The sequence below is a fragment of the Python bivittatus genome, unplaced genomic scaffold, assembly GCF_059951505.1.
Source record: "Python bivittatus isolate LINGU-HERP-01145 unplaced genomic scaffold, Pbiv_v1 ctg000840_np1212, whole genome shotgun sequence".
NCBI lineage: Eukaryota > Metazoa > Chordata > Lepidosauria > Squamata > Pythonidae > Python > Python bivittatus.
This window is the reverse complement of record NW_028277113.1, coordinates 49,592,921-49,737,099: the sequence shown is the minus strand read 5'-3', so window position 1 is coordinate 49,737,099 and position 144,179 is coordinate 49,592,921. Positions and strand designations below refer to the sequence as shown.

At 35.6% G+C, this 144,179-nt stretch overlaps 1 protein-coding gene across 8 annotated transcripts; it reads left to right on the top strand.

Annotated features, from left to right (window-relative positions):
* Nucleotides 1–40,851: 40,851 nt before the first annotated feature.
* Nucleotides 40,852–140,010, top strand: EYA1 (EYA transcriptional coactivator and phosphatase 1). 8 transcript variants are annotated; one of them, XM_088130699.1, is made up of 19 exons: nucleotides 40,852–44,340; nucleotides 49,317–49,366; nucleotides 50,856–50,983; nucleotides 52,497–52,559; nucleotides 62,327–62,404; nucleotides 64,840–64,909; nucleotides 65,190–65,335; nucleotides 68,806–68,928; nucleotides 79,176–79,258; nucleotides 81,540–81,726; nucleotides 91,541–91,677; nucleotides 92,560–92,643; nucleotides 104,975–105,064; nucleotides 125,848–125,906; nucleotides 126,086–126,246; nucleotides 126,447–126,561; nucleotides 128,395–128,516; nucleotides 129,194–129,294; nucleotides 136,649–140,010. In XM_088130699.1, exons 3-19 carry the CDS (start codon nucleotides 50,860–50,862, stop codon nucleotides 136,727–136,729), a joined length of 1,824 nt encoding a protein of 607 aa, XP_087986825.1. In that variant the 5' UTR covers nucleotides 40,852–44,340; nucleotides 49,317–49,366; nucleotides 50,856–50,859; the 3' UTR covers nucleotides 136,730–140,010. The 8 variants fall into 8 exon arrangements, with proteins under 8 accessions (XP_087986825.1, XP_087986823.1, XP_087986824.1 ...); XM_088130697.1 differs by having other exon boundaries at nucleotides 68,791–68,928; XM_088130698.1 differs by lacking the exon at nucleotides 136,649–140,010 and adding an exon at nucleotides 129,849–130,883.
* Nucleotides 140,011–144,179: the final 4,169 nt, after the last annotated feature.

The window sequence follows — 144,179 nt, the reverse complement described above, 5'->3', positions numbered from 1 at the left end:
GCTTTAGTTTAAATAGGGATATTTTATAAATGAAACAGGAAACTAAACCTTCTAATGAGCTCTTTTTTTTAACCTATATTTATTTTTCCATATAATCATCACCATTAGCTACATACATCTGCCAATGATGGAAAAGCTTCTTAAAGCTGTCGCAAAGAACTCTACACTTCGTCTCTTCAACCATGTCCTGACAGTCCTTTCCACCTCTTTTGTCATTTTGAAACAACATTTAAGCAGACTTCTGAAGCACGAGATGGAATCTTGCTGTAAGATGACAACACTAGGCCTCGCATCTCATAAGCCCCAAAAAGCCACTTGCAAAATTGGATCTCACCATCTTATCCCATCCAGACTTGATGCCATTCAACTTCTACCTTTTCCCAAAATTGAAGGGATATCTTGGTGGGCATCTGTTTGACTCAAATGAAGAGGTGGAAAATGTAATTATTTTTCTGCTTAATTTATTAAAATATCCCAATTTAAACTAAAGTTTGCAGATGGAGGCATTACTTTTCCACTCTTGTACTTTATATATGGAGGAGCTAACATTGCCTATAACCAAACCCAATTCAGGATGCTGATGCTTACTATGGTGCTATTATGTTTAGATTTTAGGTTGCTTTATTGACAGGAGGAGGAGGAGGAGGAGGAGGAGGAGGAGGAGGAGGAGGAGGAGGAGGACTTCAAGGTCCAAATCTACAACTTTGGATAAATGGTGATTTAATTATGTTTTGCCTGACATGATGCACATCATTGGAAAATTTGTGGTTTCAACCATTACTTTCAACTATAACTTACTCTATTCTTTCCTAGAAAAAAAGAACAATGAATGGAGCTTAAACTGAATACATTTTAATAAATTTCAAATTTATCTCAGAGATGACCTACAAAAGAAAGATACAACAGTTATTTTAAGTATTAAGTGAGAAATAGGTTTTCAGTAATGTGTTCAGTAAAGAGCAGAGAATCCAACATTCAAATATGGGCAAGGCAATCCTAAACTACAATTAATCTGGCATCAAATAAAGACTGCTGTCAGGAGTTCTTTATCTCTGTGAAGATGCCCTGTATGGTGAACCACTAAAAATTCTGGGGGCTGCTTTTCAGTAAGGCGCTAAACTTCTTTTCATGGAGAAAGAAGAGAATGTTTAAATCTCTAGACTGTGTCCATCCATTCAAGCTAACTAATGGGACTTCCTGGACAGGAAGAGTGTAAAAAAAGTTTCCCATTCCAACAGAGGCTTCTATGAACATTCTTAATTTTTCCTTATTCTCTGGTGTATTTATCATATCCTGGGATTAGTCTTCACTCCTAACTTTCATTTGCCTCATGTACAGATTCTTAGCTGGCATATTGTTCTTGTCTTCTGCTTTTCTTTTCTTTTCTTTCTGACTTGTTCTTCAGTTTAGTCAAACCCCATGAGTTTGATTTCCACTTTCCTGCTCACCTCAAACTGCTTCCCTTGGCCCAATCCTGAAAGTCATCACTATACCAGCAAGCAGGGGCCAGAAAGAAAATTAAGAACATTGCAAAAATGCCAGCCATGCCCCCAGTTTCTTGACAACATTTATACTGCTCACTAATTCCAAACCAGATCACCAATGACAACTGCACATAACTTAGAAACAAAACCAACTGTGCCAGCCTGATTTGTAAGAATGGCTAGGATGACATACTCCTTTGACATTCATAACCCATAATAGTGCCACTGTGTAAGAGTGGCTGTGAACATGCCTTTGAGCAAATTGGAAAAGCAAAAAACACACAGTAACATTCCCAATACAAGCACCAATCAAGCTTTCCTGCAACCCAGTGAATTAACCCTTACTTACTCAACAGTTCACTTGTTAGAGCAGCCTTCTGGGCTGCATTACAGAAAATGAAATAGTTTGATTTAGTGACTTTTTATTTATTTATTTATTTATTTATTTATTTACATTCTGCAGCCTCCCATCAGCAATTGCCATCTAGATGGTATAGTATTACTGAAATAGAATAAAAATGATACAAATGAAATATAGAATCAAAATATGTAAATTATTCTACTGATATACGTTTTGATTTACTGAATACAATTTTAAAAAGCAATATATAAAATAAACAATATATAAAGAAGAAAGGAAGGGAGGAAGGGAGGAAGGGATGAAGAAATCCTTTTTAAAAAGGAACAAGAACAATACAACCAATAATAAATCAGGCAGGACAAATCTGAGCTAAATGGATCAATCAGTTCATGTCAGCCCCACTAGGTAGACCAGGCCAGGAAATTAACTCCACAGGAAGGCTAAAACTACTTTTATTGAGACTGGCTATAATAATGGAATCTTGCTAGTCTGATTGCACTGTATCTCCTCCCCCTTTCTATGCTACTGTGAATTAGGGAGGTGTCTGTCTGAGCTACTTCCAAATGTTACCTTGCTGTTCTGGACTTAAAAAACACTTCAGCCCCTTTTGCCTAGGTTACAGCCCCTGTATATCTCTGTCAAGGTCATCTCCCTTATTCTCTACAGTTCATCCAATATATAGTGGCTTCCTACGCCTTCATTGAAAAATCACATTTCTTATCATTTTGTTCAATATGTATAAATTAGGCTAAAGAGCCATCTGCTTAGCTTTGAGCTGTCCTTTGCTAGCTTTCTCCTGGGCCCTCCGAAAGGAAGAAGTTTCAAGTACCCCGTTTGTATGCATGTTTGTGTGTGTTTTTTTACTCAATCAGCAAAATTATATCATCATTTCACAAGTGAGAATGGGCATGCTGTTATTTACTACTTGTGCTTTTTTTGTGAATGGCAAGCTAGAATCTCCATTATAGCCTTCCTGCAACAGCTACCAGTAATTTATTATATGATGGGTTCTTGAGTCAGTTTTATGAATCGATGTACACTCGGGATTTTAACTGTCGCTCTCATGGCAGCTGTTCCTTTACTTGCCCTGCCATGGCTGCCATGCAAGTTTCCAAATGGAATGTGGAGGAGAATGTGGGTCATATATTTAGTTCTTGGCAGCCGACAGCATCAGGCACCAGTGGGTCTCGCTCCCAAAGGAGGGGTCAGCTACTTCAACAGCAGTGCAAAACTTGGCTCACTATAATTTGTTCTTTAGGGTAGATTGGTAAAAGATCCGTCATGCCATTTTTATGTTACTTTAGGGTATAATGCAGAGTGATTTGAACAGGAAAAATAAACAGGCTTAAAAGTGAAAATAAATCTGAAACAAAAACAGGATGCATTTCTACTCTTCCTATTGTACTATGAGTTCTTTTTGTTGCTTTGCTTTTTTTGTACTGAACCATGAATGCAGCTGGAAGGGAAATCAGTATTTCTGCAAGTGAAATGAGCCTCTATCCTGCCAATAGTAGCCAAGGATTCCTTAGAGGATCATCCAAGACTTAGACATATCGATAGGAAATTGCAGCTGTCAAACTATTATTATTATTATTATTATTATTATTATTATTATTATTCTGACAAAGCACCATGGTAACTCATACACAAAATTTCTACTGTGGAGTAGATGCTGAGTTTTCCTATATTTGATTCTAAACATTATTAACTATTATGTATATAATTATATTTCATGTCTAATGTTCAATAAGCAGTATGCACATACTTTTGAATAATTGCCCAAATTAGATGCTTATAAGCAGCCAATATTTCCTTTTCAGCTCTAATAGTATAATAATTTTCCTGAAAGAAATCCAAAGTGCCTGCCTTTTTCATCTTGGAATCAAACTATACTCAGGGCTTGGTACTAATAATATTAAAACTTTAGTAGGAGGGCTATAGTCTCATGAGGACACTTGTGTTTGATTAGAGTCTGTTGTATATGAAACTGCTGCAAAATGAGTGTTTCATAAATGCCAGACCCTGTTGTCCTATTTAATTTCTGCCTGACTAAAAAAAAAAGAGAGAGTAGCTCCTGATTTTTCAGATAGGGAGTTCCTATTTTTAAACAAAGTCTTTGAAGAACTAAACTTGCAAGAGAACCTGCTTCCAATCTGTTGCCTAGTTTCTATCAGTTCAGGCTGGTGAGTAGCCATTCTTTAAGAAATCCTGGAAGAAGTATGATTAAAGAGGGATGGAAGGGGATATGCTAGCTTGCTAGAAAATGTGGGTTCTACAAGAAGAAATCCTTGTGACCATGTGGGTAATGTGTTACTAGGAGCATAGAACTGCTGCAAGCCTGTGTCAAATTTGGCCAGTTTCATACAGGATGCTAAGCCAACATTTGCTTAACCACTGATTGATGAGTAAATCACAGTGGGTTGTGTTCACACATCATGCAAAGCCAAACGGCATGGTTTGAAAAACAGCAATGGCCGGGTGCATATAACCCATTAAGCCACAAACAAGCATACCACGTGATGGCTTAGCAATGCCTGGCATGTGAAGCTGGTCCTCCCATTTTGTTCATTATATTGAGTTGAACACAATGCATGGAAAGCTTTTATCACATTGTTAGTTGTAGTGCATATATTTTTCATCCTTGGCTATAACCACTGGGTTGCAGTAAGTTAGTATTATGTGGATAACATTAAATGACAGGGAAAGGTGGCTATCAATTGGCAGCAACTAAGGGAAATGGCAAAATTATATCTCACTTTTTCCCATCTGAATCTTATGGCTGTTATCATTCGACTTTATTACCTTTTTAGCTCTGAGTCATCCAGAAGAGAGTGTGGACTATAATTAGTTTGACTATTTATGTTCAACTTTTACACAATGAGTTATTCAGCATTTATGCTGCTGTTAACCAAACACATTTTGTGTTAGCTCTTTCCCTGAATTGTGCAGCCTGTAATTTTATAGTGCTTTGTTTTGATTTTATTGCCTGAATAAGCACAGCAATGTTTTAGCTGATGAGCGAAAGTATAAAAAGAATTATAGGGAATACTATTTCCTTCTGATCTAAGTGGGGTTATCTAATCTCCTCCTATGCATCGAAACAAATTGTAGAGCCAGGGGAGGCATTAGGCTTAGCGGCCCTTCCCCTTTGCCATTTGCTTATTCAATCAATAGGGGTTGGGGATTCAATATATGTATCGAGATATGCACAATAAAGCTTTTCCACATGAAAGGAGTTGAAAAGGACATAGGCCATTCCCCATTAATATTATTGATTAGATTTAACCAAGATCGCAAGGTAGCTTATATTACTATGTTTTCATTTTATTCCTACAACAACAACCCTGTGAGGAAACTTGGGCTGAGAAAGTGAGACCGGCTTCAAGTCACTCACTGAATTTTTAGGGCCGTGGTTGGACTTTGCTCCTAGCCCAACACCTTAAGCATTGTACCACAGTTCTATAGACAGGGGGCTCTTTTATTTTTACATGCACTCACACGGCTCCTTCCTGCACATCAAAAGTAAGAGTAGTAAAGTCAGCAGCAGGTATAAGCTACATCTGAAGCACAAAGCTACTAATCATCCTTCCCAGTACTTTAGCTCTTACTTTGATAGGAGAAACAGGGAATTTCTTCAGAACTATGATTTGAGGAATGGTCAGTAACTTTACTTGTCAGATCACTAATTCCCTGTATTAAAGAAAAATATGGAGTAACACAGAAAGTTTACCCTCTGAAAATTCTAAAGGCACTAGTAATTCAAGAGTGGAGAGAAGACAACAAAATCTAGATCTGCATCTGTTAAATGAACACTCATCTAAAATGATCTATTTACTGAGAACATTTTAAAAGTAGCAAAATGCTGTCCGCAAGAAGCCAGAGGCTAGCAGCTCTTGGCTGCAAGAATCTGAACATCCACTAGGTAGCAGTAAACAGTCACTAGCTAGAACAGGTAGTGCCCCAAAGAAGCCTCCAAAGAATATGTTACCAGAAGGTTCTTGAGAGCACTGAGAACTGAAAAGTGGAAAAGTAATAATGTCCAGGCAATCAGTAAAGACTTTGTTGTTCAGTCTAAGCACACTTTGAAAATGATTTGAAGGATGCTTTAGATGGCATATAAGCACAAGCACAGGACTTCTCATTAAAGAGTCCATATCCTCATTCAGGTTTGGGGCACACCTGAAAAAAGGTACTGCTTGAAAAATGGTCATGAATGACTTACGTTCAGGCAAAATGCAAAGTAATTCTTCCAAATAGTTTTTGAAGTGATGCAGCCCTAACAGCTACAACTGATGGCTAAAGCAGATGGCATCAAATAGAATAAAGTATTGGCACTTACTATATATTCAGATGTCTTATAAAGATTAGAATCATGCAGCCAATGGCTTTCCCTGTGGCATTCTATGGAACTGAAATTTGGACTTTTAAAAAGCAGGATAGAAAGAATGTTGATGTTTTTGCACTTTGGTGTTGGAAAAAATTCCTGAGAATAGCATGGATAGCCAAGGAAGTAAACAAATGGATCATAGGACCAATCAATCCAGAGTTCTCAGAACACTAGTGAGCAGGCTCAAATTTTGGACACATTATGCGAAGACCCAGCTACCTTGAGAAGTTAATAATGTGGGGAAAATGGAAGGCAAGAGGAAAAGAGGGCAACCATCAGCAAGGTGGATGGACTCAAGTACAGTGGTAGTGGGTACACCATTGGAAGACTTGAAGGGCTAAGTTGGGGAGAGATCATCCTGGAGTGATCATCTATGTAATTGCTAAGAGTTGATGGCACATAGTCAGTCAGTCTGTCAATAAATGTGCTGCCTGTAGGTAGCCATTCCAAAGTTAATGTACCCTCTACAAGAGCATCAGAAAAATCAAAATGGCAGCCAGGGCCACACAATCAAAGCTCTGCTCCTCTTTATGTGCACCACAAGTGTCACATGTCTTAAAAAGGAGCAGGTTTTTGACCATACATTTGTGCAGCCATTGGACCCCACCCCCCAGAGATGCCTCTGGATATAAAGAAGACCCTATCTTTTTTAGCTGAAAATGAATTGTTATAGAAAAAACAGAATAGTTTCCTCTCCTAATGGAAGGTTTATGATATTTGCACCTCTGTCTATTTAATATTTAAAAGAAGTACCACAGCTGGATTTGGGTCTGACAACAACAAGCAGCAAATGGAGCATCCTCAGAACTGATGTGATATCATTCCATGTAGACAATCCAATTGGCCAAAATGCTTGGCTGCAGATGAATTCTGGCCTTGTTGAAGTTTTTTAATAATCTTAAACAGAGCTCCACATACTTAGCCATAATCCAAAGAGCAAGTTAATAAAGTATGAATGACACATGGTTTTTACCATCCATTTATTTATTTATTTATTTATTTATTTGATTTCCATAGCTGCCTATCTCAACAAGTGACTCTGGGTGGCGTACAGTCATAAAAACATAAAACAATTAAAATAATTAAAACAATACAAATAAATATATATGGTTGCTGAGTAAAACTATTGCCATAGATCTTAATATAGGCAAGAAACAGGGCCCTTAACACATTCGGGGCCCCAGGCATGGGCACATAACCAGGTCTTCACAGTCTTACAAAAGACCAACAGGGCCAGTGCCATCCTAATCTTTGGAGGGAGAATGTTCCAGAGGGCAGGGGCTATGGCAGAGAAGGCACATCTCCTAGTCCTGACCAGCCGGCGTTCCTTGGCTGATGGGACCCATAATATGTCCAACCTGCCAGACCAAACTGGACAGGTAGAAACAATTGGGAGAAGACGATCCCTTAGGTAACCCGGTCCCAAGCCACAAACAGCTTTAAAGGTGACAACCAGCACCTTGAATTGCACCCAGAAGCACACTGGCAACCAATGCAGCTCACATAGCAATGGTGTTACATGTGTTGAATATCCGACACCATTTATTACCGCGCAGCTGCATTCTGCAACAGTTAAAGCTTCTCAATGCTCTTCAAGGGCAGCCCCATGTAGAGCATGTTACAGTAATCTGGACGAGAGGACATGAGGGCATGAGTGACTGTGAGGAAATCCTTGCTTAGGTTGAGTTGAAGCCCATTGCACCCCATCCAGATCCTTACAGCCTTCAGGCACTGGGACAGGACATCTATAGCATCACTCAGGTGGCCTGGAGTGGAGATATAAAGCTGGGTATCATCAGCACATTGATGATACCTCACCCCAAGCCATCAGATCACCTCACCCAGCGGCTTCACGTAGATGTTAAATAGGAAAGGAGAGATAAGCAAGCCTGGGGCACTTCACAAAGTAGGGGGCATGGGCTGGATTCCCCCCCCCCCTTATCAACACTGACTGGAACTGAGGAAGGAAGAGAACCAGCACAACACAGTGCTACCCACCGCCAACTCCCAAAGCCAGTCCAGAGGATACCATGATTGATGGTATCAAAGACTACTGAGAAGTCAAGAAGAACAAGGATGATCACACTGCCCGCATCTCACTCCCACCAAAGGTCATCCAAGAGCATCATCAATGAGCCTGACTGAAAAGGGTCCAGATAATCTGCTTCATCTAGGGCCCTTTGCAGCTGCCACGCAACCACTTTCTCCATAGCCTTCCCTAAAAAGGGGAGGTTGGAGACTGGATGAAAACTGTCCAGACTGGTTGGGTCGAGAGATGGCCCCTTGAGGAGAGGGCACACAATCACCTCCTTAAGAGCCAATGGAACCACCCCCTCTCTCAAGGAATTATTAACCACTGCCCAAATTCAATCATGCGTCCCCTCCTGGGCAGCCTGAACCAGCCAGGAGGACATGGATCTAACACAGAAGTGGCCAAGCTAACAACTCCAAGAGCCCTGTCCACATCCTCAGGTGCAATGGGATCAAACTCCACTTAGATAATCATGCAAGACTTAGCTCCTATAGCCTCCACTGGTGCAGCCCTAATGCTGGAATCTAGCGTAGAGTGGATGCAAGCAACTTTATCCACTAGAGACATCATACTTCTCACAGCAACCCTGTAGGTAAAACCCGGTATTACTCCCCAAGGCGGGATGAGGTCACCCAAAATAGGGCCGCTGGGTGACTATCTGCGGATGCAGTAAGGGTGGAGAAATAAATATTTTGTCCCCTTACTACCTCAAGATAGGCTCTAATAGCGGCTCTAGCTTGTGTTCAATTGTCTTTGCTCCCCATCTTCTGCCAGTGGTGATCTAGGCATCTCTTAGCCCTCTTTAGTTCCCTCAGCTCTTCCGTATACCATGGAGAATTACAGGTACCATGGGCATGAAGAGGTCACTCAGGCATGATCCGGTCCAAAGCTGTGGCCGCTCTCCCATTCCATGCGGCCACCAAGACTTCAATCAGACTGTGGAGCAGACTTCCCAGAACAACCCCAAGCTCCCTCTGAAACCCAGTTGGGTCCATTAGTCACCTGGAGCAGGCCAATCTAATAGGCCCAGCCTCCCTGCAGAGGGGGATAGTGCCAGAGAATTGGAGGCTCACCAGGGAGTGGTCTGACCATGACAGGGGAGAAACCCCTGTCAGAACACCCTGCCACTGCTCTGATAGAAAAACCAGGTCAGGTGTATGACCACTATTATGTGTCAGACTATGGATGATTTGGGGCAGGCCCATGGCTGTCATGGTGGCTATGAACTCCCAAGCTACCTCAAACCCATGCCCAGAAAAGGCAAGTTAGAGTCCCCGAAGACCATGAGCTAGGGAACTCCACCACCAACCCAGCCATGGAGTCAAGAAGCTCAGGCAGGGAGGTTTATACACAGCAGGGAGGCTGGTACAATAGAAACAGTCCTAACTGATCCCTCTTAGTGCCCAACTTAATAAATAGGGTCTCACACACAGCAGTCTGAGAAGCAGTGCACCTGGATGCCTCCCAAGTATCTTGGATTACTACCACCACCCCACCGCCCCTACCCTGAGGTCTTGGCTAGTGCTATACCCGGAACCCAGCTGGGCATATCTCAGAGAGAGGACCCGTCCCTCCTCCTGTCCCAGCTAGGTCTCAGTAATGCATGCCAGGTCAGCCTTTACATCAACAATCAGGTTGCAGATAAAGATGGCCTTGACAACCCAGGGCCTTGAAAGTCTGCCATATGGGGCTTGGGAGTGAATTCAAGGGGCTGGAATATGCCACAGGAACAATATGCCTGTGGCCTATTCCCTGTGAGAGGCCCACCCATGCCTCCCATCATATCTCCCCCTACCCGTCACTACTTAGATGTTACAACCTGCCCTCATCCCTTCACAGCCCTCCTCCCCCCTCTGTCATTAAGATCCAGGTTCAGGCTCACATACCCCACCTTACTCACACAGTCTACAATCAAACCAATAAGGAGCTCCCTAACCTGAGGCGCTTCTTCAGTGTTCAGCACTCAGCATCTCCAGCTAATCCAGCTAAACCTTACTTCATCCCCCATCTACTAAATATACCATGCCGTCATTCTCTTCTCATTAGACTGCTTAGGCCCTGATTGCACAATCCTGATCATTCAAAAAAATCCCCTCCCCTGGCTCTCACCTGTGGGAAGGTGGACAGAATCACAAACCACAACCTAAAACTTTCCAACTTGATGACTAGTCCCATTCCAATTTAATTCTTTCAATCAAGTCGTCTTAGGTCATGATGGCTACATATTAAAACAGTTCACATGGATGGCTGTTATCAACACCTTCCAGTTCTCTGCCAGAAGGAAGGCAAATAGCTACCTAACCTCATGGGGGAAGGAACTGCACCCACAAGGCCCTGGCAGCCACAACCAGCCTGGTCCAGCCCTGCCTCCACCACAGCAAAATCTCTCACCTCCTTGAGACTATGATGGAAGGAAAGGTAGCCCTCATCCATGTTCTGGCAGCATTGTCCTCCTTGTCCTCTTCGCTCTGCAGCACGGTCCCTTCTGCAGGCCAATAGGAGCTTCCTCCGTCATCAGCGCTGGCCTCCTTCCCACCACCACAATGCTGATTGTTGCAAAACATGCAGAACACTTCCAATGCAAAGCAGCCAATCCACGCACCCAGAGGTCCAACAACTCAGTTGCTGCCACCGCCAGCTCCAATCCCCCAAGGCCAGTTCTCCAAGCTGCGATCCAGGTCAGGGAAAGGTCCCTAGGCACCACACATGATCCCATTCGAAGCCGCCAAACAGCCCAGCAAAAATTATAAGCCATACAGGCCAGATATAAAGCCAATCCAGCTCAGTCCGGTCAGGAAATGACCTCAAGAGACTCCACCACCATGTAGTCCAAATCTCTAGGCCTCTAACCCTCCATGACATACTAAAACCCTCCAACAAGCAGCACTTGTTCTACACACACAACAGCTTGGCATTGTCTTGTACTTATACTGTATTACCCTGAGATTATAAAAATTACTTCATACAACTGGAGCTGCTGGACTTTAGTGACACTGGTGGATGCCAGAGCATTTCTGAAATATGAACTTGATTTTTTTGGAGTACTCAATAGGTAGATGAACCACACACACACACAGTGACTGCATTCAAACAGCATGTTAACCTTAGGTACAACTTGGTGACTTTTTATGTGATTGCCTATATGTGTGCAACTGAGTGCATTCATTTGCACTTCGGTGTATTTTTTAATCTTGAAAACTAAATTAATCCAGTAAGTTAAATTGATACAGGTTTTTGTGTGAAGGCAGCCAGTATCTCAGTCTTGTCTGGATTGACTCATAGTTCACTGGCTCTGATCCAATCCATTATCTTTCTCAAGCTTTGGAAACCCAATTAGTATTGAGATATCTTTAAAAGTTAACATGCATTTCTGTGTCTTTTGAACAATAATTTGTACTTTAAATGAGAAATCATTCACAGTGAACATTTTAGATAAATACTTTAGAATATTGAAGAGTATAGTTTAGTTCTCTTTTATTGGCACCAGTCCAACTGCCACATCACCAAGGTTGCGTAATCTATTTTACATTCCTCACACAATGCCATCAAACTGTATTAGAATTCTGAATGAATTCTATGACTCATAATTAGGCCTACCATATCTGGACAGCAAACAAATCAGGAGAATTACTAGATGACAGCAAAGGATTTGAATTTTATATATAACTTTCATATATATATATATTCTCTATAACTTTGATTTAGCTTTATAATTTTCACTGGGTTTTAACTTTTTAAATGTTCAACTTTATCTAAGGGCATATATTTTGACTTGTTTTTATTTATGCAGGATCTACAGTAAGTGGGGAATTCATACCAGCTATTCAGGTGAACACTAGTATGTATATGTGGTGGTGACTACTCTTCCTTCAAATCTGTCTCCTGAACCAGCCCAAGGCAGTAAATATATATTTATTTATTTTGATTTATATGGCTGCCCATCTCAAACAAGTGACTGTGGGTGGCTAACAACAATTAAAATCAGCCAAACCCCAAGAGAAATGCATGAGAAATACATAATTGGTGGCCAAGATAAAAACAACAGTAACCATTAACACAACCACCTCATGGACCCCAACTGAAACTCAACCCCCATTCCTGAGAATTCAGCCACATTTTCAAGGCCTTGTGAAAGGCCAACAAGGCCAGAGCCAAACTGATCTCCAGGGGAATGATGTTCCACAGGGCATGCACTACAACAGAAAAGAATCTCCAGATGGAACTCTTTTATGGACTGTACCTGTAATATGCCTCTCCTACCAGATCTGATGGGATGGGTAGACACAATTGGGGAGAGGTGCTTCTGCAAATAACCTGGCCCCATACCATGAGGGCCTTTATAGGTAACCTCCAACACTTTTAATTGAAGCCAGAAACATACTAGCAGCCATTACTAGCCATACTAGCCATACTAGCAGTTCACAAAGCAGATGTATAACATGCACAGAACAAGAAGTGCCCATAACTGCCTGTGCCATTGCATTTTGTACCAGCTGCAGCTTCTGGATGCTCTTCAAGTGCAGCCCCATATAGAGTGCATTGCAGTTTTGGTCAGCATCTGTGCCAATGGAAGATATGAGAATGTTTTGTTTTGTTTTCCATTTTTAGTGGATTTTGTGTACTACTTGCAATAATTCTAAGGCTTCTCAGGTTCTGCAGCCCACGGTTTGGGAACTACCTGGGAAATCTGTAACCATCCTCCTATTTCTGTTCCACAGTAACTGGTATTGAAAGGCAAACCAGGAGCCACCATGACTAGCCATCATCAGTGCACTGATCATGTTACCTAGTCAGGTAATGAAACGTCTGCAAGCAAACAACCAAGCTCAGAGAGCACCAAGAACTCCACAAACTGGACTCTGGCAAAAAGGGCATCTTCAAAAAGGCCTTTTCTGCAGATTATAATGGATAATTTTTTCCATTAGTAAAATTGTGGCTGGTAAGCAATTTAAAACCAGTGTAGATCTTTCCTTGTAGGCATGGATCAACTTTGTACCTCACAGTGATTAGCAGCCTCGCTGCTGCATTTTTCATCAATTACAGTTCCTATTCATTTTGATGCATAGCCTTTTGTAGAGCGTACTGCAGTAGTCAAGATGGAAAGTCAGTAATTACTCACCAGATCCAAGTGGCTAAAGAAGGGTCGCAGATAGTATAACAGATGTAACTCTGCAAAGATGCTTCTCAAGACAGCCTTCAGTTGGGACTCCATACCACTTATGGTGAAAAGAACAAGATTAGCTGTCTGCCCATTTTTTAGAAAACTTGTTTGCAGTGGTTCAAAAAGAAGCATGATGGAATATGAAGGTTTTGAATGAAATCTTCTCCCATCCTGCCTCCTGCCTAGCACTGCTGCCTTCTGAGTTATTGGAAGTTGGGAATTTCTAACTGCAGAAACAGCCAGATTTGATCAGAGAGGAAGGAGGGATACAGTAATGTTGGATTCTAGCTGCTGAAGTCAGTGTTATCAAACCAAAAGCCCATAGATTGCAGTCTTAAAGTAGGATTGGGGGGGCGGGGGCGGGACTGCAAACCTTTAAATGTTAGTGGGTCATAATTGTATGTTCTATTATGTTGTTCTATGAAACAAAACTCATGGAATCTAAGGAAACCATGTAAGTTTCTTTTTAATGCAGGTTTCTGCAAAGTGAAATCTGAATTTCATACTACTATACTGGCATTACTGTTTGATTTAGAGGAGCATATTTAAGAATTTAAAATAAATTCAGCATCAAAATACAAGCTTTTAAGAAATGAATTAATGTGCTTTGAAAACAAAAATAGACAAAAATATGCATGTCTTCAGAGTAAACTACTCAGTGAAAAAAATGAGTAACTTTACAAACTATGAAACAACTTGCCAACTGTATTTTTTTTCTGAAGTTGGAAGCCTTTTTCTTCATTATTCTGAATTACCTTGAGGCAAACATTTTTCAATCAGAGCTGATTTGCATATCATTTGTCAGGAGGAAAGCAAAGCAAAATAACTTTATTTAAAGATTTCCCTTTGTTTTAAGTGTCATTAGCAGTTCTGACTAATCAGATTTTTACAATCTCATCAAGCGCTTTTAGAATATATCTATGAACTCATCTGGAAGGATGCATTTATTCCTGAGTGTCCTGTATTGCATTACAGCCTAGTAACGAGTCAGCCTGCTGCAGATGTTTATGTGAAATGCAATTAACACTCTGCCAATTTACTTTTTATAGGGATACAATCAATTTTTATTCATTTTAGAACCAGAATGCTTTCTTTTATTGTGTGTGGCCTCTGCTCTGATTATATAGCTAAACAAATTATTTCTCCGTTTGTTGTAAATGGTTATGTTTAGTCAGTAGGGTGCCATATTATAAATGGATCACATAAATCAAATGTTGACTATAAGTGTTATGAAAGTGTGCATATGAAATTATTGTTATAGAAGTTTCTTTAAAAAAATCCAAAAGCATCAGTAAGAGCAGTCTCATTGGATGGATGAATTAATCTATATTTCTGTCAATTAGAAATGACAGAATTGTAGGAGTTTAGGTAAAGCTTACAATGGATTCAGGACCAGATAGAATATGAACTCCATTTTTCATGTTAATTGGACTTGGGTAATGTGAGTGTGGTGGTATCAAAATACAGTAAATAAATAAATAAAGGCCCATCAACTGCAATTATTTCTTAAACCACCTTTAGCTTATCACAGTCAGGTTATTCACAATGGTCATACATGTACTTCCAGTAGGATATGGAATGTCACATGCAAACAAGTGTTCTATGTGTACAGTTCCTTCCCCGATCCAATCTAAGTGAATGTAGCATAATAGGAAAAGGATATGTTTTTAAACCATGCAACTGCCTAATGAATTTCTTCCTAGACAGCTGTGGTGGAGAAGCCATAACAAAGTTGTGAGCACATATTTGATTGCTGAAGCTCTTATTCAAAAGTTGCAGAAATTGGAGTTAGGATAACCCTTCTTGTCTAATAGACAGAGCAACAGTCTTATTTTGGTCTAAGGCAACTTCACATGGGCTATTATCAGAGCTATGAATTTTGTCATCCTGTTAAAAAAATGCATTTAATGCAATTAAAGGACACTGGCTTTAATTCTCTCTGCATTGCCCTAAAATTATTTTATCAAAAAAATTGTGATTGTATACAATGGCTATGTGCACAAGTACTTACTGCTACACATGTATATGTTTTGATTCAGGTATTAAATGCAATGAACTATGTAATTTTTTATCTGAAGTTGGGAAAGAAATACCAGCATGCTCAATTTGCTGATCAAACTGTGGCTGATTGTCTGTGGTTGCAATCTTATACCTGTTCTCCTGGATAAAGTCACATTAAATTCAATTGAGTTATTTCTATATGACTGTTTAAAACATTCTATGTATGGGCTGTACAATATAATGGGCTGTATAATAGATTTTCTAATGTGGTTTTTGGATTTCCTTGAAATGAAGTTATCAAGAGCATTTCTGTGTTTCTCACTGAGTTGCTGTAGCACTAGGCAGAACTGGGCTGTCAAAACTAATAGAATTATTAGATAGCAGTAAAGAGTAACAGTTTTCTGTATCTCTTTGCTGCAATCTAATGCCCAAATTTTTGCAGCTCTTGTCTTACTGGCAGCACAACCACCTATTGTGCAAATTTGCTTACATGCTTTGCAGAAGAGCTAGGCTTTGAAATGCTGTAACATCTAAATACTGATTACATCAATGGAAAATGGAACATGACTGAAGTATTTCCCGACTTAAAACAAGTTGGAATCCCCCTTAGCCTTCAATGTACTGCCAATTTTTTAAAAAAATCCAAATATATGAATTAATAAACCTAAGTGTCTAATCATCTCATCTTTTCCATATACGTGTTGCACTTCATACTTAACTTAACAAGACAAGTTAAGCACCAATCTACGTACAGCAAATATTCCTGGATTTGGCACTCTCCAGATGTGTTGGGATGATGACTTTCAGAATTCTTGGCCAATACAGCTAATTGTCCCAATACTTGTGGAAGGCTGAAATATATAAATGGAGACCAATTGGAAATAAGAATATGTGTATTGTCAATTCTGCTTTCTTTTACAACTTTTTAAAAATCTTAAAGTCCTTCCATTCCATTTACAGAAGCATATAGTCTTAAATAATACTGGAAAAATCTTTACATTATGAATACATTATCATTATTCAGCAAAGGAGCATTATTTCTAGCATGTTGGGGGTTTTAAGCTGTCCTTACCTGCAGTGTCACTATTAACAATGGAGATTTTTCCCCTTTGGTAAATTAATAAATATATAAGTGGCATAATTTTCTTCTTCATGGAAAGTGCTTTCAGATATTCAAATTAAATGGGGGACTTCTTTTTCTTGCAATTGGAAAACTGAAAGCAGAAAATTCTGTCAAGAGGTTTCTGAACATGTATCTGCACATACAGGTCTGAAGTTCAAGTGAACAGAGAACTATAATGAGGTCCCTCCCCAACACACATTTACGTACTAACTGAAAATCTATTAAAAAAATAAACCCTGAAGAATTTGGAATAGAAAGCTCCTAATTTTCCATTAAACTAGCAACTGGTGTTCTTAACTATACCACTATTTTTGACAATAAAATATTCCTTCCCACCCCCTAGAAACAACCGTTTTACATTTATCTGCTTTTTTCATAAAATGAAGAGAAATTAAACAACTCATTTCAGATTTATTACAAAGGAAAATCACAGAACTAATCCTTTATAGCAACATTATTAATTTATGCTTTGTGGTTTTTAGAACTTAGTGAATAAACCATTTGAGGTCTGATCATCTATGGAAGAGGACCAATACAAATTTTAGAATATCATTTAGTTATTCCAGTTTCATATGGCTTGCTGAGAATTAACCATACCTAGTCATCAAAGGTGCTATTACTAATAGTTCCTAAGAAAATTGAGATTTTTCTTTGCCCTCCTGCAAACATTTCTAAAGGACATTTGCTTTAACTTTTAGATTAGCCTGCAGCTTTAGTTAACATCTAAGTCCCTTCCCTCAAGTGTGGTGGTGAAGTCCCTTCTCTGACTCTGCCCTGGCCCTTTGAAATAGCCTCCCACCTGAGATTGGAAGGCCATGAAAAGCTGGCTCTTCCCCCATGTATTGGGCTAGGAAGGGGTTGGGTCAGGGGGTCAATAGTATAGATGGTTCTTGCACCTTGGTGTGAAGGGTATGATGTGTTTTATGGTGTTGTTTCTACTGGTTGCTGTGAGTTGCCTAGGTGTGAGCTAGGCAGCCATATAAGTTCTTTAACTAAATAAACAAAAACTTTACAAGCATATGTGAAGAAAACAAATAGCCCTCAGGATCTCCCTTCCCTCCCTTCCCACCCAAAAAGATCAAGAGTGGAAACTGTTCTGAAATTTGTTAGGAAATCTGATGAAAATGCATTGTATGTTACCTTTGCTGTTTCTCCTGAAGAAATGCACTGCAGTTCTGATATGCTTTATGTTCTTGTGCTTGTTACTGCATTTTTCCCCAATTGTATATCTTCCAGATATGTTTGGCTACAATTTCCATAATTCCTTGTCAGATGGAATGTCTAACACAACTGGAAGGTGCCAGGTTGGGGTAGGCTGTGCTAGAATATTAGAATGGCAGATCCTAGTGCAAAATAGATAGGCATACCTGCACTTGGAGCTTTAATGGATTGTTAAAAATATCTAAAATAGAAAACGTGTATATTGCCTTTGGTGGATAATTTTTCACTTGGATTAAAGTAATTTCTTTAGAAGACAAAACAAGAGAATTCTAGACTTTTTTATAGAACCTAGTACCCAGTGGCTTATATTCAGACAGAGATACTAGAAAGAGCAGAGGAAAGACAACGATATGGGGCTGGGGCTAGAAGAAGAAGCATATGCAATTATTTACTAACTCAAATCCCAGTTTAGCTACACTATGATATGAAGATGAGGAAATTATTCCAAAATTAGTTTTAAGTAGCAATTTGGACAAAGTAAGGGAGTTGCTCATGGAGACTTTTAGAGGTAGTCCCAGGCATACTGTAAGAAGATTCAAGGAAGGAAAAGGTCAAATTGTTACAGGAATAAAAGAATGAATTCAGAGTGGTATTGTTGTGTACGTGAAGGAAAGTCTGGATGTTTTGATACAAGAGCAGAGAGATAAGAAAAATCAGGGACTGACAGAAAACCAGCCTATAGGTTTAAGGAGAGAATTTTATGGTGTGATTTAAAAGTAAATAGGAATAATTTATATACATTGAAAATCAGGTGTAGTTCAATGTTTTCATTAAATGTTTATTTCAATATATGACATACAAAAATAGACACACCACACAGACACTTTTAGATATAAGTATTACATTAATGAACATAATGTATTTGGATTAACTTTTTTCAGGGCAGAAATTATCCAAATCAAATAATAAGCAGATGTCTTATTAAGCAAAATATGGTATTATTAAGCAGTTAAACATTCAAAATATTCAAATTGTTTCATGACAATAGCTTTTTGAGGCTGATTATTGTCAATTGGGAAATGCCAATCTGATCAATTATTCTCCTTCATGTTGAATTATTACCCTTGTATTAAAAAACCCTGAATTTATTTCACTTCCATTAATTAATTCTAGCACACTGAAATCTATAAATGAAAAAGAGTTGCCAAAAAAGAGAAAGAAAAAACATCCACAATTTTGAAATAAAATCTTAAATAGTCAGTTATAGTATTACCATGCATTTTTAAGTGCTAGAGTTGCTGTTGTTGTTTCTGATAGATAACATGGAACTCTAACCATCTGGCACTATTAATATCAATATCAAGGTGATCAAATGCCCAATTGGCTGCCAAACCAAAATGTTTTGAAATACCTGGCAGGAAATAACGCAGAATAAAGAGGTCCCAAATGTGAAGACAGGCAATTATGCCAGACCAGTTTATTTGTTCTATGCTAACATCCAAAACCATATTTTCTTTTATCTTGTCCTTCTAACTTACCATGTACATAATAAATGAGTATCAATCCATTATCTTTTTACTTATGATGTAGTACAAAAGTAAGTGTTATATCAAATTCTAGTGTAATTTTTTTTCCAACAAGAAAAGTAGAAGAGAGTAGTAAATCATATCATGTTATTATGTTGATAGCCAATTACACTTCTCACTGAGACCCAACTATCTGTAAATGCCAAACCAACTTATCGTACTCATTTACTTCTGAAAATAAAACTGAAATGACATTCTAAACCAATCTTAGAAGTGGTTTGATATTACATAATGTTCACCAGTAGTCCTAAATATATTAAATCTTCAATTTATCAGGCTTCAAATGCAGCAGACATATTTTTCATATAATAGGTGTCCATTGAATCAAGGATTCGTCTGTTAAATGGAGGTTTGACTGCAAATGACATCATTTATGTGAATTATATAATTTTGCAAATAGCAGAAGTTCATTCTTAAGACTTTTGTATTAAGAGACATGCCTTCCCCCAAATGGGCTGTTAACTCAGAATACTAATGTTGAATGGACAATATAACGTGTTCCAAGATTACATGGTTTGTGTTAAACAATATCATATAATAGTTTAAATGCTATAGAACGTTGAGCGGGGATAAAAAAAATGTGCTTAAGATGGTGCTTTTGAACTAAACCTGAAAGTTGTGTAATTTTCAAAATACAAATATTGGCTATCATACAGCAAATAATCAAAGAAATTGGAAAAAAAATGTAATTGCAAATTATGCAAATGAATATGGTAACTATCAGTAATAATTAAACAACCCAATCAGTTACTCCATTTAAATGTTGAATGAAATAGAACTTCCCGTATTTATTGATTTCCCTATTTCTAACAGTTATGGAGAGATCTGTGTTTGTATGCTTTTCTTTGTTGAGATGGATGCAACATCCCTGAAAATAAAGATTTATATCTATATTAGATATCCTTCTTGAAACAAGAAAAAATGTCAAAACTTAATTTTTGTTGCAATGCCCATTAGCAACATGAATACAGGAATATATGATGTCTTCTGGAGATTTAATCACATGACTAAAACAGATGATGTAACATACGCTTCCACAGAGTATGAACAGAATGATACAGCCTCTCTGATATAAAAAAAAGTTCCTCCTTAGTTAAAGGCAAATTTAAGATATTCATACATTTTCACAATCTTCCAGAAAAGTTACAGTTCACTGTTGGGTATTCAGAGACATTTTCAAAAACTCTGTTTCTGATTTATGATACTCCAGTGCAAAACCCATTAACTTACAGTTTCTTCTTATGTTTGTGGTTTCTTTTCTTGAACTTTTATCTGAAAGAAATCCCCCTAGCTATAGTACACTCACATGCAGAAATCTTATGCTGATAGTCCACAGAGATCTACTACTATTTTTATTTATGCACAAACGTTGTGGTTGCATTTGTACTTATATAATGAAGCAATTAATTTAGTCTGGATCACTTCCTTGACATTTTATGAGTATTTTAATCATAACTGTTCACAGAATATTTTTTTTTCCTCATCCTCAGTTGTACATTTTGCCCTTCATGTTAATTCATAACTGATCACCTGTAAGACAACTACTTAGTCTATATGGATTGAAAATTCGAGTATAGATAAGTGCTTCTGGAGACACAACCCCAAACTCTGCCCACTGAAAAAGCTTGTTAATGGGTCCCACATGACACAGCTATCCGTTTTTAGTATCATATATACATGATGCAGCCATTATAATTTCACTTAGAGCTAACTGTCCAGTAGCTTGTAAGGTTTTGCTTTTATTTTCATTCTGACATGGAGACAACATTTATAATGTGATAATATAGCAAAATTAGGCATCTGAGAAGAAAAGAATGAGTAAATGACAGTAAAACAAAAAGTCCTGCCTTATAAGAGACTGCAAACTTTTTCTTTTTAAACATTTGCCAGTTTGTTTAAATGTGCTTTGTAAGCAATGATAACTTGTCATTTTATCATTGATCTGTCCTTCTATCTCAGAGGGATTCATTAAATAATGCATGCACCTCTGCGAATTACCCTTCTTCACTCTAGCATCCCCAGACCATTAGCCAAATATAGCAACATGAGCATCTTTCAACCCATAGAAACCCTTTGGCTTTCATTTAATTAAATTATCCCATTATGAAAACTCTTATAATGAGATTAAATTTAATTATTTAGTAGACACTTATTTGCACTAGGGAGCCTATCAATTATGCATGGGTGTGCTAAACATTTTTCAATCCATCACCTTTTCTTTTCAGGGAAGGTGCAATTTATTAACTGCAACTGAAGTACTATGACAGTGAATGTACATCAATGTGCTACAGATTGTTACAAGTACAATGCAGAACTTTATGTAAATAAAATGGTGAATATTATTTTTACTGATATATACAATATTCTTTAGTCTATTCATATGCATATGTGGCAAAGGAATGAATTTATTTATTTTTTATTTTATTTATTTATTTATTGGATTTCTCTGCCGCCCATCTCCCCCACAATAGGGGACTCTGGGCGATTTACAAAAAACATTAAAACTATAAATACATCTAAAACACATAAAACAAAATTTAAAACAATACTAAAGAAAGGAAGATCCAAGCAGATGGCAAATCAGGCTGCGCAATTTAAATCTAAAAGTATGATTAACATGATTATTTATGATGAAAGCTTGAGAGAGTTACTAAAGAATAGAAAGATGACAGATCTGAATGTGGGACAGGCCATTTCTTGGTAGTGCCTAGAATGGATCTTGGATAAAAATAGACATGGAAGAAAAGAAATAGGAGAAACAAGAATAAATGTAGAACAATTTCAGGAACAGAAAGTACAAGTTCAGGTTTTGGAAAATAGATGAATTAGCCAATAAAAGGAAAAGAAAATGGATATGATGAAAGAAGACATGGAAGCTGCTTGGAACAGACTGAGAAGTTTCTATATCAATGTGCAGGAATTTAGCTTTGGCCTTGGGAAGAGGTAAGGGAGGTGAAATGATTGCTGAGCTCTGGGAAGGTAGAAAGCATGAGAAAGATGCTTAGAACAGTCCCACCTTGAATTTGTTGTCCTTAAAAAGGAATAGTGAGGAGGTCAGGCTTTTAAGATGCTGTTAATATATTCTACAACAATAAAATAGTATTTCTGGAATCCCTGTGATATTTGTTTCTTGACCTGGCCTACGTCAAAGGGCTGGCAATTACAGAATGCCAAGGAGGTATGTGGAATTGTGCTAACAGGAATTATGATACATTTTGCTTTATGCAAAGTTTCAGGAAAAGAGGCTGTGCATGAAAATATGAATATGAGAGAGTAACTGTCCTATGTCCCCATTTACACACACACACAGTCAGCTTCTCCTACAAACTCAACTGCAGTTAGATTTGGACTTGTAAATCTTTAACAGTTGCAAGTTAAAATTTTCTGCATGGAAACCATAGGTACAAAAGCTGATTTTCACCAGAGACCATAGTGACAGATCTCAAGTTCAGGGAGGATCCAACAATAGTTTCCAGTCCAAATTTCCAGGTAATCCAACACAGCATGCCAACAAATTTACAGATAGGGAAATAGAACATTATTTATCACAAAGTGTTGCCTTTTTTATAGCCCTGATTTGATTCATTTACTGACTCACACTTCTTTCTTTTTTTGTTGAGTCAAGTTTGTTTCTTTCAAGTAGATGGCTCGACTGTCTTCCCTTCGTAATTTGCAACATGTTGCTGGCTCAGGACCTTGCCTCACTCAGGCCAAGCCAATGATTCAGTCTGTATTTATGCCTTCTCAACTGACTCTTCCACTGAGTGCACTTTCTTCTGTTAATTCTTGTGGTTCACATTGATGCTAAGTCTGGTCAAGTTCTTCAGCTTCTGAATCTGAAGTCTCAGACTTATTCCTATGAGACTACTGCAAAAGTCAGGATTAGAGAAAGTTATGGTCTAACTGGTTACAGAAAGAAAAAAAGGTAGTCAAACAGGCAAGCAACAATAAGGTTAAAGCAGGCGTGGAATGCTGCAGAATCTTTTGTTGGAATGTGAGAAAGAAAGTTTATTGTTCATTTGTGGAATTTAGAGAAAGTGTTCATTAAAATGAGTAGGCTTGAATTATGGACTGTTTTGTGTAAATGTAGAGTTGAAGGTTAACTGGTAAATCCAGTAAGAGTGGTATACGTTGCATGAGAATTTATGGAATGTTGATGAATGGTTCAACACTGGGATACTTAAGTAGTGTGTGTGATAAAACAAGAAGAGACTGAGTGAAAAATGGATAGATAATTGAAGACAAAAAAGACAGTGACCTGTTCAAAAGAAATAGCCTGAGGTAGTTTGATCACATAAAGAAAATGAATGAAGCCTGAATTCCAGAAAAGTATGAAGGAAGAGTAAATGAGTCAAGAGGAAGGGTGAACCAAGAAAATTGTAGTTAGATGGAACTGAGATCTTCCAAAAGAGAGAAGTGAGAAGTTTAAAGAACAAAAGAACAAAAAGCAATGTATGAAGCAGGGTGTGGACATGGTGAAAGCAAGAATAGTTTGCAAGGATGAAACTTGGAGAAGAATAGTTAATGTGTTAGTATATCATAGTCCTTTGGGTTTGAAGAAGACATGCTGTTGTGCAGTTCATCTGTGGACACAGAGGTGATTCTGCAGTCCCAATTTGGAAGCGCAGAGTCTAGCACAATGGGGGCACTGGAAGTCCATTGTTGTGGTAACTGTGGGTGTTATTCTGTAACGCCGCTCACAGTTTTCTGTCAGTTTTTGGCAGCGCCTGTCTTCAAAGCTGGTGGAGGCTTCATGGCACAGAGCCCACCAGCAGGTTCTGTCAGCAGCCACAGCTTCTAGTTCCCTTGGCTGGATGTCACAGTGGCATAGGGTTTCTTTCACAGCGTCTTTGTAGTGCTTGCATGGTCGACATCGAGGTCTCTTTCCAGACTCCAATACACTATATAGCAACTGGTGAGGCATATGGTGGTCATGATGACATGTCCCACCCACTGCATCTGGGCTCTTATAACCTGGGAGTCAATACTGGTGAACTCCGCATTATCCAAGAGCTCCAGGTTAGAGACATGATCTTGCCAATGAATGCTGAGGATGGAGCGGGGAGCACGCATGTGAAATTTCCCCAGTTGTTCGATGTGCCTTCAGTACAGAGTCCAGGACTCACATCTATATAGGAGAGAAGGGATTCACCACAGCTCTATAGACTTTCAGCTTATACAGATATGGATGTTGTGTTGAGTGAGCACTCTAGTATGCAATTGTCCCAGTGCTTGGCTGGCCTTGCTGATCCTTGAGTCAATTTCTTTGTCCAAAGACCCATTGCTCAAGATGATGTTTCCCAGGTATTTGAAGCTATTTACATTTGTCAGCTGGATGTCATCAACAGTCATTTTTGGTTCTTTAGGGTTGGTATTTGGCACAGGCTGGTAAAGTACTTAAGTCTCGTTCAGGCTGATAGTCAGGCCGAAGAGCATAGCAGCATCTGAGAATCTGTTCAGCATCAACCGTAGATCACTGACTTGGTATTCCAGAAACACACAATCATCTGCAAAGAGGATTTCTTGAATGACTGTATGGAGGCACTTTGTGCATTCAAGCAGCGAAGGTCAAAGAGAGAGCCATCCAATTGGTACTTGATGTACACTCCTTCCTTCAGACCCTGGACAGCCCATGACAACATGCAAGCAAACAGATTGGACAGGACTGGGGCTAGCACCCAACCCTGTTTTACTCCATTGAAAATGGCAAATGCAGCTGATGTCTCACTGTTATAAAGAGCCTGTCCTGTCATTCCATAGTGGAGTAGCTGAATCAACTTCACTGATTTCCTCAGGCATCCATAACATCTCAGGATGATCCAGGGAGCCTCCCTGTTTACAGGGTCAAATGCCTTTGTCAGGTCAGTGAAGACAGAGTAAAGAAGCTTGTTCTGCTCAATGCACTTCTCCTGGACTTGCCTCACAACAAATGTCATGTCTTCTGTACTCCGTTCTGGCCAAAAGCCACACTGTTCCTCTGGGAGGTTCCTTTCCGAGACAGTGACAAGTCTGTTCACGAGACTGTGGGCAAAGATCTAGCCTGCAATAGACATCAGTGAGATACCCCTGTAGTTTCCACAGCCTGATTTGCTTCCCTTATTTTTGCAGAGAGCCACAATGAAGGCATAATGGAAGTTGTTAGGCATCTCCTCTGTGGACCAAATGTCTTCCAAGAGACACTTAGATGTCTAAGCCATAATGATTTTCTTGCCACTGTATTAAGGTCTCTTAAGCCTATTTTAAGGGAAAACAAAAGCAACAGCCTTGGAGTCCAGCTGCTGTCATTCATTGAATTATGTCCACATCTAACTTTCCTGCAGCACCTTGCATAAGTTCATTCTGATGGATCGAAAGTGCACTCAATAAAATAGATGCCAGTTAATAATACAGTGTAGTAGAAGAATAGTGGATGTATCATTTTATATCAACATGAATGCAAACTAAAGAAAATATCATTATTAACATTTTTAATAAATGTCAAAATAATTATTCGCTGGTCTATAATTCTTCCTCATTTTGCCAAGCTGGAAATCAGAGATGCAAATAATTTAACAGATTATTAAATATGCTGTCATTCCACATTGCTTTTGAACATGCATTTGAAACTGCACTCCAATGCTCACCCATGTCCCAATTTATTTCTTTAATTATATGAATATTACTGGGTTTTGCTTATAATATTTTAATTAACATTTAAACTGTGCTTTAATTAATTTGTTTCTGTATTTTTGTTATGTTTATTTTGGGAATTACCTTGAGCTTTCTGGACGAAAGGTAACATAAAACTCCAAGTAACAACTAACAACAAGAACAAAGCTTTTTTTGAGGTGAATGTCCAATAGTGTTACCACACATAGAAGAACCCAGCCTTTGTTCCTGGAGACAATCTCGCTGATCTCTTCCTTCTGCCTGCAGCCCATTGGAAGTACATTTTGGAAGGAAACTACAAATCTGGCTCCTAAGCAAAATAAGGTTCTTTCCCTCTTGTGTATCTCTTTCTGTAACCAATTATCTCCAGCCCTTTGTTCTGTAATTACGACCACAGTTCATGAGATTTATATGATCTGAAGACAAACTAGGCAATAAATATTAGAAGCAAGGGTTTGAAAAATGCCATTACAAAAATTCATGTTTTCAAAAAATACTCAAAGCACACCAGCTCTAGAGCTTAAAGTACCATGAAGAGATCATTCTAAAAGGGTATATGTCATTAAGGAAACACAAAGAAGCAATCTGTATAGTGCAACACTGATAGCAAAACCTCCAGAGAAGACCTGGAGAAATGTCTTTTTATTGTAAAAATGAGAAGATGAAGCAATATGTTTCTATATGGTCTAGATTTAATACTATATTAAAGGACTAGATTAGTTACATGCTGATAGTATATGGCTGTTTTTCAGTTTTAGTATTTTAATAATAATCATGTATTAATTTTTAAATAATAATAATATTAATAATAAATATACCAAATAAAAATATACCAAATTAAAAAATTGAAAACCAAGAGTCATGAGGAATTCTGAATTTGAACTGTTAGTGCTTTATATACCAATACCATACTATAAACCTGACTTGGTAGCAAAGTTACAAATTTAGTTTTTCTAGTACAGATCTAACCAACATGAAGTAGACAAGGATTTAGCCAATTATATTCTGAACTAGTTGCCGCTTCCAAATCAATCCCAATATAAAAGTATATCATATAAATTTGATATTGAACTTTCAATGGCAAAAGTAAAATATATTCTGAAATCTGCTTTTACAGGAAGTTCACAAACATGAGTGCCAAAGACTAGAGCATCAGCTATGATACATTAGTAGGAGACAATGTTACATGTAGAAACCAAACATTGGTTAAGCATTTTTTTAAAGCATTCTTAGTGGTGCCACTTTTATTCTGAAGGACAAAACACCAATCAACAATTGATGTTGGTGAAGAGAAGTGCTAGGTTAATAGTGATCTATGTTTTGGAAAAGGAAGAATTCATGTTAACCATGATGCCTTCTCCTCTGTGTTGACATCAGAGAAATCTGCATTACAGAAATTATTTCTAGAGAATGTAGATTAATAACTATATATCCTCCAAAGTGCGAGGGGTTTGACCAGACAAAGGGAGATGCAAGCAGATTCTATTCAGTGTTTGCTGTCTATACTGGTAGATTCCATTTCTGCTCTACCATTAATTTATTTTCAGGTAAGAATGTGCAAGATTATAGTGTTACTTCAAATAAAGTTGCATTGCCTTTTTATTATATATTTTTTTACTTTTGTAAATGAATATATAGTAGAAACCACTCTGTCCTTACATGAATGTATGCAAAGTAGTTCATAACAATATAACATCAACAAAAAACGCAGAGCATATACATTTATACATAATTTTCTAGGAGAAACATATTCAAAGCTGTGGATGTCATTCTTTGAATCCAAGACCTTTGGTACACATTTAATGACCACTTTCCTGAAAAACAAGACAGGAGTCACTGCTGAAGCAAAGAACATTGAACTGGACCAGTGGGCCTCCTAGCTGAAACTGAACAATCATACCAAGCCTATTAAAAATTAATTCAACATATAACTTCATCCAATGGTGACATATACATTGAAAATCATAGGCCACATATAGATGCTAAATAATATAGGGAACTAGATAGGAATTGTGACAATTTTCTGGCTAACTCCCAAGTAGGATTTGTTAAATATCACTCTCTGAGGACCAGGGGAATCAGCTGTATCATACTTATCCGGCCTATCTCTAAATTTAGCTGTATAGCAGTCTGTATTCTTAAACCTGTCTTCATGTCCCAAAGGAACTAGAAAACTAATTCCAACAGAAATAATATGGGTTTACATCTTCTGGGGCCTCAGCATCAAAGAAGATTTTTCCATTGCACCCTAAATGTCAATACCAGCTAGAGGAAATAAAGAAGGAAAGGCCGTTTTACCAGGAAATATGTAAGAGGATGTTTGCATTCTACTCATTTTCTTATAACTTTGGTCTTTTCTATATGAGCAAATCCAGAAAACTCTGCCTACCAGATAAGTTCTGACCTGACTTCAGTCAACAATTCCCAGCAAATTATTTCAGGCTGTATTCCTATTTACAGGATTATGAAAAGAAATGCTTTGAGTGGTGGATTATTGCTCAAGGAGTCATCCCTTTCAGAGACGTGACAGTGAAGGCTTGTCTCCCCCTCCTAGCTTACTAATATAAAAATAGAGACTCCTGCCGATGGTCCCCTGGCAACTGGACCATCTGCTTAAAGTCCATTTACCATCTAACTTTTCCAGGGTTAGTGAGATGAGTTATAAAAGTGGAATGGAGAGCATGAGTTGGGAGAAGTGACCAGTATGACCTCAGACACATCAGTTTTAGCCAGTTTTTCATGCATCCTGGGAATGCTAGTCTTTCTTAAAAGTGGTTGGATTTTTCATACTATTTTTCTAAATTTTCTTCAGATTTTTAATCTCAGTGGGTGGCACAGAAGGGTACTACTGTCTTTATGACTATGTTATGATAGTGAAAATAGAGCATCACATCAGTGGAGAAGAGGTACTATAGTAAACAACTGACTGTTCTTCCTTCTTGTTCATCACCTAAAAGGTTCATTCATAACTATTGTGGTAGCAACATATCAGTCTCAAACATTTCTACTATATACCTGATCAAAAAAAAAAATGATAAGACTTCTACAGTATATTCTAGGATTCAGTAATGAAAGAAAATGATCACCTGGCCAGTGTGGTTAAAACTTTGTTGGGCATGTGTGTGTGAAGGGTGGGGGGATTCATATTTCAACAGCTCAATATTCAGGTTTTAAAGACTGCATTGGGAATCATAGCAGGATGGTCACTGATGAACTTTGTTATCTTTAAAAAATGTGATATTCATTTAAGAATTAGATCATATTGAGGCTTTAGATTTCAACAGGCTAAATTATCTGAGTTCTCCATTCCTTTTACAAATGAAATAATGCCATTCTTCTGCACAGTTCAGATATGAACTGTCTGTATTTCTGTGTGTCACATTGCAGAAATAGCATTGACAGATTGAAAGATAGCCAGGGAAAGAGAATAAGGATAGCACTGGATCTAAACACCAAGTCCTAGGAGGAATTCTAGAAAGAGCTAGGTTTATTTAACCCAGAAAAAAGCGCATCAATCAATTATATATATTATATTATTAATTATATATATATTATATATAATTATATATATAATTATATATTAAAATATTTTAATATATATTAATATATATTAATATTATATATATAATATTATTAATTAATTAATATTATATATATTATATATATATTTTCTGCCCCTCCTGATAATGTCTTTTTGGTACCAGCTGGTCAAATTCCCTTATGGTTAAGAAAACTGATTCATGCTTTCTTGTGAGAGTAGTGAATTCCCTCTTGTTCTGAAAAAACAGTAATAAGAAATTTAATTTCATTTTTAAAAATCTACCCTGACTCAGCAGATTTGGAAGATTAAAAGCCTTTCTTAAATGTATATATTAGTCAGAGTAATTGGTAAGGTGGTAGAAGCGTATCTCTGAAACAACTGAGATGCATCAAGATTATCAAGTTTATTGTTACATTTATAGTCTGCCTTTCCTCCAGGAATCAGTGGTGTACTTAGCATTCCTTCCTCCAGTTTCTCATCACAAGAATCCCATAAAATAGTTTAAGCTGAGAGTGACTGGCTCAAAATTAGCTGGTAAGCCTCCATGGCTGATGAAGGACTTGAACATGGGTCTCCCTAATCCTAGTCAATCACTGAAACACTATAAGCATCACACCACACTAATTCTCTAATATGATTTGAGTCAGGATATTTATTTGGGGTTTTGTTTATTTAAACCCTGCTCTCTTTTTTTGTACCACTCAGAAGGGCTAGCTAATTAAAATACAATAACAATCCAAGAAAAAGTAAAATTAATGGTATTAATATTTCTTTGATGGATGACTTGTGCTTTGAACTAGATTGGGAAAATGCAAAGCTGATTTCTTGGACTCACTGGCTGATTTAAATAGTATTAATAATGGCAGTATTGCGGACCTCTTAGTATTTTGGGGCACAGTATTGTAGCTATTCTGTCCCATCAGCTTGTGTTCAGAAGGTGGTTTAGCAACACAGATGGCCCAAGATGCATCTCAGCATTCTCTTTTGCCCCTTATATTATTACATACATGAAATACTTAGAAATATTTATTTATATTACCTGTCTAGTCAAAATGTTTAAATGCTCCTTGGATCCATAATAACAAGCAGGAGGATAAAGAAACAGATGTCCCAAAGGTGATACTGGAGGAGTACTCTTCAAAATCAAGAGTGCTGCATTATTCAGTTATTTAGACTTTTTTTATCCCACCTTTATCATTTTTATAAATAACTCAAGGCAGTGAACATACCAACACTTCTTCTTCCTCCTATTTTCCCTACAACAACAACCCTATGAGGTGAGTTGGGCTGAGAGAGAATGACTGGCCTAAAGTCACCCAGCCAACTCAGAGAGGATTTATTTTTTCTCCCAAACTATTCAAAATCTATGTGAAACCTTTGAGGGATATTATTTAGGGCTTTGGAATTGGTTGCTGTGTGCTGGTAATGCCCAGTTTTGTTTTTAACATCCAAACCCAAGAATCAAGTGATATCCTTGACTATTGCCTTACTTCAGTGACAGATTGGATGAGGGTGAACAAACTGAAATTAAATCCAGGTGATTTAATTCCAGGTAAAGGTACCGTTGGTTAACAGGAAGCCAGATTCAATTATTGTGGTTTAGTCTGTTTTGAACAGGCTTGTACTCCTGAAAGTGCAAGTGTGTAGTCTAAGGATGTTTCTTCATCCTCAGCTGTCACTGGATTCAGTGGTGGTAGCTGTGGAGAGAAGAGTGTTTTTACATTTATGCCCAATACACCAGTAGTACTGTTCTTGAGATATGGAACAGAATTTCATGCTTTGATTGTATCCCATGTTGAGTGTTGCAATGCGTAGTATGTGGGGCCAGAAGTTGCAATAGGTTCCAACTGTGGCAGTTTAGATGCTATCTGGTGCAAGAAAAGTTCCATTCTTTTTTCCATTCAACAGGCATGGGGCAAAAAAGGGACAACCAACCCTGGGGGTGGCTAGCACCTTGAAGAAGCTCCCATATGTTAACATCTTACTGATCATCAACATCTTGGAAGATATTATTATTTGTGTATGTGTTTGGTTTTTTTCTATTTTTACTGTATTTTTATACTGTTTTTATTGTATTTTAATTAATATTTATTGTTGTTTTATTGTGAACCGCCCAGAGTCACTTTTTCGTGAAATGGGCTGTATCTAAATTTGAAATAATAAACAAACAAACAAACAAACAAACAAATAAATAAATAAATAAATAAATTTCTGAAAGTTCTGCACTGGTTTCACATCCACCTTTTCAATAATAAGGCTCCCAGCCCCCAGGTAGCAACCCTTTTACCTCAAGTGATAGGGAAAATGATAAAACAGTGCCTCAGTCATTATTTTTTTTTAAAAAGGGGGAGGGGCTAAATGAAAATGTAGGAAGCTCAGGGACAGATTTATATATTTCTTAGTTTCTGCTGGGTTTGGATCCAGCAGTGCACCATGCGCAGGACAAATGGTATAACCCAGTGTTGTCCAAACTTGGCCACTTTAAGATGAGTGGACTTCAACTCCCAGAATTCCCCAGCCAGCATTCTGGGAGTTGAAGTCCACTCATCTTAAAGTGGCCAAGTTTGGACAACACTGGTATGACCACTACACTATTACGGCACTGTTTTGAAAGGTCACGCTAGAAGACATTAGAGTCCATAGCAACCACAGAACCAGCTGAGGGGCCAATCTTACCTCTGCAAAGTAGCCAATCCGAGTGAGGGAATTGGCCGGAAAAAAAAAAGCAGGCAAAACGGACAACACCAGTTTAAGCAACTGAAGCAGGAAAACAATACTTAAAAAGTGCAGCAGAAAAACATACCTAGAGGTAGCTTTCACAATGGGTGAGGGGTGAGTACAGAATTACATCATCTGTTCCCACCGCCAGTTGCTGGCCGGCGGAGGGGCAACCAGGTAGTGCAGATAAACCAAGGTGAGAATAGCCTGAAATCGGACCAGTGTGTTACTGAAACGAAGGACAGGTGGAAAGTATTCCTCCTCAAAGAAGAGGAGAAAAAGAGTAGTTTCAACACTTTTGCCCAGCATGGGTAGGAGAAAAAGGCACAAGAATTTAAACCTTGACTTCACTATAAATAGGGTTTGCATTTGATATATAGCAGTTACGCAATTATTTTTCAGTGGCTTCATTTTTTTTTTTAACACGAAATCTTATCAGAGATTTGCATCCTTGAATGCCTGCTTGTGCCTGCTTTGAGGTATAATGTTTTTGAGAAAAGCCTGACAATCAGGTTTTTCCAGTGGCAGAAGCTGTATTTGGTGCAAAATGCTAGAGCAAAACTGACAAGAAGTATGCGATCTCCTATCACTGATATTGGAAGATCTACACAGGATGTCAATTGTTTGTCCAGTTATTAAATTTAAGGTGTTGGTCTTAACTTTTAATTTTGAAATGGTTTCGGGTCAGGCCACTGGAGGGACAACCAGTGTCTTAATTGTCTGGTAATTAAGATCAGCGCGAGCAGTCCTTTTGAAGACACTTCCAGTCATTAAGGCCAATTCATTGTGCTTACAGGAAATGGCCTTCTCATGCACTGGTTCCAAATTGTGAAATCCCTTCTCATGACATTTCAGAATGGATTTAAGACATTCTTTAATCTGGCCTTTAAGAATTGTTAATAGTTGATTTTAATAATGTTTTATATTTTTTAGTGTTAAATATATCCTTTATTGTATTTTGTACTATTGTTTTTGACTCATACTGGTGATATACTTATGTGTTCTGGGTTCTTTTGGGGAGATGGTGCCAGCACCAGACTAGAAGTTGAACAGTCTTTTCAAAAAGAATTTATTATAAAAATGTACTTCAGAATAAAGATGTCTGTATAATACAAAGAGTTTGGGTTTTTCCCCCTTATTCCCAGGAATTATTCCTATTTTAGCCTGTGTTTCCATGCCTATCCAATTCTACTTTATTTACCATTCTATACTGTATCCACTTATGATTATTTGTTCTAAATACAATACTCTATAATATTTTTGACTATATTTATCTGTTTAAACAATCCCAAACTATTTTCCTTTTTAACTGTCTCTGGGCTACTTTTCTTGAGCCCTTCAATTTTCCCCTAGTCCTTTCCACTGACTTGCATGGTCCCAAACAAAGTGGATACTGTGTGGAGGGTAGTGTGGACTGCTTCTCCCTTGTTTCTTGAAGGCTGTAGCTGCTGCTGACAGAGAATTAACATTCCTGAATGTTGATGGTTGTGACTTCCTCAGATTCTGAGGAAATGACTTCCATTTCTTCACCTTGCCAGCTCTTGACCTCTGGAGTTTCACGCTTCCTGAACCTTCCTCCTTTTCACCCTTCATTTCTGTGTTGCAGGATTCCTGAAGCCGGTAACAGCATCACTGGTGTTATGGAGGCCATTTGTGTTTCTGGGCCTGCCGGTGCATGCTAGTCAGCTGTCCTCATCAGGAATGTTCTTCTTTCTGATGGGCAGAGGACAACTACTCAGCTGCAGTTTCCTTCCTTCCCCAGATGTCTTTTCTCCTCAGTGTGGCTCCAGCTCTTATTTATTGATTGATTATATCAATTTATATAGTCGACCATCTCAAAGTTGCAACTCTGGGTAGAGTACATAGGATTAAAACTAGCAAAACAGAACACATTGCACAATAACAAAAGAATAAGGAAAGTAAGGGTGGTGGGAAAAACTCAACTCAGTCATAAGAAAGAGAAACTCATACTGAGAGACTCACCTAACCTCCATCCCTCATGCCCAAGAACTTCTGAAATGCTAGCAGGATCAAGTCTCCACAAATCTCAGGGGGGAATGGTGTTCCAGGGGGCAGGCACTGCAGTAGACAGTGCAGGGTCCTGGGTCCTATTAGATGGCATTTTTAAATAGATGGGGTCTTCTTAAGCTGGCCTTCTTCCTTTTTACTGCTGGTTAATGCAGCTCACCAGTGCCCCAGGGCTGAGGAATGCCCTTCACCTGCCAGGTTGTTCAGTTCAATTTTGTTTCTTTCTCTCTCTCTGGGCTCACCTTTCTATGGGGCTTCTTTCTGTGGGTCTGCCAGCTTGTGCTCCCTCAGCTGAATTCTGGCTTTAACTGCTGATTCTCCTCCAGTGCTTGGACCCAGCTGACTTCTGGTCCTGTCCTGTCCTATCCTGTCCCTGGGGAAAACCACTGAACACATAAGGGCTTGCCAACAGCTCACTGTTTTATTCTGGTACTCTGAATACAAACAAATGAATAAATCTCCCTAGTCCCCACATTCTTATGATATCAGTCTGCAGTTAGGCATATTTTCACAATTAGTTGCCATCATATCCATCACAAGTGTAATATAAATTAATGACTGGGCTAATTTAATCCTTCAGTTTGCCAAATAAATACTAGTGTATTGTGTAAAACAAAATTACCAGAATGTTCTTAAATAGGTTTTACATTTAAAATTAGTCTATCTATAAGATCATTTTGGTAATTTTTCACCCCCCACAATCTATAGCCTCTGTCAGGAACAAATTCATCAGTGACTGGCAGGGAAAGAAAAATGATCAACTTTCCGATTAGGCCTCAGCTAATTGGAGCTCTATTGATGAGCCAGCAGGATTTGACATGATAGCAGCATGAGATTATATCACTTCTCAGTGACTTCTTTTCCTGAAGTAACATGAATCCTAGGCAATCACTATCCAATACAGTGGCACCTTTTGTTTCAGAGAAAATGTTATAATTTTTAAAAATTTAGTCTCATTCATTATAATAGTATACTGAAGACAAGATTCCCTGAGATTTATATGATGTTTCCTGAATTAAGTTTGATGAAAACATATCCAACATTTCCTATACTTATGGCGAAGCTTTTTTTTACGTATGGACTGACTGATTGGAGTTAACAGAGAGATCTGGAAACTGTTTTCACATTAGATGAGAAATGTGCTTAACTATTACTATGTTTAATTGTCAAGTGTCTAAAGCCTTATAATAGTTAAAACTTTATTTACATCTTGGCCGAAAAAGGTGCCTCTTCTAAGTATTAGATACACAAACCAAAGCTGTTGTTTTCATTAGCATATACACAGTTTGGTTTCCGTCACTTCCAGAGCATAAAGTCGAATTCAGTAGCATGAAGCAACTTGATTTCCTGCAAGTATCAGTCTAAGTAAACTTTAAGCTTTATACTGTTGAAAAAAGCCTGTCCAGATTGTACAGTTATTGACGTTGCTTAAAAATATCTAGAATACGGGTGCTCTTTCGTGTGTTTCCAATAGCAATGTGATTACAGTGTTCTGTGGATTAAGTTACCAGTCCTTTGAATTCTGACCTTCAGTCTAAAACAGCTTTAGAGGTTACTCTTTTTCCGATTTGCGAGACTGCAGAAAAGGAGCTAATGCTCCTGAAAGGAAGGGGGAGGGCAGAATCTTTGAAGCTGCTAGATTCCCTGCTCACATTGCTTTTGCAAATATAACTTGCTTGGGCTTTAAGTATTTCTAAAAGTAAAATAGAAAGTTCTGTATATATCATTACTACTTCGATTAGTAATAAGTAATAAGACATTAGTCTTATTCTGCCTGCTTTGAAGATGGTGGGAGACTTCCCATTGCAATCAATGACAGACTAATGGAGCTCTGATACCTATACATAAAATAAGGTTATGCAGATGCTATGAAGGATCAAAGCAAGTCATGATAGTTAACTTGAAATTAACCGATGTTAGGTAGGTAGGTAGGTAGGTAGGTAGGTAGGTAGGTAGGTATGTCTGTGAAGTGGACTTCCTATTTTGTGAGTTGATGGTCTACTTTGATTTTTTTTTTTTTTAATCCTCACTCAGTCGTGACCGATTCTGCAGCGACTGCCTGGATGAGTCCCTGCAGTTTTCAAGGCAAGGTGTTTCGGAAGTGGTTTGCCATGGCCTCCTTCCTAGAGCAGAGCCCAGCTGGCGAGCGCAGGAGGTGGGGTTTCCATTGCTTTGCGCCTTTCGGGCGTGTATGGCTTCCACGTTACCGGCAACTGCTCCCGTCTCCCGTGCAAGCGCTGCCAGCATTTTTCCTCCCACCGGGGTGAGAGTACCCATTTATCTACTCACGTACATTTTCGAGCTGCTGGGTTGGCAGGAGCTGGGGAGGAAGCAGGAGCTCGCTCTGCTGCGCGGAGCTGGGCTCGAACCGCTGAAGTGCCGACCATTTCTGTCCGGCAACTTTCAGCGTCATTAAGCCGCTGCGCCACCGCGTCCCCTCTATTTTGATAGCACTATTTTGATAGCTCAATCCAATCCAAACATTCCTAATGTATGATTCTCTAATATTTAAACTATTGATTGAAATGGAATAAATTAATTATGCTGTAATTCTTTCTTTTACATTCATAGGTCACAGAAGTACTTAACAACAGATGCAATCCATGCTACACCGAAAAATCAAAGGCGAATTCCTAATGGTGAAGTAGTATACTGTAGATATCAATGTGAGAAACAGTGCTCAGAATGTAAATGCTGGATTTCTTCCAATGATCAGTACTGTAAACAAAACTAATAGGAAATAATCAGACAAAACTTTTAACAGATGAAGGTTATCATGATGCATTTATGTGGATACAATTCTTGCAGATAGTGAAGATGGAAACTTGCTCAATGCATTGAAAAGAAAACAAAGGGCATCTCTTATTTTATACAATAACGAATTACAGAAATATAGATGAAGACAAGTGAGTCCAATATAGCTCATGTGGGTCATGAGAGATGATCAATGCCCTGTTGAAATAGCTGGCATCCCTTATTTTGAATGAATATATATTTGGACACATTATGCAAAGACCCAGCTCTCTATAAAAGGCTCTAATACTGGGAAAGGTGGAAGAAAAGAGAAGAACAGGATGACCAGCAGCAAGGTAGATGGACTCAGTTACAGTGGCAATGAGTGCACCGTTGGAAGTCCTGAAAGACCAGGTTAGAGACCGATCATCCTGAAGAAAATCTATCTATGTGGTCACTAGGAGCCAAAATGACCTGATGGCACATAATCAATCAGACAATATTATTAGGGCACTGAAGTATGAGGGAAGGCTAATAAAAGTCCAATTCAGCCATGGTAGCTTCCTTAGTGCCTGTGGCCAATCATTCTCAGCCAAATCATTCTCAGCCAAATGCATTTACAGTGTTGCTATTGTGAGAAAAAACTGGAGGAAGTAGTACTGGTACATTGCCTTGAGCTCAGAGAAAAAAGTTGGATGTAAATTTAATAAATAAATAGTAAATGCAATTAAAGGTTTTAAAATCTTATTGGCTTCAATGACAGTTAAGCACTTGCTTTTATCCTTCCCACCAAAATCAATGGCTGAGATCTATTGTAAATGTTCTTAGATTTCATAAGATTGCATCCATTGCTAGCTCTACCATGCCCTATTAAAGATGAAATCTGTTTTTTATTTTTCTTTTGGAATATTTTAAAAGACTTTGTGACTTCATAATCATATGTATGCTAATCCCTGTGTTTTCAATAAAAGCCGATGAACCAATTCAGTATTTAAAAAGATCTGGCTATCTCATAATTATAATTTAATTGTTGGATTTTTGTACAATTAAATATTCACCCATAATAATTATGGTCAGTCATGAAAAACTATTATTGTCTGTGCTGCGTGCTTTATTAAAATGAATTACTGGCAACTTATCTGGCAAATGATCTTGATATTAACTGTTCTCCCCATTCGTTTTGGAAGTACAGTACATTAAATTTTTTGTATAAATCTTTGTGTGCAATGTTTTACAGAAAGCTTACAGTGTTCCTGCCCTGTTTTATCTTGACCTCGTGGGCAATAGAGTATAGACACTGCTTGTTTCATATGTTTTAAACCTCAAAGGGATTATGCATGAGAGTGAAGTTACTTTAAAAAGCTAGAAGTTCTAAACCAGATTTTACTGTTTGTTCGATATCAGGGTAACTCAAACATATTGTTTTGGAAGTAATTCATATTTTAAAAGTTCTTGATAGATAAAATGGTATAACACTGATAGTACCTATAGACTCCAAGAGTGTATAACTCTAATATCACATGATGTTATAGTAGAATCACAAAGACAGAAGTAGTGGCTTTCTCACTTTTGAGGGTTTAATGCAAGTACTATTCAAAATAGTGTCAGACACATTTTATCTCTGTAAGCTTAATTAAACAAATGTGATCCAGTCAACTTTTCCTCAAGTACAAGCAAAGAGATCTCAGCTGTCAAATTTATTCTAACTGTAACTATAGAAGCAGGTAAGAAAGGACTATGAGAAGTTTGGGATGTTTCAAAAATGACAGGAATGAGATCTGAGAGAAGTGACAATTGGCAAAATATACAATGTTATACTTTTCCGCATGAATTTGCATTTTTAAATAATCATTTGGTCACCCTTGCTTAAAGTCCCACCATCACAGGAAATGGAACATAAGCTAAAGTTCTGGGGCCCCAGTCATGGAATAAATTCCCAATAAAATTCATTGGCAAAACACTGAGAAATTTCTGGTTACCAGGCCCTTTGATTTGTCCAGGTATTTTAGTTCTGCAGGTGAAACAAGTTAGGCAATATTGCAGCTAAAGGACTAATTATTCAATAGGTCTATTATGACAGGGTGCATCCATCTTACCATATTTATGTTGAGTAAGATTGTCTGTTGCTTGTCATTCATATTTTTCCTGATTGAATGTTCCTATTTTTAATTGGAAGCAAGCCATTCTGAAAGTACTTTGACTGAAGAGAAAGGAAGAAAAAAATACCACTAATCAATTAATCAATTGATATAAAGAATTTCCCTCTTGACTCCCTGTTCTAGAAGTAACTGTAGCAAGCCATAAAATAAAGATTTGGGGATTTGTGGTCTTGGGAAGGATCTGAAAGCTTATTCTGCAAAGATACAAGTAAGATTTGTAATTGGCTCATTTTTTTCTTATAAACATTCATTCAATTATTTTTATTATTTGCATTAAAAAGAATGGAAAGAGCTTGAGAGTAAAATAAAATCCAGTGGGAGTGAAAAAAAAAATGCTCTTATTTATCCAAGCAGCAATGTTGAACATTTATCTTTTAAAAAGTTTGGGTTCACTTACATTATTTCAGATGCCACCATTTCAAAAATATCCCATGTGGGTTACAATAATGTCTGTTGAACTTGACCAGTACAGATGGGTGAGGATATCATTCGGATTGAGTGTTCTAAATAACATCCAACTGAAATTTATACATTTTTTCATAACTGAAATAAACGGAACTTGAGATTTTAAAAAACCGGAAAAGGAAAACGGCAGATTTGTCCTTATCTAATTTTGTCTACTTGACTACTCAAGGCACATATGAGAATCTGCTCTTAAACTACCTCCTGAAGCAATTAATTAAGCTTCTTTTAAATAAACGTGTTGGCGTGTGCACAGTTCTGCTTCCGTACATAGATTATTTTGCTGGATCAATACAAGTAACTTTAGGATCCAATAGAACTCAAATAACACTGAAAATTAAAATAATTTTGCTTAAGCATTGTCTTCAAATTCTGATATGGTACATATTTTATCAGAACTTCCAAGTACTGCATCTGCTTGGGGGTCCTAATAGTATGTCAGTTCCATATGTCCTCTGGGGATTCTCAAACAGAAGCATCAGGTTTTGAAACTTCATAGTATTTCAGAAGCAGTTTTGTGATACAGCACTAGGGACTGCTGTTTAAAAATATTTCATTGAATACAGTATTGGCAATGCCTGAATGTGCCTAAATTAGCTTTTATCTGAGCTTACATTTTTAAGGAGAGAAAAATAGTATTTTCTTAATACTTCCTCTAATATTCCTTGTGTGTTCACATATTTATATTGTAGGCCATGATATAATGTTATATCTTAATGTTAGGTTTCCATGTATGTACAGTGTTGTTATTGCAACATCTGCATTCCAGCAAATGATTCCTATTCAGTATTAAATAAAGCTGCTTACGGAGTAAATTGCTATTTTAAAAATCAAAGATAGCAAGATATTATCTGAGGTTCCTTATGCTAACCATCTTTACCCTTCGTTTCAATATTTGAAATGTAAGGGATTCCAGATTTTTTGGCTTTGGACATCATAGACAGAGATCTGTATCCAGTACTCCAGACAGAGCATTCTCTGTTGTTCTTCATCTCAGGAAGTTCTACCCCAGAGAGGCCGAGCTGGATTCTCCCCTCCTGATATTTACTAGCAAACAAAACGTTTTTGGTTTAGTCCAGCAGTATGGTAAGACTTTTGAATTTTTAATAGCATTTCCTTGTGCTATATTTTAGTGAATCTTGCTGATTGGTGTACAGTAGTCCAAAAAGATGGTGTAAACCTCCCCAAAACTTTTGAATGGAACCAAGCCATTCTTGAACACAAATAGACCCTTTAAATAAAAATATGTTTCAATTTATCCTTTATTATTATTTTATGACATTCTGCATTGTCCCTGGGAGAAAGGAACTGTTTAAACATATTTAAAAGATGGACTACTAAGCAGAACTATAGTGGGCCTTCTGCAGGTTCACTTCATAAACTAAAGCACTTATGCCTGGTTTAACTGTTTTAGTAGACAAGAAAGTTCACTGAAGTCTGACACCCTGATTTTAAATACATTAAGTCACGCCCATTGATTTCAATAGAATTTGTTGCCAAATACATTATGCATAAGTACTATGAATTTGAGAGTGTGGATTGGATATTCAGTGACAAAGAGGAGGAATGCATGAGAAGTAATAGTTAACACCCCTCCCACAAAAGAACAGGGTCAAGTTATAAAAAGTCACAAAGTGGGAAAGCTTCATCTACTATAAAGAAGACAAGGTGAAATCAAATAGTTAAAATTCTGTTCCCCTCAAATAACGGTATTGTAGGTGGTTTATGGCTGAAAAGTACTACATTAAAGCAAATAATAGTTAGCCGAAACATATTTGCTGATGCTACTAGCAAATTTAACACTTAACTATTTGTTAATACAGAAATATAACTGTTCAGCAGTATGTTAGCTTTAGTCAATGTATATTAAATATACATCATTGTTTTAATAAAAAAAAATCACAGAATTGTAAATCAAAAGCAGATTATTTCCAGATCCATATGCACCTGTCTTATTTGCAATAGCTTGTATGTTAAACATTGTAAATATATATGTGTATAGATAGCCTTTAAACATAGATAAATTCAGGTTGAATTTATCAAGTACCTAAAGTTACCATTGATTTGGGACGTTGAAAAATGCAAAATGACTATTCATTGGTAAAAACATTTTAAAAACATCTTTTGAAAAGGATTTAGCCTCAATCTTATAATCACTTTCTTGGGAATAAATCCCAGTGAATTTACTTCTGAATTGATCAGAATAGGACTGCACTGTTAGATAGTGTGGTTAGCACAAGTCTAGTCTTTGCCATACTGCCTCGTATTCTTCTTTCTTGCCTATTGGAAAAAATTTCACTATATGTGTTTCAAAATAAGCATAAAACCACTTTTTCCAAGGAACAGTTTCATATTAACCATATGCTGGAGAAATAAGACATGACTGTATATATTACTAACAAATTAGTTAAATAAATTAGTTATAAAAAGAACTCCCAAAGTAAGGAGCATTCTGTGTCATCCTAAAAATATTTTATCTTAGTAAAGTCTTTTATTGAAATTAAAATATTGCACATAATTATATTGCTAGTGCAATTTAATCTAACATTACAAACTTCACTCTGAACATGTTTAAGAATTTTTTTTAAAAAGCAGGGGGCGGGTATCTGTTATTACATGCTACACAGGCAGACCCAACAGACATATGTGGATTTTGACCTTAACCTTCCATAGGGAAGCTGTCTATCTCATCACTTTTTGCCTTCACGAAGCAACCAGAGATCTATCAGCTCAAGGCTGTCATAGCACAACTTCCTTGCCTTGTGGAAAGTTAACCCAATGTATTTTCTTCTGAAAATATGTAAGCTGGGCATCGCATGATATTTTTGTAAAGTATTTTGAAGTTATAAGCTTTTATTTATAACATACATTAGTTGGAGCTAACTTTGTACTCCGGTACTCAACTCTGTACTCATATTACTCAATACGGCAATACATTTGGGCAAAACTGTACATTTTATTCAAAAATAGTTTTTAGACGCATTTTAACATGTTTTAAGAAACAATCTTTTTCTCTTTGATAGGACATTATTTATATTGGAGATGAAGCAGTACTAATTCAGAAACGTGTCTGTATTGTGAGATTGGTTAAAGTAGCTCAAAATAACAGATATTAGCCATCTGAATTTTAGATAATTGTCTTAAAACTCAATTAATTAAGAATTAGTTTAAAAAACAGGCATTAAAAAAATTCCCACTCAGTGTTAATGCTTACTACACACAAAGGCAAATATATAAGCAAATATTAGAGTCGTTGTGCATAAAAAAGATGAGTAGAAATAAAGATAATGCAGAATTACTTTTCCTCCAAAAGATTAAATCCAAGTAGAAGTGTGTTTAAACGATTCATTTTGCCCACCACCGTTTTTACCCCCGCATTATGAACTGTTGAAAGGTTTGTGGTTATTCTGTCAAATTGCTCGAGGTTGGCACGGAGCTGGGGGTTTAGCGTTTAGCGTTTAGCCCTCTTCTTGCTCTCTTTCTTTCGCATTTTTGCCTCTTTAAAGAACTGCCAGGAACAAATCCGTTGCACATCCAAACAAGTTCAGACGTGAGAGGTGCCCGCTTGTATTCGAACAGGCTTGCTGGATCGCCCTCCTCTTTGGCTGTACTTCGGCAGATCTTGAGGGTGCCGCGAACGCCGTTCCGGTCGTTGCTTCGGGGACGGGGCCACGGCGTTTGCATCCTCTCTCACCTCTCCCATCCCCCAGCCCTGCTCCCGGCTAAGCAGCCCGACGCCGGCTAGCCCGCTGGAAGGTGCAGAGCGGGCTTTTCCGCGTCGCCCGCTCCGCGGAGCTCTACGTGGCTCGGTGGTGCCGGTGCCTGCGCAGCAGAAAGCCAGCCCGCTGGCCCGCTTCTTGACAGGGCGCGCTCGGCGGCATTCTTCCCCCAGCTGTTTATGCACATGCCGCGGGATCCTTCATTTGCATACCAAAATTGCTCGCCAGCAAAGGTGGCCTCCGACGAGCCAGCCCGGGGCTGACTTCGATTGTTCGCCTTTTCAAACCAATAAGGGCAAGAGACTAGCTGTGGTTTGCATTAGGAATAAACAAAAGGGGACGAGTCGCAGGAGGGGTTTGTTGGGGGGAGGCGGAAAAGCCTTCAGGCTACGTTGGGGCAGACCTCCAACCCTGGGCCAACATAGAGGCAGCGAGCGAGCGAGCGCGACGAGGCTTTGGCTGTTCCTTTGTCTGCTCTTCCGCGATCGTATCTCCGGCCGCGTTTGCGGAGAGCCGAAGAGCGAGCGAGCGAGTGAGCGCCTTGGCTCGCCGAGATAGGCTTTGAGCGGGAACTTAGGCGCGCGCCGGTTTGGGGACTGGGTGCTGCTGCAGACGGACCCCTCGGTGCCACTTCCGACTTTAAGCCTTCCTGGGAAAGTCCTCGGTGGCTGTTTTCAATTTCGCTCTGGAGACCCAAAGGCCCCCCTCCCCGCCCCTCCCGCCGCCGCCACCTCACTCTCTCCCTCTCTCCTTTGCCTCACACAGACGCTTGGCAAGCACAGCCCTCGGCGGCGGCGGCGGCGGCGGCGGCAGGAGTCACCCTCACCCGCTCCTCGCCCCAAACGCGAATTCGTCCTCTAGAGCGAGCGGCGCTCGTAGGCTGCGCGTGTGGGACGGGGGTTACTGGTTTGTTTTGTTGTTGTTTTTCAGTCAGGGCAGGCTGTTGCGCTCTTAAGAATAAAACGATGTGAACAACGCTGGTTGATAAACGTGAAAGGAGAACATAACCCTGGTGGATGCTGCAAAGCCGTTCGCTGTAAGTACAAACCTGTCCGTTTCGAAAACTGCATGGATTTGACAACAGCTGCCCCTTCTTGTAAAACGGTGAGAGAAGCCCCCCGCCTTTTTTGGGTTTTTTTTTTTTTGCCCGGCTGAGCTTTATAAGGAAGGCACCCGCATGAATGCCCTATGTTGCAAAAACAAGTTTTCCAAGGAACTAAGTGATCCCCCACCATGGGATCATATGCACGTTTCTTTCCCCCATCCCTGTTAATACCTAATATACGTCACAAATTTTTTTTTGCAGTAAATTTTGGCAGAGCTTCCTGACTCTTTATGTAGACGTCTTTCAAGTCAGATGTTCTGTGCTTCTAAAGTATTTATTGTGTTAAATTTGCTTGATATGACTGTTTAGTTTTCTCAAGTGTTCGCGGGTCACTGAAAATAAATAACCCAGTGATGAGTGATTTAAAAAAGGATCCTTGAATTGATGAAAGACAATTCAAAAGGAAAGAAAATAAATTTGGAGGAAGGATGTGTGGCAGAAATTTTGACAGCTCATTCTGAAGGAGGAAATCCTGGCAAAATTGCTAAGCATTAAAGAAGGACTTTATCAAAATGACAACAAAACAACTACCTGACAAGATTAGAGGACCTTTGGTATTTCTGGAAACTAAATGCTTACAATTAACTAGCATTAATGCACCACCATATTTATATGACGCTTCTGAATTTCATCATTCATGAAAAGCATAAGTTTTGTTTTTGACTTATTTTATAAATGCCACCAGATGCTTAAAACACCCAAACCATAATCATGTTAAATTAGCCTTAGATAACAAATTTAAGTGCACTTTACAAGGAAAATGATAAAATCTGAATTCAGAGTTTGACTACTATTTAAACCAATTATCCAGTTAAATGTATTTTTTTGCAAAAGGAAAATTGAACTGACAAATTTTAAGAATAGTTTTCTAGAAATTAGAATATTTTATTTGCATTTGTATTTTTTCTTTAAAGCATAGTCACTATAATACGCATTTTAACATTGCTCAGTTTTTCCCACTTTTCTCAAGGGGATTATAGTTTATGTTAATCCATGTCACAATGTTTGTTTAAAACAAAATATGTATTAATTGAATCCTGGCATTACATGGGTTGTAGTATTCCCTTTAAATGACCTATCCTTTGCTTTTAGAAGCTGAAATCCCTGCAAAGTGACAGATTTAGAAAACAAGCCATTGTTTCTCTTTTCATAAACACAGCAGGGATGCACATGAATCCAAATGGCAGAGAAAAAAATGAAAGAGTGGCTTGTTGTTGATTTTTTGAAATTATTCATAGAATTAAGAAAGATCCCTGACTCAAGAACAGGGATCCTATGTAAATTTATCAGAAGAAAGGTCCATTCTATATAAAGCAAGAGATTTAACTTCCATGTCTGTTTCAGAAGCACTAGACTTCTGTTTTGTATTTGAGTCATATGTCAATATATTTCATTAGTAATGCCAATATGCTGTTGGGTGAAGATTCAATACTAGTTAAATCTAGTTTTAGTAATTCATGCAATTTTGATATATACATTATAAAGTAATTTTTAAATAATTCCATGTTTGAAAATGGCAAAATTTGTGACTATTGTATTTCAATTTTTTAAAAAGAATTTTTCTTTTGAAAAAAGTTAGTAACTAAAGAACCGTTTTGGGGTTTAGATTATAACTGGATAATATAAGTTATTAATTCACATGTGAGCTATATAGTATTTTTACTTCAAAGAAATTCCTTTTGGTTAGAAGAAATGTTTTAAATTATAAACATTTTATAAGAATTGCTTCTAGCAATTTTTTAAAAGTCTGGAAAACCAATCATTTAGACAAGTACCTTCATTTTACTTGCTCTGTGCTGCTGAGATTTAGAAACCCTTCCCATTTACAGTTTACTTTTCATGGAACATTATTAAGTTTCTGGCTTCATACATGATTTTCTGTCAGATGCTTTTGATTTGTAATTTACCAAAGTATAATAAACAGTGCAAAAGTCATGAATTTTCTCCTGCATCCTGAGCTCTGTGGTAGGGAAAATGTGATAAAATGTGTACCTTAAGTTCTGTTTGATGAACTCTTAAAGCAAGTTTGCCTTCTGGAAATAATTTCTGGGGTTGAAGAGCATGGTATTAACAGATTTAATGTGGCTATTCATTGGATTGTTGGAGTACTATGTGAGGTTTAACAAAATGAGAGAGACAAATTGAATATCAACAAAACCTACATCTGTGAAGAATTATGAAGTTAATTAGAAAAAAAGACCAACTGAGAAGATTTTATAAGCTGGTCACAATTTGGTGTTATTTGTGAAGATACTTAACAGTGCACTTCTATGCATGCCTTCTCACAAGTAAGCCTTACTGAGCTGAATGAGATTATTATCACCATCCTAAATGTCATTGTAATGTTACCAAATAACTACTAAAATTCCATCATGTTTCTTTTTATGCAGTATTACAAAGCAGTTTCGCATTTTATTAACTTATATTCACTTGTTAAATAATGATCATGTAGTGATTTCCTATATGACAAAGAAGTCCCAATATTTGCCATTTCAAAACTTAGTAGTCTGATTTCGTGACATGGTTTTTGCATATTGTAGCAATCCTATCTTCCATTTTTAGTGCATTCATTCTTCAGTCAGTTCTAATTATTTTCCAAGCCTCTGCCATATGAAATGATTTGAGTGGTAAAACTATGATTTTGAACACCTTATACCTTTTGAGTAAAGTTTTAAACTACAGTAGATGCATATTAATTAAAGTACTAATAAGTACCATTCATACATGCGTTATTTTCTGTAAACTGGCTATCATAGTGCAATTACTCACTACAGTGTAATTTTGCATCCCCCATAACTCCCAAAAGCATATGAAGTGTAGTATTTTGTAAATTGTAACTAATGTCACCAACATCTGTGTCTAATTGTTGCCTGCATTTGCATTCTTGAGAGTAGATTTATTTTTCCTGTACCACTATGTGGATTCATTTGACCAATCTAAGCAAAGATTAGTAGTTTTAAAGTTATTTTGATTAAAGAATTATTTTTAAATAGTATAATGCATAACACATGGTTTAAATAATCCTTAATAGGCAAAGGATTATAGCAGAAGTATGACTAATAAAAATGAAGGTCTTGCAGATGAACTCTCACAGCTTATATAATATTAAAAAGATATGCAAATATTTGTATTATATATGGTATCATATGTAAATATTAATTCTAGCTTACAAAAGATGCAGATATTATTTTATTATTAATTGTACATAATTAACAAATTGCATTCTCTAAATTAAATATTACAATAAAAATAATATAAAACATAACTATATATTATGTAATTAATTTAAACTACTAAAATGTCCATATTCTTAAGAACAGATAGTTTTAAGTATGCTTCTTTCCCACCTATAATTTCTTCAAAGTGTACACAAGAAGCGTGAGGGAACATATCCTAAAGGCATTGCAGTGCAGTTTTGGGTATAAGAGTGAAAAGTTTCCATTTTATACTTAGGTCTTCAAAAAAAAAAATCTTGAAAGAAATCTTGAAAGAATATGCCCTAGCTGTTGCAAACACATATTTGATAGTTTGAGTTAGCTTTTTATGGTCTATTAAAAAAATACACTATGCAGCATTTTAAAACAGCACAAGAGAAATATTGCAGTGTTTCTGTCTCTGTTATAGCATGCTTTTTGCCCTTATGGGTAACATTATATGTTGTCTGGCTGCTTATAGGAGTGGTGTGTGCTTTCTAAAGTAGTAATTCTGTCTGAGATTAAAAATAACAAAAACTACAGACAAATAAGTGAGATTTGCTTAGATGACTTTTATGGCACTTAAAATGCCTCATCTCTCTTGTCTTTGTTCTGTGATCATCTAGGAGATGTCAGTTCAGGTTGGGTGGAATTGTGAATTCAGACTTTGAGATAATGTATGTCATAGGTAGAGAAGTATTGTCTGTGCTTTCAAGCTAGCAGCCGATCTTCACCTGAGATATACCACCTGCTCTTTAGAAAGAACTTTGCTATCAAAGTCTGTTCTTAAATACAGATTATTTGCAGGTTATTTCCAAATAAAAAGGTACTGTACATTATACAAGTCTGAAAGGATTCTGACTTTTTTAAAAAAAGTTAAATTGTCTTGAAAAGTGATATTCATTGAGAACATATAATAGGTCATTTAATAACATGCATTTTTTTTTGTATGTAGGATTTGTACTTTAAAAGACTGCATGTAGTTCCTTTTTTCTGAGGCATGTATGGTTATTTTTAGCTTAATTTAGATTAGTGGGGGAGGGAGCAGATCGAAGGCAAGAGAATCTCTGGCCCAGTTAGACATGAAGGAACTTCACAGTCGATTTATAGAAGTATAACATAGCTGTATTTTACATGCTTAGCACTGACTTGCAATCTTTTAAAATTATCTGGAGTCTGGACTTTAAAACATAAATTGGGTGAAAAGATAAAAACTAACCTGATAGGGATAAGAAACTGTCAAGAGTTAAAGAGTGGGAGGAAGATGTATTTCAACTAGTGATAATAAAAGCTGTCTGATAGATCTTTAGAGGGTGTTGGGGTGTTAGAGCTTCTTTCCTTAAAACTGCTTGCTCTGTTAATAGCTTCCTTACCTAGGCACTTCTTCCTAAACTACTCTAGGAAGACTTTTACATGTTGATTGGGGGAGGGGTAATGCAGTGTGCAGCTGTCATAGACAAGTGATGAATCACTACCCCGTCATTTGGCTGCCTTCCCCATGACATGGGCAGGAGGGGGATAGACCTGCTGGAGGAAACAACAGTTGAGGCTTCAATTTAAAGACAATATGTCTTTCACTGAAGTACTGTCCCCCTCCTCTTTGGGTTAAAAAACAGCATTACGATCCCCTGGAAGATTTCTTTGTTTAGTTAGATTAAGACCTGACATGAACATAGGATAACATAGGTTTCTGTTTGTGTCCCTGGTTTGCAGGTACAAAAATCCCAAGCCAGTTCAGATGTTGCTGTTTCATCCTTTCGCAGGTAAGGGTAAAGCGAAAGTTGCTTCTCTATGGAAAGAAAAGCTTAGAATGAAGTTGTGTTTCTTTACTTCATTGACAAATATGTGAATGAGATTTGCTTGTTAATTTTAAATTGGATAAATGTTTTCAACATTTGGGGAGTACTTCAAATTTTCTGAAATGATTATTTTTAAAAAGACTTGGCTGAATTGAAAATTTATTCTGTTGGTTAGAATTTTTTCATTACAGTGACACAAAGGGTCTTGTATATAAATTGGAAAATGAGTGCATTTTTAAATATAAATTTTATAACAGAGCACCATTATCAAAAGAATTTATCACATGAAAGTAATATCACTGTTGAAAGCTAAATACATCACAATTAATTTTTTAAAATATGGTTGACACCTCTATTGGTTTGACAGAATATGAGGTAAGTCTAGAAAGATTCAGTTCAGTTGCACTATTGAACCTTAGCTACCTGTAAGTATCTTTCCAGATAGTATTTTACCAGAAAGAACTCAAACAAAATTGAAAACCCAAAACCAGTAAGTTTATTAGCATTTTGGAAAGTTTAGAGATGATACCAATAATGTCTTCATATTGAAAAAAATGAATAAAATCTTCTAAAACTATTCTTTTACTGAAAAACCATTTTTATTCCAGAGTACGTATTTTGAGTATTGCCTCTACTTATCTTCTACATATTATACTTAATCTTTTTTTAAAAAAAGCAAATGGAAATTTATTATAAAAACTGTTATGTGTAAGAATGTTAGCATGTTACTGAAGCATAGTTAAAAGAGAAAACATTGGCAATTTTGTACTTAGCTCAGTTTTATTTTATTTAAGTGACAGTTCAAGTACCGCAAAGTGCTATGCTATATTAATGCTAGAAACCATTCATTGTGTATTGGTCTTATCCCTTTTCAGTGGGGCACACTTTATGTAATCCACAAAGCAAACACGAGAACAGACATAATAATGTTTTAATGCTGCATTTGTTTCAATGGAAACAGAGGAACAATTAAGTAGTTTGCTAGAGTAAACACATACATCAGGAATATCTCATTCCTTGTCAGTAGACTGTAGGTTCATCTATGGCTTCAAGTGTTTTCTTTGGTTTAGAGGCCCATTAAATTGTAATTGGGTGGTAAATTATATGCAAGCAAGCAGTGTTAACGTACTGCTTTGGGTACTCACTTTTTAATGTACTATTATTGCCTCTGACACATAATTTATAAAAATATATCGATATAAGTGGCAAGGTGCTTTTGATATGTTAAAGTTCTCATATTAAGTGTTAATGCATTGTGTATGGGAAGGTGCAAAACTCCTTACCTGGGAATAAGATCCACAGGACTTTGTTTTTCCAAACCTATAAATATGTATAGATCTGCACTTATAGAAACAATTATATATTTGAGTTAGAAAAATTAATTGCAGACACAACATGTGAGAAGTCCTAAACTGTTTTTCTACAGTTAGATTTAAATTATTTCTTTCTTTAGGTCTATGGAAATGCAGGATTTAGCCAGCCCGCATAGCCGTCTGAGTGCTGGCAGTGAGTCTCCTAATGGTCCAAAACTTGATAATTCTCACCTAAATAATAATTCCATGACACCCAATGGCACAGAAGGTGAGTTCCTGATTGTGTATGTTGCCTGTAAAACTACAGTATATAGTTACAAACTTAATATGTAATTTTATATTAGGCCTTACCCATTAAATTTGGGCTTTACTATTTGATTGAAAGTGGAGGTCATATGCTGGAATGTTTCTCCAATCTTCTGTATAAAGGCTAAATATGTTAGGGACCACTAACCTTTTCACCTAGCTGTTTGTTTGTTTGTTTGTTGATTTTAAGCAGCAGCTCTGTTTTGGCATCTGAAAGTTACTATCATGACTTACAAGTTTAGCACCTCTGGAAACCAGACTTCTCTAGTAGATATGCAGGAACGTTTAACTAGATAAATTCTGCTACTGTGTATGTTTTTTAATGAATATAATGTGGTGCTATAGACCAATTATAACTAGTCAGTAGTTTATTTATAAATGTTTTGAAGCTTGCTGTTGGTAACTTTTCAGGATTTTTTTTATCCTGCATGTTCATTTACATTGTTAATTCACCGCTAAATGAAATATTGTGATATATAAGGAAAGTGATTAATACGGATTACTCTGTTGCTCTCTCCAAATTAGGTATATATCTCAAAAAGATAATTTAGTGTGAAAATGTGCAAGAGTTGCAATTTAATTGTTTAGAATGCATAAGCACATGATGCTATTGGAGATGCAAATATAAAGGGCCTTCTAGCCTTCAGAAATGCATTGAATTAAGGATCTTAGCATGGCAATATTGTTAGGGAAGCTACACATATGCTGTGTAGAACAAATTAACAATTTCCTCTGAAATATTTGAAAAAGGTGATATGACAGTTTAACCTTTTTTATAAGAAAGCTTTATATATTAAAAAACATTTTGTTACACTCATTCATGTACTGCATTCCTTTAAGAGAGAGATATCCATCCATTGACCACTATCATACCCATTATCCCGACCACCGTTGCTCTCAAGTTTAATTATAGATTACTTGGACCAGATATGTGGGTATCAGATTATTTTTCATTTGTACTTTTTAATCTATTATTCCTTTTGAATTTAATAGCGCTACTTGTGTACTCTCCGTCAGATATAAACTGTATGTGTATGTGTGTGTGTGTGTGTGTGTGTGTGTGTGTGTGTATTTAGACAGTGCTTCTTAGTATCTGTTTGGAACTACAATTCCATGGATTCTTATTGGGAATAAGGACCTCTAAATGTGGGGGTGGGTGGGCGGGCGCTACTTTAAAAAATCGTTCTGCAAGTGTAGTGATGGTGATAACTATTATCTTCTGGGTTTAATGACTTAAACTAATGAAATCCAGAAGTGTTGCTTGTCTTTCTAAACAAACCTATCAGGATGTTAAGTTCTACTGATCTTAATGTAACAATTCCAAGTAATTGAGGGTAGGGCCAGAGCCTAAAATACCATATTTTAATATTAATTTAAAAGAAATAAAACTTTTCTGCTGGATATTTTATACATGTAATACTGTGACATTTATAAAAAACTACTAGTATTTTATTTTCTTTGCAATTTTCCTTTAGGTGACATGACTCTGCTCAGCACTGCAGACTGGTTGTTAAATGCTAATACACAGACCACTGCAGGTTTGTGTAGCCAAGATGAATGCGAAATTGCTAGCATGCATTTTAAGATTTTGCGAAGTTAAAGGTTCTGACTCTTTATTGTTTGTAATAAAATTGTAAGTGCTGTTAGTTAACTTCATTGAAAGGTAATTAAGTTCACAGTACTATGTATGTGCACTTGAAGTAAGCTTCATTGACTGCTACAGAATGTTCATGTATTCCTATATAGTAAAATATGTAGTACCCCGGCATACAGTGAGAGTTGCTTTATCTCCTTAAAATTAATTTGATATTTGTTAAGAGGAGTTTACTTTCCTTTTCCCTTTTGTTTTACTTGGATTATTTTGACAACTATTGGATTTGGAGAATACTTAGTTTCCTATGAGACAGAAATAAATAATACTATTGTTGGATTTGAACAAAGAGTTTATGGAAATGAGGTCAATATTTTGTTTTTACATGCTTCACCTGAATTTATAGCATAAAGAATGTGTAATCTGTTTAGTTCATATGAAAAATAATAAAGGTAAAGGCTTCCGTGACACAAACTCAGCTCTTGGTTGACTATGTCCCTCTAGTTTTTCTTATCCACACTATGGAAGTGGTTTTCCATTCCCTTTTTCCATGATATTTTTTTCCACTTCCTAGCCTACAACCTTGTGAGTTCCTGGTGGTCTCCCATCTAAGTACTAATTTGGTCCAACCCTGCTTAGCTTTGAGGAGTCAGCCAAAATCAGTGTTGGCCTCCCATTATAGGTAAAATAAGAATAGTGGTTGAATATTCAGGTTATTGCTAGTTAATGATGAGTAAATAGTTTGTGTAATGTCTCATTCTCTTAATAGTAATGTAGTAATGTTATAATATATGTAAGAGAGAAGTTTAAGTTTGTATAGAGACTTTTCTGCATGTTATAAAACTGATTCTGAAGCAAAGTTACTGTATATTGCTGTTGAATATATCTGAGCTTTATATAGGCCAAACTGCTTTCAGTGATTTAACAGAGGGAAATGAAACTGCTCTGTTTCAAACCCCTATCAAATGTGCTGCAAGATATTGCTGTTTGTTTTCTTTTTTATACCAAGGTATTGTGAGTTAGGTGGAAGAAAAATACTTTGGTATAGTCCAGTTTATTCCTGTAACATTCTTAGAAAACTGAGGCTACAATACTATACAGATATACTGCCTTGGGAATAAACTCACAGGACTCAATCAGGCTCACTGTGCATAAGACTTCACAGTGAATCAAAGTATCTGAATGTCATATGACAACATGCAGATAACATTTTCTTAGCCTGTGCATAATTAGGTTTATTGAGAAGGAAGTCAAGATCACATAGATAAGACTTAACATAAGTTGCTTCAGTGTTACGTATGCTTGAGATAGCAGTTTATGCATTTATATATCTGTAAGTTTTAACATGAAGTAATTGAAACTCATTTATGCCTTAATCACTGAGAATTTATGGTATATCAGATCTATGCTCCTTGAACATATAGTAAGAAAAGATTTATAACTCTGGTTTATTACTTGCATATTTTCTTTTCTCATATCTCTTCCCTAACCCAGGTGAGAAAGTGATGGGTTATAGAAAACTAAAACTTAATTAAAAGTTGGTGGAAGTACTTAGGTTCCTCACAAGAAAGGAGATAATTATTTCAAATGCAATTTTCTGGTATACAGTGTGGTACTATGACTGGTATAGAAAACTTTGACTGTTCCAATGGCTAGAGTTTCAGTGTACAAGTTGGTATGAGAAATATGATTGGCAGGCTATCCTGAGTACAGTGGGGATTATACACCCTGGACTTTGAGTCTAAACTTATAATGTAAAAGCATTTGGGGATCATAGTAGACTCCACTTCCAGTGTTATGAAAGGAGAAGCACACTAAAGATTTCTTTTATCCTCTCTAGAGTGTATCAATTTTCTTCAAGTGCACGTTGTTCATAGTAAAAATTTAAAATGGTTATAATACTGAAGGTAACTAGTTGATATTAGACACTGATTTTGGATTACTGTAATAAAAATGACAACTGTATATGCTATCGTATCAGTTGTTATGAAATCTATTAATTATTTAGTGATTTAAATGTTGCATTTGTACTGTAGCATTGGTTTTATTCTTTTTCTTATGTACCTGTTTATGTAGCATCATTCTGAGAAATACTATACACTGGCTTACATTGAAAGTAGATACCTTTTACAGGGGAAGTGCAGTGTCCCCAATAGTCCAGCATTATGGATTCTTTTCAGCAACACGTGCAGTTTACAGGGGAGCCCATTTTGTAAAGGAGATCTTGCTTTAGGGTAAGGTATCTGAAACAACTAGATTATCATTTGGACTTCAGTAATTAACACATATACACACAAGAAAAGATTTTATTTTGCTGTTAGTAGTTCTATGAAGATTTTTGTGGAGGAAAGATTTATGAATAGTTATGCAGAAACAGCTTTTTGGGTAAGAATTATATTAGTGGTAGAAAAGTAGCAGCTTTAGAACAGTAATATTTAAGCACACTGGATAAGATTCAAAAGGCCATATTTCTACAGATGAAACAGCATTTCACTCTATTTCCCAAAACACTTGAGAAGTTAGAGTTGCCTACAAGACCTACAGTGCAGTTGGAAGAGGAGAGGAGCAAAAAATGTATTGCAATTATTGTTGCTACTATTTTTTGTACCTTCCACCTTTCTTAAACTGAATGCCAAAAGCACTTTGCTATCAAACACCAGCAATAATTGTTTAAAGTGTGCTGAGGAAAGAGGTACTGTGATCTACATTGAACCTGGATGAGCAGTTTTATTATAAGCAAGAAATGCATCTTGAGTTTCTTGGCTGAAGGTACATGGTGCTATATTTTGTTGCATATTTTAGGAATGGGAATACTAACATTTTTTTTATTTAGGAAAGTAGACTTTTGAGGGAGTTTTTTACAATAAATATCGATATACAGGTTAGCATCTTTTTTTGTTTCTAATTGTCCAGTGCAGCACAATCTGCTGAAATTGAAGGTGCAATTGTATTTGGTCATACAGTTCATACCCATATTTAAATCATAGGCCTTTGATAATATAACAGATAAATGTAAAAGTCTATCTACTTTATGACATTTTTACATTGCTATAACATTTTATAGAAGAATTCATAGAAAATAAAGCTGCAGCTGTATAGTATTTACAGATGAAGCACAGTACTAATGGCATTGTGACAATATAAAGATCAAGGATTTTTTTCAGAATTATATCCTTAAATAAAATTCAAACAATAATAGGAAAGTATAGAGATTTTCTAGTACTAGACCAAAGAAAATTGCTGAATGTGATGTTTCTTTGAGAATTGGTTATGCTAATATATTTATTTCTTCATCAGAAAAGAAAAACTAATTTACAGAGTGTTAGTTGTACTAGCAAGCTGTAACCAAGAATTTCATGGCATCACAAAGAATAACAGTTTATTGTGTCCCAAGATTTTGTGGATCATGCTTGAAAAGTTGTTGAGGAGAGGGAAGGAGGGGCAAATGGCAAAATAAGAGATTAAAATAATTATTTATAGACTGATTATAAACAAAACTGTAGTTATGTGTGAAACAAATATTACTGAGTTAAAAGAGTTTGAATATACATTTTTAGCATAAACAATGTTGATTGATGAAATCAATATGACAGGGTTTACTAAGTATTTTGAACTCAAGCCCAAATCTCAAAATGTAGTATCTATTTGAAGTCAATCCAGTATGCAACATATTGCTTTTGCTTGCTGGTGGTGCATTTTTTCTGGGTGTTCAGAATTACTTACATGGGAATAATCGTTTATTTTATCCTAATTACAGCAATCTTATAAAGAAAATTGGGCTGAAAGTGAGAGTGAATAGCCTCAAATCACCCAGTGAGTTTCCATGGCTGAAGATGGCCTATGGTCTCAGTCCTCCTAATCCAACACCTTCACCACCATATTACACTACTTAATATACTTTAAATTAAACAGTTTCTGTGCTGGTCCTAGGTCACTCCATTGTCCTGGTTCTGGCAATATTGAAATGTTACTCCTGGATGTGTCATTCAGAGGTCATGTACATCCCTCACTGTGAAAATACTACAGAGCCTTTGCCCTACACAAATTAAGTAATATTAAAATGAGATGTCTTTGATACTGTTCAAGAACCTAACTGCAGAAATACAATAAAATATTGTATTTATACCTTAAAAGTAAACCAAAAGAAAACCAAAAGAATGTCTGGAAACTTTTATTTTAAAGAAGGTTCTATTTATAGATGGATGGATGGATGGATGGATGGATGGATGGATGGATGGATGGATAGATAAATGATAGCTAGTTTATAAATAGATAAATGGATTCACTTAGATATCCAATATGAATCAGCAAAAGTCTTCTGCCAGGATTTATATAATCCATCAAGGTTGATAAGGAAAAAGAGATTGCCTACTTATAGACCTGTTTCTTTCTGGAATTTAAAGCCATCCCCCAAGGAAATCTGCTCCCTAATCTAAAATTATTACAGAATGGTAGGATCCTGATACTAGTGTGTTGTATTTATCCCCTCCTCTGAAGTTATTAAAATTTTGTTCTATAAGTTGAGGCATTTCAATGCATTAAATATACATTCAGATAGATAGCTTGAGATGTTCCATATCAGATATGATAATGAAATCACTCTTTAGAGTGCTCAAAGACCCTTTGTCTTTAATAAAAGTAATAAATGTATGTGATAACATATTATTTTGCCTCTACTACTAATAAAAATGTTAATCTTACTGAAGATTGTGATAGCATAAAAAAAAACCTGCTAGAGTTTATACTGCGTATAGGCATGTTCTGGCGAAAGCAAGAACTGCACTTCTCCCTGAGTACTTGAATATATTTCAGGGCTGAGTTTTTCAGTTCCGCTAAGCTTCAGCTAATTCCATCAGAAATTCCTTATTTTTATGAATACTCCAACATTTTCTTTTCTATATGTTTCAAATATACCAATATTTATATTTATTGTAAACATTTAACAAATTAAATGGATTAAAGATAACATTTGTTCTTATCTGTTAATTTAAAATAATGAATAATTCATTCTGAAACAGCAAAAATGTACCTGTGCTATCAAAGCAAAATAAATGTGATATGCACTATAGCAGAACAATCATAACAATCCATATAACAGACATCATAACATTCCATATATTTCAATATGGATATATTCAATACTTTTATGCTGAGTGATCTGATAGGGTTAGACATGGTACTCCATAATACATTTTGACCTTACATTTAGAAATACAGTTTACTTATTTTGAGTGACCTTGTTCTCATGTCATATTAATAGACAAGGCATACTGTGCCACCACCGTCTATTTTTTAAACACCATTTAAATCCAGATTATATATATGTGAGTTCCAGCATGGATGAAAAGAGTTATGTTTCCTCTTCCAACACACTATAATCCAAATCGTGATCAAATTGGTTTTATTGCTCTGGTTATAAAATTCTGTTTCTGTCCAGATGTAGTTGGTGCTAATCCTTACAAGCATCCAATACAAGCCATAGATGTATCTATTCCAAGACCTTCAGTTAACTGACACTGTTGTGTTTTCTGTCTAGATAGTACTGCTGTTTTGATAGAATTTGAAAGAGTTTGTTAGTTTTAAAAGTGCTTTGCAGGATTTTAAAAAAATAATTAATTGGATTAAATTTCATGGAGGGAATTTGCCTTTTAGAATTCATCTTCATTTTGGAATTGCTGCAAAGATTAAAATATGGGATATAAAATTAAATAAAATAAATAATTTTTTAAAGACTTGCTCTTACTTCAAGCAATGCATTTAATGTGCATGTAAGTCCTAAATCGAGAATAAAAAGTAAAAGAAGAGAAAGGAATCTCCTCCCCATGCCTTATTGTGCTATCCTCTGGGAATTGTAATATGCTGTAGTACCTTGGAAGAAACATTTCACCACTGGTTATTTTTAATGTCTTGTTGCCTGGCATGCAGCAATGTAGAATACTTTGTACTAGAGTGATAAAGAAGAGATATTTCTGTTCATTCTTCCCACAGTTAGTGGTTAATTGTGATTTAAAGGGATGGGAAAGGGACTCCAGCAAAGGTTTACCAAAACTGATTAAAATCCAAACCTGAAAAGAATTTGGGGACCATAATGCTTGTTTTATGATATATAAGGCATTATATGGATTTAATAGAAACTCTCTGAAATTATACTTTCAGACCAGAAGCATAAGAATGTAGTTTCACTGTTAAAAGTATTAGATTACTGTATAGCTAAGTGTCAGAATGTTTTAAATAAAAGCTTCTCAATTTTGGACAGACTGGAATGAAAAGTAAAAGTCCATGTTGTTTGTCTGAAAGGAACCTAAATATTGGTGATTTATTATGGAAATAAAGTAAATGGCAAATAGCATACTTAAAATATTCAGACTTAATCAACTTTCAGTTAAATCAACTTTTTTTCTATAAAACATTCAGCACATTTTATAGAGAGAAGGATCATGTATTTAAAAGGATTAAGAGTTTTAACTTTTAAATTTATATTTAAATTTATAATCTGTTTAGAATGAAATCTGAAATTAACACAAAGCTGTTTTTAAACATTATTTTATTAATTGTATTTTTATTCTAGGCCTTTTTTTATTTAAATGCTACCTTGTTATTGATGGCTCAAAACTGCTCCTGTTAGTATCCTGCTGTCTATGTGTAGAGATTACTTTGTAATCAGTACTCTTGTTTCTAACTGAAATTTCATAGAAAAGCACTAATCAAATAAGTTACTTAGTAAGGAGGCATGGACTTGACAATTATATGTAAGAATTTCATTTGTTTTTAAATTAGTTTTAAAGGGAAAACAAAACTTTACACATGCATCTGAAAACGTGTTGGCAGTATATGTGTGCTATTTTGCAGTACTCAATTGTGAGCTTCATAATATTAAATAATGTTTACTCATTCAGCTCTAAAACAGCTAATTTTGCCTGCCAGGTTCCTGAATGTTTGCTAGGCATCTGTGGGTAAATTTGTTTAATTTTGGGAGGGAGGGAGGGAGGGAGGGAGGGAAGGAAGGAAGGAAGGAAGGAAAGAAGACATGCAGGAAAAGGAAAGGGAAAGGGAAAGGGGAAGGAAGGAAGGAAGGAAGGAAGGAAGGAAGGAAGGAAGGAAGGAAGGAAGGAAGGAAGGAAGGAAGGAAGGAAGGAAGGAAGGAAGGAAGGGCCTCAATTTTGAAATTTTGCCAGGCATTAAAAGATGAACATATTGGCATGCCAAAGAAGATAGTTATAAATTTCATAAACATGAGTAGTCCAAAAATAAATGCTATATATTTTACTACATTTTCTAGAATTCTGTATTGTGGAATGAATACAACAGATGTTCCTTGGAATAGAGTTTTCTTTTTTCATAAAATAACTTGCATAACTTTTTAGGTGGCTGCATATAGAACTAACCCACACACCTGCTTTAAAGACATCTGGTTGCTATCTTGTTTAACTATGTGTTACATCATTGTGTAGCATGTGACTCTGTTTCTTGCTTTTCATTGATTTAAAGTAACATGTGCCCAATCTTCATTTGACTTCCATTTCTATGCATCTCTTGTACATGATAGTCTAGATACAGATTAGGCCCACATCCTTATTTTAAAGAAAAAACAAAAATTATGCCTGACAGCCTGTTGGGAGGGGAGGGGAGGGGAGGGGAGGATAAATTGTACTTTTTATTAAAGTGTCACATCCTGGAAAAAATTATCTCTGCAGTGCATTTGCCCTGACCCCAGTCTGATTTAGGTCTTGTTTGCTTAAGAGCAAATGATGAATATATAATTAGCATAAAGTGTAGTTTGATCTTTACCAAACATTTGTTTGTGCATGTGTATGTGTGCATGTGATGTAGTAACCATTGTAACAAGGTCAGGATAAAGGGATAAAATTAAGATAAGGGTAATATAATATTAGAAGATCAAGTTAGATTTGGAAAAGGGAATAATTTGCAATATAGGAAAAATATAGTCAAAGCTAGGCAAAATTCCTGCAGTGATTGAATAAAGTTTCCATTTACTCAAATAGTGGAATTTTTTAAATGTGGTACAAGTGGTTTTTGTACACATTTGCTGCATTCCAAAGCATATTTTTCTTTAGAGTAAAGAATGCATGTTGAAATGACTTACAATATCTTTCTGTTTTCACTCTTGAGACTGATTTTAGAATATGTCATTTTGCTGCCAAATTTTAGAGAATTCTTCCAAGCTCTTACTCCTGTGTCGTACAATCTTAACTGCAGCAATTGTTATGTGCAGCAAAACATTTTTTTCTGTGTATCTTAATGCTTGTGTAACCCAAGCAATGTAAGAAAGCAATAATGTTACAAATGTACAGTATATTGTGTTTGTTTAATTGAGTTTGATTTTTTTTTCCATTTGCCTTCATGATTTTTGGTGGTTCAGGCTTCCCTTAATATTAGGACAAATTGAATATAGAAAAGCCCAGCTTCATATTTTACAAAGTAAAGTGTCATGCTCTGGTCTTTTCCATCTTTCTTAGCTCAGTGCAGACTTTGTAGAAATAAAGGCAAGTACTATACCTTCTACAGTCCATCCTATCAAAAACAGTGTAAACTATTTTATAGGTGCTTGAAGCCTGAAGCACCCTTATCATAACATGCAATGTGGGGCAGGGAAACTCTTTAAAAAAATAAATCCCTATGATAATTGGCTTAGTTTGTCAGTTCTCATAAGTATTTTGGTCTTTGACAGTGAATAAAGCTATAAAAACAATTCATCAGGATTGAATAAAACACTTTCTGACCAGCCAGTAGAAATATGAGATTTCATTCCAAGGGAACGCCCAGTGCATACTTTAGTAACTCAAACAGGAGGGTATCCAATCAAAGGTAATTATAGTTAGACTACTTATGTACAGAGAAAATGGCTATTGCTTTTCACTTTAAAAAAGCATCTTTAGAAATCCTTATCTTTATAGTGATTCATTATATTCCACATTGATAATACACACTGTGTCACCCATCCAACAGGTATTAATGCAAGATAATGAGAACATCTATTTTTGTAATGCATTTTTTGTTTTAAATAAATAAGTTTATCTCTTCACTATCAAGTAGGCTGCATAAACTACACTAAAGTTAGGAGAAGAGCTGTAACTCAGGATAAAGCACATGATTTGTCTGTTGAAGATACTAAATTTTAACTTATATCATCACTTCACAGAATAGGGAAGGTTCCTGCCTGAAATCCTTAAAAGCTCCTGTTCATCAGTGTAAATAATACTGAATTGAATGGACCAACAGCCTGACTCCATATAATGAAATTGCTTGTATTCAGCAATTGGAGCAGGAATATACAAGAAGCCTGCAGAATGTAAAGAATTAAAGTAGACTGGTCCCTAATTGCAATATATGTAATATGTTAAATATTGTAAAGATATGGCAAAATAGATTAGCTTAGAAGGATGAAAAATAAAAGTATACAACTGGATTGATCCATTAATATTGTTCAGATCTGAAAATACCATCTTATATGTTCATCACTTTTGATATTTCTCTAGAAAAATAATATGTCATTTAATTCATTATTAATGAATCGTTTACTCATTTTGAACTTAAGCATTTCTTGAGTCTGTGTTCTATAAATGCACTTGCTTTGTGACTTGTTGCATTTTTTGTATATGATTGCACTCAGTGCTTATGTATGTGTTTTGCATGCATGCATGGGTTTGTGCACAAATACTATTATATATAGAATACATGTTATTTGTGTTTTAGTTAAAACAGAGCCAATGAGCAGCAGTGAAATTGCTACTACAACAGCAGACGGGTCTTTAGAGAGTTTCTCAGGATCAGGTAAGAAATAAAATATTTTCACCATATCTAAATATCTGACCCACAAATGAAACAAAAAATAATGATTTAGATACTTAATTAACAACATGTTTTTAATGGCAGAACATTATATAATTTCCATATATATTTAATCTCTTTCTTGGGGTCTGAATTATCAATAACTGGAATGGAGTTTGGGGGTTGTGAACATTCCACTGTGTGACTGATAGAAAAAAGACAGATTTCTCATTGGGGATCATTAGGAAAGGAATAAAAAATAAATCTGCCAATTTCATAATAGTTTTAAGTTATACTGATATATTAATCATTGCTACTGAAAAAGATTAACGTAGAACCAGAAAAGTTGCAGAAAAGAGTTAGCAAAATTATTAGGATTCTAGGGAAGAGTTACAGTATTGGCAAACAAGGTAAGAGAAGGACGTGTAGGATATGTACAACGTGTAGTGTGGAGAGAGCGTCTCTCACCCTTTCTCATAATATCAGAACAGATAATAGGATTTGTTTTCACATAATGTAGGGTATAGCTAAACTATGGAATCTAATCCTAGAAGATGTAGTGTCACCAACTTGGACAACCCTAAACAGATATTAGACAAATTTATAGATAAGGCTATTAATTATCATTATTTTTAATAGTTATAGATTAGCTCCAGTATCAAAAACTATATGGCTCTTAACACCAGTTGCTAGTGAAATACGGTGGTATCATTTGCATATCCCACTTAGAAACTTCTTATAAGCATTTGCCTATCCATAGTAGGAGCAGAATACTGGGATAGAAAAAGTTTTCATCTGATCCAGTTTAACTCTGTATTTCTCATGGCAGCTGTTGTGAAGCAATCAAATTGCCTGCCAGTCAATTGACTGCCAGTCAAATTCAGTTTTTTCAAATATAATCTGGAAATAGTTTTCTTGTACCTGTTGATATTCGCGAAATAAATGATCAAGGCCCAGATATTACAGTAGGTGTTTCATGGGTAACAACCAAACAGCAAATTCTGTAGTCTGCTGCTTCTGCAATTTTTGGGAGACTAAGCAATTTTCCTGTAAGAATATACTGTTTACATATTTTCAGTCTGAATATTCTTACATTTTAAGATTCTGTCAGCACTAAACTTTCTTTGAAGATACTTCAGATTCTTGATACTTTGCATGTCTTTCTGAATCACAGTAGAAAAGTATGTGCTTTGCATGCAAAAGGACCAATGTTTAATCTTTAGATCTTTACATGTCATTGAAAAGACCCATTTGTAATCCTGGGAAGCCACTGTCAAATAGTGTGCATCAGAAGTGGAAAACTTCAAATATTGTTCACTAGGCTTCTAATTCTAATTCAGCAGCAAACCAGCAATGTATGAATAGAAATCCTTGCTTGTGCAATTAATTCATACAATCTCTCTTGCTATGTCAGAGAAGAACTAGATAAAAGATGTAGGAAATTGAGAATGTTGCTACATTCATATCTAAATTTACTCTAAAACTATATTATTTTGATGCTGTCCAGTCCCCTATAAGAATTTCTGCACTGTATGCCAGTCTCTGCATATCAAAATCAATACTGCCAGTTTGTGATTCAAAGAAGATTTGATTATGTGCCATCAAGTCTGTCAGTAAACACATAGGTAGACCTTCACCAGGATGTTGTGTCCTCAGCCTAGCCCTTCAGGTTTTCCAGTAGTGCACCCATTTCCAGTGTATTCAAGTCCACCCACCCTGCTGCTGGTTGTCATCTTCTTCTCTATCCTTTCACTTTTCCCAGCATTACAGACCTCTCAAGAGAGCTAGATCTCATATAATGTGTCCCAAATAAAGTAATTTGACCCTAGTCATTTGTGCCTTGATGGGAACTCTGGATTGATTGGTTCTGTGATCCATCCCAAGAAGATTAAACACAACAAACATGGCCCTTAGGTGAAAAATACTCCTCAGCCTGGTTCAGGTAATAATGGATTAAAAATCTGCAGTGATATAAAGAACATTCTGAGTTATACAGATTAGTTGAAAGATTTGAAGGATATCATTCATTTATAGGAATAAGTGTTTAATTTCATCTTTAGGTTTTGAGGCGTGTGAGACAGAAAGAGGAAGACAGATTGTTAAAGACTGAAATATCACTCATATAAAATGTAGAGTATTAAGGAAGAGCGAAGTTGCAAGAAAAAAAAGTAACTTCAACATTAATTAAATAGAACCAAGTATGACAGGGAGTTAAAAAGTTATGAATGATCCCTTAGGAGCAATTGAAAAAACGTAATTTGTAATAAAGACATAGAGAGTTGTCATGCTAGTCTGACTCTAATAAAGTATTACTTGGCACTAGTTTAATTTAATTAAACATTGTTAAATGTCTAAAGTTGCCTTAACAAAAATAATATTTAGATTAGATATGTGTGTGTGCTTATACTTCCATGTGCTTTCTTTTCTCCTTCATATAGGAGTTGGAAGCAGTGGCTTCAGCCCAAGACAAACTCACCCATTTTCCCCACCTCAGATATACCCTTCCAAGTAAGATATCTTTTCTTTAGAAAGAAAAAAAAGTAGATTTATACCTAGCTTTTTTATCACTGTAATTGAATCCATCTGTTAAATTGTAGCTGAAATCAGTTTCCTGTTGCAAAAGAATGAATTTCAAAATAATTAAAATAAATCTTTAGATATAGAAACTATATTAATGTATTTGCACATCACCAAAATGTTTGGATTGTGCCATGCAATTTCACCAAAGTATCATTCTATTGTTTTAATGCAAAAACTTTCCTATTTTCTGTCATTCTGCACCAAACAGCAGACCATACCCACATATTCTCCCTACTCCTTCTTCGCAAACCATGGCTGCATATGGGCAGACACAGTTTACCACCGGAATGCAACAAGCTACTGCTTATTCAACGTACCCCCAGCCTGGTCAGCACTATGGAATCCCATCATATGGTGAGTGAAACTGGAAAATGGTAACAGGCATCCCAGTTGGAGAGGGATAGGCAAGAATATTATTTAAGCAGAATCTGCAAGTATCTTTTAAAAGGGGCAAAAAGAACTTGATATTAAAATATATATTTATAAATATAAAGCTTTAAGAAGATTTTACTTAGCCTTGAAGATTTGAAACCTGCACATTAAATCAAGTTATGGTGCTAAATTGAGGTAACCACTAAAGCTATGTATATCTTTCAAAAGAAGTGGTTTGGAACAAACAGGTGCACATACATGCCTTTTTGAATTGTTAAAGCAGCTGCATCTTTTTCTAGGAAGTTGATTCCAGTCCTCTCTGCATACATAGAGATAGGGACTTGCTCAGCATGTGACAGCCCAGTTGTGGAAACCTTTCAAAAGATGCAAGTGTTTTAACATTTCAAAAAGAGTGCTTTGCACATATTCTGAAACAACTCTAGCAAAGGTTTATAGAGCCCCAATTGTGTTTGTTTAGTTATGTATTTATGAACTGCTTCAGCCAAGGCTATTCTAAGTGGTGGACAAAAGCCACAGCCAATACAAGAACATCAATAACTGAAGTACAAGATTTAATTAATATTAATTAATATTATTACCTCTTTTCTGAGCAGCTTACTAAAATTCAGATTTTTAAAAGTAATAAAAAGATTTTGAGACTTTAAAATGTAGTATATGCAAAACAGATTTCACTAGCTAATACTGAACTGCAAACTTTCTTTGCAGCTGATGGCCAATAGTGGCATAGGCTTGCATTTTAACAGCTTCACTTAAGCATCATCACCCATCTCAATTAATTGGAATTGATCTATGGCCTAAATATATTGAAAGACAGCTGAGTTGTGTAAAATGCCCTGGATAATAAATACTGTGAATGGTTTTAGATTCATCTTATATTACTTCTGAATGAAAACAAGTTGTATCCAATATTAGAATGAATAAAATTGGTTTTTTAACATACATTTTGAATGCAAAATAGCAGCAGAGTAAGTCTATAGATAATTTTGTTATTTGGTCATTTGTTCCAGTTTTGCAATATGTAAATATAAGTCTAGGTAATTTAAAATAATAAACTATTTAAAATGTTAAAAAATATTAAACTCAAACATAAAGCCATTATGTTCACTAAATGAACATAAAATATAACAAAAAAGCAATAAGCACATATACCCCTAAGTGAAAGCATAAATTTTAAATTAAGAGCCTAAAAGCTTGGGTGAGCAGAAAAGACCTTTGAAATATTATAAATATCACAGAGATAACCACAAGTCAGTGTTAAATCTTAATTACATATTAGCCTACTTTGGAGTATCTTAGTGTGGGGCATTTTTGCAATGGACCCTTTCCATTCCCCCATTATGCAATACAGTATTGCTAAAGGAATGAAGAAGGCTAGTAGACATAACTGCAATGTATAACATACTGGTTTGTGATGTTTCTACAAAGCTGTTAGACAATTTTTAAACTTTTGATTTTTTTTCTTTATATCCTGGTTTCCACATATTTAATGGATCTTTCTTTTATTTGCATTAGGTTTCAACATATATATGTAGATCTTCACAATTCCCATTACTATCATTACCAAGTTTCTAATAATATCATTTATGTTTTCTTTCTCTAAAGATAGAGAGTAAAAGAATGAGGATAATATTTTGAAATAAAGCCATCCCATGTACTTATAGGATCAAATGAAAATTTACACCACAGCTGTATGTAATATTTCCATGATGTCTGCTTTCCTCTTTCAATGAACCTCCAAAAGAAGATTAGCACTGAAGAAGGCCTTAGGTTTCAGGCCTACTTGTAGCATAAAAGTAGCTCATGTATACCTTGAAACAATATTGGCACGATCCACCTGATGAGTTTCTCCTGCATGTCAGATCACCATGTTTATTTACTCCAAAGAGATTTTTTTTTTTGCCTTGCAAAACAATGACTTGTGGTAGTGTGGAGACAAACCACAAAGTGAAAGTCGTATGTACGAGGCTGGAACACACAAAAGTTCATGAAGCATTTCCAAGTGGTCTCAAGATGGGACAACTGCTTTCCGGGACAGATTTTTCTTCCAGCCCCTAAAGTTAGAAAAGAATAGAGCCAAAAGATTCTGGCTGGCTGTTTGATAATCTGACTAAAGGCATTTTAAATTTTGCTAGATTGATTCTGTATAAAAGAATTTTTTTTTAAAAGTCTGTTCATATTGTTACACTGGTAAAAAAAACTTTCTCTAGGTTGCATCTCTATATTATGTATTTGCAAAGAATTTTGTAAAGTTAATGAAGGAGAACATTCATTTTTGGGACTGTGGTGATACAAATTTTATTTTAGTAAATATTTAAACCCTATTTAACATATACCTATTTTAACCTATTCCTCAAGAATCTGGAAAAAAGGGTGCAAGCCTGAAAATAGATGAGTTGCTTTAATGAATGGCAGAGATAGGCTTGAAGCATATATTTCCAATTATTTTTGAAGCCTGGCACAGCCCCAATGTACATTATTCTTAAGTCCATTCCAGGCTGAAAAAGAGCCTTTTCCCCTTCTAAATGGCTATCCAGTCATAACCTTGGGTTGGAAGCAGTGCTAACTGCAGTAAACTTAAATGTGTGCACATTGGCCCTAGCAATTAAGAAATGAAAACATTGTTTGATTAATCTATCAGTTAATCATATTTAAGTTCATAGACTTAGTAAATCAAAATGTTGATTTATTTCTGTTACTAGGGCAAAAACACAGCATTCTTATGTTTATGATATTTAATTTTAGAAAATCAGTTTTAAGTTAATTCAAGGCAAATCCCCTATTAGGAGTTGCAATTTAGAACCACTTCTCTTCCCTCTTTCTGCTCTGTAGTATTACTATTATTTAGTGTTTATCAGTTTCTAGTCATAAAGTGTTTAATAAGAAATGCCTAGAAGAAATATATTAATGGTTTCATATCTGTTGGAATGAGAAGAAAATTGTTTAAAGTTCATTAAATACTTCGTGCTTTTAAACTAAAATGATGCTTTGTTATTGCCACTTTATATTGTCCATCATGTTTCTCTCTATATAGAGATTCTTGGACTAAGATCTGCATTCACAAGTCCCTTATTTTCTATTTACTCAAAAGTTAATCCCACCAAATTCTATGGGGCATTGTATGTAATATATTTATACTGCAATTCTGTGATTATGTTTCAAAACTAGCCCCACTGAACTCAGTTATATTTGCTTCTGAGACATTCATAGAACTCCACTGTACATAATATAATCTAGGATTTATGATGCTAAATTTAGATTAAGTATTTAAATTATAATGATTAAATTAACTGAAATGGATACTGAATTGTGGTTTAGTATGCCTTTGCAGTTCAAATGCATGGATCATTGTGTGATTTATTAATGCCCTTTAAGTGTTGAAAATGAACAAATAGCTTTGCTATCACTAACTGATTTAGGTGCATTGTGGGCAGGCATCAAGACAGAAGGTGGATTGTCACAAACACAGTCACCTGGTCAGACAGGCTTTCTGAGCTACAGTGCAAGCTTTAGCACTCCCCAGCCAGGACAGGCTCCATACAGTTACCAGATGCAAGGTTTGTATAAATGATTAGAATTCATTTGGTTTTAACATATTATTTTGGTTTATTAAATTCAGGACTTTAATTCATTCAGTGAACCAGTTGATGACAGTGGTACATTTATGTGCCATATTTTGTATTTTGGTATTCAGAAATAAGGATCATTCCACATAAGCCCTGCATCTGCCAACATTGCATAAATGATGTACAGTATATGAATGCAACACAGATACTTGAGATGAAAATATCTTGTGTGTATGATTGTGGATGTTCTGGCCCCCAGCTGAGCAGTCTGGAGGTCTTTTATTGTCTTTTAACCTGTCTGATTACAGGCTTCTGATTGTCTGAAAATCAAGACATGTACAATTTTACACATGTTTTGACTGCTACAAACATCTGTACATATTCATATAAATTATAAGTAGGCTGGACAGGGCTTATTGCAAGTTCATGGTTCTTGTTTCTGAACATCTGAATACAGCTTGTGAACAAGCATTTTTCACTCAGGTCACCAGTTTTAATGATTTTGCAATATCAACATGTTCAAAATTGTTTCTGTTTTAAAATTCAATTTCTTAAAGGCTAGTTCTTTGTTGCAATTGAAAACAGCAGTGTGGGGGGAAAAAAGTCAAGAATATAAATCTAGGTTGATTTTATCCATAGGTATGGGTTTTATCCTAGGTATGGGTTTATTATCTGAAAATTTAAAATAATATCTCAAATTAACTTGCCAGAATAATTTAGTTAATGTTGGAAGAAAGCTTTGGAATTTGTTTAAGTAGAAGATATTACCAATTGCAGATTCTTCTCCTTAGCATTTTAAATGTGTCTTCAGTAGTGTACATTTTTTCTAATAAACTGTATATTTTCTATGCCGGTATTTTTTTTAAAAAGTTCTTTTTTGAAATGAGAAATGAAAAGAAACATGATTTCTAAATTTAAACTGGGTCAGTGAGAATTATGCAGGTTGAGCGCTTATAGAAATGTTATAAAAGTTATGAAGGAAAGAAACTTTAACATATTAACTAGATCAAACTTAGCTTTTAAGAAATATAGACAGAATCCTTAGCCAGAAAGCAAAGTTAATATTTACCTTCTGAAATAATAGTAAATTTGAATGGTGAACATGATGATCGAGAATTAAGGCTAAACTATATATTTAATCTGTGATATACAGTGGCTGCTTTAATCTTGTTGGGAACAACGGCTTTATCATGTAGTTATTCTAAGTTTGCTAAATGACATGACTGACAGTAAAAGCAATGTAGACAACAATGCATGTGTCATCCTGTTTTTATTCTTTATATATGAATGCCTTTTGATCCTTTGTGAATGCTAATACAATTTGCACATGAAGCAAACATTTTCAAAGGTGTAAACTTTTTATTAATTAAAACATGTCAGCCAACATAATACTGGTGTGTTACAGATTACAACTCTTAAAATTCCTATTCAGAATGATTAAAAGCTGGGACAATAGAAAGGTATTTATATGATGTCTAAAGAATGATAGAATCAGGGTCAGTCATTCAAAAGAGGTGTTTATACAACACAGGTATTGTTTGTGCATATAAATGCATATGAGACAAGCAGGAGACTTTCAAAGAAGCTGCATAAGCTTACCAAAGAAGTAGCTGCTTTAACAGTTCAAAGATTCATTCTCATTAACATACATTGCAGAACACCTTTTTTGAATGTTTTGTGAGCCCAAGCTAACACATCACTTTAAGATTAGGGAAGTTTATAAACACACACACACACATATATACATGCACACACTTGTTTTATTTTTATTTAGTTATTTGATTTAGAGGCTGCCTGAATCCTTAGTGACTCTGGGCAGCATGCAGTTAAAAGGAAAAGAAAAAAGAAAAAACAACATATGGCAAAATCCCCAAAGGCAATTAGAAGACTACCTCAGTATTACAAAAGAACAAAAAAACATGGGGCTCCTCAGTCATCATGTCTGAAGACCTGGAAAAACAACCAGGTTGTTAATAATTTCTGGAAAGTCATTAGGGTGTAATATCCATCCATTAGACTGCAGTTTTAAATATCTATTTAAGGAGTAAGCTTAACTGAACCAAATAACACAATCATAAATATGCATAGGATTGCTAAATAGCTGCAGTCTTATGCTCACATATCTGGTTGTAAGCCCTACTGAATTCTGTAAGGCTTACCCAGAAACTAATCCCAGTCTGGTAGATCTGTTAATGCTGTTATTCCTTGTCCTGTGGTTACAAGATGACATCATGTTACTCTGCAACAGAGAAAGTTCAATCTATGTCACTCATCAGTACAAAACAAACACAAAATTTAAATTCTAATGCAACTCTGACAACTTAAGATACTTGCCTTTGAAATTGTCAGGTAGACAATCCATTCTCAGTTTTGTGTTTGTTTTGATAAGTTTTATCTTTCACCATTTTATTAAAGCTTTGTGTAAAAGAAACCCATAATATTTTGGTGCAATCTAATTATGAAACCCTGTGGTTTGTATTCTATTTATCATTTTTATGTTATTGTAGTTATTGTTAATTTTGTAACAAATTTATGTAATATATAAAATGAGAATCTTAATACAGTTTATCCCAAACATAGGGAACTTATAATTAAAACAATTAAAATGGGAAATAGTAGATGGAGCCAAACATAGTGGTTTGTATAGGGTAATGTGGGCAGTCTGGGTTATAACTGGAAATTAGGAGGCCTGAATCAAAAGGCATGTTAAATGTCTGAGCTTAAATAGTGGGGGGGAAAAACATTTTTCATAATAGGTTTCTGGTAGAAACCATGCAGAAATGATGAAATGTGTGTTGTGACGTCACAACATATCCCAGATCTTTTTGCACTTGCATCACAATGTCAAATGCAAGTACGTAAGTCATGGTTATGGTTTCCATCATGATGTTCAAATGCATATTTTGTCGTATGCCCCCTCCCTGTGGATGCCTATGTTTCTCATCACTTACTGTATGTTAACGCTACCAGAATAGTTTTCTGCTTATTCTGTGTTTTCTTCATTAAACACTTGGAAGGTATGCATATGTTGTTATATAGGCAGACATACGTTATATTCAAGTGTGGGTTTAGGGTTAGGGTTAGAGTTGTGCCTATATAATTATTGTGTACTTGACTACTGTTAAAAGGAACTATATTACACCACATTGGAAGCTGCATCTAATACTGCTTGCAGTTTGAAAAATAACTCCAAGTATATATGAGTTATCTGTGTATGCACGTGTATGTATATGGGGATGACACTTATTTGTAGAAGCTAAGGTAGATTGTTATAAGTACCTTAAAAATAGCAAAGATATAGACAAATCATACATTTATAATACAGCCTGCCCATGATAGGTTTGCCTTAAAACACAAGTGCTGAATTTTGTTTCATATATTTTGGGCATTAATCACAGAAATAGCCCATAGTGTCTGTAACAAACATAGAACTAATGGGATATTCTTTCTGGAAGTAATGAGCAAAAATCTCTTCACATATAAATGATAATAGTCTCAGCATCAATCATGTGCCAACAATTGAGCATGTTTCATTTCTAAAATGTATCTTTGGTTTTCAAAACTGTAAAATGTTTAATTTTACAATAAGGATTTTGTATTTTAGAATAGGGTAGTTATTATTTTTGTTGCTCTTAATCAACTAATGTAAGAGCAGTCTGCTTTTATGTCATGACAAACCATGTTAAAATGTGGCAAACCTGAAAGAATTTTTAATGTGCTTCTAATCTAATGGGCATGGGTGGTCTAATAGCAGGTTTCAGAAACCTGTTTCCCATTTGTTACAGTCTATGAGCCCTACCCATTCTCCATAGCAGTCAGTAATGGCTGTAACACAAAAGAGCTGTTCTTTATAATATGCTACTCTAGGTGCAGTAACAGTTTTCATTGGGGTTTTTTTTTTGTACTTTTATGGTTATGAATATCTGGTAGACCACTGTACAGTTCCAAAAGTAATAATAGTTACAGGAATTTTAATCAAGACATATTTGGCAGTTATTTTAATAGTTGCCTATTGTTCCAATGCCTGGATGTTAATATTAATTTTTTCTTCCATACTAATAAAGCCTAAACATAGACATAGGTTGCTTCTGAAACATTCTAGAATGCATTTGCTAATTAGTATGCATTTGAAAATTATTTTTAATTGATAAATCTTGAGAAAGTATATATACAATGCTTAAGATGCAATTCAAGTTGTTACACTTTAACCTGGGAGCAAGTCAAAATGAGCTCCTTAAAGAAAAGTGGTTATATAGGTATAGGTAAAGGTAAGGGCATCTATAACAATGCATTGTAAAGGTAACTTCAGTTGCTGTATAAAGGACTATCATATAATATACTAGCACCAGTAATGAGATGCATCATTTTCAGATGAGGGTGAAACTCATACTTCTTGCCACCAAAGAGATGTGTGAATACATGAGATGTTACAGGAAAAAAAATGGAATGGTAGTCCATGAAGTCAGTCAGTGCAAAGCTGCTTTATGGTAGGTTAAATTCCTGATCTCTGAATCCCTGAAAACTATACTGGGATTATCTTGCCACTTCCAGACTTTCTTGGTGGTTTGGAAAAATAGAGTGAGTGAATTACATCAGTCAAAATATAATCAATTTTCATTTTTTGATCTATTTTCAAACAGATAGTCCTTTAGACTGTAAGTATGGCTTAAGGCCCTTTTAAGCATGTTATCAAAAAAGTTTATCTGAAATAACTTTATTGCAATCATTAACCAGCACAAGAAAAAAGTTAATCAAGATGCAATAAACCCTATTGGAAATATTCATTTAGTCAATTCCATCTGTAGTTATGTTTTACATAGTTATCTAATTAAACATATTTATCAATATATTTAAGTATACATGTTGCTTGGTTGTACTCAGGTTTATTAATACTGTATGTGTCAAGATACATTATATGGGGACTGTAAGACTCTTTATTTCTCTCCAGCATTCCTTTATTCATTTAAAATATTAGTATATCTCTTTCTTTTCATGGCTGGACATAAGTTCAGTTTCCTTTAAAAATAGTTACAAAGCTATGTCAAAGGTATACATTGCTCCAACAGAGAATGAGTTGGACTCTGGAAACTCTAAAAGAAGTTTGCAGAAATGTTTACCAACTTCTTGCCCCATTGTATTAGTCTTATCCCATCTCCTAGCTTGTCCTCAAGATTGTAAGATCCTCAAGCCAAGGTGGGATTGGCTATCAGCAGCTATGATTGGAAGAATAAATTCAACAATGTGGTAGAGGCATCTTACAAAACCCAGTTTTCAATTATTCTTCCTTCTCAAGTTTCCATCAAGAGCTACTACTCTATGATGCAGCAGAAGAAAGTGAAACAGAAACTTACTTTCAATAATCTTTTGTCAGTTTAATGTCCAAATTCATCCTGATGGATTGACAGAGCATATTAATTATTCATGTATCTTTTTTTAAAGATAACTTTATTAAATTTTAAAATAGAAATAGTAAAAACTAACAAAAACTAATATTAAAGAAAGAAAATAAGAAAAAGAAAGGAAAATTACAAAGAAAGAATGACCAAAGTCAAAAGTGTGAAAAAACGAAGAAAGAAAAAGAACAATAACCTTAACCCTCCTCACAACAGATATAAGTAAGTATATAAGTATACTTACTTATATAAATATTTTATATATATATATATATATATATATATATAATTATATATGTAATTATATATATATATATACATATATTACTATTATACAGTATGTATATATATTACTTCAGTATATAAGTAAAGAAAAAAAAATAACCCTAACCTTCTTCACAACAGATATAAGTTACAATATACATCACTCTTGCTCTAAGTTTAAAACATAACTTTCGTTATTACTATAAACCCATATTATTTCTAATAATCAAATCCATACAACATAATTTCATTTTTTTCTGTTTCCCACAGAAAGTCCAAAAAAAGTTTCCAATTAACATTAAAATTACCCAGTGTCTTTTCTCAAATCAAAGCCATCAGTTTCACCATCTCAGCCAACTCCATCAGCTTCACCATCCATTCTTCCATTGTAAGTAATATCATATCCTTCCACTGTACTGCTGTTATCATATATAAGAACAAAATTCCATAAATTTAATAGCAAATGTATTTTAACTTTAGTCAAAAATAAATCCATTTTATAATCCAACTTATCATTTTCTCTAAAAACAAACAAACATGCAAATGTCATATCTTCCCCCTTATACACAGATCCTTAAAACCATGTCGTTCAATTCTGGTTCCAAAAAAATCCCATTGATAACTACCAAAACCCTCAACATATATATTAACCATAATCAAATAAGTTCACTTTGTAAATCTTTTGTTTACCCTTTAAAAAGTTTAATCTTTAATCCTTTCAAATAGTGTCCCACAATTTGATTCTCCATCATTCTCTCCTTGTCTTCTCCCAGAAACAGCTCCAGTAATTTCTCTTTGTCTCTTCCCAGGAGCAGCTTCACCAGTTCAAAATATTCCTTTTGCAAATCCAAAATAAAAAGTCTTTCCAAGTCACTCATCTTTTCTATTATTTGTATGTCCCCTTTGATCATTATGACATCAATTGGTTTCATTTGCAAATCTGTTCTGGCATAATTTTCCATGTCACTCTTATCTTTTGGCATTTTTAAATCCATTTTCAAATCCACAGCATCTTTGTTCATACCACCTTCATAATCCAGCATTTTTTTTATAGTTCAAATCCACATTCAAATCAGTCTCCATCTCTATTTCATAATTAACCATCTTATCCAATCTTTCCTCTATCTTTTTTTCAAGAGACTTGAATTTAGCTTCTTATTCATCAAACATTGATTGGTGTAAACTTAAAGAAGTTGTTTTATCTTCTAACAGCTGCTCCAAAGGGCCTCTTCTAACCATTTTTTTCCTTGAAGCAAGCAGCCGTAGGTATAGTATAAATAAGCAGACAGTTCATGCCCTCTGCTCGGTTACATGCTGTAATTGCAGGCATGCACCAACAAAAAATACACAGAGGACTCAAATTACTATCTTCTGTTTTGAAAATGCAGCCAATCAACAAGCATATCACAGAAAAACGAAAAATTTTCCCATAGAAAAATCAAATCCAATTAATACAGATGGAGTTTCATAAAATTAAACTTTTAACAAATAGATTTTCCCCATTCACCATAAGTAGCTTTTATATCTTTTTTGTATTTTCCTTATGTTCCAGCTTTTTGTGAATTGTTCAAATTACAATAAAACTCTAATTCTTCTTTTAAAGTTATAATCCCAGAAATAATGTAATATAAATAAAGTAATTTAGAAATAGGGTTTGGCCAGCTATAGTGTCCATATTTAGGCTGCACCACCGCTGTGGACAAAGATGGAACCCCCGCCTCCCAGCCGCTCGCTCTCAAGCTTCCGTTTCTGCAATTAGCTTACAAGGAACAGCCACCCAAGAATAAATGGGTTGATTTCTGGCTTCCTCCTTAATCTGGAGCAAGTTGGGTGGCCAGCGCTTGTGCCAGCCACCAATCCAGCTGCAATGCTGTCTCCCCTCATGGACACAACTAAACCACCATTGTCCCCACCTGAAGTCTAATTATTCATGTATCTTGATTATCTGTATCAGTACAAAGACAATTTTTATATTACCTCCTCAAATACCTATCTAGTAGTCTAATATATGTTTTATACTCTTTTAACAAATGTTAAACTATAACTTTAGAAAGGGTTTCTATAGATTCTGGTATTTTAAGGTGATATTTACAAAATTGTAGAACATTTATGATCTAGGTATTTCAGATATTCAGTGTTTAAATCACAATTATCAGAATTACCTTGATGGCATGGTTTATCTTACAACTAAAGGATTTAGTTAAGTACAACTTAACTAAAAATGTATAATAATAAAACCTTTGTGTTTGCATATTCCTTAGTTAAAACCAGAACTTTATCTCATTATCTAGTATGGTCTAAGTGATATCTAATTACTGTAGATATCATGTACAGATAATGTATATCTGTAGTCTACATCAAACATGTTCAGGTTTTTCTAAACATTTTACCAGCTGCTCTGATACTTCTTGCGTTAATATTTCTTTGACCCATCTTTTGTGTTTTGGTGGGGACTTATGTTTAATTATCTGCTCTATGTGCTGAGATCACTATTTCACAATTATTAATAGGCAGGCCTTTTCTATACAGTAATGCACTCTGGAATTCCCTTCCTTTGAAATTCATGAGACATCTACTATGACATCATTTATTCATCCTGTTAAAAAAAATTTCGCTCAGGCTTTCCAGTATGAATGTTGGATGGATATTTAATGAATGTGGGATTTTCTACTGTTTAACTTATTCTTTCTATTATTGTGTATGTGTAGGTGTGCACATGTATGCGGATGGATGGATGGATGGATGGATGGATGGATGGATAGATAGATAGATAGATAGATAGATAGATAGATAGATAGATAGATAGATAGATAGATAGATGAGCCAAGTTGGCTAGTGGTTAAGATGCTGGTCTAGAAACAGGGAACCTGAATTGTAGTCGGGTCTTAGGCACAAAAGCCAACTGGGTGACCTTAGACCAGTCACTCTCTCTCAGTCCTATCAAGAAGGCCCTAGCAAAGCCACTTCCAAAAATTCTGCCTAGAAAACTGCATGGACTTGTCCATGTGGTCACCCAGAGTCAACTCTGACTTTAAGACATACAGACAGAAAGAAGGAAATGCTTCAATATATTAAATAAGTAATAATTGCCTGAGGACCATACCTTTGACCATGCCTTATTAGTCATTTCTTCAACTTATGCATATAGATCTATGCATATGGAGCCTAATTAAATATCAGATAGTGTTTGCTAAGTTATTTTGCATTTTGTTAATAGTTTTTATAAGAAATATATTTTAATATACAGTATATGGACTATTCTAGTTATTCTAATTATTCCAGTAAAGGTGACAAATTTTATCTGCTTATCTGAAATGTAATCTTGGTCATCATTTACTAAATTTTTCTTCCTTTTCATAACCCCATTTTACAAGGTTATCAAATGATTAAGATAGATAATGGGGATATTTTGCAATTTTACTTGCATATATTTCCATCAATTTCAGCTTTTTCCTATATTCCTTTCATTTTGCTTTACCCATCCTCCACATGTTTTCCTTCTAAGTATCCATATGTTCAAATTTCCTTTTGTGCTTAAAAGGAAGTTGCTACTGTTTCAGAAGTACAGCTTTGTAGATAAAGGCATTAAAACAAGAAGGCCATCTGTCCATTTGGAAGGCTAAGTTGACAGTGAATTGCAGTGTCCAGACCCATTTAGTCAATGGCCTTTCTACTTGAAATGCCATGTAATAATGCTTTGTGTATTAGGACAAAGAGTAACTTCTCAAGAAAGAGAAAAGTGCTGCCCAAGGCTATATAGTCAAGAACGCTTAAATAAGTTATAATTTTCTGCACCACTACTAAAGACAACACAGGTTTGCCTTTAGCTAAAAACTCCTTTCTGTTTCTATAGCAAGAAGGAATACATAGTAGAGTTGCTTGAACTGAAAATTCTGGATTCCTAGTTCCTTCCAGGATCAACAAAAACTAATTTTAAGATTGTAGTTATTTTTACATGTGAGATTGATGCAACCTTTTCATATTACATCCAATACCTACCCAATCAGACAAATCACTTTATGCAGCTTTGTTTGGATTGCTGTTTTAAGTCAGGAGGATGTCATACACATACAGATACACACATATGTCACTTGACTACCAGTTGTGGGAAAAGCAAGCAAGGGATGCTTTTTCATTTATGTCCTACTCTTGAGTGTCCCCTGGTTAGCCAATATGGGAACAGAATGTTGGACTAAATATTAGGGATGTGTAATATATTTTGAATTCAAAATATTTTAAGTTTAAAACATTTTGAGTTCAAAACAGTCTCACCTTACTATTCTGAGCTTGAAACAGCTCTGTTTCTGATTTGCATATGGTGTTCTGAGTTCATATGGAGCTGATGTGTTGAGCACAAAATGGAATTGTCAGAACAGCGCTGCAACACCATGTTGATCTTGAAATTACTCTTCAAGTTTGAAACAGAACATTTAAAATTCAAAATGTTTTGTAGATCCCTGCTAGCCATGTCTTTAGCCTGATTGAATGTAGTTATACTAAAGATGTATGGTTCATTGTTATGATGAATTTTTCAAAGACGTTAGACTGTTCATATACTTTCTCTTCAATGTTTTGTTTCAGGAAGCAGTTTCACAACATCATCTGGAATATATGCTGGAAATAATTCACTTACAAATTCTACTGGATTCAATGGTTCGCAGCAGGTAAATATGAGAGGTGGGGTTATTTGAACGTCTTTCTCACTTTTCACTAAAGTCTCAGTGTAGCTTTCCTATAAGCATGAAAATGGATTTCCTGCCCACAGTTTATAATCTTAAAAAAAACATGGTATGAAAAGAATATGGGATGGAAATAGAAAAGCAGAAAAATGAGTGCTTGGTAGGATTGTGGAAATGATTTGAAAAAGTGTTTTGGATGTCTTGCAAGCATGAGTATAGCATCTTCTGCCATTCAATGAAGTACTACATACTCAACTTCTTTCAGGCTTTCATGCAAGCCATACAGAAGATGCCACTACTTTAAGAGTTGCATTCACTTTAATGAGTAGTTGAAGCAGTTGGGCTGCTTTAATGAATGTCAGAGAAGTGCTGTAGTTGGATGAGCTCTGAAGCATTTCTGAGTATTTTCAAAGTGTGTACATCCTTGATCTTAGGCACCATTTCTTACACATACATACCTATGCAAAACATAGTAAAGAGCAAGAAATAATAAGCCAAAAGAATTAAAGGCGTGTAGTAAGAAAAGTAAAAGATTTCTAAATAAAATAATTAAATAAAAGCTAAATCTAGTTTATACCAACATCATTTGATATACTTCTCCATACTTTTCTGTCCTTACAAAACGTCTTTGCTTCCACTATGATCTTATACTGTTTCCTAAATTGCCTTTTGTTCTTTAAATTGTTCGCCCATATCTTTTTCAAGATCTCATCTCATCACTATCAATAACTACAACTTTTCCTTCTTGACCCAGTTACTCTTCCTGGCTATTGCGATTTGATCCTTATTTAGTTTCTCTGTGATCAAACCCCCTCAACATATTTTCTTCATATGAATCAGTCACTTTTGTATTTAATCCATATTTATTCAGCATCCATTCATTCATTCTTAACTCTCTTTTACCATAAACATTTCTTTAAAACCACATTCCCACTGCATTCAGCTTATTTTTATTGATATACTTATTATCTCTATGTACCAAATAACTTGTTCTTTGATAAATTAAATTTGCATCATACAAACTTATATTCATTACAAATTGTTTGGATTCTCAGCCAAGGACATGGCATTCATGGCAGTTCAGGGACATTCATGTCTCCTGTGAACACACCTCTAATGTTGCCACAAGGATTCCTTATACATTTATTCATATATATTAAACCACCAAGGGGATATCACACTTTCTGTTTGACATTGAATCATTCCATTCTTTTTTAAAATACATTTTTATTAAAAGTTTTAGAAAACATAAAAACTAACACAAACTAATAGAGAGTAGAAACAGGAAAGAAGAAAGGAAAGAAGAGAGAGAAAAAACAAAAATTCAGAAAAAGATTAAAAAAAAATAGAAGAAGCTTCTGATATTCTTTGCAGTACAATACGTATAATTGCAAAATTAACTCTTACCCTATGATTACAAAAAAGCTCACTTTTTTCTATTAACCATTTTTTTCTAATCATCAAAACCACAAATCATAAGTGCATTTTTCCCGTTTCATGCAAAAAGTCTGTAAGAGGTTTCCAGTCAACCATAAATGCAGATATTGTTTTTTCTGTGATCAAAGAGATTAATTTAGCCATCTCCACAAGTTCCATCACCTTCACCAACCAATCCATCATTGTAAGTAGTGTCGAACCTTTCCACTTTTGAGCATATAATAGTTGCACTGCAGTTGTCATATATAAAAACAAAGTTCAATGACTTTTTTCTAATTGCTTGTCCATTAGTCCCCCCAAAAACGTCTCTGGTTTCAGTAGTACTTTAACCTTTAAAATCTTCTGAATTAATGCATGCATTTGTATCCAAATTTTTTTGGCCTTTTTACATGTTTACCAAGCATGATAAAATGTCCCTTCCCGTTGTTCACATTTCCAGCAAACATTTAAAGTACCTTTATACATTCTAGACAATTTCTGTGGTGATAGATATCAATTATACAACATTTTATAAAAATTCTCAGGGTGGGAGGGAGGGAAGGAGGGAGGAAGGAAGATTTCTAATGCTGCCACAAGCAAAGTCAATGGGAAGCCGGCAGCAAGTCACTCCCACTCCCACTGTTTTTTCCCCCCCTTGGTCATTCTGTTTCTCTGTTTAGGTAAGGAAATATCTCTGAAACTATGACCCAACGGGTCACAGGTTGTCTAGTTGTCCTTTAAAGTTAAGGTAACAGAAAATGCATACGGTATTTGCATTTATATTAGAAATAAATAAAATGTAATATGCTGATGGGAAAGTCTAATTCAGCATTTTTCTTCCCTCTGGTAGGAATATCCATCTTATCCCAGCTTTGGCCAGAGTCAGTATGCACAGTATTATAATAGTTCTCCATATCCCTCACATTATATGACGAGCAGCAACACCAGTCCAACAACTCCTTCCTCCAATGCAACTTACCAACTTCAAGAACCACCAACTGGCATCACAAATCAAGCTATTACAGATCCTACAGCAGGTAATTGTTCTATTTTATTGTCCCTATAAGTGACCTATTTGATGCATAAAGACATAAATTTAAATTTATGTTAATGTTTTGTCAGTACTGAAAAAATGAGTTAAAGGAAAAATGTAGAGATATGAATTTTCAGATGCATGATTTCCCACAGTTCTTGTAAAATAATCATAGTTTGTAGTACTAAAAATTACAAGATGTAAAATAGTATTTAAAGAGTCTGACTTCCTCACCTAAACTATTTTTGGCGGTACACTAAGGTTGCAGCTTTGTAGCTGCTTATATGTGAGTATGCGCAAACAAGCTCAGTGGGACTTGTTTCATGATAAGCTTATAAAAAGAGTTCCAGGACAAGAAATTTTTGAAAAAGCATCCCTTTGGCCACAAAGCATTGAGTACAGTTTTTTGGGGACCGGGGGGGGGGGGACACAGGAACAAGGTAATAGAATAGATTATCTGGTAAAAAGCCTTGATTTGGACCCTGAATGGGAACATTTTATGTTGTAACATTTTTTACAGGTCTTATGTGCATATTACTTAAGTGTATGTTCAATGGCTTTTACGTATTTAAAGCCATTTTTACAGTTAAGAGGTATACCGCTTTCCTGGGAAAAATCTTGTACTTGACCCTGGACTACCAAGCTTAAAAAGTAATGTATGTGGCCACGTCAAAAACTCAATTTGCTTTAATTTCATTTACATTTACACATACTTAAAATTTTAATGATGATGGTGATGATTATATTCAATTTGTATGGCTGCCCAACTCATCTAAGCGACTCTGGGCAGCTCACAACAGGTAACGACAATCCAATAAAAACAAATTAAAAACCAGTATACAAACATAAAAATTGTCCATAATCAATTTAAAAAACAGAAAATCAGGATCAGCAGGATAATATATTATCATATATTTAATTATTTATATCACATGAAAATTCCAATTTGGTAAAAACCTTTGAAGGTCCATGGGTGTTGTTCCCAGAGCTTTGAGAGTCTCCTTTCATCTACTTGACATTTGGCAAGCATCTCCTTAACAAAGATGTTACAACAGGCTCAGCATTGATAGGTAGTAATTATTCATGAGTTTCCAGGCTTACCAGGAGATACTAGTGATTATATTGGGATCTTCTGTACACAAGGCATGCATTATACTATTTAGCAGATGTTTGATTTGAAAGCTACAGAATTTCATGGCCAAAGATAGAAATTACGTACATGTACTGCATGCTCATTTTGCTGGATTTACTCATTATGTTGAATCTGGAAAAGTGCAGGGAATACTGGTTTTATTGAATTTGGGAAAGATGCAAAATTGTATTTCTGGCTACTCTATTTAGGGAACTACAAGCACAACCAAAATTTCAAACTAGAACTCGTCTGGCTTTAAAGTAAATTTAATTCTAACAAGTTAGAATCAAAAGTTTATTATTCTTATTTGTTCATTTGTCTAGAGAGAGTAAAACGTGTTGAATACTTTGTTTCTCTGTTCCCATTTTCTCTTTTATTATGCTTGTTCTAAGATGAGAACTTGGTAAACGTACCCAGATTATACACCTAAGAAGAAATTTTGTTCTGATTGGCAGAGGGGGGAAGGAAAAGATTGAAAATACATTTCATTGATTTTGGTGGCCTAACGTGCTTATGTATGATTAGAATTTGAGACATTGCAGAAGTACGAGTTGGCATAATCAGATAAGAATATCATGCACTAAGCTGAGTTAATTCTGTGAATATACAGGCCAGTATGCTTCTGTTATTAAGTTATTGGTATCAAGTAGCTATAGTTGACTGACATTGTTAGATATCAACACTTGCAAATGAATAAGCAGTCTAGTGTTCATCTGAAAATTGTCATAAAACTTTGAGAGACTCTTGTCTCCTTATGCCAAGGGGAAGTATTCCTGCTTCAGGATAGGTTGAGTATAGGCTGTAAGTACAATAGATTGCAGAAGGGTGCCTCTTAGGAAAGAGACCCATGGACCTCTTCTGCATCCCAGCCAGTGGTAACTAAGTATGCTCCTAGCATAATGATACAAGAAGTGTCTTTCTTCACTGAACATTAAGTGTCTTGAACTACTCTTATAGCTTGGGTCTGTTAAACTCTCCCTGGTAAAAACAGCTGGCAGAAAGTGCTGCTGTTACTGTTTTCTTGGAAGATCATGACATTGCACCTGACTGTTAGGAGGTTTTGTATGGAAAGTTATATTTTGAAATTATACTCATTGTTTTAATAATTTGTGCAGAAAAACTAACTTATGTGTTTCAAATAATTTTCTTCATATATTTTGAATGTAAGCTTTTTAAATCAATCCCTAAACATGGTACTGGATTTTTTATTAAAAATTAGATTTTTTTTTTGTTTTTAAGTTAAGAAGTTATTTTTGTAATATCAGTTCAATCATATTTATAGTTATCCTATAAAACTGATATGTTGAATTGAACTTTTTATGCAATATTGCCTTCACATAGATTTTTCAAAATGAATTTTAATCTTTAAAATAAACTTTACTAAATCTTTCACAATCCTTTTCCTAAACTCTAAAATGTTACATTTATTTAAAAACATAAATTCATTTTATCAGATATTTTTATCTTTGATAGAAATGCTAGTAATCAAAACATGTACTCATTCCACACAAATTCAGTGTATAGATATGTAGGGTATTTTGATACTTTATGTGATTTGTGAATTTAGTTACATATTGGTAGCCAATCTATAAATTAGAATTAATAATTAATTAATTAATTAAAGTATTATTAATTTTGCAGATTAGTTACATAATGGCACTGCTATAAACTCTATATGTGATATGTACAACTATCTTTAGAAACTGTCCGAAAGTTGTAGGTAGTGCAAAATATGGCACCTAAGCTGCTAATCATTGCAGGGAACAGCATCCATATTGTTGCCTTTAAAACTCAGGCATCAAGTTGGTGTGGAGCTGAAAAGAACTTGATCCCTGAATTTGCAAAGTGGCTTCCCCCCCCCCCCCAACAGTATGAATCACAAGTACTTCAGGCAAAGTGAAAGTCATTTATGAAGGGGGGTCAAGTCTTTATATAGGGTACAGAAATAAATGATACATATATTTGGTATATGTGATGTGTCAGAAAGCAACAAATAAATTGATTAGACGTGAGAAAAGACAGGCACCCTTAAAATATGTTGCATCTTTTCCTTTCCCAAATGGGCTTGTTTCTTTAATACAGTGGTACCTCGGGTCACGAACGCTTCTGTTCACGACCAATTCGGGTCACGAACAGCACCGTTCGCAAAATTTTGCTTCCATTCGCGAATGCTGGATCAGGTGACAAACAGGATCCGCGGCCATTTTCCTTCCCGTGACACGTGGTCGTGGCTTCCTGTAGAGAGGGGGACTCTCCCTCCAAGCAATAACCACCTCCCCACCCGCCTTCCTGTCCTCCACACCAGAAGTCACGTCGAGCAAGGTTAGCGTTCTCTCTCTTCGTACTGTACTTTGTGTCATATTTTTGTGGTTTTAAAAAAAAATACATATGGTTCAGAACGGATTAACCGTAATTACATTGAACCTTATTGGAAAATTTGATTTGGGTCACAACCAAAATCGGTTGGCGACCAAATTCATAGGGGTCAGAACAGATTAACCGTATTTACATTGAACCTTATGGCAAAATTTGTTTCGGGTCGCGACCAATTTGGGTCGCGACCAGAGTTGCGGAACGAATTAAGTTTGTGAACCGAGGTACCACTGTACTTGCAACGCTCAAGGATTCCGGAATACAGTCTTATTGTTTTGTTTCTGAATAGGTTAGTTTTTGCACAAAGAAAAAAGAAAAAAAGAAATGGCTTTGGCTCAGAGGAAAAACATGGTTTCCTAAAGTTAGAAAAAGAGGCCTAGACTGCCATGCTAAAATGCTAATATCACCTTTTAAAAAGCTAATAATGAAGCCTAACATTCTAGGTAACAATATGATGCTTGTACTGAAAGTTTATAGTATAAATAACTATATATTTACTGGATGGGATGTAGAACAACAACAACAAAAATATCCTGTTAAATGTTGAGAGGATAAAGCTAGTCGAGACATACTTCCTTTCTGTTTATCAGCTGGTTATATGGGTATAATGTGAAGTTTCATAAATTTCTTTCTGTGGCCAAGTTTTAATGACTTGTATAAAAATTAGGCTGAATGATTTCATGTATGCAGTATCATATGTTTTTGTCGGTTTATTTCTCCTTAGTGGGTTTTTTTTCCTCTTTCCCCTAATACATATTTATGTGTGTAAAATAACAGCAAAAATACAATATACCATATTACCCATAAGTCTGAATAATTTAATAAAAGATTATATTATCTACAAGTCTGGAGAAACTTAACAGACTTAAAAGACTGTGAAAGATCTGTACTGATTGCAGGTTGCATAAAAGGTATAATTTGATTAAACAATAGTATTAACATTAACCTTTAAAGTCTTGAATAGTTAGACCTTAACTATCTCAACAAATTTCTGGTTATTATTTATTTATTATATTGAATTATATAGCTGCCCATCTTGCAGTTGGCAACTCTGGGCAGTGAACATAGGATTAAAATCAACAAAACAACAAATAATAGGGATAGTAATACAACAGTTATATAACGGTGCCTGAGGACAATCTGACCCAGTCCATACAAACATACATCATATTAGAAGAAATCATGTTATGAACTTCTCTAGCCATTATGAAATGCAGGAGAGATCCCTTTGGATGTTCCTCCATATAAGAGAACTATTTTTCTGCTGTATGAGAAATGGCTTTCTCTTGTCTTGCTCTTAGACTATGGAATGTGTTCACTCAGAAGTTGCAATTGATCCTCAATCTCCTAGTATTTATAAAATCTGTAAACTACTCAAATGAGTACTGAAGATAGCTCACAATAATTTAAAAATTTGAAGAATGAAAAATAAACTAAAATTAATGTTAAAATTAATCAACAGTTAAATCTCTAGTGAAAGAAGCATGTCTTTATGGATTTTATAAATGCAGAGATTAAACACCAAATGTAATCCTGCAGGAATGTCAGATTAATGAGACTCTCATGGGGAGGAGGAATATTCAGAATATTTCTTCTGCAAATCTTAATACCTGAACAGTTCATAATAGGAGAAATAGTCCATAAATCAGGAGTGCACCATGTCCATCAGTTTAAGAGTTACTGAAGATGTTGCATGACATGTTAAGGCTCACACTCTAAAAGTGAGATCAAGACCCATTTTAGATGGACATAATTTAATGGGCAAAACCTGTTATCTTAAGAACTCATTTTGCCCCTTAATCTCACTTCAGAACTCAAAAAGGACAATGGAGAGGCAGCCACAAGAAAGGCTGTGGATGTCCCTAGGCCTCACTACTGCTCTACTACCTCTGCCCTAAGCTATTTAGAGCTTTAATGGTTAATATCAATATCTTAATTTGTGCCCAGTAAGCAGTTCATAACTAATGCAGACCTTTTTGTACAAACACTGTATTTATTTGATTTTATTTTCAAACCCATATGTACATATAGTATATACTTACATTTTTTCCGCGCAGCAGTTTTAGAAAGTATACATTTTTTGTTAATTTTTTCCCCAAAGCTTTTGAAATTCTTCATCCACATCATATTATCCTTCAACTAGTTTATAGTCTGGCTACCACATTTTGTCCTAATGACAACACCCTGACATGTTTTAAGATTATCGTCCAAAGCTGTCCCTATGTAGGCAATCTGCAGAATTTCAAAGGGAAAGATATAGGAGTCAGAAGAGTTACACTGAATCTTTAAAAACTGGAGTTTTTTGTTTGCTTTCTAATATTTAATGCTAATTGCTCTGTTCCTTTTATATTCTTCCCAAAAATACTGGGATTGCAATTAAATCTTTAAAAAATTGCTTCTTTGTGAAAAACAATCAGTCCCAAAAAGTATACCTTAATTTGTATTCAGAAGTAAACTGAGAATTCATACACTTACTTTAAATCTATTTATGTACACCTAGGGCTAGCAAGCTACCTATTAATTTTTCCATTATCTAAAACTGGGAGGTCACGAGGCTGTGAGTGACTATGAGCAGAGCCCCCTGGTCCAGGACTGGGCGCAACTGACACATAATCCAAAGCTGTACAAAGGCCCTCCTAGCTGCAGCTGCCACCTGCTCCTCAAGCAGGAGCTGCAAGTTCCGGAGGACCCCCATATTGTGCATTGGGTCTTTCTGGGGCAGTGCCACCCCATCCAGAACCAAAGATGGAAGATCCCTATAACCAGTAGGTCCAAAAACCTAGAGCCATTCAGTCTTGCTTGGGTTGAACTGAAGCTAAGCAAGACCGAGTGGCTTTGGGTTTGAGACCTACTTTGAGTTGAGCTGAAGCTTGTTGAGCCCCATCCACACCCCCACAGCTGCCATGCACTGAGGCAGAACCTCCATGGCATCACTCAGATAATCTGGGCTGAAGATATAAAGCTGAGTATCATCAGTATGCTGATCACCCCAAACCATTGGATGACCTTACCTGTGGCTCCCCACAAAGGAGGGGCTGCTGGATGGACTTCTCTCCCCCCGACTGGAACCAACCCTGGAAGAAGGAGAACAAGCATAACACCATGCTGCCCACCACAACTGTCAGAGCCACCTCAGAAGGATACCATGATCAGTGGTATCAAAGGCCACCCCATCCACGTCGTGTTCCTGCCAGAGTCTTCCAAGAGTGCTATCAATGCTGCTCAGTCCCATACCCAGACCTGAACCCTGACTGAAAGGGATCCAGATAATCCAGTTCTTCCAGCATCCTCTGAAGCTACAGCACAACCACCTTCTCTACAAAGTTCCCCAAAAAGGGAAGGTTAGAAACTGGTTGAATTGTCTAGGATGGTGCCATCAAGCAATGGCTTCTTGCAAAGGTTACCAACCACCATCTCCTTAAGAGATAGCAGGACCACCCCTTACCTCAAATAGGAATTAAACACTACCAGAACCCAACCACACATCCCTTCTTGCGCAGCCTTGACCAGCCAGCAGGGACATGGATTTAATACAGAGGTGGCCGAACTAACAGCCCTGAGGACTCATGTCCCAGGTTATCTAGGGTCCGATGCATAACAGTGGTCTGTTTTTCTGTCAGAGCAGTGGCAAGGTGATCTGGTTTGGGGGGAAGGGGAGAGATTTCAGTTTCTTTCCTATCAAGGTCAGATCACCTTCTGGCCATAAACTCCCAAACTGCCTCTGACCCCACACCCAGCAAAGGCAAATTAAAGTCCCCCAAGATGATAAGCCTGGGAAACTGCCAACTGGGCCATGGAGTCAAGGAGTTCAGGCAGGAAGGTTGCTATGCAGCAGAAAGCCTGATATAATACCTACAGTCCCAACTGGATTCTAGAGCCCAACCTAAGAAACAGGGTCTTGCACCCAGTAATCTATGGGTCAGTGTCTCTGGAAACCTTCCAATCTTGGATGACAACCACCACCCCACCAGCCCTACCCTAGTAGAGTTTCAGGCATGGCAGCAGCCAAGACCTTACCCTGGGGTCTTGGCTGCTGCCATGCCTGAAACTCCACTGGGCACATCTCCGAAAGGGGAACTCCCCCCTCCAGACCCAGCTAGGTTTTGGTAATACACACTAGGTCAGCCCTTTCATCCATGATCAAATCACGGATGAGGACAGCTTTGTTACAGACTGACCTGACATTCAGCTGCAACAGTTGAAAGCCCAGGGCCTTGAAGGCCTGCCAACCGGGACCTTAAGTTGAGACCAGGGGAATGGAACATGCCACTGGAACCACATACCTGTGGCACATTTTGTTTTATTTGGTTGGTTTGGTTTTTTGTCTCCCAACAAAAGGATAATTAGAATTTATCTGGATGAATGAATATTTTAGACAGATGCTTATGTTGGTTTATAGTCACAAAGATACCTGATAGGTACAGCCACCAGTACAAGAAACAATTTACATATTGAATTGTGCAAAGCATTCAAAAGGCATGTTACTGTGACTAAATCATTCCTCCTGGAAATGTTAAAACATTGGGCCCTCTGGAAGGCTTGTGTCTGGAACAGTTATCTGCTCATGTTTGTGTAGCCACTTTCTCTGGCAAACTGCCACTGTTTGTGCATGTGCATACATGTACACACAGTTAGGAACAACCTTTGAAGCAGCCATATCAGTGTTTGAAAGATGGTTTTGAGGAGAGATTCTTCACTTCTACTAACTTGCTTTCCAAAGCACCTTTTTCAAACTATATTATGAGGTAGAGTGCTTTCGGTTGTTTGGCAGAACATTTTGTGCTTTTCACCATGAAGCTTGTTTATGTTTTGCAGCCAATAATACTTCCTATATAGTTAAACTTACTTTTCCATATGAGTTGTGTGCAAAACAGATATTTGGCTATATAATTATGTGTTTTCATATAGCCTGTATACTTGATTACTAAATTATTTCAAAGATTTATTGGAATGAAGTAGTATTCTGCTGTTTTCCAAATTCATATTTGAAACACTCACATATACAATATTTCTTATTTAAAGTTTCCCTATAAGCTTTCTGGTTCTTTTCCTCTCCCTCTCACATATAAAACATCACTCATTTCTATCGCAAGTGATGACTTCTTTTATTTTGTTACACACACACACACACACACACACACACACACACAGACACACTAGATTTTCAAAGCATATAAAGAACTCTCTCTTGACAGGTTACAGATAAAAATAGCGATCCCAAATTAGGGCATTTAAGATTCTCAGTAGCATCCAGGATCTAAATGCCTAAGATCAAAGGTACATCTTTGCTGGCATCAAACATTTCATTGGCTTCCCCCCCCCCCACTTCACATTCCTGCTGCAGTTATTCTTAAAACTTAACTGACATAGGTTCTGCACAGATTTAGAACAAAATATTTATTTTAGAAGTTTCACTCATTACAGCAAAAATGAAAAATTCATCAACTTCAGGGGGTGGGGCTGGCTGGCTCTATAAATTGATAGCCAGTTTGAAAATATTTGTGGCTAAATATAATGGAAATAAATATATTAATTCAATTTCTTGAAGAAATTGTATTAATTATACAAAGCTAAACTGAATCTATTATTGTAAATCTCATATTAAGAAGCCTGATCTTTCTGAAAAATCTGTATGGGGATGCTTAATTCATGTTACTTTTCAGAAACACTGTAATATAGGAAGATTGATCATGAGTTTAAGCCACACATTCACTAACTTCATTTATTTTGATAAGCACTGAAACCAAATTCTCTCCCAAATTTCCTTTGTATAAGGACAAATTCTCTAGCTACTGAAAAAGAGTATTCCAGGAATTTGTTAGGAAAGGAGAGTAATTGGAAGGATCTCCTCAAATAAATTTCTCCCACACACTCCCAAAATTTATTTTTTGTTCCTACAGTTTGGACCCTCATTCATCACTATTTAAACTGAAAGTTTTTTATGGTGATGATTTTTGTTTAAGAACAAAGAAGTGGTGAACAAAAAAAGCATACTTAACTGAAATCAGTAGAATTTAGACATTCTTAGCTTTGGATGGAGTATATTCTGAATTCTTAAAATTGAACTCAATTTTTTGCAAGCAGTAAGCCTTTGGTAATTGAGAAAAAGTGAACTTTCATTATCTGTTTGTTGCACAGATTAAATTAGGAAGAGCTCTTCCAAGGATGTTAATATTAACACAAGATGAATGCTGCAATGTATCACAAGATAATTAATTGTATTGGCCAAGTCGGTGCAGCCTACTTAAAATATTGAAATTTAGAAAGCTACAACTGAATTAAAATATGAGCAAACTTCTCTTCTCTTCTCCAGCAGAGTACAGTACAATTTCTACAACACCTATTAAAGATTCAGAGGCAGATAGGTTGCGTCGCAGCTCAGATGGCAAATCGCGTGGCCGAGGCAGAAGGAATAACAATCCTTCACCACCACCTGACTCTGACCTAGAGGTATTGGATATGAAGCAGCTATTTTATTTGGATATTGACTAATCCTTTCCCGCAGCTTAAGGGAGAGTTGATAAGGAAAAACAAAATTGAATTCATGAAAACCGTTGAAAGCAAAGTAAAATTAGCTGAAAGTTCATCAGTAACACTTCTATACTTTCACAAGTGAGTTTTCTTCTAAAAATTATTCATCTCTAGCTGAACACCTGTTGTTTCTTTCTCAAGGTAAACAGTTACATAACTCTTTCATGACTGTACTTATATAGTTCAAGTTCAAACCCTGAATGTCATATTTTCAAAAGAAATAACTAAATTACAATTAATGTTCTAGTAAGTTGATTGTGTTTATGAATTCAGCAAACAAGAACTAGTGGACTAAGATGGTGGACTTTCATATGAAAGGCAATGTAGAATTGTCTAATTTGTGTTTGAATGTATAGCATTCAGCAATTGATTGACTCTACCTGCATTGCTATAAACATTTAGAAATAAATCCAGCTTGAACTCATTTTATGACAGATGTACTGTATGTGTGGACTAAGAATGTGCCTGCTTCAAAAATGATTTGGAAGAGATATTTTGGGCATGAGCATAGCACCTCAAAGTACCTGCATTTTTTTAAAGACTTCAGCATAAACCTGAAAAAAGTCATGGTTGCTTTAATAAGCAACCATCCACTTTATATCTTGAGAAACATTGCATTATGCCATTATTTTTGAAATGCTACATTATAGTATGGACATTGGTCTGAAATTGAATTAAAAAAAATAGATACTTTATAACACAGGTGCAGCTTTCAGGACAATGCCTTGTATATATGTCTACTATACTTTCCAACTTTATAGAACATAACAGGTGTAAATATTTTGATTTCATTTTTTATAGAGAGTATTCATTTGGGATTTGGATGAGACAATCATCATTTTCCATTCGCTTCTCACAGGATCGTATGCTAACAGATATGGGAGAGTAAGTATGCACAACAACATTTGTACATGTGTTCATGCAGAAGCAATCTATAGAAAAAAGTAAAAACTTATGATAGTATCATAAGATGAATTATTGAAGCTAAAAATGAAATAAAAACAGTAGTTGTCATGGAGGTTTCAGTGCTTATGAAGCTTAAAGAAAATGGTCAATTTATTGTTACTGAATGGTAGCTGCTGATCTCAGAAAAGCAAAGCAAGGGCAGATTTGTTTACTATTTGGGAGACCACCAGGAAGCCTGAAAAGAAATAACATCTGGAAACATCCATATTGTTGCAAAGAAATCAATATGGATGTGTCTATGTAGTCACCAGGAGTTGATAGTTAATTCAGGAAAACTTTACCAAATAATTCTGAAAATAAAATTATTTATAAACTAATATTGCTTTTCAAACAAATACATATTTGTATTTTCAGTGCAGAGTCCCTATAACAATACACTAGGAATCCATGCTGCAACTACTCTTCATGTTGACATAATTAAAAAATTATAAATATTCTAAAACTTTCTGTACTTTCATTATTACTGTTGTACAAATTCCCTACTGAATTTTGGATGAGAAATCGTGTACCACTCTAAATAATAGCATATTTCTAAATAAATAAATAAAGTGTCCATTATTCAGCTGGATGAAAGAAAAAAGATACAAACTTATTAAATAAAATGTATTATGGTAGAACTCTAAAACAAAATAAATCCAATTTATAGTATGGATAAAAATTGTTCAGTTCCAGCTTTCTAATACTAGACATAAATATTCTATGTGGAATTACATAAAGAACTTCTTATATATGCCCATCAATATTGTTAATTATTAGATTAGTACAGTATATTACATACTGTTTTAATATAATACCACTGTAATGAAGAATAAATGAAATCTTGCTGTTAAGTAAACGGGCTGATGAAAATTGTTTACATGTTACAGAAGTTATGATGTGATAAAATACTTAATTGAATGATTACCTATCATCAAGTCATTGTCAGCTCTTAGCAATCACATAGATTTTCTCCATGACAATCTGTTCCTACCCTGGTCTTTCAATTGTGCATTCATCGCCATTGCAACTGAATCCACCCACCTTCCTGCTGGTCATCCTCTTCTCTTTCCTTCTACTTTTCCCAGCATTAGAGCTTTCTCCAGAGAGCTGGGTCTTTGCATAATGTGTCCGAAGTAGGATAATTTGAACCTGGTTGTTTGTACCTCTGGTGAGAACTCTGGACTGATTTGTTCTTTGATCCATTTGTTTGTTCTCTTGCCTATCTATGGAATTCTCAGGAATCTTTTCTAACATACTTCAAAAGCGTCAATACTCTTTCTTACAAGCGCACAAATGGTGATCATGTGACCTTGGGACTCTGTGATGGTCGTAAATGCAAGGACCAGTCATACTGTTACTTTTTCAGCACTGTCATAACTTTGAACAGTCACTAAACAGGACAGTCATTAAATGAGGTGCACCTGTATTAGTTTGGTCTTCTTTATAGTTAAACTTGCATTACTAGAGTTTTCAAATCATTTGCATTTTCAGCAGAGTACAGGTGGTCTTCAGTTAATGACGGTAGTTAGGACCAGAATTTCATTGCTAAGCGATGCAATCATAAAGCGTGGCACTATATGACCACATCGCTTAGCAACAGCAATCCCCACACTCCCCATTGCCATTGTTAAGTGAGGATCATGGGTCATTAAGTGAGTCCCAGACAGCTTGCAAGCAGGCCAGCAGGCAGGTAAGTGGCTGCTGCCAGGTGGGGGAGGGTGCACAGGTGGCCAGTGTGGTGTGAGTGTGGTGGGGCCAGGGGTGGCTGGGGCCAGCTGTAGGAAAGTACAAGCTACTTACCGGAGCAATTCGGTAGCTGCAGGAGCTTCCCTGCAGCTTCCCTATTGATTTTGCTGGTGGGAGGCTGGCAGAAAAGGTCACAAATGGTGATCATGTGACTGTGGGATGCTGCAACCATCGCAAGTGCGAGCCAGTTGCCAAGCGCCCAGATCGCGATCATGTGACTGTAGGGATGCTGGGATGGCCAGAACTTCGAGGTTCGGTCATAAGTACCACTCATTCAGTGCTGTAGTCAGTTCGAAAGATTGCTGAATGAGTGTTGTTAAATGAGGACTACCTGTCATGAGCACAACACAGGTTACTAATGCTTCTTCCTCCAATTTTAAAACCATATCCATTTTCTTCCAATCTAGCCTCCCTCAATATTTCTGTTTAATTTTTCTTTCCTAAGGAATACAAGCCAACTATGTATTCCTCCTTACTATTTCTTTACAACTTTGATATTCCAGTCTTCAACTACAAACAGCACATCTTGTGTGCATATTTTGTCAGTTTCAGATTGAACCTGACCACAAAACTTGTGAACTTCCTCTTCTTCTGCATCAGTAGTTGAAGCATGAACTTTGAGAACCATCATATTAAAGGGTTGTCCAGCAGCCATGTCTAATTGATATTATTCAATCGTTAACTGCACTGTACTGTCTTTGCTATGTCCTTCATGACTATGAAAGCAATGCTGTTCCTTCTTTGTTTTTCATGTCCTGTTAGTGAATATTATTTTCTGACTGAAAGTGTCAAATTCCAGTGTATTTCAGTTCATTGATGCCTAACATGTCAATGTGTAGTCAGTTCATTTCAACTTCCACTGTGTTGAGTTTTCCCATGTTTATTCTTCTTAAGCTCCATGTTACCATTGTAATTCTGCTTTGCAGCTTCTTATTTTCTTTTCCTGCATGAAAATATCAGCAACTAGACATCCCAAAGGCTTTAATCTCCCCTCATCATAAATACTATTAGTATGCTGAAAGATCCTCAGCTCTTCCTCAATAGTATGTTGAGTCCCATCCAGCTTTATTGGCCTATCAATCAACACTGTATAATCAATAACTCTGTTTTCTGTCCATGTAGTTTTCTTGGTAAAATATAGGAGTGGTTTACTATTGATTTCTCCCATGACATATGAAATGATCCCTTTGCCATTGTCACTAAAGTGATCATCTTTCTGTTTTACTGGTGTCTAACATAGGTTCCTGTTTGCTTTAGTTGGGCAGCTGGGATGATCTTCATGTGTTGGTGATTCTGTTGGGAATATATATCCTTGGTGTACACTCCTGGTGTTCTTTGTTTACCCCTTCCAGGAACACATACATATACACACATACCACAACAACATAGCAGGACTTAATGGGGCTACCTGTTATAGGTAGCTTTAATATGATTGCAGTTCTTTTTAGGTGATTTAATTCTTCCATGAATGGAACAAGAAAAAGCTCAATGTGCTCAGTACAATTAGTCCTCACTTAACAACCCTAACTGGGACTGGCAACTCCACTACTAAGTGAAGCAGTCACTAAGTGGGAAATATTGTATTCAGTGTACTTGCTGCATGGTAAAAGCTAGCATATGTTATACATACCAGTAGAAGAGAACATATGTAGCTCAGGGTTGAACTGTGGAGTCCTTGGGGTTCTCTGAGCTTGGTTGTTTTCTTGCAGACATTTCATTACCTGTATAGATAACATCTTCAGTGCTAGAAGGGAGTGGGGTTTGCTCTCTGTTTATACAGTAATTTGCCCTATCAGTGTTGGTGGGGCAGTTGTTTTTTTTCTTGGTAGTTCCTAGATTAGGCTGTTGTTTACTGCTTGATGGTTTGTCTGAGTTGGTAGTTCCTTGATTAGGGTATTACTTACTGCTTGATTGTTTGTCTGGTGTTAATCCTGGTGTTAATCCCTGCTTATTTGGGTGTTGATTGCTGGCGAGGAGATGTTCTGGTCTTTTTGCTTCCTCTTGATTGTCTCTTTTGATTAGTATGTAAATATTGTTTATCCCTATGTGCCTGTTGATGGCTGACTTGTCTAAATATCAGGCTTCCAGGAATTCCCTTGAGTTTTTGGGTTTAGCTTAGTTTAAGATGCTGATAGTTTCCCAGTTGAAATTATGGTTAAGTCTGTCCAGGTGTTGTGAGATTAAAGAGTTTTCATCGTGTCTTCTGACTTCTAGGTAGTGTTCATGGATGTGCTCTGCTAGTCTTCTGCCTGTCTGTCCTACATAGTGGCTGTTACTGTCCTTACACTGTATGTTGTAGATGACTCCTGTTTTTTCTTGGGATACTGGGTCTTTTGGTTTACTTAAGATGTTTTGGAGGGCTTTAGTTGGTTTGTGTGCTACAGAAATGCCATGTGGTTGTAATGAGTTGTTTCTGAGAAGTTACTGATGTATGGCAGTGTTATCTTTTTCATAGCTTGTGTTCATGGATGTGCTTTGCTAGTCATTTGCTGATGTGGATATCCAGGAGGGTAATGTGTTGTTTTCTTCTTCCCTTGTGAATTTTATTCCTTTGAAGATGTTGTTGATAGTTTCATGTGTCTTCTCTAGTTGTTCCTTTTTTATTATGATGAAGGTGTGGTCTGCATACCAGAACCATACTTTTGGTTGTATGCATGAAAGTGCTATAGTTTCTAGACGCTGCATTACAATCTCTGCTATGAATGCTGAGAGTGGTGATCCCATGGGTGTTCCTCTGATTTGTTGGTATATTTGTCCATCAAACTGAAAGTAGGTAATGAGACAGAGGTTGATGAGGTCCATGATTCTGGTATTTCAATCTTAGTGTATTTGGTTAGGTCAGGTGTGTTGTGTAGTACTGCCGCCATAGATTCTTTCACTAGTTCTGGGTCTATGGATATAAAGAGTGCTGTGTCATTGAATGAAACCATCTTCATCTATTTTTAGGTCTTTGATTTTCTGAAGGCACTATAGTGGGGAATTGATAGAATATTCACTCCCCTCTGTGAGATATCCAATCTTTTTTGCCAGTTCTTTTGCTGTGTTGTATGTTGTGGTCCCCGCTAACAATACAATCAGAGAGGTATGTTGGGCTTGTGTATTTTGAGGCATTCATAGAAGCGTGGGAAGATGGGTCTACTGCTTTTCATCCATCACTGTTCTTCTTTTGTGATATGGCCTTTCTTGGTTAAGTCATTAAGGGTTCTCTTGATCAGGTTGTCTAGTTTCTGCATCGGGTTGCTGTTTACTGGGATGTAGGTTCCTTTGTCCTCCAGTAATTTTTTTGGCTTTTTGTGTGTATTGTGATCTATCCATGATAATTGTGGTTCAGCCTTTGTCTGCTGGGTAGATGATGATGGTTTGGTCCTTCTTTAGGTTTTTGAGGGCTGCTCTTTCCTCTGTTTTGAATTGGTTCTGATTCTGTGTTCTTCTGATCTGTGGTATGATTGTCTTATGTTTTCTTGGGTCTATGTGTTAAGTCCTGTGTTTTTAAATCCTTCTTCTAAAGCTGCACAGAATTCTATCTGATTAGCATCATCCATATTACAGTTAAGGCCTTTCTGGAGGATATTGTGATCTGGCTTGAAGAATGGGCGGCTAGACATGTTAACTACCCATTCGGGTTCAGATACCTCTTTGTTTCTGGGGTATGATATAGATACAGTATAATACTGGTCACATAAGACGTTATATAGATGGAGCTTCCCTCGCCCCCCCTTTTTATAAAATCAGGTTTACTATTTATTATACCTCACCTAATTGATATTCTGCCATTAATCAAAGGGAATAAAGTAATAAAATTACAATGTCTACAAGTGGGACATGGATGAAATTTATCATCTTATCCTCAGATACATTCACTTTTTGAAGGTCAATTTGATAATATGTTTACTTCCATAAAAGTATACATTTGCTTATATTAACAGGAAAATAAAATCTCTCTCTCTACACACACACACACACACACACACGTACCTACAAATATGTCAGACCTACACACATACATACATGTAAGACCTGAGTAAGATGAGAAATACATTCACAAAGTGGGTTATATGCAATGGCTCTGATCATTTTTTATGTATTTATTACATGAGAAAAAGAGTTCCTTTGTTGATACAGTAGTGATTAGTGGAACAGATTCTTTTCCTATGGGTTCCTGCTACTCATAATTGCAGAGGATAAGTTAGAAATCAACTATTATAGATGTGGGGAGAATGCAGAGGGCTGAAATGAAAATTTTGTACAAGGATTTGTTGGCTGAAGGCGTTACTTAACTTTCATTGTTGTTTCGATTTGTTTATTTTTTGGAATACTAGCAGCTACTGGGATGATGAATTGATGTGTTTGCAGTTGATTTTTCTTTGTGAATTGCTTTAATATATTAATCCTATATATTGTAGGATTTACACTACAGGGTTCATGTATTTCCTATCTCAAAAGAATCATTTTTGTACAAATTTTTCAGCAATAGCCTTGGATAAAGCTGTGGAGGTCACAAAGAAAAGATTTTGGAGTAACAAGCCTACATTAACAGAATGCTACTTGCATAACATTGAATGTCATTACTGATATGGACATGAACAAAGGGTTGTTCATGAGACTCATTCAATCAATTTTGTCACACTAATCTGATAACAGTAAAAGCTTTAGAAGAGAGAATTATTATATTCTTTCAGGAATAAAGTATATACTTTGAATGCTGCTGAAAAGCAGTTTTTCTGTGAGCACTATTTTGAATATAGATCACATGCAACAAACAGCTGGGTAGATATTATGCAAAAGGAAAATACAGTGGAACCTTGAGTTACGAATTTATTCCGTTCCGTGACTCTGGTTGCAACTCGAATTGGTCGCAACACGAGGCAAATTTTCCCATAAGGTTCAATTTAATTACCGTTAATCTGTTCCGGCGTCCGCGGACCACGTGTCGGGGGCAGAAAAACGGCCGCGGACCACGTGGCAGGGCAGAAAAATGGCCGCAGACCATGTGTCAGGGGCGGAAAAACGGCCACGGGCCACGTGTCGGGCGGAAAATGGCCACGGACCACGTGGAATGGGCAGAAAAATGGTCGCGGACCACGTGGAACAGGAGGAAAAATGGCTGCGGACCATGTGGCACGGGCGTAAAAATGGCCACGGACCACGTGGAACGGGCGGAAAATGGCCGTGGACCACGTAGAACAGGCGGAAAATGGCCACGGACCACGTGGAACGGGTGGGAAATGGCCGTGGACCACGTGGAACGGGCGGGAAATGGCCGTGGACCACGTGGAACGGGCAGAAAATGGCCGCAGACCACGTGGAACGGACGGAAAATGGCCGCGGATCCGGTTCGTAAGTCGAGGCGAGTTCACAAGTCGAGGTAAATTTCTGGGGCCGGAGCTGGTCGTATCTCGAAAAATTCGTAAGTAGGGGCGTTCGTAACTAGAGGTACCACTGTATAGAAGTGGTGGGATATGTTCTTTGAATATATGCAAACAGAGGTGGCTTCTGTGCATTTGTGGCTATAGTTTGCTACTTATTAGTTCACCAGTGAGCAGCTGGGATGCATTGTGAGGTGGACAGGGCCTCGTGCCTGATGACTATTCTTTGAAGCCCAAGTTATCCCTGCAAAACATGCAGCAAGAATAGGAGGGTAGGAAAAGTAAGATGATTCAAATATAACATCGAATTATATATTGGCATTATGTGAATGAGTTCAGGTTTACATATTGACTCTTGCTATTGTTGTTGTCAAATCGCGATTTTTAATTCTTCAGAGGGAAAACCCATTGTTTGCCAGTTTAGACTGAATGGAAAAAGATAGGAAATCACTGTGCAGAAGAACATTAAAAGAAGAGAAGGGTGTACACTTAGCTAAAATTCGGATAGCTTGTTCATGCAGTGGTAATGATTTATGTGTCTAGTGTTTGTTTTAATTCAACAACAACCAGAGGTTGTCTCTTGAAAGCTTACAAATAGTAATTTATGTAGATTTCTTTCCCCTTTTACTTGTTTATAATTTGCTAAGTTTAAATATTGAGTAAAATAATGTGATAGAACTTTACAATAGTAACTACCTGTTTTTAATGATCCCACTGGGTAAAAAAGCTACATGCAAGACTGTCTATGAATAGCTAGCACTTCAACTAGCTTACTTTACATCACTTAAGTATAATTTAGATTGGTCCTAGAATTTCTCAGTCACATTATTTAGAGGCATCTCTGTTCACTTCTTTACAATCCTGATTCTTGTACATCACTATGTTCAGATATATTCCATATCTGCAATATTTACACTATGGACCAATTTACACACTCTAAAAGTCTCTAAACTTGAACATAACATTGAAAGACAATAATTAATAATCCAAAGTATATTTGTTTTAAGGTATTGTTTCCCAGATCCTCAGTCTTATACCTTCCTATACCTACTACTTTTTAGCTTTATTATATTGAGTTAGTGTGTAAATGATTGTCATACATTTCTTTTTGATAGCTTCTTCTGAGACAGTATTAATCTCAATTGTGAAGCTATACAATCTAAACTGTTTGAACAATATAAGATAGGAAACTGTTCATATGTAAGCTGGTACTGAAAAATGGGGTGGTGGTAGTGGTGGTGGTGGTTATTCTTAAAGGTTCATTTCCATTTTGGGATGGTGAATCGGTACATCCATAATCAGCTGAAAAGTTTAAATTAAATGCAGTGTACTCCTATGTACTTTATTTAGTAGTCAAAGAAGGCTCTGTGGGAGGGGATTTTTTCTAAAAAAGGGAGGCTACAATGAAAGATTAGTCTTCTTCATCCCCATGTGTGTTAATCCTAATCTGGATTGGGCAATTGTACATTTATGTCAGAGTAAAGAAAACCTGAAGGACTTATGCACAATATTTCTTTTAGTGTAATGTCTTTTTTGCCTTCTCATTGAATTCGCTGGAATTTAATCCAAGAAAATAAAAGTATAACTCCCTTCAACTTTTGCTTTTGGTTTCTATTCCATTTTCACCTTCAGATGTAATAAAATAATTATATCTTTGACTCTTTTTCCAGTAAGAATAAAATTATTTCTCCCATGTGTGAGCATTACCCAGGTATGCGTGTATAAGTGTGTACATGCTAGGAAAGGAAGGAATAATCAGAACAAAAATCATAGTTTGCAACTCCTATTTGTGCCAGGAAGTAGCATATAACATCCCTTGCCATGTGCGTGGTCCCAAACAAAAGGCCTTGTAACTTGCTATATCTTAAGGCTTCTTAAACAAAATACGCTTCTGATATAACAATCTCTACAAAATCAGTTTCCAATTTTAGAGCTTCCAGATGAGTTTTGTATTGGCCTAACCAATTAAAACAACTTTGGCAAAAAAAAGAAAAAACAATGCTTTACAGTGACCTCATTCATTCTTAGATTTTAACAGGAAGTAAGGGCATGCCTCAAAAGGGGGCAGTAATAGTGAGCAGTAATATGAGATCATATAGGCTTCTACCTAAGCTGGTGCTCTGCAAAATCAGAGTTTCAGTTTCCTTAAAGGTTTGCACATGGAAGCATCTGTTAGTCAGGTGTTCACAAGGAAGTTGTACAATATTGGCTCCTTTTTAAAGCTGTAAAGACTCCTTTGTTTTTAAGAGGCCAATCTTTCAAGGAAGTAAATATAGTATGATTGTTCTGAAATCTGTTATGTTGTGTGGTGCTATTAACCACTCATATAATAAATGCAATGCAATATATATCAGAGTATATATTTTTGTCATTTTGGTGACAAAACAATTCCAAAACAATAATACAATCCTGAACTGTTACATAAATGTCCAGATGCCCATCTGTCTGAGAAAATACTGTAATAGTTTACCTCATGAACTATAAAATAATGAATAAGATAAAACAGAATATAAAACAAAGCTTTCTTAGGGCAAAGGTACAAAATCTACAGCTTTTTTTTTACATTGTGGTTCACCATATCTTAAGTTAGGGCAGCATACTTAAAATTTTCAATTTCGTATAACCCCAAGTAGACAAAGGCTTGACTGGCTGCTGCAACTTTTTCATTTCAACACTACAGCTTTGTCTAAGCTGCTTATTAACCCTATGAACTTTAGTTCTCTGCAGTTGTTGAGTCTTTAATCTTTGTACACTGCCCAAAGTCACTGTTGTGAGATGGCAACCATACAAATTATTTAAGTAAATAAATGATAAATCCACACACTGGTACTATACTCAACAGATGCAGTGATGTATGTTTCTAAATTCTGGGCCTGATATTTTTCTTTAAAACTTATCCATATAAAAATGTTTAAATAGTTTCCCATTTCTCTTAAAAATGTTATCTCAGACTTGATATTTTCAACTTTGGAACTAAGCAGTATGCAGTTGTCTTGTCATCTTTTGAGTTTTGCTTTATTTAATTTTGTTCACACATGTCTTCCAATACCATTTTTGACCCAAAGATATTATGGATATGTTAGCAATCCTAGTTAGCACAACAGTTAGTAATGTAATTTAATTAATTTCTATTCAAAATTGTAGGACTAACCAGAAACAGTGGGATGGATCTGAATTGATTAAGTTTTAAATAATTTCTACTCTCTTCTAGAGATAAAACACTCTGTGCCCCTTTCACAGGCAAGGACACCAATCATAGGTTATGACTCAAACAGGATTTGTCACTGCAAGAGTTTTAAAGAAGCATACAGCTACTTTATAGTTGACTGTACTGCATTTTGTTATGTTGTTATTTCTCTTGCCCTTTGAAAGAACAGCATGTCTCTATAAATAATTTGAAAGCAGCATTCAAAAAAATTTTAAGGAAATATCCTTACATTCTTTATTGGTTTTGATCATGGACAGCCCCTCAATGCTCACAGGATCAGGTTTTATAAATAATTAATAGAACAGGCTTAGATATTTGGAAAAACTTGCATTAAAAAAAATGCGATTTTCAGCATAAGGATGGGTGGGGAAGATCCATATTAGTCTCTGGGATCAAAATAGACACAGAGTCCTGAAGCACCTTCAGGAGTCACCAACTTTAGTGAAATATAAGCTTTTGTGAGCAGCAGCTCACTTCATCAGATGCTGCTTGTGAAACCTACACCCCAATAAAGTTGGTTATATTTGAAGATGCTACTGGACTCTGTATATAATTTGTTTCAAAATATGGTATATTAAGCACTACATAACTATCATGAGCTCCTCTTTATAGTCCTCTAATGTTGCTGAAAATACAGTCAGATCCTTCTACCTTACCCATCCCCAATTTCCTGTAATCTTTTTTTTTTCCCCTACTGTCCAGCACTATGCAACTCTTAAGAATAAGAAACTGGAAAAAAATAGCATTTCATTTTCCCCTCCAATGGAAAATCCAGTGAAAGATTAATAACACTATTCATGCTTTCCAATAGTTTAGCTTTCCATGATACTTGGATTATCTCTTCTGGGTTTAGGAAAAAAAATCTTTAAGAATTAATATACAATGCATCACTATTTGCTATAAAAACATACATTTTCTCAGCTTGATGAAACATTCCTGAAGTTATGGAAACTGCAATGTGGACAAAAATCTATAAAATTAAGGGAAAATCTTTGTAAGAAGCAATGAATCTCTCCTGTAACCAACGTAGAGTTCTTGCTTGGTGTGAGTGAGGTATTCCCCCCATTCCTTTCCACCTTCAATTGTTCACTCGGTAGACTACTTGGTCCCCACTGTCCCATCCATAATCATAAATTGGGTTAGATCTTAACACGATCCTTTAGTTTTAGCCATGTGATATAAGAGATAATATATATATATACACAGTGTGTTAATGAACCAACCTATGTAATGATAAAGACACTGTCAAGTTGAGATTGACTGCATCATTGCTGTTGTCTTGGCATTGTTAGAGAAGTTGTTTGCCAATGTTTTCTTCTGCAGCATTGTTTCCAATTTCCCTGGTGGTCCTCCATTCAAGTACTAGCCAGGGTTGATGAATCCAGTTTAGCTTCTGAATACAGCCAAAGTAGGCTATGTGCTGCAAACTGTTGAGGCATGTTATATATGTCTACTCAAAAGTAGATCTCCCTAAATTCAGTACAGCTTATTATACATATTTGGGAATCAGTTCTATTGAACTCCATAAGGTGTACTTCTTAGTAAACATAAATAACTGCATTTTCATCACAGTTATTTATGAATACTTTTCCTAGGGATGCTTGGCATGTGCATACTCAAATTTCAGAACCAGGGAAATATATATTTATGTCCCTAGGTATTAAACTATGAATTTTATATCTATTATATATATATATATATATATATATATATATATATATATATAATATATATATTGCTTTTCCTTGTTACCATAGTATATGGTAGTTGTATTATTATTTATCTTTTTATTATTTTTGTTGCATAATTTGTAATTGAAAATACTTCCTAGAACACTGTTTTGGGCTCATAAAAGTCCTCCTCCCACTCAAGGCATTTTTTAACCATAGCAATTTAGCTTCTTTTCTCTAATAAGTCTAATTTTTTTCCTTTGTTTCTTTTCTTTTTTGAGGACCCCCCTACTTCTGTTTCACTGGGACTAAGGATGGAGGAGATGATTTTCAACTTGGCAGACACACATCTATTCTTTAATGATTTAGAAGTAAGTAATTATTATTTGAATGGGACGCAGACTTTTTGAAAGTTTTGATTTTGTAGGCTAAATAATGGCTGAGCGACCACTACTTTCAATGGAAGGACTTACAATGGCAGAATGATTAGTGCTCTGGAGTCCTTCTTTATCAGCTTATTTACACTGATTTCATGGTACTCTCTGTCTGCTTAGTTTTTCAAGATCAGCTAAGGACAGCTAGGTGTAGCTAGCTAATATTTTAGGTGCTACCACCCACTATCTAGTCAGCCTTTTACCACTAGCTTCCAGTAGCTGTCCATTGAACTCCAGGATGACAGCATAAGTTGAAATAGGTATAATTCTTCCATCCCTTGATGTTGGTGTCTCTCCACAAATAATCCCTTCCCTACAATGATTACACACTTTGTTCCTGTGATGTATTCATGTATGGGGCTTACAAAGCTATATCCATACCGTATACATGCTAAACTGGGCCTTCCATATTCATTTTCCATCATGGGATATCAATGTGAGGGAAAATAGGGACCTCCGAATTTAGGAAGTGATAAGTCCTCTGCCTCATAATCTCTGCTCAACCCACCCAACAAATTTTCTTATCTATTTAAATAAACCTAAGCTTTATCTACTGTTGTACGAATATATATTCTCTCAAAAACATAAATTATCATTTGTTACTTCAGTGTTTAGTGCTTATAATACCTGAAAAAACTGTTGGAAATTTTGGTTGTCATCATAGTTTCCTTTAGTGTTATTAAGATTTTACCATTTTGACTAAATTTCAAATCAGAATGTGATCCTATATGATAGTTATTGAGCATGAAAGCATATTATTTTCTTAATAATTATTTAAATAGGTCATTTGCTCTGTTAGAAATCAGAGTGAGAAACTATATTGCAATTATATTCAATTGTTGCATATTCATATGCAATTGAATTCACTAATATTGCATATGTTAATTGCCTATTTTAAACTCGTGTTTCTGCCTTCTCCATTAGCACTAAACTGTACTATGCTATTTTTATTAGTCATGCATCTCTTGGGTGGCGTATTTTGCTGTGAAATATATTTTATTGATTATATTGATTTACATAGCCATCTGTCTCACAATTTCATGTCTGGGCGGCCAATACAAGATAAAAACAAAACAAAACAAGAACAAATAATAACAACAGCACAATAATAATACAATGGCACCTGAATAACCACTTCATACCTTATTAGTAAGTGATGATAACTGTTTCAGCTCACACTGTTTATGTGAATGATAAATATAAATAGGCCTTTTGCATGAACTGTAGGAAATTCTACCAGTTAGTTGTCAGACTTCATAGAACCATATCAAAAGCCTAAAATCTTTGGTCCTGATACTTTTTTTTTTTTTTTAAACTCCCTTGGTTATGAAGAGTAGTTTCTAACTCAGTAGTTTCTTTCATTTAACAATGGAAAGACAGACTTTTTGATATTTTCACAAAATATCAAACATAGATAAAAAGAGTCAGATTTTGCTTCCTTCATAATAAAGGCAGCTGTTTGTTTAAAACTGAACCACTAAGCAAGTTTGGGGAGAATTGCCAATCAGCATTAATCATCACAGTATTGTTTTGTTAGAAAGTATAAATATATGTTATTCTAGGCAGGCAAAAGAATCCCTATGATTCACATACAACTTTTGTTGATCAAAGTTAATTGGCAGCAATTGGCCTTTAAATATTTCCTGATGTTTCCTTTTCTCCAAATTTAACAAAATGCACCTTATTTAATAGATGAGCCGATACTACTTGAAATTAGTGTATGACAACCCTTAAATGTGGTTTCTCAAACATCTGTCCTATATTTTGATTTTATCTATGAAAAAACTACTCACTGATACATTGGCAAGTTAACATAGTAACATTATTCCTTTGTATCTTAGCTGTGTAAAATAAAAACTATTTTACGTATTTTCAAATGAAACAATATTTGTTTCGATACAAGGTGATTTGACCAAGTGCATGCATGGGATTCTGTTTCTGTTTTCTGATTGTAATTTAGCCCAGGTTTAGCCCAAGTCCAAGGACTCTTCTATCTTGATCCTGTGTCCAATAGCTTATAATTTTTCCCAATCATAATGGAATATACACGCATATGTTTTTTCATATAATTGCATACCATTATAATTGAAGTTAATGAAAATTTACCAAAAACTTCTTAATTTGATTGTGAAATGTCAACATTCCAGAGATTTGAGCAACTCCACTGTGTATCAAGTGTAACAAGTGAAACTTAATAAAAATTAAGTTTTATTTTTTTAAGCAGTAGTTCCTCACTTGACCCAGCATATTGGTTTTGAAACTGAGGGATCTCTCAAAAAGCCGTTTCTGATACAGCATGAAGGCTTATGATCCCAAATGAACGTGTCTGAAATAGTGCTGTGGGTCATGCCATTCCCTTTAATTCAGGTATATCTCAAGGAGTACTATTTTGAGCAATGTTTCAGATAAGCAAGATAGCCTATAGGTTTCACTACATGTAAGTGTGGTGATAGTCCCTAGCTTAGTTGCCTTTAGGATGAGCTCAACAGATTCAAGATAAGTAGAAGTGTTACGTACTGCTTATTAATCATAACGACTAGCCATAACTGCAGCCTATAAGTTCAGAGGCACCGTTATAGTAGGGATGAACATTAGGATAGAGATATGGCTTTATTTTCTGCTTAAGTGCCATTGAAATAAATCTTGTTGGACATATAACACCGAATGCTGGATTACAGAGGACTTTTATTTGATCCAGAGGTCTCCTTTTATGTTGTATTTCGATCCCCCCCCCCTTTTTCCCCTCCAAAAACAGGCTATTCCTGTTCCACAATTTTGAACATAAACAGGTCAGAGGAAATAATTTCCCTATGCCACCTATCTATCCTGGTCCACATTGTGTTGAAAACAGGGATGTTGTACTTTTATTGCACCTACCCTTTAATATAGTTTCAGAAAAAACAGCATGCTGTAATAAATATTGAAATTGCAGGCATGTTATGATAGTAAAATCATCAATTTTATTCATGAGAAGTGCTAGATTAATTGATTGGTTGAAAGGCAAAGTGGCTATTTTAGAAATGTTAGTTCTAATGAAAATATATGCAGATGTTTTAAATTTGAGAATTTTATTTCTGCTTACAAGATTACCTGTGTTTCCTGCTTCTTGCTGAGTTATGACAACACTCTTTATTAAAGTATTCTGACACATCTGGTCCCAGGCAGAACCAGGAAGTGTAGAGGCATGAAAAAACGTAAAACAATGGCAGGGCAGTTATCTGAGACTTTCAGACTTTTAAAAAGGTTTGTTTCCCTTCTGTACTGAGCTTTGAGTCTCTTTTCATTGAATCAGCAGTAGATGAACCTTTGTAAGTTTAGTAGTGTTATGCCTTTGGCTCTGGATCTTCCTGACCTCTGGCACCTACTTTTTTCCTCTGGAGTAGACCAGTGGTAAGGTCATAAGTTTCTTTTGTTACAGATAAACTAACACCAAGCAGCAGTGAATAAACACTGTAGCTCCTGTGGTGTTTTCAGCATCAGCTTATTCAGCTATCTAAAAGCACTGAATTATGTATGGGCTGGCAATACAATATATCTGACCTTTTGGTTTGTTAACTCTATTGGGTAAGAACAGTATCAATCCATATACATCCATGCTGGTTTCAGCTAGAGGCTCATTGCCTATACAAGGCATTTTAGTTGGCATGGTATGACATGAGCTGAAATGCTTCTTATCATCCTAAAAATAATTCATTCTTTTCCTTCCTCTCCTATCTCCACTAGCCAACTTGTAAATGTTTCTAATTTGAACCTCACACACAGTTGGTGTTATACCTGAAAGCATGTGGAAATAGCAAATAAACCTACTAGGTCTCTACACCTACACCCTCAAATAGTGACAGCAAGTTGATACAAACATATGGCTTCTGAGTTTTGTTTATCTCTCTCCAAAAATAGTTGAAACTCTGCATTAAACCCCTAAAGAAATAGTGTGGCACTAGTGCAATTGCAGCAATATTCCATTTTTTTTTTCATCTAAATGATTTCTTTGTAATATCCTACAGTCTCAGAAAAAAAACACTTATATCTGTGAAGTTTCTACACACCAATGTTTGTGTTTTGATTTATGATGGAACAGACAAATATGCTGAATACATTGGCAGTGGATAAACATTTTCTCACTGAGTTGAGTTTTAATGTACTATGACTTATTCCTTAAAATACTTTGTGCCCATGCACACATGCCTTTGAGTCATTTTTTATTCCTGGCAACTACATGGAGAAGTCCATGCAGTTTTCTTGACAACATTTGAGAAATGGTTTGCCATAGGTGCCTTTCTAGGGCTGAGAGGATATGAAAGTCCCAGAGGCACCCATTTGGCAGGACAAAAATCATAGCTTCCCACATTCTAGTCCAATGCCTTTAACCACTACACCAAACTAGCTGTCAAAACACATTATTAGCATATCATATAATCCCATTTTTGTTTGTTAATTTAAAGTCATATTGAGTATTCCATGGCATAAGTTGTATAATTCTGAGCTCCTATTTAGTTGAATATTCAAATAGCATGCTTTTTATAGATCTTTCATACCCTATTTTAATTGAAAATAAGTCCCTTTTTTTTAAAAAAAAGTCATAAATTACAACATACTCAGTTATGCAACTGTTGTTTGTATATTTTTGCAAATATTTTTTCCTTTATACCATACACATGACACAGGACAGATGGCATGCAGAGGATATGGGAAATACATTATACTTTCACGGATATTGGCAGAAAGATACAGAAACAGTGCCACATATGATACATAAATAAATGTACCACACACAGTAAATTCAGTAGTAATAATGTATAGGTAGTCCTTGTTTAGCAACCATAATTGGTACCGACAACTTGGTCATCAGGTGAAACAGTTGCTAAGTGAAACCGCCACTGTGCTTATGATCTTACTTCAGCTTTCCTTTGCTTTTCAGACCTGTGAAGGTCATAAATGCAAGGATTTGTCACAAAGTTACATTTTCATCACTGTCATAACTGCAAACAGTCACTGTACAAGGCAGTCACTAAATGAGGATGACCTTTATATCATAGGCATATTTAATGGAAAATTCAGATATATAACCATTGAGAAGCAGAAAAAAATTAATAGATCTCCAATGCTATACAAATATACTTGGAAGTTATTGCTGTTATAACATGTTAAAAACTTGTAGAAAATATATGTAAGATCCCTCTGTGGGATATATACTAGATATTTATTTCTAAATTTATATGATGGTTCAACACAATTTATTTAAAAGATTTGTTTTGGCTATAAATTTTTTTACATCATGAATTACTATCATTCAGTGTTCTGTAACAGCTAGAATTGAGCCTATTAATTTCATTTCAAAAGTAAGCAGCATTTTCAGTACTATAGCTCAAATGCTTTGAAAACAAGCAGTACAAAACAAGCATTACATGCTAAATGATGCCGGGCAGTTCATATTTATTATGACATGAATTATGATCAAATGTTGAGCCTTCTTTTGATTAAAAGTGTGTCTGTAGATTGGAAAGCTATAGATAAAAATATTTAAAATAGCAGTACGCTCATTGCATTGAACAGGTGTGGAAGTGGAAAGAAAGAAGGCATTTGGAGCTCCTGACATATTTCATTTTGAATCCAGAATTCAAGGAGTAGAAAGAATTTGATTTTTAAAAACATAGTTTCAATAATTACCTTAACTGTAGTGTTTCAAAAGTAGATTAAAAATAAATACAGTCCACAGTGTTGCAGTTTAGGATCTAAGAGTTGGTCATGATATCTGCTAACATTAAAAGAATACTTAGAAAGCAAAGTTTTATTATTTAATCAGAACTGAGGCACTTGCTTATGTCCATTAAATTGCTTGTTTGTCTTATTTATTTCTCTGCTGTGAATATCTGCATTAAATTAATCATTGTGTTGCTTGAAAGGAATAGTGTGGTGGGTATGCCTGTGCATGTATAGCTATAATATGCATTCTATTGCAGAAATAAAAGGCATTAAGATACATTTTATAATTTAATGTAAAGAAAAAGATTCTCTTGCTTGTTAAATTTCTGTGTCTTTTGCATTCTTTGCTTTAAACCCCTTATGTAGGAAACTCTTCCTGCAGAGAAGTTTCTGTAATTATCTTAAAATGCATGTTGAAGCAATGTAGAATTTATAGCATTGGGCTTATATTTAAGAAATTATCTCAGTATAACTATATCTCAGAAGGGAAAAATAAAATATAAATTCATCAGTTTATTTTTTTTTCAATATTCACAAATTACTATTGAGTATTTTAATGCATAACTTGTTAGTCTGGTTTCAATCATTCCTACAAAAAGTTTCAGAAGATAGTGATGAGTGACTCATGCTGACATTGGTTATTGTCTGTAGGGTCTAACTATTTCTGCCTGGCCCCATGATGCTGTTTTTTCCTCTGTGCCTTAATGAAGTAACCCAGATATCTGGAGAATAGTTTCATCATCATAAAAGCAACCCTGTCCTTTCTGTGCTGAACTCTTTGAGGTTGGACTGATTAGAGTAAACAAATTGGAGTGTAATCTGTAAAGCAGATAGATGCTGGCTGATAAAACTACTGATAAAACTACTGATTCTGACATAAGAATTTAACTTTCCTTGGATTAGGTGTCCCTATGTTAACACAGGTTTACAGAATGTACAGTATTGTTCCAGGACATAACTCTGAATCTGAGTTGTGAACATTCAGGCACCAGCCATGGCCAGAGTACCTTTATCCAATTTCACCTTATATACAAGCTTTTTACTTTTTTTGTCAGAGTGGCATATAAAACTCAGTGTCTTCAGTTTGTTAGCAGGCCTAATTTCCAGGTGGTGCAGTTACATCATAATTGTACTGCTGCCAAGTGCTTTGCATGGTACTGTCCTTGACAGGTGTCTGAAAATTCACCTGCTCCAAAACATTTTTCTAAGCTGTTGACAGTAACTGGATATTGGGAGCTTATAAAACTCTAGGTTCACTGACTTCAGTTCATTTTCAGGATCAATTAAAATGGTTCTGTGCAACTTTTAAAGCATTAAGCATATTTGAAATTGGAAAAGCTGAAAAGTGTATTTCAAATAAAACTGTTTGTCCCATTAAGGATTTCTGCAGGCAGTTTCGTTTGCATCCAATCTGTATATGGACTACATTTGGTAATGATAGGGGGATGGCATTTCTGTACAGCCACACTTAATTTCTGGAACTCACCACCAAGAGAACAGGATCTTGCTCACTCTTTGATGATCCTACTTTAACCTGAAATATTTATGAATTGTAATCCCCCCTCTTTTTTTTTTTTTGATAATAATACTATGGCTATTTTGTTACTATACTTTAACCCACCCTGGACATTTTAATGGAAAAGTCAAGTAAACTTTTGAAAAGTAAATATAAACAGTAGAGGAAATAAATTAGGAAAAACTTTGCTCAACTGCATCCACAACAAACCAGGATGACACAAAAATGACATGGACATGGTGATATTATTAGTCAAATGCTACTCTCGTGTCTGACACAAGGATGTAAGTCATAGTGTTTGCATGATGTTATAGATAGGCTCCTGTTCTCCTTTATGCCGTGACACCCCCTGCAGATGCCCATCCTGCTTCTAATACCTTCAAACATTCTCAAATCACCAAACCTGGACTAAACATATCATTATAATGCTAAAAACCATCAAACACAAATGATCTAGTTAGGACAGACTAAAATAGAAAACTAAGAAACTTACAGGAAGTGGAGATGGATCTGGATGTGTGAACAACATATTGTTTAAAGTTACTCTATGATTATAATTCCTGAAATGGACTCTTAATAAATGGTCCAAAGTCGCAAACCCAGGCTTTGAAAGATAAACCTGCTGAACTTTTCCAGTAGATTATTGTTGTTTGTTGTTGCAAAAAAATGAAAAATGAAGTTTTTATATAGTCTATAATTGTGAGTCCTTCAGAAAATTATGCTTGGTTGCACAGTCTAGGGTTTTGTCAATTTGTATTCATGTCCTTAGCCCACGATGAAAGGTACTAGGCTTAAAATAGCTAGTATGTTATAGTTTTCTCTGTTGCCTTTTTAGTTTATATTATCTCCATAATTCTTAGAATTCTTTCCAAATGATTGTCGGCAACCATCTTCAACCACTTTGCCTCTGGCTAAAGCTGTTGTTAAGCTGTTGTTCTTTTCCCAACCTGGAACTATAGTTAACATATAAAATGAGATCACAAAAATTGTTATGCTATAACTGTAACAACTTGTTCAGAAGAATGGCATTCTTCCAAGATTTGTTGTTATTCAATAAAGAATGTGGATTATCAAAATCAGCAGTTATTTCGGTCATTTCAATGTGTGAAACTCTTATTCCTCCTGGAATAAGACCCTATTTATTATTATTATTCTTTCCCATATCAGCAGGCCCTAATATTCAATATGCTCATGTAAATACAATTTCTTCTGTGATCCTCTCTGGGAGTGTTATTTGTATACGAACATTCCCACAGTTGGAAGAATAACTTGAGTGGGATACTCATTTTTTCCTGTCACTATGAATGTGCATGATTTTATGTGGATTTTAGATTGCAGTGAATGAAAAACATCTGTTCAAAGCTTAGATTCATGACCTAGAAACAAAACACTGGATCCAAAATTACTGTAAAAATAAATTGTTTTGCCTATCTTTCAAATCATTATAAAATAATTATGGTGTAAGATATGTCATTTTCAGTTCTTACTGCCAATAAAATACCATGTTTATCTTAAGATCAGCATTATAATTCTGGAAATGGATTATTTGTAACACTTGATGGCTTGATTCCTAAAGCCAATGTATTACAATAAGCAAGGGATAAAAGTTTTCTGAAGTGCTAGTTTCCATAGTCTGCCATCAGTAAAAAAAAAAAAAAAGTTGATATTATTGGAATGTACTTCTTTATGGCAACTTTATATTTTATGTAAGTATGAATAGTAAGATTACAGAATGAACGAAAGTTTAAAGAGGCAAAGAGTTATCACAGGATAGTACTAATGACAATAGAAAAGGTACGTGTTAAAATGAAAAAAATACAGAATTTTTAAACTTTAAAATCACTTTTTAAAAAATGTGCGAGGCTTGTAAAACAATTGGATGGACATCTGTGAGTAATTTGTCCTCACTCCTGAAGGATCCTAGATCATCTTATAAAGATTAATAAAACAACTTCTGTCCTGTATAATCTGAAAGCTGCAACATAAAAGGAAAAGAGTAGAAAGAGGAGATGAAAAAGCAGAGTAAGGTACTGGTTCTTAAAGACTTTTCTTTCTAGGGTAAATTGGCTTCCCTGCAGCTGCTCCTATTCTGGATATTGTGGAAAAAGTGTACACAGTGCATTCTCAGCTAGGGAGGCCAGATTTTTTACAGGCCAGTTGAATGAAGAGATAATTGCAAGTCTGAAGTTAACTCTCCCACTCCCACCCCCAAACGTTGGCTCTGACTAGGCAGAGATTGGTAAGGTGACATTAGCATAATAATGAAAGAGATAGATAAGCAATTACTTGTTCTGTATTCCCAGAAGACAGTAACACTAGGAAAAAACAGCTATGCAAGGACTACTGGATAAAGCTACCATAGTTAATAGTGCTCTATAACCACACAAAAGTCTAGTATTCAAGGAGATGCTACCATCCGGACTTGTTATCTGATAGTCACATTGATCAGATTTAGCAGCAGTTTGCTTTTGATCTACCAATGCTGTTGAATAAGGTAATCTAAGTAAACATCTGCTGATTAAAGTTCTGTCAACAATTGAATAGAGAGACCGCAAGATGAATTATTAGATCTGAGTCAATTATTCGACTTTGCTAGATTTCAGCTTGAAATTTGAGGACAGCAGTATGAAGAGGGGATGAACTTGAGTAGGGGTCAGCATTCTCAGGACAAAGGTTTTAAATATTGCAGGGCATTTAATATTTTGTGGTGGGAATTTCTATTTCTTCCTACATCAGAATGATTAGAATTATTATTGAAGCACAGTCTTAAGAGAGGGAAAAAAAAGATGAAAAGCTTTTACTAGAAATGATGAAATCTGCATTTTGTAATAGTCTAAAGGTGGAGTAGAAGAAGTGTTTTGCAAGTATGCCTGTTTATTCAGAAGTTTGTGTTCTATAATTTTTCTAATTGTTAAGTGTGCTAAGATTAAATATATAGGTTATTCATACATTGCTTTATATGAAAAACATTTACAAGAGGCCTTATAGTAAAAAAAGGTAGTTAAATTATTTATATGTATTAAAACATATTAACATTGAAAGTAGTTTGAAAATAATGGAAAATCAGAACTAAAATCTCAGATGAGTTAAATCTTCATAAAAAGTAGGAAGGAATAAAACTGTACTCTATATGCCTGCTTAAAGGAAACAAAAAGGAGTATCATGGGACCTATCAAGTGCTAAAATGTTACATAAATGGGCCACTGCTATAAGGATAAGTCTATATTAAGGTATATACCAGCAGGCATTCAAATTCAGAAGAATTACAGCTTGATAGTTCCTGGGACAAGAAGATGTCAGAATGCACATGATGAAGGTATGAAGCAGCAATGGGTTCTCTTTCTCTCTCTCTCTCTTTAAGTACTTTATAGCTTTAAGCTTCTTGACCTGTGGTATTAAATCCCTCCCTCCCTCCAAAAAAACCCGAGATAGTGAATTAATTTTTGGTATAATGTTGAAACAAAATGAAAATGCTTTCTTGATCTGTTTTTTTAATTGATTTTATGATACCTCTGCAACTGAAAAATGTATTTTTGCAGGCACACAAAAACAAAGATTTCTATTATTATCAACATGAATATAAACAGCTTTTTTAAAAATGTTGGACCTAAAATACAAAGAACCTAAGTAGAAAAAATGCTTGTTATTATTTTGTCAAAAGCAAAATTATGAAACAGTATCTAAAATTCCTGATACTGACCTATAGTCCTGTTCTACAAGCGGAATGCAGAAGACTATATTTTGCATTATTCTTTGGATAACATTTTAGATATGTTTGATGTTGTAGAAATTTAAATTTGTACATTGTTAAGTTTCTGAACAATATTGTCCTTGGATTCTTTTTGTCATTTGAACATTAAATAAAGTCACTATATTTTTCCCAATTGCATTGCATTTATAATTTTGTTAAAATGCTTTCATATTTGGTTGTATAGTAAGTAAAGGGATTTTTTACTTCATACCTTAGCTAATATGCTCTATGAAATATTAAAAAGCAGAAAAATGTTTGTGAAGCAGAAAATAATAACTTGAGGTCAATAGTAACAATTATAAATATGAATAGAAAGGCAGAAGGATAATACTAGGATGGCATCAAGAAGAAGGAACTTACCACATAAATTGGAAATATTACAGTGTTACAACATACTTCTCTCCACACAGAGTGACAATGTATTCCGTGCATACTTTCTCCAAAGAAAGTTCTACAGGTAGTCCTCACTTAACGACTGTCCTGTTTAGCAACCAAAGTTATGGTGGCACTGGAAAAGTAACTTTACAATTGGTCCTTGCATTTATGACCATCGCAGTGTCCCCACAGTCACATGATCAAGATTCAGGCACTTCACAACCAGTGGGCGTTTATGACCGTCGCAGCATCCTGCAGTCATGTAGTCGCCATTTGCGTGCTTCACAGCCAGCTTCCAACAAGTAGAGTCAACAGAGAAGCCAGCAGTAAAATCGCAAGTTATGGTCACATGATGTCTTACTTAATGACCTGTGGTGACTCTCTTAATGACCACAGCAGAAGTGAGGTCGTAAGCCTGTCACAGTCACATGATGTCTTCCCTAACAACCGCTTCGCTTAGTGATGGAGTTGTCGGCCCTAATTATGGTCATTAAGTGAAGACTACCTGTATTTCTTTAGTCATGACTTTATCCTGCTTACCTTCCCTGCACTACATCTAGTGTAATTCTCAGTATATGGTTGTCCACAAAATAGTAACTTCTCTGTTGCCTGCCAAGAATTCTGTAATTGGTATTTTGCAATTATACTTTATAGAATTAAAGAATGTGTACTGCTGAAATACTGTCACCTGTAATTAAATGCATTTAAAACTCTATTAGCTATTTTCTGTTTTCACTTTAAACTCAGTTTGAGCTTCTTGCAAAAAACAAAACAAAAACCGAGTTAATGATAGTGAAGATTAGTTCTATCCTATATATTATTTTGAAATACAATACATTTTATTCAGTGTGATTATTTATGTAGGTTAGAATATATAGGGTTGCTATCAGTATCTACTTATGTTGAGAAAAATCTACTATGTTTATTGTGTAGAAGAAATTAGAGAAACTAATTTTAACCTACATGTTGGTTGCATCTGATTTCTTTCCTTGAACAATTTCACAAGAAAAATACTTTTCAAAAGTGTGTTTACATGAATTGTAATTTGGCATCTTCTGGTTAATAAAATAGCATCCAAGTTTTGATTCAAAATCTAAGCTTATTGTTGAAACAAACTGCCTGTATCACTGCTAAGAGCTTAAGAAGTTCCAGGAATTAAGCAATACAGTGGAAGTATTCACACTCACTGCTAATGTAGAATTTGGAAGAATTATGGATTATCCAGGAATGGGCAGTCTACTGGTAGACACTGTTCCATTGGACATACTTAGCAACTTTGGCTGATAAGCAATGCTAACAAACCCAGGCATCTGTCAGAATTGTCTTACTATGAAATCTCTTTGGTTTTTCTCATCAGGATAAGAATAAAAAGGCAAGTATTGTTGCTTCTGACTTTGGCATATTTTTGATTCACACATCATGATGAACATGGACAGAGCCATCTGGCTTGTTAGCAATGTCTACTGACAGGAGGAGTTAAGTTGCAGCGATAGACTACTCTGTTTCAGAATGCCCTCATTCTTACATAAGCATGGATAATTCTGATTTACCAGTGCCTCTTAATTTTTCTATTTGTGCATATAGTTTTCTTATTTGAGCAGAACTAAATTTTTACTGTGTAAAAATTATCAATATGTACACAAAATACTGGCTTCATATTTAATATACAGTGTAAAGAAATTAGTTTACTGAGTGATAATTCTTAATGTAAATATCTTCTATATTATATGAAGAAAGTATGTGCTTATGAGTGTGCGTATTCAGATTTCAGAAACAGAAAATCAGGCCTTTTCCTATAATTTAATTTCCACTCTCAGGAATGTATAATTGATTTTCACCTTAGTCTTTATCCTAACAGGGTTTGTTGTTGTCATTTCTTTTGTAGGAATGTAAATTGTGTAAGTCCATTCCCTTGTTTTTAAAAGGAAATTCTTCAAGGTCAGTTTTAATTCCTTGACTGTTAATCCACAAATTGTCAAATGGAATGAAATGGATTTCAAGAGCTCTCTTTGTTCTCTATATCTTGTGCCTATCCCACAGGTAATCTGTGCCTTTTTTCTACTCTCTGAACAGAATAATTATTGTGGGAAAATGGTCACAAAGTACAGTCCAGACAAAGATGACAGGTTCACCAATTGGGTGCCAGTACTGAGGAACTGCAAACTATAGTTGCTCCTTTTTCACATGGCTTTATGTTGTATCTTAAGAAGAATTTTATGATGATGGGTTATGCAGTTCACAAAAGCATTTAAGCTTTTATTGTTTGCAACTGAGAGACAGTGGGCACAGGTCTGAGAAAAAGATAAAGAAGAAGGGTTTGGGTTTTTTTCAGAGTATTTTTTTCACATATTAGCATATATATATATAATAGATATATATTTTTGCAAATTTATGTTGTATGACTGCTTATGAGAACTGAATTTTTAAATACAAATCTAAATGTTGATTTTTTCCTACTTTATTTTGCTAAATAGGTTTTATATTTTATACCTTCTGATCACATGCCTAAACTAGAAATCCTCCTGTTCTTTTTTTACACATCTGTTTCTTTTATCTTGCTGCCAGGATGAGATTCAGTATATGCTATTTATTTATTTGATCAATTTAGATAGCTGCCTAATACTTTGGACCAACTTTTAATTGTAGTATGAACCTGTACATAGTACCTCTATATTTACTGATATGAGAAAAATATATATTATTCTATTTTTCATTACTGTTCCCAAGGTGACATATAAAATTTAGAGGTACAATAAAATGCATTTAATTCTTACAAAAGTATATTATAAATAGTACAGTCACTTTTGAGGTATAATTAATTTATAATACCAGGAAGATAGAAACCAGATTGTTTTAATAATTTTTGTGCATGAAAATAATAATAGCCATGTTGACCATGAGAAAATAAAGTCCAACATGGCTACAATTGTGTGTTCAATGTCAAGATTCTATTTGGAAAGAAATTTTAAATCATCCTTGTGAGATAATATTTAATGAAGGCACCTTCTCACCTACAAAATTTAGTTTTGATTTACCTAGCACAGCAGCTTAAATAAGTTCTAACCTTGTTCATATGATTGTCTAAGTCGATATATCTTCTGGTTTCCACAAGGGATCTAACTTAGGTAATATACTGATATACAGCAATATACATACTGATTCTAAAGACTGGAATTTATATCTCTAAAATGTGAGAAGAGGGGTGTTAAAAATACTTGCTTGTTTTCCAGCAAGCTTCGGAACAGCTTTTAGGGCAATCTAAGAGTACCCAGACTGAACTGGGGTCTTCAATTAAGAAGGTAAATTGGTTCAGATAATGGCTATAATCACATTCATCCACTTCTTTTGTTGGCTTTCAACTTTAAAGAGTTCTTTAAGATTTGCAAACATGGAACTGTCAGTTCTAGGTAGAACTTTATACATAGTGGCAGCTCTGAATATTTTCAGAAGGGGTAGTATTGAATCCAATGGTATTGTTTAACTGGCCATTTAGCAAAGAGAAATTTGGCATCATTTTTAATTTTTCTAACATATACCATTCTGCTCTTTGGCAACTTGTGGAATCCTTAGATGTTTCACCAAGATTTATGAACCAAAACCAAAACATATTAATCCTGAGCCTAGGAGTTTTATTATAAGATGAATAAAGCTCACACAATACCTATTCCTGGTTATACCAAGCTTTTTTCATTCCAGCATTATAATTCAGGGCATTTACTGCTGCTGTTGTTGGAGATTAAAAATCCTTGTCAGTCTATTGCATTTTATCAAGAGATCTATGGATAGATCCAGATCGATCTTCTGCCCACCCCATCTGTATATGTTGCTCAAATGCAAATTTCACTAAATGCAATGCAACTTATCCCCAGACTAATAAATATAGGATTGTAGCCTAAATGTATTATGCTAAGCAGTACCATGCAAATAAGAAATCTCTGCACCTGATTATTTGAAAATTGATTCAATTTAAAATGTTTAATTTTTATGTTGATATTCTTGTCCTTTCTAGTATGAAAAAAATTGTGTTATTTCAAAATAATATCAGTAGTGTCAATAAATAGGCATTATACAAAAATGGGTGTGCTTTCTGGAACAGGAAAATACAGTTTTTATCAGATGAAAACCCCATGCAATTTAGAAAACAAATATTAACAACAAAATATATATCGGTAGAATTACACCTTTCAAATGTGTCAGTAGGGGAGACAACAAGGGGGAAGAAAAACTGGAAAGGAATGAAGTAAACTGTACATCATTTCACATACTTGGTGTTATTTCAATTGGAGATGAGATGGATTTTCTTGAAACTTTTATTGTAGTAGGTTTGATAAATGATTATAGTATAATATTTGGGAAACAAAAATGTGGAGCTCTTTCTTTGAAATAAATACATATTCTGAATTTAAAGTGCTGTTTTTTGACTAAGCAGAGCTTTTGCAGATATGTAAGTTTTGCAGTTTTAAACATCTTGTTCTCACACATACTTGGACCAAATTTCTCTACTGTTCGTTCAGTAGAGACAAATGAAACGGGGGATAATTGCATAATGACAGATAGGAGGGGAACAGAGAATCCACTGATCATTTCCTGTGAGTTGGCCAATATCCAGCAAGTCTCAAAGGATACTGTGATGTTTAAAGGATAGAGGAAAAGAGCTAGTTTTGATGGAGTATTTCCCTCTTAGCTCATTTTACTTTGTAAAGCAAATCACTGAAACAATTAGTTGACAGCATGGTGTTAGTTTTCTCGTGGTAAATTAGGAAGATTAAGCAAACACAGGACTGCATTTTAACTATAATCAGCATGTTTGGATCTGTAGTCTGTAATGATTTCCAATTCTCAGAAGAAGCTATATTGATAATATTATTCATATTGTCCCTTTAATCAAGTATAAAGTTGTTTAGTGCCTTTGTGTTTTTCACTGTGACTGAGAATGACTTTGCTTTACATTTATTTTAAATTTTTTATTTATTTGAAGCACATTTTATCATTTATTCAAATCAGATGACATACGTTTGGAAGTAAAAAGATTCATTGTTTCAAGTTTATTACATTGATTTTCCTAAAGTACGTTGAAGAATAAAATAGAGTTTGTATTCCTGTGCCACTACACCTTTGAAGAACATCAAAAATAATAAAATGATATAACTATATGCACAATATGATCCTGCTTTTACCAGAAAGTCAGCTACGAATTTGCCACTTCCTATTTTGTATTTAACAAATCTTTGGATAATGTTTAACATTTATTTTAAATTGGTAAAAGTGCAGGACCTGTAAACTGTAATTGAATGTTTTGTATAATTAGTTCATTTGACTCTTGCAAAAATGAGCCTGTCTTTCCTATCTGAAGAACTTTTTCTCTTCCCTTCCTTCCTTCTATGTAATGTAATTTAGAGATAAATGATATCTAGTTACTAAGGAAACAAGTGTTGTATACCAAGGAAGTATGGTCTCTGGAGACCAACATGCACAGGCACTTGTCACAAGCAATAACCACTTGTCTGCTTATTGACACATTTTGCATCTGCTTTGGCCCATTCCTAGTTTACAGAGCCTGCAATCAGCACAATTGCCTTTTCTTCTGCTTGCTCACTGACTTCAGTTTGGGACATCAATTAGTGGTATCTTTCATTCAAACTAGGTTTCCAACAGTCTTTACAAAGTGTCTCTGTATCAGTTTCTGTTACTGTCTACCTCATGTTGTAGCTTAGTTTTAGTGGAATATTATGGTTTGTTTAAATTTAGCCTTAATATGCTCTGTGAATGCTGCCAATTATAATTTATTTAGCAAATCTTAGTTAAATGACCATGACTTAGCATAATGTATGAACATAGTCTAAATCCAGAATATTGGATTGTAAAAAATACTTTGCATGGTATATGACTCATACATAAAAACAAGAGATAGCTGTATTTTTTTACAAAAGTTTCACATTATTCTTAGATTGTAAATGTTTTCTTTGTTTAGAGTTCTAGATGCATAGTTTAGGATATTAATGTTAAAGTGTTGTTATTTGCTCTAATTGTAAATATGCACAGTTTTTTTTACATAAATTATCTCCAAAATTTGTACTTATATTCTTTTATTGCTATTTAGTTCCTTTTAAAAATGTGTTTGGTTAATTTAAACTGCATCAGAATTTTCTGAGAGCCTTTGAAATTGTCAGTAAGTCAATTTCCAAAAAGGTACTGATGAAAATAATTGTCTAGTTGTCAGTCCACTAATAAATCTCAATTGTCCCAGTTCAGCAAATTAAGGTTTTCAGAAATTAAGTCTTGAAACCTACTGAAAGTTAATTATACCTAGCCTAGGTACTAAACAATACTTCAAATACCTCTTTCAATTAAAAAAAAATCCTTGGAAGACAAAAAACAAGCATAGGATGTTTAGAGAATAGATACAACAGATTAATGAAGATTTAAGGGCTAATTGGATTCTGTCAGTTGAATTTGCTATGTGAATATTTCTCTATTTATTTATTCCTCATTCCCAGAGTAAAAGAAGCTTTGTTTCCTTCCTACCTGTCTTTTGTAGTGGATGCTAAACATTGATCCTGCTGACTAATTTCTCTACTTTGGTTTTTTCCCTTTGTCTTCTCAACTGGCAATGGCTTCTCCTTCTCTTTTCATTTTCTCCTCTTTTCTGTCACAATCATTCTTCTTTCAGCCTTTTTTATGTATGTATGTTTTGAATTGTTTTTCCTACTATTTCTTCCCCTGCCATCAAGATCACTCTCTTTCCCAAAACAGTGCTCCAATAATGCATCCCACTTGTCTTTTTCTCATTCAACACCTGAAGTTTAGTCAAAGAACCTTTCTACAAATCTAACATTCATTAATAGTGTGATGTTTATTGCCTAGAAACTTGCTGATTTTAGCTACGCTTTTAAAAAATCTATCTATCTATCTATCTGTCTGTCTGTCTGTCTGTCTGTCTATCTATCTATCTATCTATCTATCTATCTATCTATCTATCTATCTATCTATCTATCTATCTATCTATCTTGACATGGAAAATGTTGGTTTCCATTATAACAGGGCCTAGAAAATTTGGGTTTAGTGGCAGTCATAACCTACATAAGCAGCTAAAAAAAATAAGCTATTTGTAGCTGTTCCCTAAGGAATGTAGTATTTGCTCTGATTTGTTTCACTTATTGTAAACAATAAGATAAGAACTACAGTAGTATTAGTAATAATAATATAGGTTATAATATAGGTAGCAACTATCTTTAAAAACAACAATCCTAATTTCTCAAAGCGAGTTTTTAAATTCTTGTGAGAAGGGAAGAAAAGAAGAAAAATGGGTTGAATCCATAGTTCTTTGCCATTTTTGGTCTTGAGTCACCTTCTTTCATTTGCTTCAGCAGAAAGAACCTTACGTTGGAGTCTTTGAGAGCTGTCCAAAACAGTGTAGGATGTAACCCAGAAGCTCCAAGGATAAGGGAACAGATAAAGCTGTACCCTTTCCAATCCCTTTACGTGGAAGCACTACTGGATCTAAAGTCCCTTCCTTTTACAGAAGGAATCTTTGAATTTAATTCAGTATTCTCCTTTTCCAGAAAATGCTGATTCTTTTGTAGGTAATACAATTATTTCTTCTTCACTTGGAAGGTCCCAAAAATATCAGTGGAATAAACTTGATTCTTGAACTTTTTATATTGACTTTATTCTGTTGTTTTCAGCTTTCCCAGTAATACTGTTGTTTTGATCCTAAATAACTATTCTGCTTGCAAATTTGAATGTAAATTAGGATAAATAAGCAATGTGTGTATGTGTGTTTGTGCACACATTCATGAATGCATATAAGTAAAGGTCAAGCAGTTGTACTTTTGTTAATTTTATTGGTGATGGGAATGTCTATCTGCATCAAATCACTGTTAGTTCAGTGCAGAGTTGTTGGCATGAAACTGAGAAACATGTCGTGGACAGTGGAAGTTTCCTTCTGTTTTGTTTCTGATTTCTGTTCCAACTAGGTGTAAAATCCACTTCTAATCAGAATAAATCTAGGGAATTGTAGAAACAAACTTCATATGAAAAATGTGCGATTTTTAAAATAATTATTTTAATTTTATTTTTTAAGTCTGTGCCTTTGATTTCGCTGAACTTCAAACAGATTGTAGCAGTTTTGTTTTGTTTTGTTTTGTTTTAATCCAAGCTCTCTTTTCTCATCCTTCCTATTCAGGATTTAGGTCCTAATGCTGTTTCAGCTATTCTAAAGGCAGCCTGTGTTTTCTCTGTTTAAAAGACTTATGCTCATAGTCATCATGTGAGGCCATTCTTTGTTTTTTTCTTATCTGAGGTTGTTGACCTCAGGAGAGGGGAAGAAGGTTATGGGGTCAAAGTCTTTTCCTCCTTGGAACTCACTGCTTGCTGGGAGAGGGTTGGCTGAGAAATAGATGTTTTAGAAAAAAGGTTAGGGGTCATGATTTTAATTCTGTTAGAGAACAGCTGTTTTGAGTTTCTTTCTACTTCTAGCTCCCCTCCCTCCCTCCAAGCCCATAGAGAGAGTGAAAAAATTGTTCAGAGAGAACCAGTAACACAGAAATATGTGGCTCTGGAGTATTAGGGCTGTACAAATGGATCACCTTTGCTATTGGTATTCACGTTAAGAAAAGCAGTGGAGACTTTTAAAACAAATGAGCTATAGACTTAGATTAAACACAATTCTGAAAGGTGCTTTATTTATAAATAAAGTTTCAGCAGTAAAATATCAATACTAACTAATAGTGATTCTGATGTTTAATGTTGAGATAAATAATGTATATTCATTTTCACAGTTATAAGCAGATAAACCAACTTATAAATATGAAGGACTTGTTCTGTGCACTGGCTTCAAGCAGTAAAATAGAGCATTCTGTAAATCTTTAAAGTGTTTCTGCTTTACTATGGGTTTGCGCTTTTCAGAAGAGACAGAAACAGTGGAAAACAAATAACTTTTTCTTTTTTGTCTACAGTCTTCTAAAACATTGGCCTCAGGCTGTGTTAGTGTGTGGCTCAACAGCAATCAGAGGTCATAGTTTCATTGGTGGTTAGCATCAGATTTAATTTTTCTAATAAGTTACATTTACCAAAATGTCTGGTTCCAGTTATACATATGCGCTGCCTGAAAATCCTTTGACTAGCTTAAAACTTAAAGGCAGCTGAAAATGTATAAGAATGTAGATGATAATTATTTTAACGATTTCCCTTCCAAATGCAGTTTTTTTCTAAATTCTAAGAATAGTAACTAAAATAATTTATATCAATTCAGTTATAGCAATATAAAAAAGTAAATATGATTGTTGATTTGCATGCCCTTAAAAATTATTAGCATTTGTTGTATTGCAGTTGGCAAATTAAAGTAAATATGTTGGATTTTCCCCCCCATTATAGGAATGTGACCAAGTTCATATTGATGATGTTTCATCAGATGATAATGGCCAGGATTTAAGGTAAATCTAAACTGTGATAGAAGACAGTGATTGAAAAAGTAGAGGCTTTTGTTTATTTTTTGCTTGTTTATAATCACTTCAAGATACTGTTATTTCTGTTCTTTTGCCAGTATAATATTCAGTTATGTTTTATCTTGAACAGTCTGAAAATTTTTAAAACTTTCTTACAACCAAAACAGCACCTATAACTTCGGGACAGATGGGTTCCCTGCAGCAGCTACCAGTGCTAACCTATGCTTAGCAACGGGGGTGCGTGGAGGAGTGGACTGGATGAGAAAGCTAGCTTTCCGATACAGACGGGTAAAAGAAATCTATAACACCTACAAAAATAATGTTGGAGGCAAGTATCTATCATATCACTTCCCATGTACTTACTGTCTCATTGCTGTATGAGATTTTTAAACATGGTTATGTTTCCCCACCTACTTACAGCTGTAAATTCTGTAGAACTGTAAAACATGGTAAGGAATTGAAATTGATGGTAAGGAATTGAAATGCAAATGCTACAGTGCTTGTTCTCCCTCACTCATCCCCTGGCAGGTCTTCTGGGCCCAGCAAAGAGAGAAGCCTGGTTGCAGCTTAGAGCAGAAATTGAAGCCCTTACAGATTCGTGGTTAACACTTGCACTGAAAGCACTCACATTAATTCATTCTAGGTAAGTAGATTTCACATGGGGTAGTAATGCAGACTAACAGAGCTATAATGTAAATATACGTTTTCCAATATTCTGTGGGTTATAATTAATACATTATGCACTGCTAGGAATAGCTATTTTAATTTAAATTATAGCTTTCTAAAATGTGGCATTTAAAAAAATGGTCAACTGATGTGCAATGTTGTTATAAAAATGGACATTAATTGTTTCATGTTTTCCCTACAGCATCATACTATAGTAGATAGGTTTATAGTAATGGCAGATGAAGAGAAAGTTTACCATTTAACTGATAATATAGGATCATTTCTCCACATCCCAAACAAGGTGGCAATAAAATTTAACTCTTAATCCATTAGATTTATTTATTAGGTTCATAGCCTGTCTTTTCCTTAAAACTCAAGGTGATGTACAGAACACTTCCCTACTTACCATTTTCCTCACAATAATAGCCCTAGTATTGTTGTAGATTTGGCCAATTACTATTTCTTCATCCATATGTTTCATAAATCTTCACTCCCACTTTTTCTATTGTACTGCATTATATAACTGCTCCGTTTCTGTGTTATGATGCATACAGAGCAGTTCTAAACTATAATTAACCAAAGTCAGAGGAGCACCATTGCAACACCAGTAGCATACCAAGGACAGAAGAGGAGAAAACATGAGTGCTACCTCCCATGCATGTGAAACAGGGGGCATAAGGACAGGAGTCCCACCAAGCAGTCCAGTAAAGAACCTAGGCCTCACCTTGTTAGAAACAAAATACCTCTTTTTTCATAGCAGAACATCTACATGATTACAGCTAGAGCTCAAAAAGGTCCTCTTCTGTCTGTCAAGCCCTATATAGTTTATTTTAAACAACAACAACATTTCTTTCCACTGCCTGCCAAGATGGTGAGGAGACAAGCTAGGAATGTTTACAGACTTTCAAGCTTTCCTCCCACCAGTCTGTCCCACCCACTAACAGTTGGAACATCTGCTAGAATCCAAGTTCCAAACAGAGGCTTACGGTGTTATCTTTGGGCATATATGAGTTTCACAGCAGGTAGTTGGCATATAAACATATATGCTTCTTTCTTCCTAGATGGCTCTCCTCATCTTCCTCTTCCTCTTCGATAAGGAATGTATGACTCCACTCTTACCGCTCTGCTCAGTCACATAGTCCCTTCCCAGTCCTGATCCACAGTTTCTTAGTTCCTGCCAAGTAGCACTACATTCTGTATTCTACAGCAAGCATTGAACTTTTAATATGTCCAACCAATTACAAAATGCTCAGTATTTGGACACAATATTTCTATGCTATGGAAAACTCAGATTTCCAGAACAGTTAGCAAGTATACCTGCACTCCAGCTAGACTCCTGCATTCCACCAGTGCCACCAGATGAGATCCTCTGTCCTAGGCCATTTTGGAGAATATGTCCCTACACTGAAATAGATGAAAACTCCTCATGTTACCTTTTGAAGGCGGGGGGGGGGGCAATGCTGTAATACACATATAGAATCTGCATTAATACCATAGTGGACTTAGTCTCCTCTATCAATTCTTGAGAACAATCTCTACCTTTATATATCCATCACTGATGGTCTGCCTTATATATCCTAGTATCAATCCTCTTAAGAACCCAGCCATAGTAAGAGCAGAAACTAGAGAACCCTAGTTGTTATATATTGGCTTCCATATGAATACCATTTCTCCATCTATGAACTCTTCCTAGCCTTAATTGTAGACTTAAATTTGCCTTCCAGGTTTTAAAATGAAAATAATAATTTGCTTATAGTGTGGCAGTATTTGTTTGATTAACATCATAAAATACTTCTTTACTTTCTTCTAGGACAAATTGTGTCAATATTTTAGTAACAACTACTCAGCTTATCCCAGCTCTTGCCAAAGTCTTGCTATATGGTTTGGGTGTGGTATTTCCAATAGAAAATATTTACAGTGCAACAAAAATAGGTGAGCGTTTACAATGAACAGAATCTGTTATTGGATGCTCTGATTTTAAATGAGCTGCCTTAATGATTAACCTTTAGTATCTATTTGACTAATGCACAAATATAATTATATATTGCTTTGTGTTGCAGAATTTGCTGTGACTGAATGTCACTACCATGTTTTAATAGTAGGAGGCATTAAAATTAATTTAAATCTTTGTCCATGCATAGGCCATGAGTTAAGAGCAACTTCAGGCTTGGCCATAAGTTACTTTTCTACCCCCTCTGTTTTCCTTTTACCAGTCAACCACTTATGCCATATTGGGAGCAACTTTGACTAAACTTTTATTTTCAAAAATATTACTTTCCCATGAACTTTGAGAACATACTATTCAAGTTCCAAATCCAAAATCTCATTGAGCATTTAAAACTGATGATATAATTCTTTAGAAGTAAACATTATTGATAAGCATGGGTAATTCTGACCTGGATCCTTAAATGTTTTGTTATTATGCTTTCATTTATTATCTGTGGTTTTGTTACATGAAAATTTATTTCAGTTGCCCACTTATATCCTTAATGATAATTACTTCACAGTATAAAGCAAATGTGTCTAACCATTTCATTGATTTCTAAACTAAAATAAACTGCAGTATTCTTTCCCAAAGTGGGGCTTGATGATATGCTTGAACTTTCCAGGAAAAGAAAGCTGTTTTGAGCGCATAATTCAAAGATTTGGAAGAAAAGTAGTTTATGTTGTCATAGGAGATGGTGTGGAAGAAGAGCAAGGAGCAAAGAAGGTAATGAGACAAGATTTTAAAAACCTTATATAGTTTATTCAAATAAATTGTACATCGTTTTAATTAAAGTCTTCATTGTCCCCCCAGCGTGGCCATAGTGACTGTGACTGATTGGAAGGACAGTCCAATACATAGGGAGGCTATCAAGTCAGAGAAAGTTGTTACATATACTACCCCATCATGTTTAGTATAACTTACACCTTTATACATGATTGTTAATTTTAAGTTGCTTCAACTCATAAACCTAGTTAATAAATAAACCTTGTAAATAAAATAAGAAAACTATACACTTAGAAGCCAAAAATAGAAAATAAAAATCACTTCTCCAAAGATTTTAAAAGAAATCACCAGTCCCCCAAATTAATATGTTGCCTCAAATATTTTGGCCACTTAGAAGACCTAGTCAAATTTGTGCCTTTTTTTTAAACCACTCAGAATTTATGAACTAGTTGGTCTTACAAATAACATGAAATTGTATGTTAACAATCAATCTCAAGATCAAATAAATTTTTTTACCAAAGATAAACATTTCCTGCTTTCATATATACATACAGGTGGCTTCATGCTTGTTCCAAGGACTATGCATTTGTAGTGGTGAACTAGTATGCAGTCTATTATCCTTCCTTCCTTTGAAAATGATGATCTTTTAGTCATACTGCACTGAACAGTTTCTTTCATTCTCTCTTAGGACCAAGCTCACAGGTAATGTACATATTTGTCTTCTCTGACGCCTTCTCTCTAATTTTCCTGAAAAGCAGCCGTAGTAGCTGATGCCTGGAGCAGAAGATAGTAAGAGAAGAAAGACTTCTTTATTGCAGATGTGCACAAGATGGGAAAGATTTGTTTTCTATGGGGATTTCTGGCTCTTTTTTAATGTAGCTTGGGTAGCAGGTAGCAATCAGTGTGGATTACCGTCTCATTTTATATATAGACATACACACACACACACACACATATACATATAGTCATGGAGAAAATCTCTCTTTGTGGTCGCTAGGAGTTGAAAACTACTTGATGGCACATAATACACGTGCACACACACACACATATAAAAAGTTCAAATGACAGATTTGATTTTGCAGCCTGCATAGTCACATGCAAGATATACACAAAAGCTTGCATACTTCTCCTTGTGTGTCAGTTTGCAAATTACAGTTGCAAAAATTCTAATGTCAGTGTTTTACTCTTGCATGAGTAATAACATTAACTTAATAGCAGCCCCCAAAAATTTAAAAACAAGCTGCCCAAGGCTCTACAAACCATCAAAATCTGTATTTAAAGAATAAATGAAGTTCAGCAGTATCAGAATACAAGAGCTTGCACAGTGTTCACATACCAAAGCTCAACAAATCAGTCAAAATCAACACAGATTTTACTGAAATTTTAATACATCCTTAAACTCAACTACAGTAGGGCATAAGAGCATCCAAAGAATACAGACACATTCCAACACAACCCAAATCATTAACAAGTATTAGATGTTGTATTTACATTTACAACATGCAACCTGCATTCTTATAATGCCTATCTGGACACGTTATCTACTCTGACACCAACTTTAATTTCTCCATAATAGATTTTTAAAATTGCAGAACTGTATCAAACTATATCAAGGTATAAGCAATGTTTTTGTCTTTATGCAGAAGCAGCAGAGCCCTAAGACACTATATCATCAATATGCTGATGATGATACCCAATCATACCCCAGACTGGCCAAGTGAGGAACTTAAGACCCTGTCCCAGGGCCTGGAGGCTGAGCAGGCCTGAATGGGGGGAGGAACCAACTCCGACTCAATCCTATCAAGACTGAGTGGTTGTAGATATTAGGGCCCCTGGATCTGAGGACTTTCCATCCATACTCTTGGATGCAGTACTACTTCCCCCTCTCAAGAGTGGTACACAATCTGTAGATCTTCTTGGACTCAAAGCTTCTGCTCAAAGAGCAGGTGGCAGCTGTGGCCAGGGGGCCTTTGCTCAGTTCCATCTGTGCACCAGTTGTGCCCTTTCCTGGACTGGGTGATTCATTATGCCCTAGACTGGCTCAACTACTGCATTACGCTGTACATGGGGCTGCCCTTAAAAACTACTTAAAAGCTTCAGCTGATCCAAAACATGCAGGCAGTGATGGGCATGCCTTGATATGCTCATGGGACACCACTGCTCCACAAACTGCACTGGTTGCCACTTTGCTTCCAAATGCAATTCCAGGTGCTGGTTATTACCTATAAAGCCCTGCAGTTACTAAAGAGACAGCCCATGGGTGGTTGGGTGGTTTTATTTAAAAGACTTGGAATGAGATCCCCCCGAAATCCATTTTGTTCCCAGCCTGTTGGCATTCTGTAAAGCCTTGAAGACCTGGTTATTCTCCCAGAGTTGAGATGGTTGAGATGGTGCGTTTTTGTTTTCTATTTGTATATTGTTCTCAGATCCCATATTGGTTTTGGTTTATATTGTTTTTTTAGTTGTGAACCACTGAGAGTTGTTTGGAGTTGGGCAGTGTCAAACGTTAAATAATTTTTTTTTTAAACTTCACCTCTCATCCCCCTACCCAGCCTAAGCATAGCAGGAACGATTCCTACTGCTTTATTGGTTAGGCTAGAAACCCAATCACAACCCATTAAACAGAAGTAAAATCTGAGTGCTTAAAACAGCCAGAAATGCTTAAAACAATGTCATTTGAAAGAAAATGTTTGTCAGAATATAATAAAGAACATAAGTGCTTCAATTCAAGCTTAGAACAGTCAAAATGGCTGTTTTGAGCTCATATCATTACAGGCTTTGAATTCTTTGCATACCTTCTTAACCTTTCTTGGCCTAGCACTTCTGGTTCTTAAATGCGTTCCCATGCTGATTTTCATCTGAGAGATTTAATAAATATTTACATCTTTTTCGTCATTAGATGAAATTGGTTGGGGTAATTTTAAGTAGAAAAACTTTGATGAAGAAAGGAGTAGGTTGTTAAAGCGATACCTGGTATCTTCTCCTTCAGGTTGCAGCTGCTATAGCTACTTTTCAGGGAAAAAAAAACTGTTAGAGAAGAACTGTTGGAAATCGCTTTATTTTTAAGCCTCAATGTATAAATTTTAAAATCAAATATTTACCTTGTAATCCATTTCTATATTTAATCTAAACAACATTTCTTTTGTGTTGTAATGATAGAGAAACTTACCTTGGTAAAACAACGATGCACTTAAAGTGGTGCTAATATTTAAATAAGCATTTTTTAAAAAAAATAAATAAGTGGCCCTCATGTAAAGTACAACTTACAGTGCAATCCTAGTCATGTTTCTCATGAGTTCAGTGAAGTTTTTTCTCATGTAACTGGATATAGGATTGCAAGCTAAGAAAGCTATTACACTTGTGAAATAAATAAATAATATGAATCATCCTCGGGAAGACTGCTTTCATGTGTTCTTTGTTGCCGGAAGGAATTTCCAGCCTAGCACACAAGGCAGCAGCCACATTTTCTCCTGGCAAAACAACAGTGAATTAAATGGGATTATATCAACAATGAATTTGGTAACCATATGTATTCATGCCTAAGAAAAACATCCTCCTAAGTCTGTGACCATTCAGATTCTTACCTCACCTCAAAAACACTACTTTTCAAGCTGTCTGTGACTATATTTATATGCCTCCAACGTAAAGGTCTCAATTGTGGTTTTTCCTCAAGCCAAAATAATAAAGGACACCCTGTGGATCTGTTGCTCCCAAGGCTACCAGCAGGGAGATTTTCATCCAGTTCTCCCTGATCTTTTGGGGAAGGAACAAACTATGCTGGCTCTTTGCCCATCATAGCAAATGCACCTTCTCTATTCTTTTGACCTAAGCTTGGATGAAATTGCAGGGAGATGTGAGCTGGGCAGCACTATTTATAACATATGTACAGCACACGGCTGGTGTTATATAACTAAAGAACTGCAAATGTTCCTTCCATTGCTGTATGAATAGTCAGAACCCAAACTAAAATAAAAGGATTTAAGCGAGGTACTCTTACATACTGCACAAACTAATTTTATTCAATCCCAGTTGCTATTTGGCTCAAGTGGTCAAGTCAGAGTTCCACCCTAACCACCAGCTGACAGTCAAAAAACAAGCAGCTATCTTGCCAGCTGCTCTTCAGCTGGATGTGTCTAGTGTCATCTCTCCTGCCAATAAACTAACTCAAATAGGCTGTTAAAATATTATGGCATAGGGCCTAGGATATTCTGTATTGGAGAGTAGATGAATGGTATTCAGAATCAGTACTGTATACAGGATTGGAAGATAGCAATTGGATAATTAAAATATTTGGCCATGTTGTAATAATAAATGAGACAACTTATTTGGACTAATTCACAGGATAATTGATGCAGGTGAGAATCATGATGTATGAACTTTTTTATCTATTTATATATATAGTGTGCTTACCATGCCAGAAAATGACTACATCTAAATATTATTAATGTTTATCATAATGCTTAGTTATTTGCCTAGCCTTTCCCAAATTGCAATATTGGGATTATTCATTTATAAAAATAGTTATTTTGAGTTGGAGTTTCTTTTTGTGAGTTTGTAGTATGTAAGATCTGTTACTGATACGGGAGGTTTGAGGTGCTGTAGAGAATCAGACAAGTGACCTTGACAGAAATATACAAGAACCATTACCTGAAGCTGAAACATTTTTAAAGTCCTGGGAAACAAGATAATATTTGGAAGAAGCTCACACAAGCATCTCCCTGATTCATTGGAGTAAAAGAAGGAGGAGGAAGAACAAGACAGTTAGACTTGCAAGATTCCATTATTATAGCCAATCTCAATAAAGTGTAGTTCTGGTCTTCCTGTGGAGTTCATTTTCTGGCCTGGTCCAACCTAGGCGGGGTGATAAGTGCCATGAAGACTTGTTTTGCTAACTACATTCATTCCTAATATTCCATTCAAATTAATTGCTGTAGCTAAAAATTTAGTAATCTTAATATTAGAATATTTATTGATACTTATAAGTCTATGTCCAGAATTGTAGTCTATGTTGTCATTTTTCTCATTTCCAATAACAGTTTCTTGCTGATAGCCATATAAAGAAAACTGTTATAAACAATCACTTGAACTAAATCTGTAATATAAAAATGGCACAACATGATAGCAACTAAGAACTTGTTGAGAAGATACTAATTTATATAGTCATTGGTGGTATTTACATTAACTACAAATATGTTTAAATTACATATTCATATTTTCTTGTATATTTAATATATAGCCATGTAAGCAGCTTGATAACTATATTTAATGTGGTGATAGAAGCTAGATTTGTTATAAACCCAAATTTGTTATAAAACTCAAAAAGCTACTATATTTCTTTGAGCCTGCAGCTGGCCTTTTTTTTACTGAACAGCAGCTTCAGAATATAATAGCTGTGGAATAGCTATCAGCATTGTTACCATAAAATATCTACAAACATGTATTATGGTATGAAGTGAGTAGGCTCAAAAGCCATCAGAAAGATCCCTCACATTATAGCAAAGCGGGACCAAAAAAGCTGGTAGATGTGATGAAAGTAAAACTTTGTCCCTTTTGGAAATCATAGATTTCATTTTTAGCTGTCACCAAACTGAGCTCCAGAACTACATTTTGAAGATGGAATTGTAGAGGATTTTGAATCTGACACAAGATACATTATAGATGACTATCCTAAGTGAGTTAAAAGTTACTTCATGTTACCCAATCTGCTCTGAGATCAGCCTTTGTGCTGAATTGAAGAACAGCCTTAATAATGTTTGTGTTTTCATATTGTTCATGTCTCTAATTTGTTCATATATCATGTTTGGAATAGATTCACTTCTTTTCTTCATTTAGTAATAGAATAAAATATATGCATTTATCTTTAATATATTCCTTGCTGGAAGGTCAACATTACCAGTGCCAATATATTATGAAGCAATAATTCATGAAAGGATTATGTTAAATATAATTTAGCAGCATAATGATATTTGATTTTTCTTAGTCTACTTATTTGTCAACAGAAAGACTGAAAGTGTTCTGGTAATGAACAATACATTAATCATCATACTGTGACCAAATGAATCATTTTAGAGTCTCTCTCTCTATTCTGTTTCTGTTTGTTTAACAAAATGGCCTGCCTGTCTACTGTGAAAAAGTGTTTCCAAATTGCTTCTCAAATTAGACTGCTGAGATACATGTTGATGGGGATTTTAATAGATTACCAGTCTAAGAAATTAATGGTTCAGATAAAGAAACAGTAAGTTTTATTTTTAGGAATTTGATGAAGTCATAACTTTGCTAGGATTCCCAGGGCTGCATATGGATTTCTGTATGAACAAGGTCATTTGTCCCATCTTCTTATTTCAACCTGTTCCCATTTTACAGTTGGTTGTGATAGTCATGGAAACTTCTGGAGTGGAATTTAAATGGAATGTAAAGTATTGTGGCTTAAAAGGACATTTGGCAATCACACACACATACACATACACAAACTCACTGTAAATAGCAACACTTAGTCATTTATTCATTGGATTCCAACTATGAATATTATTTTGTTGTTTTATACACTGGTACAAGTGACAAGAATTAGTGCATCTAAAGATATTGTTGGCATTATAACGTCTTTATGAAGTTCCACTTGAGAAGCTATTTATAAATCCCCATCCTAAATTGGTTCAGCATTTTTTTAATGGAAGCCCTTCATGTTTATTTCTGAGATTATTGTATTCTGAAACCTGAGAGAAATGCTAGGTCTAACGTAGAGTCACTTAACAAAGGAATCTCAGAACGTTAGTCCTGAATTGGAATATATATTGAAATACATGGCAAATTATTTTCCTAGTATGACTTTACATTGGAAGGATAGTTCATTGTACTTCACACTTCAGAATAAATGCATAATTCTTTATGTTGGAAGTCCTCTACTCCTTTTCTCAAGTGTTACTGGATTAGAGGGTAGAAAGATGGCCTTAGGCATTACAGCTTCTGTGTACTGTCCATAGGGGCACCTGGCTCCATTGTTAGGCTCAGCATCTGTGTTTGTCAAAAACTAGAATTGTTAATAGAAAGCATTATCCTGATGGAATCTGTTTGGAGCTATATTTGTAATAATACTTACAAAAAAAGGGGGGGAATAGAAGGGCCTTTAGCACAGTAAGCTTGCATTCATTTTACATTCTCAGTTTCAATGTGGTCTGCCTTTACATGTTTTTCTTTGCTTACATTTAACAATGCATTTCTTATGGGCTTGATCATTTTTGACAGTGTTCTAGCATTCTTGTTGACTTGGTCTCCAGTATGAAATAGCTAAATACTGCTATGATAATAAAACAACATGTAACGTTGTCTCCCTACAATGTGTTTGTATTGCTCACAGCATGCCATGCCATTCTGGAGGATCTCAAGCCACTCTGACCTTATGGCGCTTCATCATGCCTTGGAACTGGAGTACTTATAGTAGCACTTTGTAACCTCAGAACCTCCCTCACATCCGTGGACGGTGTTCCTGAGTCTTGTTTCAGCACTGGCCTATAGAATTTTGTGATTTCATCATGTTGATGTACAGCTGCAACTGGTCTTAACCTTTGCCCTTTCAGTAAATGGAGGAGCACATCTTTTTCTTCAGAAACAGCTGTTCATTCTAGTACTGTGAATCCAATGAGAACAAGCCATGATGAGAATGTTTTAGCAATGTCTTCTTACCACATTCACTACATTTAAACGTTCATACCTGTGAAGAGACCGGGAAGTGCTTTGTGATTTCTAGAATCTCCAATGTGGTATGAACACATCTTAAATACAGCAAACCTGATTGCACAACTAAGACTGAACTTTAAAAAAAAACATGGACACATTTTTAAAGGTTTACTTTTTTTCTTGCTTTTTTCCTCAGATCCAGGGTAATCTGTAAATCTTTACTTATTTATGAACAGATTCTGTTTTGGCATCTTCTTTTAAATGTGGATATGTACAATATGTGAGAAGGCTATAACAGGTCATTGCCTTCAGATCACAAAAAGATTTTGGTCTTAGCACATTGCAAAGTAGATTGAAGTATGTCTAATTTAAGCAAATAAGTACATCACTGAGACAATCGTGTACAGGAAGAATGTTTTTGTGTAAATTTATAACGAATGGACAATGTTTTACATATTGTTTAGGCAAATATTATTGAATGGTAGTAATGGATTTTTGGTGAAGTATGAGGCAGTATGTGCACAAACTGTTGTGCTGTGCCTTATAAAAGTATTGTGTATAATGTGTAAATTGAAATTTTTAAGATCAATTTGTCAAGACCAAAACCATGGTTGTCAAGTGTCAATAAGGAATCACTTTTTATTCATTCTTTTAGTTTTTTTCCTTTGCAAATCTATTATATCACAATATCAACTCCCTATTTTTACCTTGCCTATAATAGGCTGACCTCTCATTTATATTTTGTACTTGAATGCATAGGTTCAAGTGCAAAATATACTTCATTCAAATCAGGTGAGAAAGATTTGCATGGCTAAATTGTCACTTTTCATTTAAAGTACTTGCGCATGGAGGCTTGATTTGCCACTGTTTCAGTGTACTTTGCCAAGAAAAGTAGCAGTTTACACATGAAAATGTATTCCTAACTGATATGAAGCATATGTATTAGTACTGCTTGCAAACTGAGCACAGTGTTCTGCTCCTTTATTTTACTGGATTGAATCATAAACTGAACAGTTTCTGTCCGTGGAAGGATGTTGATACAATAGAAGAAATAAATTTTATTGATTATTTCTCCCCCTGCAACCCCAAAAATCTGTTCCAAAGGATTGGGAGATGTTCCAGAACAGGAATTTAGGAGAAAGGAGATAGTGACAAAAATTGCCTCTTCCTATTTCTACTTTTACTGTCAGGAGCAATATTACTGGAATTCCGCCAATGAAAAAAATATTCTGCATTCAAGTCATTGTCTTCTCATGAAAATATTGAATGTGGAGTAATAATCTATTCTTTTTGTCAGAAATATAGAGAACTTAAAAAGATAACCTCATGTAATGTATCATGATTTAATAGAATAAAAAAGATGTTTATGCACTCAAAGGCTAAATATGAGATCAACCACTTTATTTTAAAGTATAACAGGGAATGCTTTTTGGGATTCAGTCAATACATACTGACTATGGAAATTAGTCTTGCTCTTTTGAAAATAATCAATTTGTTGCAAAAAAAAAAAATTAACAGCCATCTTCTATATATCTTGCCAGTACCAAATTCAGTGGGCTTAATTCCAAAGTAAGCATGTCAATGATTGCAGCCGAAACCTGATTAATACCTGCTATGGAAAAGGCCATACACAGTCGGAGTTAAGAGTTTTAAGATGGGCAGTTCTGAAACAGAAACAGAAACCCCAAACTTTCCTAACTCTACTGTGACGGCACAATATCTCCCAAGCCACGTGGTGGTTTACTTAAAATAAGAAGCTATAGTATAGATTGAAAAAAATGGCAATGCATATTTCTTAACATTTGTAAACTTTAAAAAACCTGCAAGCATTTTGAAATGATTTTGTTTGTAAACCTGCAGCCTGAAATGAAATTAAAAATGGCAAATGTCTGGTACATCCTTAATTTTAACCGTTTCACACTATGAATCAGATTTTTGTATTGGTCCATTGCTGGCAATGGGACACAGTAAAACAGTTATTGCCAATTTTGTTTTAATTGTTTGTAATTGTTCAATTAATTCTACCCTTTCTTACTAAACTGTGACAATCCTGGCAGTTTTATTTTGAGCTGGTTTAGATAAATCTGTGTGGCTTTCTTGGCCAGAGTTAATAACAAATGCATCCTGTATCTTCCTCAAAAAATTATTTCCTACTATATTATACCAACACCAGATTTAATCAGGATTCTTAACTGTTGATAAATGGGAAGGAGAAATTGCACAGGATGGGAAAATATGTGTAATCCCCTGTGACCCACCCTGTTTATAACCACAGTTAAATGAAGCCCTTGTTACACCAAAACTTGCCTAAGTCTATGCATGAGTCTAAATTCTTGGCCTAAGTTTTAATACCAGGCACTGCTGGCTTCCTTAGAAATACACATTTTAGTTATATTTTCCCAATTTCTAGATTTTTATTTTTGTGGAATAAACCAGCTTTTAAGCCAGCTAATAGCAACAAAGTAGCTGTTAGGCAATAGGGGTGTGTGATTCAGCCAAGATCCAACTTGAACTTGGAATTTGATTTAAAGATTCAATTCAAATCCATGATCTGTAGGTTTAGTTGAATAAATCCAAATAGGCGTCTGTGCGGAAGTTTGATTTGATTTGATGATTTGCCCTCAAATAGAACCCTTGAATCAAAGCTTCGCACAGCCTTATTAGGGCAACTCCCCTTTTTGTGGAGGATGCATATTGCTGCTACAGTTTACATTATTTTGTGGCTTATTTCAAACTATTTGATTATAAATATAGCCCTTCATCTTCAGTAACTTGATCTACCAAAAGCAAGCCAGCACAAGGACTACTTAAGTCTGTGGTTAAGCAGACATGTGAGTCCTTTAATTGCAGAGGCTTGTTTTTGGTTTTAAGCAAAATAGGAATGGAGTTTTTTTCCTCCCCTCCCTTTTTTTGGGGGGGGTAGTCTATATGCTGACTAAAAAGTTTGTCTGGGCCTTATTGTACAAAAAGTGTGTTGTGTCAACCATTATGTACAGAAACTTTCCTCCATTCATTTTGCGTTTAAATTAATAAAATTGATTTGTGACATATAGCCATTTTGAATGTATTTGAATTATCCCATCCCTTATCACATAATATTTTAGTTTTGCCCATTTTCAGAAATCTAGCAATACATTATATGGGTCTCTTGGTAGAGAATTCCACAGTTACTGCTGTAGAAGGCTATATGATGAAATATATGTTATAGTGGATCAGGCCTCACCCAAAGGTGTGAGGGCAGTAGAAACAAGAAGACACGTCCTTAGATTTTCAAGGTATTTTGGAATATTTTTCCAGGCTGGGATTCAGTTCCAAAATGGTGCTTTGGAACATATGGGAACATAGCACTTGTCTGCAACTCTGCAAGAGATTCTCTTTTTGCACCCCCTTTTTGGTTTGTTTTATTTGTTTTTGTTTGTCTTTGTATTTTGCTTTTCTGGTCTGTGGTATTCAATTTTTAGGCTGGGGGCTTTTTTTAGGTGTAAGCTGCCCAGAGTCATACAGGAGTTGAGCGGCCTATTAAATAAATAAACTCTTTAAAGAGGGCACATCTTTTACTGGGAACACATGGCAGCCTTTTGCACCGTCAAATCTAAAGCATTGCATAGGTTTACTATTTAGGACTTTACAAAAAATCAGGTGATCTAATCATCTTTCTTCATATTGGTTTAAATTTCCAAACTATCTTCAAAGATATGTCCCCATTGCACTAAACCATAATGTAATATGTTTAGTTTTGAGGTAGCATGATGAATAAATCTAATCACAGATGAAGCTGATCTTTAATGGGAAGACAATCCCATTCAAAGAAGCAAAGCAGAGCTGATTGGTTCACAAAGTTCTCCACTTCAGTGAATAATCAACTGTCTTCATTGATAACCCTGGTGTGTAAGATATTAAGAAGTCTAGAAGAATCAGTGGGATCACAATTCCATTGTCTGTTTCCTGGTTTAATTTCTCTACTAGAGATTGACCTACATTCAAACCTACATTCTGTTTAATAAATGGTACCTCTCTTAAAACTTTTGACAATTGTATTTTGCAATGCACATAAATTTTATCTATTTAGTATTTGAATACCATAAATTCAACCTTTCACCTTAATATTCAAATGAAATGCATAACTTTGAGATATATTTTGCACTGTACATTATTTAAATATTTTAAAAAATAATTATTATTTACTATTTGAATATCAGAAATTCACCCCTTCATCCCTTCACATTCAAATAAACATTCATCCTGTTCTACAAAACGTATGGGTCAAAACTGATAAGCTTTCAGAGGAAAGGAGTGCCAACATGACGCACATTAGCTATAAAGAATATAAGCATTTTACTATTTATGTTTGTAGAAAGGGGCATACTTTATATTGATGTATGTAACGAATTTTTTGTGAGTGACACTTGTGCTTGTAAGCAAATATGTTATGCTTCAAGCAGCTGCACAAGTATATATTTTGGTTTTGACATACCTTGAGAGAAAAGTACATTGGACTGAGTCCAGACTAAGTCATGCCTAGATCAGATGTATTAAAATCAATAGGACAATACTACTCCTTTCAACTGGCATATTTAAGCCCCACCATGGACTATGTGGTGAAGGGGGCTTGCATGTCCCATGACACTATGAGCTATACCTTTGGAGGTTTATGAATGGTAACCCATGGCAGGGAGTTCATAAACAAATTATCAGCTGAATATTCACTAGAAAATGAAATAGCAGCTGATTCCAGTATTTTACTATGAAAACTAAATGGATATTCACAACCAGGACAATGTCAACATGATACTGCAGGATAAGCCCCAGATTGAAGGTATCCAAAAAGCTACTGAGGAACAGCAGAGAATAAATATAAGTAGCACTGGGTGTGATTCGGTTAAAGCAGAAAGGATGTCAGCTACTAATATGCCCAGAACCAAAGTGAAAGTTTGATGCTCCAGGATACGTATGCAATCCATATATTAAATGTTACAACCAGGAACCAAGATAAATGTGATGATGTTAGAGCAAATCAAGATAGAACATTAACATTTTTGGAATCAGTGAACAGCAAAGGACCAAAATGGGTCACTTCATATCAGAATAACATCAAGATATGCTGAGGACAAGAAAAACATAGAAGAAATGGAATAGTCATCATACCTAACAAAAAAGTGAAGATACAAACCAAAATATGATAGAATGATCTCGGTTCAAGGCAAAGCAAGCCAATCAGTATTAGGGTGATCCAAATCTATGCTGTAGCCACAAGTGCAGAGGAAGTGGGAGTTGAACAGTTCTATGATGACTTGCAACACCCCGTTGATATAATACCAAAAAAAAAGAAAAAAAAGTGCCATACTATTTGTAAAAGACTGGAATGTTAAAGTTGGAAGTAAAATAGCATCTGGAATAAGAGGAATATTTGGCCTTGTTTTTGAAATAAAGCAGGAGACAGACTAATAAATTTATGCCAAGAAAATTCAATGGTTATAACAAATGAATTCCTCTAACAATCTCAAAGACATCTGGACACATGGACATCACCAGATAAATAACATTGAAATTGAATTCTCTATACTGTATTCCGGAAGCTAGATTCAGTTAGCAAAACAAGATCTAGTGCGGATTACAGCTCAGATCACAAACTCATTGCAAAATTGCAACTTAAACTGGAGTAAACAAAATGAGACCAACAAGATAGAATCTCTGCAATATTCAATATGATTATGCAGTGAAGGTAGATTTGATAAATAAAGAACTCTGAACTGAAATTTGTGACATTATTAAAGCTTTTATATTTAAACAAAAATAACCTGAAATGTGGTGGAGGGAGGGGAAATAGCTATCTGTGAACATGCTGACAGTAGCTGAAGAAAAGTGAAGAAACCCAACAAAGACAAATTTGCTGAATTAAACATCAAGTTTCACATAAAAGCAAGAAGAGAGAAGAAGTTGTATCTAAATAACCAATGCAAAGAAGATGAGGATAACAATCAAATGGGAGGATGCAATTTATTTCTTTAAGAAAATTACAGGAATCAAGGGAAACCTTTATACAAAGATAGACATGATATTAGACAAGGAAAGAACTCTTGGATAAAGATACAAATAAGAAAGGACACAAATACATGAAAGAACTGTACAAAAAAATTCCCAAATAAGAATATACACATAAAGGTTTCATCACTGAAGTAGAGCCAGACATTCTAGAAAGTAAAGTTAAATGGCCAATAGAAAAATTATACTTGAATCAAAGCTGCAGGATTTGATGAAATACCAGCATAACTATTTAAAATATTATAAAATGCTACACTTAAAAGTGTGGCAGATGGTTTGTAAGTACAGTGGAACCTCAGTTCACGAACTTAATTCATTCCGCGACTCTGGTCACGACCCGAATTGGTCGCGACCTGAAGCAAATTTCCCCATAAGTTTCAATGTAATTACCGTTAATCCATTCTGGCGTGGAGGACAGGGAGGCGGCTATTGCTTGGAGGGAGAGTCCCCCTCCCTACAACCATGTATCAGGGGCGGAAAATGGCCGCGGACCACGTGTCGGGTGGAAAATGGCCACAGACCACATGTCGGGCAGAAAAATGGCCGTGGACCACGTGTCACAGTCGGGAAAATGGCCGCGGACCACGTGTCAGGGGCGGAAAAATGCCCATGGACCATGTCACGGGAGGGAAAATGGCCGCGTATCCTGTTCGTAACCCGAGGCGGAGTTCGCGAACCGAAGCAAAATTTTGCGGCCGGAGCTGGTCGTCACCCGAAAAGTTCGTGAACAGAAGCGTTCGTAACCTGAGGTTCCATTGTAGATATGGAAAACACTACAATGGCCAAAGAACTAGAAAAGATCAATTTTTACTCCAGTACCAAAAAGGGTGATATTAAGAATATTCAAACTTGTTGCACTTATCGAACAATTGCACTTGTCTCATAGGTTAGTAAAATAATGCTAAATATTTTGCAATTCACACTTCAACAAGAAGTACAAGAATTGCCAGATCAACAAGCTGGATTCAGAAGAGGCAAGAGGATCTGAAACCATATTACTAACATCCAACAGATAATGGAAAGGAAATGAAATTTGAAAAGGTGTCTACTTCAGTGTTCTTGTTTTTTGTTAAATTATGCTATAGCTTTTAACTAGGTAAATCATAAATAATGAAGTTATAGCTTAGTTGCTTTGGATGTTTAATACAAAAGCAAGAGTCATCTTCCTT

Bases quoted from the DNA above. Each gene is read 5' to 3' on its own strand.
- EYA1 (XM_088130696.1), top strand. From the start codon at position 50,860: ATGGAAATGCAGGATTTAGCCAGCCCGCATAGCCGTCTGAGTGCTGGC. The intron at 105,065-125,847 runs GTAAGTAATTAT...CCCCCATTATAG, and splicing joins TATTCTTTAATGATTTAGAA to GAATGTGACCAAGTTCATAT. The intron at 129,295-129,848 runs GTAATGAGACAA...ATATACATACAG, and splicing joins AAGAGCAAGGAGCAAAGAAG to GTGGCTTCATGCTTGTTCCA.